We start from the raw sequence: 144,179 nt of genomic DNA, 5'->3' as shown, positions 1-144,179 counted from the left end.
GTGTTGTACATAAGTCCCTATATTGAGCCATATTTAACAGAGAAAAAAAAATAGGAACGAAGTGTGAGACGTGTGGGTGGCATGACAGTGTTGAGTGAAAGTAGAGATGTGAGAGGGAACTGAATAGAAGGGTTGTGTAAGCCTGAAGTGAAGAGTAGGCCCAAAGTTGTGAGTGTTGTTGAAGAGGAGCAAGAGCAGAGGGTTGAAGTGTTGATAGATGTTGTGTATGAAAACAAGAAAGTTACAGTGATTATGAGTGAAGGTTGTTGAGTAAAACAATAGGCAAAAGGTTGAGAGTTGTTGGGTTGAGTAAAGATAAGGTTGTTAAAGAGAGGGGTCAATAATTGGTTAGTGCATAGCGAAAATTAGGCTGAGTTGGAGACAAAAAAAAGAGAAGTTCCTTATAGATAGTAGGTTGGAGCTTGCACAACAATATGTTGGTGTTTCCATCTAAGTGGGTGTTTGAAGAACAACTTGGGGGTTGGTGCCTCCTGCAAGTGGGTGTTTGCAAAATCAAGGAGTTGGTGCTTCTTTTACGCTGATCAAGTGTCTATAAAGAGGGAGTTGGTGCTTCCTACTAGTGGGTGTTGGAAAAACACTTAAGGGAATTGGTGCTTTCTATGAGTAGGTTCTCACAAAACATGATGTAATATGAGTGGTGGCTTTAGATTCACATCTCAACAAAACAAGATTTGTGGTTTTCTCCCTTTATGGGTTTCCGCGTTAAATATTTGTGTTCATTTATGTATGTTGCTCATGGTGTTGTTGTGATGTTCATTTGATGTTTTAATTTGTTATTTACATAATATGTTTTTGATTGCTCACATGAATGGTTCCCATGTAACTGAAAATTATAAATTGGAAATAAGTGTTTAAATTAGCCTTAATATTGATTCACCCCTCTCTCGATATTATTATTATTTCCAAAAATTGGTATCGGAGCAAGTTCCTTCAAGAAAATCTTAACCACATGAAGGTAGATCAAAAGGAAATATGGCTAATCAAGATTGACTAACACCATAAGTATTACCATTTTTGAAGGGGCCAGAGTATGCTCTCCATCAGGTAAGAATGGAAACCTATTTATTAGCTCAATATTTTGATACACGGCGCTCTATAGTGAATGGAGTAAAGAATGAGTATGATAGTGAAGAAAGAAGTATTATCTTGATGGGGATATCAGATTCAAACTCCAATTCCATTGCATGTTATCCAAATACATGTTATAAATCTTGCATTGCATAAATGGAAGAAGAAATCATAAGAATTTCCTCCAAGGAAAGGTATTTCCAAGTACCAAAGGTTCTTTAATGGTTATTACTTTTCTTGCTACAATTTTGGACATAGGTCCATATAATATAGATGGTGTGCAATAAATTAAGGCAAGTCAAGGATCATCCACAACAGAGTTTATAATCTCTCAAGGAATGAACAAGGTAGTAGCAGGAAGGGATTAGGTGGGTATGTTGTTATAAATCACAATCATTTTTCTCCATTCATATACCATGTTGAATGTTCCAATTGTGGAAATTTTTGGTACAAGGCAGCATATTGCATATGTGACAAGACAAAGCCTCCCTCTCAAAATGCACAATCAAAATAATCACCTCGGGCATTGAAGATGAGAAGAAATAATTGGCAGAGGAATGTGAGCTTTCTTTCAGCGCATAGTGGAAAGGAAACATGCTAAGAAGAAAAATAAATAAGAAAAGGTTTGATCTTTTGATTAAGTAAAATCAAAGAAGAATCAAGAGGAATAATCCTCATATTCCAATGGTGGACCCCTCTGTAAGTATATATTAAAATAAGCATAGGATTCAGGTAAGCAAAAGTGACAACAATCCAATCAATCTTCTGACACAAATAAGGAAAAAGAGGAAGAAGAAGATTTGGGTGAAGTAAAAAGAAATAATGGAGAAACACAATTGAGCTCTGCACAACCAAGATGAAATCCAAAGCAAGATAAATAAGAGGATGGGAGGATATGTTAGGACTCAGTTGACAAAGACATGGAACAAAAAGGAGGATAATATAATCAGGCGGGTAGATTCTTTGTTTCTCTTCATTGAGAGGAAGATGATGTCTTCAAGTGAAGTTAGAATTCGCAAATGCAAACAACTAGAAGAAATATATAAACGATGAATCTTAAGGATTGAGGTAAACACAAGCCCATTTGTTTTTACTTTAATGGATTCATTTATTTATACATAACAACATTGTAAGAGAAAGAGAAAGTGTAGCCAATATGGTCTAAGGGGGAGTACCTAGCAGCATTTCATGTTACATGAAGAAGATGAACTACAGTAGAAAAGTGGTATGCTAAAAGGGCATAAAAGAAAAAGCAAGTCCATAGGATCAACACTCAAGTAGTAGAAAGGAAGGAAGATTGCAAGAGATAAAAGAGGAGAAGAGTGCATACGAGGGCGGGGGGGTGGACTGTACAATCAACATAAATAGGCATCATCCTTTGGTCTCAGGAAGAGTTGATTACTCAGGAAATGAAAGGTTTTCTTTTCATATATGATGTACTCTTATTCCATGTAAGTAGCAAATTTGATTGTGCCTAGCAATCATGAGTTCACGTAAACAATTGGTTTTTCTTTGCATGTTCCTTAGTTATTAATTGGTATTGCAATGTCAATTGATAATTCCCAGTTCCGTTGGAGAAACTTGTTGTATATTAAATACCTATTTCATGAGAATAAATCATGGGAGTTTTCCTATAGCATTATTCAATTGGTATCAAACCATTGGTACAATTGGTGTTAATTAAGCAACAGCCCCTAGTTGAAGTAGCTTGATGTCAAGGGGAGAGAAGATGATGGCTAGTATGCTAAGAAGGATTGAGCATAGTCACTCAAGCATAGAAGGAGTGTGTTGTTGCTGTGAAAAGAACCCTCCAAAACTTTGCCTACACTTAAATTTTGGATCCTACTGTGGATCTCGCGATCGATCGTTCTATGGTCACTTCTTGATCGATCAAAGTCACTTGCTCACACATGCTCAATTTACAATGAATTCATGAATGTATTCTTCCATGCAAGCTTGAACAAGCATAAAAATGGTCCGTCAAGACAATGTCTATGCAATGTTGAACCCATATCGACAGTCAGTGTGCATTGTCATTGACAGTCCCTCACTTTTGGTTGCGTTTGTACCTCTATTTTGGTGAGTTTTTCAAACTATCACTTTTGCACACCTTCATTTTCACGAGTGTTATTTTCATGCTTTCGAATGTCGCACTTTCTTGCTTTCACTTTAATTAATGTCGTTTTCATGTTATCTTCACTATGGCATGTGTCGCTTTCACTATCGTTCGTATATCACAAGTGTCACTCTCCCTTTTCTCTTCATATAGTAAATGTCGTCTTTATGCATGTTAGCTATAACACAATGTGTATAAGCTCATTTTGGTGGTTTCAAGGATTTATCTTTATGAAAATGAGTTGATCTTACCATGTAAACACCTATCGCACTCATTCCAAAAGTATATCAAACTTAGCACACAACGCCTAAAGTAATGTCACATGGTTCGGGTTCGAGTTCGGGTTAGACAATGATTAGGTTCAGTTTGAGTTCGAATTTTTTGATGAGGTTCGGATGAGGTTCGTCATTAGGATCGTGTATATATATATATAATGAAATATAGGATAAAATAGTAAGAAATCAACATAAGTAAACATAAAAAATGCTATCATGGACATGGAATCTGCAAGGATAAATTACAATCTTGAGTTGTGACATGATGTTATGAGTTTTGATCTATGGACTTGGTCAATGGCTATGAGGTTCAATGAGGTTCGCCTAACCTCAAAAAAAATTTAAGGTTGCCAAAATTCGAGCCAAAAGGTGAAAGTTCGACAAACCTTGTGACATACGCCTAAAGTAAGAGTTGAAGGGAAAATAAGGGTCAAACTTGTAGCGTACAGTGGAAAACAGTGGCAGAAAGGAGCATTAGATCATCTTCATACATTTTTGTTTCAGGGATACCTAAGTGTCCATGAGTTTGGGTAATAGTTAAGAATGTAGAAGTTGTTTTTGGTTGAAAATATCAAAGATTGTTGAGTTGTTATATGCAATGATGATGGATGATGCTACACTAGTGCCATGAGAAGAAGAGATAAGATATTTCCTTGGGTTTGAAATGTTTGGTTGTCTAGGAGCACATGCTTATATGACAATTTTTTTGTATAGTTGATAAGTTTTATTGTTGATGAGAAAAGCTACCAAGGCTTTCTAAGTATTTCCATATGCCTATAACTAAGCAGAATATTAAACCAGTTTGTTTGACATAAATATTTGTATATCTTGAGTAGAGAATTGACAAGATATTGAGAAGTCATAACCTATTACTACTAATATGAATATGTATAGGGTGCATCTTGATTCTACGTGGGATATGTTGACTAGGTTTGACAAAGATTGTATGAGTGAAGGTTTCATTGCAAAGTATACAAGATAGAGCTTCCTTGACAGAATATGGCTTAACAATTCAACATTGCATATATATATTGCTTGATGAAAGGTATGAAAACGTGTTGGTTGTGAAGCTAGGGTTTGATGAACAAAAGTAGATTTGATTGTTGAAGTAGAGTTTCAATTGCAGAGATTATATTGATCGTTGAGCAGTGTTTTGGTACTTCATCGTTGAGCATAAGTTGTGACACTGTTATTTTTGCATTGATATTGACCGCAAGTGGATACAGTCTAAAAATTGTGAAACTTGGTCTGTCGATTGATTAGGGTGGCAGAGTGGTGAAAGGAAGGAGAGTGGAGTCTCCTTTAGGTTGAAGACTACGACCACTTCAAGGTATCAAGGTAGTACTAGGGCAAGTTGGAGCCTACACAAGGTGTTGGAGCATCCTTCCAGTTGAATCTAGTATGATAATTAAATAGAATCTATAACAATAAGACTCACCTAAGACCTTACCATCGAGCTACACTCTAGCTTTGGGGGATGCGTGGGAGAAAAAAATATGCCAGTTATTTGGGTTTGGAAACACGAATAATTGGCGAGGGGGGTTGTACAATCAACATAAATAGGCATCATCCTTTGGTCTCAGGAAGAGTTGATTACTCAGGAAATGAAAGGTTTTCTTTTCATATATGATGTATTCTTATTCCATGTAAGTAGCAAATTTGATTATGCCTAGCAATCATGAGTTCACGTAAACAATTGGTTTTTCTTTGCATGTTCCTTAGTTATTAATTGGTATTGCGATGTCAATTGATAGTTCCCAGTTCCGTTGGAGAAACTTGTTGTATATTAAATACCTATTTCATGAGAATAAATCATGGGAGTTTTCCTATAACATTATTCAATTGGTATCAAACCATTGGTACGATTGGTGTTAATTAGGCAACAACCCCTGGTTGAAGTAGCTTGATGTCAAGGGGAGAGAAGATGATGGCCAGTATGCTCAGAAGGAGTGTGTTGTTGTTGTGAAAAGAACCCTCCAAAACTTTTCCTACACTTAAATTTTGGAGCCTACTATGGATCTCCCGATCGGTCATTCCATGGTCACTTCTTGATCAATCAAAGTCACTTGCTCACACATGCTCAGTTTACAATGAATTCATGAATGTATTCTTCCATGCAAGCTTGAACAAGCATAAAAATGGTCCGTCAAGACAGTGTCTGTGCAATGTTCAACCCATATCGATAGTGAGTGTACACTATCATTGACAATCCCTCACTTTGGTTGTGTTTGTACCTCTATTTTGGCAAGTTTTTCAAACTATCACTTTTGCGCACCTTCGTTTTCGCGAGTGTTGTTTTCATGCTTTCGAATGTTGCTCTTTCTTGCTTTCACTTTAATTAATGTCGTTTTCATGTTATCTTCACTATGGCATGTGTCACTTTCATTATCGTTCGTATATCACAAGTGTCACTCTCCCTTTTCTCTTCATATAGTAAATGTTGTCTTTATGCATGTTAGCTATAACACAATGTGTATAAGCTCATTTTGGTGGTTCCAAGGATTTATCTTTATGGAAATGAGTCGATCTTACCATGTAAACACCTATCGCACTCATTCCAAAAGTATATCAAACTTAGCACACAACGCTTGAAGTAAGATTTGAAGGGAAAATAACGGTCAAACCTGTAGCGTGCAGTGGAAAACGGTGGCAGAAAGGAGCATTAGATCATCTTCATACATTTTTGTTTCAGGGATACCTAAGTGTCCATGAGTTTGGGTGACAGTTAAGAATGTAGAAGTTGTTTTTGGTTGCAAATATCAAAGATTGTTGAGTTGTTATATGCAATGATGATGGATGATGCTACACTAGTGCCATGAGAAGAAGAGATAGGATATTTCCTTGGGTTTGAAATGTTTGGTTGTCTAGGAGCACATGCTTATATGACAATTTTTTTGTATAGTTGCTAAGTTTTATTGTTGATGAAAAAAGCTACCAAGGCTTTCTAAGTATTTTCCATATGCCTACAACTAAGCGGAATATTGAAGCAGTTTGTTTGACATAAATATTTGTATATCTTGAGTAGTGAATTGACAAGATATTGAGAAGTCATAATCTATTACTACTAATATGAATATGTATAGGGTGCATCTTGATTCTATGTGGGATATGTTGACTAGGTTTGACAAAGATTGTATGAGTGAAGGTTTCATTGCAAAGTATACAAGATAGAGCTTCCTTGACAGAATATGGCTTAACAATTCAACATTGCATATATATATTGCTTGATGAAAGGTATGAAAATGTGTTGGTTGTGAAGCTAGGGTTTGATGAACAAAAGTAGATTTGATTGTTGAAGTAAAATTTCTATTGCAGAGATCGGATTGATTGTTGAGCATTGTTTTGGTAATTCATTGTTGAGCATAAGTTGTTATGGTTATTTCTACATTGATATTGACCGCAGAGGGATACAATCTGAAAATTGTGAAACTTGGTCTGTCGGTTGATTAGGGTGGCAGAGTGGTGCAAAGAAGGAGAGTGGAGTCTCCTTCAGGTTGAAGCCTAATACCACTTCAAGGTATCAAGGTAGTATTAGGACAAGTTGGAGCCTACACAGGGTGTTGGAGCATCCTTCCAGTTGCATCTAGTATGATAATTAAATAGAATCTATAACAGTAAGACTCACCTAAGACCTTACCATCGAGCTACCCTCTATCTTTGGGGGATGCGTCGGAGAAAAAATCTGCCAATTATTTGGGTTCGAAAACACGAATAATGGCGGAGGATAAAAAAATCCCCAAAGGAAACTATTTGCTAAGGGTCATAGGCTACCTAGATGTTTTTACATGACTTTATAAGCATACTAGAATCATTTTTACAATGAAGGCCCACAAGGCTGCAGAATTTGGAATTACAACTTTGATAAAATGTTGAAAATAAATAATGATATTTGGATGTTTGATTGTTCGAACATGATGAAGTCCTTTTGGAAAAAATGTATGTTGCTATAGGTTAGTTGACACGAAGTGCTCAACAAGAGGTTTATAATTTAATATTAGCCCCTCTAAATTGTCTTCTAGCAAAATCTAACATAGGGCATAGTCTAACCTACCTTACTAGAGCTGACATCACCCTTTTTATTTGTTTCTTATGCATATCTAATATGCCACAAAACAATTTACCCTAGCCTAACCCTAACCTCTATTTGAAGGCCTTGTCCCATTCTTGTTGAATATCATTTTAGGTCATTTTCTAAGGTTGTTATATGACATTGAACACCATTTCATTGAAGATCATCCAAACCCTAACTTATAGCAACCCATCTAGTGATCTAGGCTTATAGTACTTGAACCCTAGTATACAAAGCCTAGGCCATCTTTAGCCATGCCAAGTACTTTATCCATCTTTATACCTTCAAAAATTTATCACCATGAGCCTTAATGTTAAATTTGGCAACTAGGGCCAAATTCCACTTTGAATAGCTCATTTGATGAAGATAATTATTGCATTAAATTCCTCTTTTCGAGAGGACCAAAATCGACCTAAAGAACATCAAATTTGGATAAGGAGAAATGTGTTTTTGAATTTACGCCCTCTCATATGCAAGTTTTCAAGGTCATCCTCTACTCCATGTAGGCTCATAAAGCCTAACCAACATGTCTCTTGACCCTATCCAATTTATATAAATAGAGGTGTCTTCCAACCTCATTTGATACATCGAAAAGGGCTTCATTATGTCTGAGACAGTCGAGTTTTTGGAGGAGAATGAAGGGCTATTTTTTTTTAGGTGTCTCTTCTACAAGAAGGTCGAGATTCTTCTGTTGGGTAGGCCACGAGGCTTAAGGGAAATTCTGGGCAGTATTTATCATCCTTTGTTGACCAAGATCCAACAAGAATGTAGTCACGGGTCTGAGGGTTGTTTGGAATATATTTAGGGTTATCTTGTATGGAGTTCCTCTTGTGCAGGTGGGTCGCAGCTCTAGGAGTTTGTTTCAGGCAAGCCGCAAGCCTAAAGAAGCTTGTTATGAGGTTACAAGACTGCTCAGATAAGTTGCAGACATCAGGAGGGTTTTAGAGGTAAGCTTAAGGGCTGAAACTAGCCCAGATCATCCCTAAAGACCAACAAATGATAGCTCCTTGTGTGCCAGGGTAAGTCACACTTAAAAGAAGGTGGTTTGGAATAGTTGAGCAAGACAGCAGTATATTGTAAGAAACCCTAACCAGACCATGGGTAACTACCGTTGACAAAGTGCTGGAATTGCAGCCTTTTGAGCCATCTTCTTGTCTAAGGTTGGATCTTCAAATTGGCAAGTCATTTTGACTTTAAGTTATTGTACTCTCTCTCTCTCTCTGTTGAACATTCGATATTAATAATAAGAAGATTTGATCAAGGGTTTTCCCCATCTTGGGGTTTTTCCCTAGCTTGAGACATATTATTGTGTCTTCTTGTCTTGGCTTGTCTTGGCTTGTCTTTTTTATTTATTGTACATGTCCTTTCTTCAGTTACTGTCAATATGATAATGTTTCACGTGATTGCTAATGGTTTAATAATTGGGCTAATATGAGAATTGAAGCAATTGTCCTAAGCAAAGAACATGTTATCCTAAAATTAACATGGTATCAGAGCTATGGAGAGGACAAGCCCAAGCAAGAGTAAAAGCAATCTCTAAAAGAAGATCTCCTCAGTTTAAGGCTTCATGAACCGAGCTCCTTGTGGCATTAAATCAAATTTTGAGTATGATCTCAAGCCATGATCACTATGACTAAGCCCTAATCAAAGAGTCTGTGACAGTAGAACTATCTCTCTGTTTCTAACTGAGTTTGGAGACTCTCCTGTGCATTTACTTGTGGAAGGATATTTTGTATGGAGATCAAAATCTTCTGTGACTCTGGAGATAGGGTCAAACCACTGTGATTCCTTGCTTGAAAGGTTACAGTACTTGTTTTGGAGGACCAAAATCATCAGGCATGAAACTGGAGTGACAAGTTTCATGCCCAGGCATTCGCATTTGTATGGTATCTCAAGATCAACGTGGATCAGCAAATAACATTGTTGAAAAGAATTAAGGTCTAGCCAAATTCGAATTGTTTTGTGAAGATCTCATTAATCTTTGCAGACCTGTGAAGAATGTACATCAAAAATCATGACTAGCCAATCAGTGACATGCTAGCTCATTTATAGTGACGTCTTCACTAGTGTATATATATATTTATATTTGAGGGAAGTAAAGCCGACTTGACTGAACAAACTAAGCCAAACGCACTAGTTAATGATTCAGAATTTTTGCATGGTGGAAGCCGCATTGAAAAGACTGTGGCATCAGTCCATCCTAGCGTGAATACGTATATAGCTTTAGCTCAGATTAAGCCAACTCGTGTAGTCCTAGACGAATTGTATTGAAGTGATTACAGCTTCAGATGATGGTCTTTTATGAGACTTTTTTATACGTATTCATCTGCTTCAACACCATTGCCTACAGTAAGGACAGAGTGCATCATTTGCTACACAATAGATTTTCATCATTCTATCATCCTCGTAGCAGTAAGGGCTTCAAGCTTAATTATTACATTAGTTTCAATAGCAGGGTTTTGGAAACAGTCACTTCAAAGAATTAGATATTTGTTGGTTGACTGATTTGTGACTAAAGCACGTGTCTGGAGCTTATTCCTTGAGACTAGACCAAGAATTTAAGGTTGATCAGTGATGTGCTAATTAGATGCTTTGCATGCTAAACCGAGACACGTCTGTGGACATACGTTTGCTCATTATAAAGCATAGTTCTGAGATCTCTAAGATATTGTTTGCAAGGAACTGTTATCACCCCAAGAAACTCTCCTAGGTTGTATCTCAGAGATGCTCGGGAACATTACAAACTCAACAAAAATGTTGGAAATGGGTGGATGAATGGAAGGAATGATGCATATTCAAGCCAGATAACCACTTCTACTATGCTTAACCCCAGACATGGGTGAACACCCCCAAGCTACAAGGCTTTAGACCACCAATTACTCACAGTTTGAGGATTAAGTGAATATGGAGAATACTGACCACATCAGCAGATGCACAAGACCATGTGATGGTCGGCTGCAACCAGTAAAGAGGTCTGCAAATCTATTTCTTAATACACAGACAGGATGATAGCTCTCTGGCACTAAGTAAACAGAAACCTGCATAGCACATTCAATGATACATACTAGATTCTAACACAGAGGTGGGATGACAGCCCCTCTAATGCTAAACATCAAGGGCACATGAAAAATACATAACAAGCACGGCCTAGAACAGAGTAGAAATGGAAAGTGAGCAATTAACAGCAAAAGAAGCTTGTATTAGCTGAAAATGAAGACCAGATGCTGCAGGTATCATAGTAGTTACAGTCTCCAGAAGTTGAACCTTACATCAAAACAACAACCATCAAACCTCATTACATCTGTTTGTTGGGTATATATAGAGTTTTATTACAGAGATATTTTGCTATGTTATGCGTGGAGGGGTCATAATGGACCACCAACCACCTTAACTCTCTGATGGAGTCTCTGCTACACTCTGCTTGCTTCAATAAATTAATTTGACATTCTCTGATACTTTGTTGTACTCCTCGAGTAGGTGGAGTGTTGTATGAATAAATTTCCATAACTGCTGAAGGCATTTAACTGCTCGAGGATTGTCCTTTCTCTCTCAGCCATGCTGCTCTTGAATGCGGTTGTTGAGGAGTAATGGCGCAGGGTACTAGATTTTGGCCTCCTTCTTCCTTCGGGAACATGGTATAGGTCAGGGACACAAAGACTGCATGGCAGATGCATGGGCAGGGCAGGAATAAACATCAACCATTAGATCAAACAAACGAACGGCGAAGATCTCCCAGCGGGAGGTATCAGGAAGAAACGGGTGGAGTGATTATGAGCCCTCGGATCTCGCAGATGGACGGTGGAGATCAGTTTACAGGGGATATCGAGAGGAAGCGGGAACAATAAACGTGAGTTGTCGGATTGCGGGCGAGCAGATATGACGGCTATCGAATGGCAAAGGTGCACGGATGATAGCGAGTGGGGAATGGGCGCATGGGCGGTAAGCGGTATTCCCCGCACCACTTACGGGGTCGGGTGGTATTCGTACAACGGGCGCGCAATCACAATCATCGTGCGACACGTGGCGGATGTGACAGGCGGAAAACCGCTTTCCCCGCGGGTTAACGAGTGGGCAGCGCACGCGATCGGGAGGTGTGAATGCCGTCGAATCATGCAACGGACGGTTGGACGGCGGGGGAAACAAACGGAGTTTAATGCGCGAGGAAAAAATGTTTTGACGTCAGGGACCGTTGGATCAGGACGATCGACGGCGGAGATTGGTCTGCGGGGCGTGGGCTGGAGTCATCGTATCGGTAATTTCCTTTGATAATTCTTTGGGCCTTATACACATGCGATCTACCGATTGCGATTAAACCTGCGGACCCGATAAAGGAATTAATTGTTTTAGAATGACTGAAGAAGGGAGAATGAGGGAAGGAGAAATAGGCGATTTGCGATAGCAATTGAGGGAAAAGGGCTTATAGCGCTTTTTGCGAAGGCGCGCGGTTATGTGACCATTTGAACTTGGCGCCAGGGGCTAAGGAAATATGGGTTATGCATAGTTTAGAGGAACAAAACAGAGGCAGCAGGGTGAAAGGAATTAAGCGAGGGAATAGGGAAAGGCGAGGATAACCAGTGTAGACCATATCTGAGCCAGCAACCAAGGACCGAGCTTATTCCTCCTCCTCGAAAATCAACAACATGTAGCAAAGCTAACAGGAACAGTTCTTGAGCTTAATGGTTGACTAGAGCAATTGTTGTTTTGGCTTGAAAATTTTAATGAATGATGGTTTAATGGTATTTTTTGGGCATCTGTGGTTTCTTCATGTGTGAAGTCAACCTTGTACATCAGTTGACTGCTCAGGCATCTATATAAGCCTCTTTAAGGTCAAGAATTCATCTTCAACAATTTAGGTAAAGTATCAGTTCTTAAAGTGAAGGCAAATCATCTGAAGCAATATTAGAGGCACATCATCTTCACCAAGACAGATCAAGCATCAAAGGACATCATCCTCAAGCATTTCTAATTACATCTGTACTTCAACACATGAGGTATGATTTTTGCATGAGGTAGGTACTATTGAGATGGCATCATATTTGCAGTCAGACCTGTAGTGGCATCAACATATATATATATATATATACATACAGTCAGCAATAGAAAAAGTATTGGTATGTGGCATCCTTGTAGTCCATAAGTCATTATGGTATTTTGGCAAGTCATATGGAAATTCTGATCAAAGTTGGGATCAAGTCATGGCCTTGGACATTTATCTCTCTGTTGAACTTCCAGCTCCTCTTCAAAATCCTCATCATACAAATAAAGGAAGAGGCATAGTTCTATTGTTCCTAGCCCAATTGCATTCATAAAGAAAAAGGAGTCTAGTCTCCTATGCGTAAAGGAGACCTAGGACAATGGATTATTAGTAAAAGCTCATCACCTTGTTCTTCAATTTTGGACAGTAGCGCAAAAGCATTAATGCATCTGTACATTCTACTGAGATAAATGATGTCAATATACGTTTCTGTATGAGATCAATGACTTGCACATTGACATAATCAACTCAATATCAGTTGAAGCCAACTTGTGGAGATTTTTTGTCTTACAGTAGCTACAGGCATCAAGAAGTGAAAGCATCTGACTCTAGTAACAGAATGAATCCTCCTGTTTTGAGAAGAAAAATTGTAAGCTTCAATACAGTCATAGGAAACTTCAGTAGCAGAGCAGAGAATCTGCTGAAGACAAGTCTCTAGGATAAGATCTTGAATTTCTCAAAAGGAATGGTCTTCCTGAAAGTATGAAGACCTGTAGTTATCAAGGATAGAACCCTGTGCAGTGAAGATTCTTGGTTATATGCGGCATCAATTCTACTATTTGTGGCACTGCCCTAGGAATAACATCTCAGCATATGCAACTCAGCATCATTTATGTTGTCTTTTCAGTCCAGAATCATGTATGATATCATTACAAGTCCAGTGGTCGTGATGATATATTGATGACAGTGTTATAGTCTTGCTCACAAACGAAGTTGTGAACAAGACAAATGTAATCTTTGGATAGCCTATCTTTTGAAAGATCATCTACTATGAAGAAGCTACAGGGATCTGACAGTATAAGAAATTGCAGCACCCTTGACTTTGATAAGGGGTGCAGCACACTTGAAGCTTTCAGATCAGCTAGGAGAAGAAGTGCATGGCACTTTGGAACAGTTCTTTGTATCGATCCCTATCAGCATGAAAGCAAAGAAGAAAGTGTGATGAGCAGAAGATCCTGATTTTGGCATCTTGGATGCATTAAGTCAGGTCCTATAGGTATGGATGCCAGAAAGACCCTTCCTCATCATGGATTGGGTAAATTGATACGCTAGTAGCTGTCATCTAGTGATGAAGGATCATACAGTTGTGTTGAAATAATCTCATGGGAATATCTTTTTTAAGAAGGACCATAATCCACCTAAATAAAGGCTTCAGAGGGAGCTATAAAATCCCTGATAACTTTGCTTGTCCAATGATTTTTGATGGAAGCAAGTGATGTCAGCTATAATAGCTCATAATTTTGTTACCTTAGAGGCTACATGTAAGTTGCATGATTATGATTGGATGATTTTTGGCACATGGATTAAAGGATTAATAACAGGTTGTAGATAGCTCGATGGTTATGTTTTGGGCAAGGTTACTTTCCCAATATTCAAAGGGAGCTATGATGTTTATTGATGATGTATGTCCTACATAAGAGGAAGTTGAATTTTAAAGTCAAGTTTATCTTCCTTCAGAAAGAGGTTGTAAGTCATGAATAGACCATATAAAGAGGGTCTCGGTTGAACATTGAGCTTTGGGAACTCCTAGGGGCCTGGGGTACTTCTTGATATTATGAGCAACCATAGGGTGAGTGGTTCACCTTCCCCTATAGGTACGCTAGGTACAGGGCGAGTGGTTCACCTTCCCCTGTGATACTTCATGATCAATGACACATAGGGTGAGTGGTTCAGCTTCCCCTATCGTGGTTTTCATGTGTGTAGGTTGAGTGGTTCACCTTCCCCTACTATTGATGACATATGCATAGGATGAGTGGTTCACCTTCTCCTATGGCATATGAGCAGGATATGCGGTTCACCTTCTCCTGCGGCTACCCCTTTTAGAGATGCATATAGGCATCTGTTGACATGTCAATGGTGTTAGCGCTCGAATTTGCCTCAGGCTGAGGAAGGCAAAACTCAAGGCAACATCAAACCAAGCTCAGCCTCGTAGCTAGCCCTACGAGGACAGGAGAGGGCTCTCTCCGGGTCAATCTCGGCAGACAAGTTTTCAAAGGGGCTGAGATGACCGATAAAGAATGCTGATTTTAGGCTAGTAAATTGATAGAAAGGGATTTTTTTTTATAAATGATTGGTTTTCTGGGCTGCATGGGCAAAAAACAGCTTGAAACAGAGAAATATAATCAAAAACACAGATTATCTCCTGAGGCAAGGTAGGCAAGAAATTTTAACATCAAATTGAGATTAAATGGAATGGCAAGACTGTTGAGGAGTTGACAAGGGCATAGAAGATGAATCCTTGTCAAACAGAAGAAAACATTAAATATGAACAAACTTAAAGGCAGAGCATACAAATTATGAATTCTACCTTAACTCTTCATTTGTTCAATTGGAAACGATCATGAAACGAAATGAACACATAACAGGCTAGTAAATTGATAGAAAGGGATTTTTTTTTATAAATGATTGGTTTTCTGGGCTGCATTGGCAAAAAACAGCTTGAAACAGAGAAATATAATCAAAAACACAGATTATCTCCTGAGGCAAGGTAGGCAAGAAATTTTAACATCAAATTGAGATTAAATGGAACGGCAAGACTGTTGAGGAGTTGACAAGGGCATAGAAGATGAATCCTTGTCAAACAGAGGAAAACATTAAATATGAACAAGACAATCTACAAGTCGAATGTCACATCAACAGCAAACCATCTTCCCCAGTATGGTCGCCACTATGTTAGCGCTCGAATCTGCCTCAGGCTGAGGAAGGCAAAAACTCAAGGCAACATCAAACCAAGCTCAGCCTCATAGCTAGCCCTACGAGGACAAGAGAGGGCTCTCTCCGGGTCTATCTCGGCAGACAAGTTTTCAAAGGGGCTGAGATGACCGATAAAGAATGCTGATTTTAGGCTAGTAAATTGATAGAAAGGGATTTTTTTTATAAATGATTGGTTTTCTGGGCTGCATTGGCAAAAAACAGCTTGAAATAGAGAAATATAATCAAAAACACAGATTATCTCTTGAGGCAAGGTAGGCAAGAAATTTTAACATCAAATTGAGATTAAATGGAACGGCAAGACTGCTGAGGAGTTGACAAGGGCATAGAAGATGAATCCTTGTCAAACAGAAGAAAACATTAAATATGAACAAACTTAAAGGCAGAGCATACAAATTATGAATTCTACCTTAACTCTTCATTTGTTCAATTGGAAACTATCATGAAATGAAATGAACACATAACAGGCTAGTAAATTGATAGAAAGGGATTTTTTTTTATAAATGATTGGTTTTCTGGGCTGCATTGGCAAAAAACAGCTTGAAACAGAGAAATATAATCAAAAACACAGATTATCTCCTGAGGCAAGGTAGGCAAGAAATTTTAACATCAAATTGAGATTAAATGGAACGGCAAGACTGCTGAGGAGTTGACAAGGGCATAGAAGATGAATACTTGTCAAACAGAAGAAAACATTAAATATGAACAAGACAATCTACAAGTCGAATGTCACATCAACAGCAAACCATCTTCCCCAGTATGGTCGCCACTATGTTAGCGCTCGAATCTGCCTCAGGCTGAGGAAGGAAAAAACTCAAGGCAACATCAAACCAAGCTCAGCCTCGTAGCTAGCCCTACGAGGACAGGAGAGGGCTCTCTCCGGGTCTATCTCGGCAGACAAGTTTTCAAAGGGGCTGAGATGACCGATAAAGAATGCTGATTTTAGGCTAGTAAATTGATAGAAAGGGATTTTTTTTTATAAATGATTGGTTTTCTGGGCTGCATTGGCAAAAAACAGCTTGAAACAGAGAAATATAATCAAAAACATAGATTATCTCCTGAGGCAAGGTAGGCAGAAAATTTTAACATCAAATTGAGATTAAATGGAACGGCAAGACTGCTGAGGAGTTGACAAGGGCATAGAAGATGAATCCTTGTCAAACAGAAGAAAACATTAAATATGAACAAACTTAAAGGCAGAGCATACAAATTATGAATTCTACCTTAACACTTCATTTGTTCAATTGGAAACGATCATGAAATGAAATGAACACATAACAGGCTACATATGAAACAAAGGATGACACAAATGTTAAATTTCATACCACAGGAATCTCAGGGGTCAGAGCTGCATTTTTTATTAAAATCTCTGTCAAAACTGTACAATAGAAGCTCTGTTTTTCTCCACCAGCGCTCAGAACTTTTTCTCTCTCCATTACAAATGTTTTTAATACAATTAATAAACTTTTCTAGAGGAAAACAAATCGACCCCAAAACAGGGGCGTTGTTTCACCTGAAGCTACAAAAATAGAAAAGAATCTCTAAAGATAGAAAAGCCTTCCATTATTCCAGCTTCAATGACCCATGAAAACTAATCCTGGAGCGTAGACTAACTAAAGACAGAAATAGGCTATCGAACCTTTGAATGCCACTTTGCAACTGCAGTCAAAAAATAGATCATCGGTTCCTATTTCTCTGCTATGATAGGTGTCTTTGTTTAAATATAAAACTGATCCTTTAAATAAGTTTCCACCTGAACAATCACAGCTGCAATTTACCAACCTCACCACGTGTTTTCAGTTTGAAGACATTTACCTGTGTCACCACCGTTTGATTACCAGCTTGACATGTGCAACACCATTAGCGATAACATTGCTGAGGTGGAATGTTATGAAACGTTGTTTCAAACCGCCATTCACTCTCTGAATTACATGAACATATAATTGATAATCAATGCAGAAGAACCTGTCCTAATATCCTAATAAAAATGTACGTTGTTACCAATAAAATTACAAGTTACTCCACAAGTATAGCCAAGCTTATATCCTGAAAGTACTAGATTAACTATGTAGCTATCCATGTCAATGATTTGTTCAATTCGAGACCTCCACACTACAAACTGGGCATATCTTATTTATTTGAAGCCAAATTTTGATGCAATCTGAATGGTATTGATGCTTGCATGGAAGGGTCTGTATTATATCCCTCCTTCGTGATTGAAGTCTCCAAGACCTGTAGATAAATTTGTAACTGGTTGACAATCGATAAATTAACTGTCATTTTACAGCTGATTCAATTACAAGATTACTGCTTCTAGCCTTTTCATGATTTTGGCATATCTATCTTGGACTCTGAACATTCTGTTATTTCGTAATCGTGGATTGATTCTGATTGAATTTGCGATGTGTCATTGATCTTCAATAGCTGTAGATTCCCTCTATCGTTGTCATCATCAGGTCTGGTACTTACTCTTCTCTTGGCCCTCTGCTGCCATTCTGACAGTCCCTGACGAACTCTCTCTCCAAATAATGTCATTTTATATGAGGTACCCATCTGAGTAACAAGGGCATAGAGTGGAAAGGTACTATAGCTGCAAAGAACTTGAATAATTATCCCAATCATAAGCCTTGGAATTATATAGCCAACTTTCCCCATAATGCACGAGTGGAAACCGTAAGTTGTCAGTATCCAGAAGAAAAATGCGATTTCAAAAGCATTCTTCTACAACAGTGTGCTTCTCTGCAACTTCTTGGGCTATCTGAGTAATAATATGCTCCAGTTTTGTACCCACAACTAGTAAAAGAATCAAAGGGATGAAAGCAATCCAAAAAATGGCATGCCAACCATGAATATTGAGGAGCAAGTAGATCACCACCAAAGACCAAAGGTATCCACTTAGATTAACAACCTTCTTGAAGTCAGCTTCAAGTGTTCTCAACATGTACTTGTGAAAATCAAAATTTGGGTTTGAGCTGCAATGTTTCTGAATGAAGCCCAATCGTAGAGTATTGTAATCTGTCTTTGTTACTGAGCCATAAAATTGCTTAAAAAATGAAACCATCCAACTTAGTAAAGCTGACTTTCCCCATATCCCCATAACATGGTTCTTGACAAAATCATGATGTGCAACACTGATGAAATGTTTCTTCATAGTTTTTTTTTGGATTGAATCTATTTGGTCGAATGCCTCTCCCAGGACCTCCATGTGCGGATCTTTGCAATTCCCAGAAGTGTGGTCATAACAGAAAATAGCACATAGACGACAGCCAGAGCAAATATGAAGATATGCAACTCATGCATTGCTTCTATGGACAAGAAAGGTTTCTTTCCCTCCTTACAGTGACTTGCTTCGGAACCCCCCGATGACAGTAGATGTCTATTATTGGATCCAACAAAAGATGTTAACACTCTAGAATGGATCGCAGCCTCTGAAGCAGGGCCTTCAGTGAGTTCATGCCTTCTGCACGGTAACATGCGATATGCAATGCTTTCTGGTATGCAAAGGCGATTGATTGCCCCTTGAAAAACAGTAAGCAATATGGAGATAAATCCCAGAAGCATCAACTCTTTTTGCATCTTCACTAGGGCATCATACAATGGTTTTTGGCTCCAATTTCTGAGCTCTGTCGCTGTGTGGGTAGCGCCCCTGCCCAACCTGATGCGTAGCGCGCCACTGGTGCGTAGCGCACACCTCCAACGTGTAGCGCACACCTCCAGATCTGCTCCACAGTTGTGAAAACCACGATTTCACCCTTGTAATGCGCCTTTGACCTCTGCTTTTAAATTTGGTGGAAATGACTTGCCTGTTGGACATATAACAATAGAGTTTCACTATGTTTCTGTGGCGAATGGTTCCCAATGTTTCAACTTCCTCCTTGGACAACTCCTTGGACAATCAATGGTCATACTCTCACCGTAAATGCTTCCCACTTCGTTATTCATTCTGATATCATCTATACCCATTTTGGATTTCGTCCAGAGGTGCTTCACTGCCACTGTTTGATTGTTGGGTATGTCAGCGCGATAAACCTTGTTGGATGCTCCACTTCTAATTACATTTGCTTTGTTTTCCAATTTCATTTGTTTTCTCCAACCTATCTGCTTGGTGAGGAACATACCTACGGAAAAATACAAGTACATTGACAAGTAACGAGGTGCATTGAATACCTGCGACAGTAATTTTAATACTAATTTAAAACTGTCAGCGGGTGTTGATCCACAGTTGAGCTCCATGGAAAATTGAGCTATATGTTTGCTGAAACTGGTGAAGACAATGCAGTGACAGAGTTGCCTTTGAAGCTGAAACAGGGTTGTCATTTGAAGAATTGGAAACTTTGAAACATTTTAACACATTTGATGATTTCTTTGGTTGTTTCTGCAGGGGTTGGAGCTACTGAAGCTGCTGCCATTGAAGACTGTAAAGCTTTGGAACATTTACCTATTTATTACAAAAACATATTTGATGATTTCTTCTTCAAAACAGGGTTTTGAAGAAGAATCTATTTCACATTGATGACATTCCTGAAATAAACATCTACTAAACCTTCTCCTAGCCTGCAAGTGTTATTGAAACATCAAGCTTTACAAACATCTAAGTAGCAGTTGGTGAAAGCTAATTGTCATTGGCCTGCATATTTGAACTGATATTTTGACAGCCACCTGTCAATTTGACTCTGACAGAGAAATTTGAGAAGACGAAGTCTAACAAATGGGACGTGGTTCATCCTTTCCTCACATGTAGGATGTGTTGAAGAATCTAGGGCAAGTAGGATTGATGTGATTCTTCTTTAACTTGATAACTATTTGTGAGACATTTTAATTTTTCTTCTTAGCACAATCTTCTCTTTGACATTATTAGAGTTTCTGTCTCTTATTTCATCAAATAGCAACCAAAACCAAAGAGACAAGAACACAAAATGTTTGGCTTTCTGCCAGGGCCAAAACCTCTCCCTCTTGGAGAGGAAAACCCGCACACAATTCTTCTTACAGAGATTGCATTTGACAAATACCAAGACCATGACCCTTGACCTATTATTCCACTCCAAGACCAAGACACCAATCCTCTTCTTCGTCATGGCTGAGATCATCATCACTGCTACTAAAGTCATCATTGTTGATACACTTAAGTCATCATCATTGTATCATTGAGATCTTTACACCTTGCTGCACCTTCACAGAGAATATTGCTACACTTTTACTAAGATCAGTGTTATTCCTTCATTGAGACCTTTACCATGAAGCTGAGATCTATATACTGAGGTATTTAGAGCAAGATCATGATTGCTTCCAGAATACTTGTTGAGACAGAGACCAATATTGAGACCTTCATTATGCCGAGATAGTGAGGCTGCTTCACTGTGTTAGTAGGTTGAGACAGTGACCAATATTGAGACCTTCATTATTGTTGCTACACTGAGACAATGACTACTTTCCTTGTATTGAGATCATGATTGTAGGTATGCTGAGATTGCCACCACCGAGGAGGATGAGACTGCAATCTTTCCTCACTGTAATTGTCCACGGAATTGCAGAGGCATCCGAGACTGAGCCTTCCTGTACCTATCCGAAATTACAGTGATGTCTGTACTTACCCGAAATATCAAAATCCTAACTCCTGTAATGCAGATCTATGTCTGAATTCTTCTCTTCTGCATTGATCCGAGATTCATGTACCCACTGCACCCATCCGAATTTCAGAGAAGAAAATTGTGAAATGAAAATCTTGTTTTTCTGTGGTAACCCTAACTGTGTATATATAGTAGTTAGGTCTCTATATTTGAGCCGATGTGATAGTGTGAAGTGTTGTTACCTTTTATTGAGACAACATGACATTCTTTATTTTACTTAAATCGATTTGAGGCTGACATGACATCTCTCTTTATCAATTTTCTTGTTGTCTTCTTCATGAGGATTGTGCTGGTCTTGGAGGGCTAATCTAGTCACTAGGTAGACATTACATACATGCTCAAGAAGAGCTCTTTGACTCTGATTTTCTTAGACCTATGAAATGAGCAAGAAACTCATTCTCATAATTTAAAAAATTATATTTATTTTTCTTGACAAGTACAAAATCAAAATTACATTTGTAAATACCGAAACTAGTTACACTTTCTTCAACAGGATGCTCATTCCCTGTGATTGATGGTTGACATGTCAGTGGGACGTGGTTCATCCTTTCCCCACATGTAGGATCCTTCCTACGATTGATGGTTAGCATGCATGTAGGACATGGTTCATCCTTTCCTTACTCTTGATGATTTGCATGCGTGTAGGATGTGGTTTATCCTTTACCAACGTATGGTTCTGACATGTGTGTGTAGGATGCGGTTTATCCTTTCCTACATGTGGTTGTGACGTGTTTGTAGGATGTGGTTTCTCCTTTCCCTATGTGTGATTGTGAGCAGGATGTGATATATTCTTTCCCTGCTAGTGTTACTACATCATCCTACCCATGTAGTCTGGGACACATGGAAAGTACCTTTCATCTGGCCAATGAGTTGGGAAAAGTGGATATGGACCATAGCACTACCGATGGACGCATCATGTACTGTCGTACACCCTATGTCTAAGATGCATGATGTTCAAACAACTTGATCACTTAGGATCAGGTCTGATTAGGGTTCGACTGCTTGATATGTGCACTGACTTTTGTTAGTGGAGAGTGGCAAGGTCATGTGACTCACTCTCGATCAATTCTTCTTCATTATCTATATCAGTGTTCAGCAGAGTTGAGTCGAGATGCAGAGATGGTACATGATGACAGGATGGCATGATGATGGATGGATTGGCACGTGGAATTCTCCCTAGTTGAGAGGGAATGTTATATTTGGAAACTAGGGCCAAATTCTACTTTGGACAGCGCATTTGATGAAGATAATTATTGCATTAAATTCCTCTTTTCGAGAGGACCAAAATCGACCTAAAGAACATCAAATTTGGATAAGGAGAAATGTGTTTTTGAATTTATGCCCTCTCATATGCAAATTGTCAAGGTCAGCCTCTACTCCATGTAGGCTCATAAAGCCAACTGACATGTCTCTTGACCCTATCCAATTTATATAAATATAGGTGTCCTCCAACCTCATTTGATACATCGAAAAGGGCTTCATTATGTCTGAGACAGCTGAGCTTTTGGAGGAGGATGAAGGGTTATTTGTTTTTGGGTCTCTCTTCTACAACAAGGTCGAGATTCTTTTGTTGGGTAGGTTGCAGGGCTTAAGGGAAATTCTGGGCAGTATTTATCATCCTTTGTTGACCGAGATCCAACAAGAATGTAGCCGCAGGTCTGAGGGTTGTTTGGAAGATATTTTAGGGTTGTCTTGTATGGAGTTCCTCTTGTGCAGGTGGGTCACAGCCCCAGAGTTTGTTTCAGGTAAGCCGCAAGCCTAAAGAAGCTTGTTCTGAGGTCACAAGACTGCTCAGATAAGTCGCAGACATCAAGAGGGTTTTGAGGTAAGCTTGAGGGTTGAAACTAGCCCAAATCAGCCCTAAAGACCAGTGAAGGGCAGCTCCTTGTGTGCCAGGGTAAGTCGCACTTAAAATAAGGTGCTTTGGAACAGTTGAGCAAGACAACAATATATTGTAAGAAGCCCTAACCAAACCATGGGTAACTATCATTGACAAAGTGTTGGAATTGCAGCCTTTTGAGCCATCTTCTTGTCTAAGGTTGGATCTTCAAATTGGCAAGTCATTTTGACTTTAAGTTATTGTACTCTCTCTTTGTTGAACATTTGATATTAATAATAAGAAGATTTGATCAAGGGTTTTTCCCTGGCTTGAGCCATATTATTGTGTCGTCTTGTCTTGGCTTGTCTTCGTTATTTATTGTACATGTTCTTTCTTCAGTTACTGTCAATATGATAATGTTTCACCTGATTGCTAATGGTTTAATAATTGGGCTAATATGAAGCAACTGTCCTAAGAAAAGAACATGTTATCCTAAAATTAACACTTAGTATTAGAGTATCATTCTAGGTGATTTAGGAAAGCCTCCCTTGTGGTTTAAATCTGTAATATCCCCAATTTTGATTTTTCATTTAATAAGATTAATGGAGTTTATTGGGGAACTGCTAAGCCTAGCACAATTTTGTAATCTGGGCAATGGAGACATTTTGGATACGTGGGACTTAATAGAAATCCAAAATTCCACCCCTCATGGATTATGCACCCCTTGGAGGAAAAGTCAATTGTGTAGGAAGAGGGGTAGAAATAGTTGGCTGAGGGACCCACAAGGAAAAAGGAGGCAACAATTATAAATAGGGGGTTGAAGGCAGCATAGAGCAGTTTTGATCATTTTTCATCTTACACATTGTTGCTCACGTTGTTTCGCTGAGTCACAGGTGTTGTTTAGCACCACAGGTTTCCAAGGGGAAATCTCACCCTCTTCTTCGGTGGACCACAAGTGCCACCCTAGAGAGGTAAATTCTACTCTTCTTTGGTAGCTAGGAGGATACAACGCAATAGCACGAATTCCTAGCACCAGCGTGACGTAGAAAAAGGAGCTACGCAAGGCTTGGAGTGGTGTTGTGCCGAAGAGAAGAGATTTGTTGTGTTGGGTTGTTTCCTCACAAAAATCCTTGCAGGAAGGAGGGAATTTCCGAGAGTAGAGATGCTTTTTCTCAGCAAAACGAATTGGTGTGGCTGGGCTTGCGTCTTTTTCCCTAGGACTGCGCAGAGGGTGGTGGAGCTATTTGTGGGGAGGCTCGGTGAGTGGGATTGAGGAGCTGGAATTGTTTGGGATTTGATTGGAGGGGAATTGGAGGAGAGTTCTTAGCCTTTGAGGAGCAGAAAACGCTCCCACTATCACAGACGACATTTTCCAGCAGTAGAAGAGGGCCAAGCATTTTGGGGTCAATTTTGGAGCATCAAAACTAGGGCAAACCCTTTCTGGGTTTTTCTAGGTTTATTGAGGAGAGGCCAAGATTAATTTGGCATAATTTTCTGGGCAGATTTGAGGGGTCAAACAGGGGTCCCAACTCAGCCAGCAGCTGGAGGAGCTAGGGGAAATTGGGCCGAAATTCCGAGGTCAACATTTGGCGAATTCCTTCGTGGGTTTTTGTGGGTTATTGGAGGAGAGCCCAGGGTTAATTTCCTAGAATTTTTTGAGCATCGGAGGAGGCCCTAGCAGCCATTTTTTTCCAGCCAGTAGTGTAGATTTCAAGGGCGGCGCAGAACATAGAGGAGAAGTCACTTCCCATCATCCGGGAAACTTGTTTTCTCACTTGGAATTTGTCTATCTTGCCTTTGTCAAGCCCAAATGTTGATTTCTGGTATCATCAAATGTGCTCTAAGTCTCAAATTTTGCAAGGAGGCTTAGGCACATGTATTCCAAAGAACCCAAAAATCGTTTTGGGAAATTCCACCTAGAAACAGTTGTATTAAAATAATTAATTGTTTTTAATGGGACCCTAAGTCTAAACTTAAGAAAATAAAATAATTAAAGGGTATTAATATAAACTGTGGGTGTAACTTCTAGAAGAAGACGAGGATCAAGCAGAAATGATCTTCGCCATTGATTAGCTTCTAATCTGGGTTGTTGAGTGTCAACAAGGAGATTATTTAAGGGGGCTTGAGGGTCACTTGGAAGACACACACAAAGAGAATTCAGAGAATTGATTTTCTGAAGCAAAGTAGCTACCAAGAGATGTTCGATAGTGAGCTTTTGCAGTGAGGAGCAGGAATAGTTGGGTTGGAGTATCTTCTCCATGACCTAGGATCAGCAGTAGAGAGGCATAGCGACACCAAGATGAGGCAGCGCAGACCCAGGAGGGGTTGACGTTGGGCCAGAAGGGCCCATGCAAAGCTGACGCAGAGCCAGAAGGGCTCATGTAGAAGCAGCGCAGTCTTCCAGTGCAGAAATCCGAAACCTGCCAGGGAGCTGAGATTTCTGAGTCAGGAGGGCTGGACACTGCTCCAGAGTGTAGACGTTTCCTAGTTGGGCTGACGTAGTGCCTACACAAGGCCAGCGCAAAGATAGTCAGGGACAATTGTTTCAGTTGCCGAAACAACCGGAATTGTAAGGTAGAGTGAGGTAATCTCACTAATATTTTTTGCCAGTTTATTTTCTCTGTAACTGGATTGCCAGAAGGGCATCCAAAATTGTATTCAAAAACTATTGCATAATAATAAAAACCATCAGAGTTGCTGCACCAATTTTCCCGCATTGGGTTTTTCCAGGGACATTTGTCCAAAAAATATTGTGTCACTTATGCATCCTTCTCTATTTGTTATGTTCTTGTTTTGGGCAAATTAATTAATTAAGTGAAGGTTAAAGTGTGTTAGCTTCGATATTTGCTATAGGAAACAGTAAATAATTTGTTTCAGTATTTAACAGATAGGAGAAGTTTAATTAGTTGCTGCAATAGGTGATTTGGGTGGGATTCTCGAATTTTCACATGGTATCAGAGCATTGCAGGTGAAGCAAGAAAGAACAATACCAGAGACCTAGCATTGAGCAGAAGAGGGAGTTCGAAAAAGTTGCAGGAGGCAGTAGTTCGAAACCCCAGAGGGTTTGCGCAGTTCTAGCCGGAGGGCTGAAATTTCGAGGCAGTGTCTCTCCAAGTGAGTCGACAGAGAGAAGGGCTTCCAAATCAAGTTTTTGTCGGGGCAGAGGGAGTAGCGTAGAAGCCTCAGCGTGAGGAGAGCTGGTGGGACACAGTGTTTTCTACAAGCAGTTTTGCTAGGCAAAAAGACATCAGAGGAGAAGGAAGGAGCACGATTGAGGGAATTTCTCCTCAGAGGACTTCCAACCAAGGAGTCTGAATTCTCACTCGTTGAGCAGCAGTGGAGAGAGGCAGATCTACAAGCTCCAGCAGGGAGTGCGTAGGCCAGTCTAGTGCTGCGTAGAGGAGAGAGGTCATTCAACAGTTCTTGTGGCAGAAATGGAAACCAGTGGCTTGAGGGATCAGGACAGGTTGGATGGGGCATCCAACTATGTCATCTAGAAGGCAAGAATGTCATTCCTTCTAGATGAGCATGCCCTCAAGACATATGTCGACAGCGTGGTGGTTGTGCCTACAGATGCAGATCCGTTGAAGAAATACCGAGCTGAAATGGCAAAGGCAAAAAGAATGATCCTCGACAAAGTGAGGGATCATGTTGTTTGTCACATCACTAGCAGAGGGACTGCTAAGGAGATGTGGGATGCGTTGTCTACACTATATCAGGGATCTTCCGAGCAGTGGAAGATGTACCTTGAACAAAAGCTAAGATCTGCTCAAATGCAGAAGGGGGAGTGTGTGGATCCATTCCTCACGAAGCTTCAGGAGACCTGTGATGAATTGTCTGTTGTGGGGCATACACCTCAAGATTCAGAGTTGGTTAGACTGGCCCTCAATTCTGTCTCAGATGAGTGGCAAGTCTTTGTCCAGAGTATCCTGGGCAGAGCAGCTTTGCCGAATTGGGATGAGATGTGGGCAGCTCTAAAACAAGAGGAGTTGAGGAGAGACTTAGTCAAGGTTAAACTTGACAGAAGCAGCAGCAGTGGGTCGAAGCCCAAGGAGGAGGAGGAGAATGCAGCCTTCGCATCGAAGGGACAGCGGGAGCCGCAGAGACGTAAGGAGGAGGTCTCGAAGATAAAGTGCTTCAGGTGTGGTGAGATGGATCACTACGCTACACAGAATCCTCTCAGGAAGAAGGACAAAGGAGAAACACGATTTGAAGGTTGCGCCCGCAAAGATCGAAGAGGAGGAGTTCGCCATAACAGCCGAGATACCTCCAGGAGGGAGGTGTGCTGATTTGGCGAATTAGTTCGAAAGACTACAGATGGGCAGGATCCTTGAGGAGCCCACCTCTTGGATCAATACCTTGCAATGGGAGCCCAGTTTTGTAGTAGCAGGATGGACTAGTGTTGGATGACGTCGAGGAGTGTCAGAGAGACAGTTGCAGTGGCTAGGAGCACCAGAGTCTAAGTAGCGCAGAGCAGAGTTGTCTACAGTGCAGATGGCATAGAGCAGAGGTCAGCAGTAGCGTAGTAGATTCAGAGGGTCGGCGTAGAGACTAGTAGCATTCAGGCTCCAACATTCACGTGGTATCATACTGAACACAGTTAGTTCAGTAATTTGGGATGTTTTTCCGTTGTTAATTGAGTAGCAACAACAGTGTGCAGTGCAGTGGCAGTTGACATTGGCAGTGCCAATGCCATCAGCAACATGGATGAATAAATTCAGAGGGAGTTGCAGTATGGATGCAGTGTTGACAGTGGCAGGGTTAACAGCAGTATAGATGCAGCATTTGCGCAGTGGTTGCCGGACAGCATGTCAGACATCAGCAGTGCAGAGGGAGATGTTACATAATAGTGTGATGCTCTAGTAGGGTGCATTGTTAGAGCACATTCCACGCTAAGAGGGAGTGTTGATTTCTGGTAGCATCAGATGTGCTCTAAGTCTCAAATTTTGCAGGGAGGCTTAAGCACATGTATTCCAAAGAACCCAGAAATCGTTTAAGGAAATTCAACCGAGAAACAGTTGTATTAAAATAATTAATTATTTTTAATGGGACCCTAAGTCTAAACTTGGGAAAATAAAATAATTAAAGGGTATTAATATAAACTGTGGGTGTAACTTCTAGAAGAAGACGAGGATCAAGCAGAAATGATCTTAGCCATTGATTAGCTTCTAATTTGGGTTGTTGAATGTCAATGAGGAAATTATTTAAGGAGGCTTGAGGGTCACTTGGAAAGACACACACAGAGAGAGTTCAGAGAATCAATTTTCTGAAGCAAAGCAGTTGCCGGGAGATTTTCGATAGTGAGCTTTTGCAGTGAGGGGCAGGGATAGTTGGGTTGGAGTATCTTCTCCAAGACCCAAGATCAGTAGCAAAGAGGCAAAGAGACACCAGGAGGATGCAGCGTAGACCCAGGAGGGGTTGACGTTGGGCCAGAAGGGCCCACACAGAGCTAGAAGGGCTCACGCAGAAGCATTGTAGTCTTCTAGTGCAGAAATCTGAAATCTGTCAGGGAGCTGAGATTTTTGAGCCGGGAGTGCTGGAAACTGCTCCAGAGGGCAGACATTTCCTAGTTGGACTGATGCAAAGCCTGTTGAGGCTGATGCAAGGACAATTGGTTCAGTTGCCAGAATAGCCGAAATTGTCGGGTAGAGTGAGGTAATCTCACTAAGTTTTTCTGCCAGTTTATTTTTTCTGTAACTAGATTGTTGGAAGGGCATCCAGAGTTGTATTTAGAAACTACTACATAATAATAAAAACCCTCAAAGTTGTTGCACCGATTTTCTGGCATTAGGTTTTTTCGGGGACATTTGTCCAAAAAACACTGTGTCACTTGTGCATCTTTCTCAATTTGTTTTGTTCTTGTTTGGGGAAAATTAATTAAGTGAAGGTTGCAGTGTGTTAGTTTCAATATTTGATGTAGGAAACAGTAAATAATTTGTTTTAGTATTTAACAGATAGGAGAAGTTTAATTAGTTGCTGCAGTAGGTGATTCGGGTGGGATTCTCGAATTTTCACACCAGGTGCACTTGTTCTTGCCTATTGCACTCCTACCATGATATTTAATAAAATGGCTCGGCTTCTTTGGGGATAAATTGTTAACGTGTTGTTATTTTGCAGTGTTTTGATCTTTGGTTGCATTTAAGAAATTTATGGTTGTTATTACTTAATATTTCCATTAGGAATATTACAAAATCCCACTAAAGAGCAGGATGAAGGTTGTCGAGGTGATAGTGGCAACCCTTCCTCGTTGTTTCCATAAGGTTTGGCCCCTTACCCTATGAGGCTTTGCACCAAACCTGCCAAATTTTGCGGTAACAATTGCAAAAGATGAAATCTTAACCAAAAATAATATGAGATCTTTGTTTTTCAAAAAATCAAGTGGAACTCAGTTTGGATCACCCAATCAAAAGTTATAGATCCAAGAATACATGGTACTCCTTGAAGGTACAAGTATGAAAATCATTAGATATCAATCATTTGATGTGCTCCAAATTGCACAAAATCGAGATGACAACAAAATGTACCCAAAATCACATAAATAATTTGCAATGTTCAAAAAATAGTTATATTCAAAAGATATCCTAAATATGCATACCATCTCAGCCAAAGGAAGTCTATGTTTTGCAATGCAATCCCTTAGAGCTTGTTTCTAGAAGCACTTCTAACCAAAAAAATCCAAGTATTGCCAATTCTATAAGATACAAAACGTTGAGAGAAGCACATTGCTTCCAAGTAATGACAACAGAGTCCCAACCTAGAAATACAAACGGGGGCAACATGCCACCCAAATAAATATAAATTGCCCTAAGATTTAAACTTGCAAAATATAAGAGAAATCATGTCCTATAAAAACTCATCTATTTATATTAGTAAATTGAGCAATCCTCATCCTAACCCTAGATCATGGTCATAGTGCCTACATAGTAAAATAGTATTATGGGTGCCCAATGCACATGGGCCAACTAACCCCATTGAACTCATAGGACCCGATGAAAATGCCATCTGATATGGTTTACATGATGGTGTTGTGTCAAGGGCATAGTAACATTGCATCACAAACATATATCAGGGGGTCATACCCTATGTCCAAATTGGTAATATGAAGATTCAATCAACATAATGTTTGAGACAATGTTAAAGTCTTGAACTAGGTACATGGGATGCATCCTTGTCTTATGTTAGCATCCCTTGTAGGTAAGGGATGCAAACACTATCAACTTTGCATTGACTTGATTTGACAACAAACTAGAGACAATGTCCCAAGTCTTGATCTAGGGACATGGATGCATCCTTGTCTTATGTTAGCATCCCCTGTAGGCGAGGGATGCAAACACTACCACCTTTGCATTAACTATATTTGACGAAAAACTCTATAAAGGACTTAATTAAAATTTAAGACCCTCTCGAGTAGACAAACTAAGATTCTAGAGGAAATAAAGGGAGTTGCAAGTCATTACTCTACCGCCATCTTCGCCCTACAAACGAGGGCTATAGGGAACTAGAGGAGATTTCAGAAAGAACTATTGGAAGAAAAGGGGTAGGAAGGATCTTATCCTTGGTAGCATGGATTTTGTATAACTACCCAGGGAAAAAGAAAGTCTTACAATAATAGAAGTTTATTCAAAAGGGTGGTTTTAGAATCTAATGGGTTGTAAGGGCCACCAACAAAGATGCACCATAGGAGATACTAATTAGACTCCAAGTAAAATCTACATTACATATAGAAGGTATTAGAGGAACTTTGAAATACAAACATTTTCATACTTGGTGATGAGCACCAGTGTTGCAGCAATAATGTTGCAACTCCTAGGCTTCCTACTTTACTTTTATCAACCTGGTGGTTCGTAACAAACTTGGAAGCGACGGTGTTGTATGCACAAGTACTAGTTCTTACTGCAGGTTGTCACTTGGTTAGTTAGCGCAAGATCACTGGGAGCTCAAGCCAACTTCTATGGATTCCAAAAGAAGCTCTATATGAAATGAAAGAAATGAAAGCTTACTCTATAGAGGCTATTCTACTTGCAGAAAGAAGAAGAAGACTAAAATGTAAGGTAAACCTAGCAAACCCTAATTAACCAACTAATCTTACTTTTGCAAAAAGAGAGATACAAACCATGAAATGAATGCCATTACTTAATCTAGAAAGTAAACAACATCTACTCAAGCTATTTCTAGAAGAAAATGAGGAAAAACCATCTTTTTTATTTTTTATGTATTTTTAGGTGAAATTGTCATGCATGTAATTTATTTGTTTGTGAATGTGGTAGTGATTAGGTGGCGATGGAGGGCGCATTTAAAGTTTGCAGAGGTGTAGGAAGGTGTGGATGGGTCCTAGGAGGTCTCAGGTGGCCTTCTGGAGGTTTTTCCTGTAATCGGACTTCAAAAAGACACCTACAGGAAAATCTACAGGAGGTTGCAGGGGATCTACAGGAGGTCTACAGAAGGATGCCGAGAGCAGTTTTGGAGGTTTTGAAGGTGGGAAAGCGGGTGGAAAGGGTAGTTGAAGGCTAGGGTGATGTGTTAAGGTGTCTAGGGTTCATCAAGAAGGATCAGGAAAGAGAAAGATGGTTGGACTTGTTCAAGGAAAGAGAGGAAAGTGCAGAAAACTAAGGCAGATTTGTGAGGGACTTTGGGTGACCTGTGGAACATAGATCAAAGAGAAATGGTGTTGGCTGATTGGCTGACTTATTGTGAGAGGAGGATTGTTGCAAGAGAACTAAAACTCACATCATGAGATTAAGCAAGCAAGGAAACTAGCTACATCAAAAAACAGAACTTTGCATCAAGCTAGTCTAAATTCTGATCTAGGAAAGTAAATGTTGAAAAATGCTACATGGAAAGAAAGCATGGAAGGAAATTTATTGCAAAGACAGAAATGAGCATGGTGAAATAGATCTATAGCAAAAGCATTAACCTTCTAACAAACTGCAACACTAGAAATCCTATGGAAAAGACAAATCTGTGTTTTTTTGTGGCAGCAAGAGGGTCTTGGCCTCAGTTCATGGTCCCAGAGGGAGGAAAGGAGGCCAAGGCTCTGTTGATGGCCTTTTTGTATCTTTTTCCTATCACTGTTCAACCTGCTACAGCAAACTGAAATGGAAACAACCTTTTAAATCACCAAAAGCAACCTATTCTTAACTAAGAAAGAAATCTATCTAACAGCAACTAATTCATAAACTGAAACAAAGCATATAAATACAAAACAAGAGGAGCTTGGATGCTTGGATTGGGCCCTAACCCAAGATCTTTAGCCCTCTTAGGTAACTCAGTGCTAGCTCAAACAAGATCTCATCTTCATTATCAAAATAATAATAGGATTACATGAAACTGTCAACAAAAGTAAGCTCGAAGTTGAGCAGAGCAAAGTTGCAACAAAAATTCAAAAATTTGACTAACTTCCAACAACCTAATGAGGCCCTAGGCCTCTCTACTTATACAACTGAAGCTCCCAACAGCTTCCTTAAAATCAGGGAGGCTTGGCTCAAAAAACTTGAGATAAATAGAAGTTATCCTCTACTTGCTCAGCTGCCTCTTTGGTGCATTGATGTGGCTACTTGTGCTCCAAGCTGCATGATGGAGAATTCGAAGTGGGGAATCATAAATGAGGGGGATACCCTCCTATAAATCCTCTCCCTTGTCTTCTTTGAATATTTGCTGCCAAATGTCCATTAAATCTTTGACTTTGTCTCCAAAATTGACCAAAAATCTGCATTAAGCACACATTAGACTCCATGGCATAATGACCAACCCAACTCACTCTATTAACATAAATATAATAAAAAAAACATGCAATAAGCTAATGAGAATGGTGGATTAACTAGTCCATCTCCTCATCTTTGATGGCCCTGATGGCCTCCCTGACATCCCATGCTTCTGATGTGAGGTCTTCTTCTTTGTCATGGAATCCTGCCTTTCTGTCCACCTCTTCCCACTTTTGTTGTTATTCTTCGTCTTTTCTACCTTCTAGTAGGCCTAGCAGCAGTGGGGGACTCAATTTAAGGCCAATCCAATTGGCCTTCAAAGTCTGCATAGAGCGCTTGTACAGTGGCACTCTCCTTAATGCTTCTTTCATCTTTGTTGGGGAGTGATACTCCCTGATTTGCAGACTGTGGGAGAGTGTTCCACCTCCTCATACAAGCATGAATACAGTTTTCCCCAAGTAATCTTTCCATGTCCTCAAAATGTGAAATGGCCTGAGCCTGATCATTGATATATTTAGGGGCACTTTGAGGATTATTTGCAAGCAGCTGGTGTGTGCGGATGAGAGCCATGTGGTCTGATGGCTCAGCTTTGATCATTAAGGGTTCATTTTTTCTTTTGCCATCAACTTTTTTATTTCTGTTGCCATTTTCTCCTCATGATTCATCCATGATGCCATGGCCATCAGTTGCAAGTCCCCTAGCCTAGCATTGGGGCCCCATAGGTTCATATCGGTGAGGGCCATGTTATGCAAATAGAACTCTGCTATCTTTGCCTTGTCTTCTACTGAACTTTGGTCACATAGGTCCGTAAATTGTTTATAATCTTGGAAAGGCATTGTGCCCCTTTGTGCCAAAGTCTTGATCTGAAACTGCAGCCATTGGTCTTTGAGGTATACTCCATATCATTTTGCTGGTGTTCTGCACTATAGTGCCTCCATAGACCAGCGGGCCATGCATGCCAATTGTGTCTCCTTTTCTTGCAATTATCTTCTTAGCAACTCATTTTCTGCTTCCAAGTGAGTTCTTTTGATTCCCTCTATGTCTTACAGCACTGAATTCCATGCCCATTTCTCTAAGTTTGTTCTCCATGTGGCCAATATCCTCTACCCCCTTGGATTTGGTGATTTGCATCCATCTATGGTTCTTTATTCTTTCTTTTTCCAACTCAAAGAAAAGTGGAACTGCAAATTTCTGTGGAATGATTTTTCCCCCTCAAGAAGATTGTAGTAAGAGCCCAAACTAGGCTGGGGGTCAAGTTCTTGAGTCTATGTTGTTTCCTCCTTCCCCTTTGGCTGTTCTTCTACCCTTTTCTCAAGTTTTTCGGTCTCCTGTAGCTTAGTTATGGTCTCTTGTATAACAGTTTGTGCCTCCTGTAGAGCTGTTTTTGAGTCCTGTAGTTGCACTCTTTCCTTCCAAGTGGAAGATCTGGGACTTGCTCTTTCATACGTGATGGGGGTTTTAGAGGGAGATTCTTCCCCTTTGACAGTGGGTGAATCTTCAATTACAATGGGCACTATTGAAGATGGCTGTGGTTTTCCTGTTTTTATCCTTGTGCTTTTCCGAGCCCTGAAATACATTGATGTTCGCCTCTTCCTCTTTTGTTTTGGTTTCACTAGGGTGCTGAGGGCAGCAAGAGCAGCTGCTGCCTCCCTTTCTAGGGTCTCAGGAGACACTTCTGTCTTTTCTGCCCCTTTTTCCTCTCCTTTTGTCTTCTCTGTCTCTGCTGGTTTTGTTTCCTCTTGCTTTGTTTTGGTTTCTTCCTCCTTTGGTTTAGTTTCCTCCTTCTCTATTTTGGTGTCTTCCTCCTCTGTTTGTTCCTCAGTTTCCTCCCCTTCTTCCCCTTGCTGCTCTTCCCCCTCACTTTCAGAAGGACTGTGGTCATATGTGAGGGCCTTTATATCATCTTCTCCTGTCATATTTCTGAAGATTTCCCATGCTATGGGGATTGTGAAGGTATGGAGGCCTTCTTCCACTAATAGTTTAATCAACCCATGGTGAGCCAACTGATCTAGACCTCATGTTTTCAACTTAATGCTGGAGTCTATAAGTGACTGCAGGAGAAAATAGGGAATGCTGAGTTTTTGGGGTGTTGGCGTGTCCATGCCATATCTCAACTGATGGAGGAGTCCGAAATGGTAGCCATAAACTATGCTATACCTTCTTTCACAAGAAATATACTTGATAATTTGGTAACTGACCTCATCCCAAGGGTAAGGTATGCTTGTTCTTCTGATGCCATTTTTGTCTTCTACAGGATGTTCATTTGGTTGGAAGAAGTTTTTCTTGGCAGATTTCCCAATTGGATTTTCATCTTTGCTCCAAAGTAATCCAAGGGGAAGGTTGGTAACCCTACTGATAAATTCTGGGGTGATTTCCATGGAGAGACCCCTCAAAGTAACAGTGGCATGGATCCTTGAGTGAGGGATTAAAGAAAGGGCAAATCCACTTCTTCATCAAACCTTTGGAATTTTTCAAAGAATGGCATCCAACTGGCTCTGGTAAAAATGGCTACTACTTCGAGATGCTCATGGATCCTAGCTGAATTTGTGGGCTCCTTCCTCATGAATCCCCTGGTAATTTTGCTTATACCCCCTTTGAACACCCAAAATGGAGATGGAGGCAAGAAATTTGAAGGAACAGGAAAACAGAGAAAAACTTTGTTTTTTTTTTTTAAGAAAACAGGGGACAAAAAATTTATGGAATTCCTCCTCCTACAAACTCAATTCCTCCTTAAAATTGTATCATTCCTTGCACATATTAATAATCAAGGTGGGTATGCACAGAACCTACCTCCTCAAGCCATAAATCGAGCAAAAATCCAGTGTTTTCTCCTTAAAAACTGCTTACTACCCCTCCTGTAGAACTGGTTGTAAGTGCTCCTGTAGAACGTTGATAGCAGAAGGATGGCTGAAAATGATAGAGAACGATGGTTTCGAGGCTATGGAGGTGGTATAGAGCTTGCTGTAGCTAAGTGGACGAGGATGAAATGGAAGAAAAGGTGGTGAAGGAGTTTCGAGGAGGAATACTTATGTCTTCTTTGAGATATTTCCGGTGATGGGGTGAGCTGGCAAAAAGGTACGTTGCCATATTTGGACCGTTGGTCCCCATTGCCTTGTCATCATGACTCCTCATGACTCCTTCCCGCAATCACTTCCCATCATTGCATCGGAGTTTGTATACCCTCCACTACCTGTCCTTTGGATTTTCTGTGAGTTGACTAGGCACACGTGTGGTGGCATCTCCGGATGAGCGCAGTCAACTGGATGAGGGTGGCCAATTAACTGGCCACCTTTTCTCGTTCAACCCTAACCATCTCATTCACTTATGCATATTTTTTAATTACACAGATGCAACAGAGGAGAGGGTTAGACACTTACCTACAAGTCGAATGTTCGTGTTGTGGTGCATCTTGGTTCCTTTGTTGTTGCATGCTCGTATTTCAGTTGTTGCATGCCTGTATCTCCTCTGTTGTATGCTTTCTGCTCCCTGATGTGTGGCTTGTTTGCTTTGTGCAGGTACCCTCTAGCTGGATCTGGCTTCAGACATCCTCTTCAATCCTATGGCTGCACCTATTTTGCTGTTGTGGCTTGATTTTAAGGGGATCAGCTGCTACAGGAAATCCTACAAAAGCTCATGTCGCTGCTTCTCCCTTTAAAAATTTTAGCTGATTTTTGTGCTGGGAGCTGTGAGGATGATATTGAAGATGCTGATGAAGATAGAGAGGTACTTGGTAAACTGCAGGGGAGATTTGGAGGTGTTGTTCCTTTTACTTTTTGCAGGTGTGGGATGGATGGCCAGGAGGGTGGATAGTTGTAAGAAGGCCTACATGCGCTCCATGAAATCTCTCAACCCCTCAAACTGCTTTTTGAGACCATTTTTGGCTCTCTATGATTTCTACAGGAGCCTCCTGTAGAACACACAGGGCCTCCTGTAGGATACACAGTGTTCGGAAAAAAAACACAGTGAGGTGGAAGAAAGGTCAGAAATGATGGAGAAGAGTGTGGAGGAGGTGAAATAGGCTTTGTGGCATCTTCTCTTGCTTCCTGTGGTCCACCTGTAACCTGCAATGCATATTAAAAGTCAATTTTCTCTTCCTTCTTTTCTCTGTGTTTTCTCTTTTTTGTTTTTTTTGTTTTTTTTTTTGAAAGACAACTAGGGCGCGTCAAGGAGGTTTTCACCCTAATTCCCTACCCTAGGCGCCTCCAAGGGAGATTTTCACCCAGGGATCATATTCTCTCTCTTTTTTTGTTTTTGTCATCACTGGGCCACCTCAAAAGAGGTTTTCAACCCAATGATGGGACTCAAGCGCCTCATGGAGGTTTTCACTTGAGTCCTTATTATTTTTTCTTTTTTCTGCTTCTTCAGTGAGTGGGTGGAGTGGAGGCTAAGACCTGCTCCACTACCAACACTGTCTTATTCAGATTTTCAATGAACTCTCGCTTAGAGAGGGGCTTCTTGTAAATTTTCAACCTATGTCCATTAACAAGCATGGGGATGGCTTCCTCATCAATGGTTCTGATCATAACTGAACCATTGTCATTGCATTTTTCCACAGTGTAGGGTCCCAGCCATCTTGTCCTCAGCTTGCCTTTGAAGTCTTTATACCTTGAGTCATAGAGCAGTGCCCAATCTCCCTCTTGGAATTGCTTCTCCTTGATATTTTTGCCATGCCATATTTTCCTTTGAACCTGAACTACCTCTGTGTGGAGAAGGGCCTACAATCTTTGTTCATCCAATCCATTGAGTTGGAGTAGCCTTTCCCTCTGTGCATGGCTGAGGTCTAGGTCCAGCTGAGCTGCCATCCTTAGTGTATTGTATTCAAATTCTATTGACAGCAAAGCCTTCTTCCCATAGACCAGTTCATAGGGTGTGAACCCTGTGGTGGTCTTCCATGTGTTGTAGGCCCAGGTGGCCTCAACTAGTTTATCTGCCCAATCTTTTTTGCTGTTGCTCACTACCTTGGTCAGAATTCCTTCCAAAGCTCTATTAGTGACTTCCACCTGCCCATTAGCTTGTGGATGGTAAGGGGTGGAAGTCATGTGCTTGATTTTATGATGTGTGAGCAGGTCTTCAATCAAATTTGAAGTGAACTGACTGCCTTGATCTGTAACCAGTTCTCTTGGATACCCGAACTTACAGAATATGTTTTCTCTTAAAAATTCAGCTGCTTTTTCCTCTGTTGTTGCCTTGATTGCTTTTGTCTCTGCCCATTTTGTCAAATAATCGGTGCACACAATTATGTATTGCCTCTGTTTTGAAGGAGGGTTGATAGGACCCACAAAGTCCATGCCCCACTTCTCGAATGGCTCAAAGGTCACTTGAGGTTGCATGGGCATCTCATACTTTGGAGTAGGTTTCCCCATCCTTTGGCACCAATCACATTGGCTGGTGTATCTCTTCGCATCTTGATGAAGAGTGGGCCAATAGTAGCCTGCTTGCAAGATTTTGAAGGCAATCCTCTTTGCTGCAAAATGGCCTCCACAAGGCCCGTCGTGACAGGTTAGGAGAATGTCAAAAACTTCCTCCTCCCTGACACATCTTCTCAAGATCTGGTCTAGGCCAAGTTTGAAGAGATTGCCCCCAATCCAAGTGAAAGGGGTGTTTTTACTCACAATCTTGCTCTTCTCTTTTGAGAACAGGTGTGGTGGGAACTGTGCTGAAACCAAGTAATTTGCCATATCAGCAAACCATGGAGAGAGTACTGAGATAGCAAATAGGTGTTCATCTGGCATTTGACCATCCACCATTCCTTCTTCACTTGCAGGCAAACTTACTCTAGACAAAAAGTCAGCAACAACATTTTCTTTACCAGGCTTATCAACAATGGTTAAATCAAACTGTTGCAGTAAAAGCAACCATCTAATAATGCAAGCATTTACAGCTGGTTTATTCATTAAATACCTAATTGCAGCGTGATCAGTGTGTACAAAAGTTTGATAGTCTGTCATGTAATGTCTGAATTTATTTAAGGAATGCACTACAGCTAGGACTTCCTTCTCGGTTACCATGTAGTTTAACTTTTCCTTTGACAAATTTTTACTTATAAAGTATATGGCATAAGGTAACATTTTATCAATTTGTCCCAAGGCTGCTCCAATTGCTTTGTTTGAGGCATCTGTGTGAATGTGGAAAGGTAGGGCCCAGTTTGGGCCTCTCAAAATTGGGGCAGTCACAAGTTTGTTTTTCAAGGTATCTAGGGCTTCTTGACAATTTTCAGTCCATATGAACTCGACATCTTTTCCCAAAAGACCAAACAACGGAGAGGCTAACTTACTGAAATCTTTAATGAATCTTCTATAATATCCCGCTAAGCCTAGGAAACTTCAGACATCTCTCACCTTTCGAGGAGGTGGGACCCTATGGATGATGGCAATTTTGTTGAGGTCCACCTGCAATCCTTATTGAGATATTGCATGACCTAGCACATCCCTTCAGTCATCAAAAATTCACATTTTTCCGGACTGAGGAACAGGTTCATTTCAATACACTTGTCCAAATTTTTTCCTAGGTTAGATAAAGCTTCTTGAAAGTTAGAACCATAAGGAGTAAAATCATCCATATATATTTCCACTGCATCATGAACCAATTCAGAAAATATACTCAATACTACTCTCTGGAAAGTGGCTGGAACATTGCACAAACCAAAAGGAAAGACCCGGTATGCAAAGGTACCCCAAGGACAAGTGAAAGTGGTCTTATCTTGGTCTTCTGCGCTGATTTGAATCTGATTGTACCCGCTAAACCCATCTAGGAAGGAGAAAAATTTTCCCCGCCAGACCATCTAACACTTGATCTATGAAAGGCAAAGGAAAATGGTATTTTTTAGTGGCCTTGTTCAGTTCCCAATAATCGACACAGATTCTCCACTTACCATTTTTCTTTGGCACTAGCACCAAATGAGAGATCCATTCACAGTCAAAGTTGGGGTAGATGAATCCTGCATCAAGTAATTTTTGTAATTTTTCCTTAACAATGTCTTTAAGGGTTGGATTCATCCTCCTTTGAGGTTGCCTAACTGGTTTAAAATCTTCCTTAATATATATATGATGAGTACATACTGAAGGGTTCACTCCCTTCATCTCCTTATAACTCCAAGCGAAAGCATCTAAATGTTTTCTCAATAAGCTGCACAGTTCCTTCTCCTGGGAAGTGGATAGGAATGAGTTGATTTTCAAAGTTCTTTCTGGGTCGAACTCTATATTCTTAACACGGAGAGAGGTCGGGTCGGCCACACAGAGATCAATTAAGGGATTGTCTTGGGTTTCTTTCACTAGATCTTCTAATGGAAAAATACTGGGGGGTGGATTCTAAATTAAATTTTCAATGATATCATCCTCATTTTGTGGTTCCCCCCATGACAGTTTCTACTGCACACATTGGTGCAGAATAAACTTCAGCCTCATCCTCCTCCTCCAACCAGAGAGGTAGATCATGTTCTAGCAAGGGTTGGGCAGGAGGGTATAGGATTAGCTGCTTGGACATATGCTCGTTCTTGATGGTCATGTTCCCAGCCCGACAACTGATGTAAGCATCGGCAGTGGCCAACCAGGGTCTTCCCAGGATGAGAGGATACCTAGTGAGCTTTGCCTTCAGCTGGAGAACTAAGAAATCAGCAGGGTACTCCCAAGAATCAATGGAGACCATCACATCCTCCACAATCCCTTCAGGGGTCACGGTGGAGTGGTCTGCTAGCTGCAGTATTGTCGTGGTCTTTCTCAAGGAGCCCTGGAGGTTGAGTTTGAGCATGGTGTCCTTTGTCATCACATTAATGGCAACTCCCAAATCAATCAAGGTATGCGGGATCATGGTTCCATTGATGTGGATATCAACTACTGGGCTTCCAGGGTCTAGATATTTCGGACAGATTACCTGCCCCAACATCAGGTCGGACAGTTGTCCTATGACATTAATGGTTGGGGCATCTCTCTTGTGCCTGCCTGGATGCCTAAAGCACTTCTCTTTGATCATCTTATTGTATATAGGCACATCCTTTATGGCTTGGAGAAGTGGTATCTTTACACACAACTGTTTCAATTCTCCCAGAAGCTCAGTTTCTTCTGGGGTGCGTTGTGTTGTCCTGAATAGTCTCTTAGGGAAAGGTGGAATTGTTTTCGGTTCACTTTCCTCTTTATCTTCCTCAACTTCCTGAGGGGTTTGGCTGGGCAGGCATTTGGGGTTGCCTTGGTGGAGCAGGAGGCAATGGTTGCGGTTGAGCAAGTGGTGGAGGCAAAAGAGCGAGAGGAGAGTTGTACTGGGGCCTCCACCCCTGATGAGATGCATTCCACTGAGGTTGTGGTTGAGCATAGGATTGAAATGCATGAGCAGTTGGTTGGGCATGATATTGAGATGGATAGGACCAAGGAGGAGGTGTGGACCAGGAAGGATGAACAGGAGGGCCCCAAGAAGGTATGGAAGTGGCTTGGTTGGGGTTGTAGTATGCCTGAGATGTCCCTTGCATCCCCTGTTGGTATGGTCTAGGTCCATGCGGTCTCTTTTGGTTCATGAAATAGAATGGTTCAGTGGCTCTTTCGACCCTCTGGTATACAGCTTTAAGTCTGGGCAAAGAAGGGCACTTATCTGTAGAATGATCTTCTTCACAGATTGAACAAACCTCTATAGAGTTCAATGGACATTCGTTCCTAGGATGCCTTCTGGTGCACCTAGGACAGAAAATGGCCAAAGCCCTCTCTACTTCCTCTTGTTTCCTTTTGATATGCAAGGTATCCATTTGCATGGCAAGAGTCTGCAGCATCTCACTCTTGAAGTCTTCCAACATGTTTCCAAGTTCACCTTTGAGGGATGAACTGGATGAGGAGGTACTGGCTATGGGTTGACTCCCCCTACCTCTCTTTCTGGCTGCCCTAGAATGGTTTCTAAAAACAGTCTTTATGTCTTCATAAGGTAGTTGGTAGATGTCTCCTCCAGCTAGTAGATGGAGGGTGTCTAGAAGGTCTTCCGAAATTCCCCTGAGCAGGACCAACTTCAAAGATTCGGGGTCGAGTGTGCACCTGGCCCTTTTATAACTGAGCTGGAACCTCTCTTCATAATCTTCCAAAGATTCATCACTTCCCATGGTCATTCGGAAGATTTCTTCCTTGGTGTCTTTTGACCTACAGTAGTCTCGATATTTGTTATTAAAGGCCTGTTGCATCTGAGCCCAAGTTGTGATGCTATTGCCAGGTAACCCCATGAACCAGTGCAATGTTGCATCCTTGAGAGTAGAAGGAAATAGTTTCAACTTTTGTTCATCTTCTGCATAGTCATAGGTTCGACAGATAACAACGAACTCAAACAAGAAGGTGTCAGGATCTTCTGTAGTCAATCCATGGAAGTGAGGTAGGGTTGAAGGGCTTATGTTCTTCATTTTAGTGTCCCCATTGGTCTCTCGGATGGGAAAGGTACCCTCTACTCTTTCTCCATTCCCCCTAGCATTTCTGTTTTCAGCCATTGTCTCAGGAGGGATGTTTTCTTCTTCTTCTTCCCCTATAGGTTCTTCAAATATCTCTGGTTGTTCACCTAAAGGTTCTTCCTGATCACTGCCACTGAAGAAGAGAGAAGGGTGGCTATGTGATGTGGTGGGGGTGTTGGGCAAGAATTTTCTTGAATTATCTCTATTCCTATGAGGCATGAAAAGAAATCTTTTGGTTGATTTTTGCTTTTTTTCTACTTGTACCTGCAAAACTGAAATTGATTAAACAAACAAATTGCAACTAACTGAAATGAAATTGCAGAACTTAAAAGGAAAGCAAATGAGATGCAAAATTGAAATGAAAGCAGGGAAATGACTAATCTACTTTTGTTGAAATGGAAATTGCAGAATTGAAAGGAAAGCAGGGAAATGACTAATCTACTTTTGCTGAAATGGAAATTGCAGAAATTGAAAAGGAAATGCAGAAACTGAAAGGAACAACTACTCTACTTTTGCTGAAATAAACTACTTAGCAGAATGTTGTAGTAGAAAATAGAAGAAAAGCAGTAATCACAAAATACTCTGACGCTTCCCCGGCAACGGCGCCAAAAAGTGGTGAGCACCAGTATTTCAGCAATAATGCTGCAACTCTTGGGCTTCCTACTTTACTTTTATCAACCCGATAGTTCGTAACAAACTTGGAAGCGACGGTGCTATATGCACAAGTACTAGTTCTTACTGCAGGTTGTCACTTGGTCAGCTGGCGCAAGATCACTAGGAGCTGAAGCCAACTTCTATGGATTCCAGAAAAAACTCTATATGTGATGAAAGAAAGGAAAACTTACTCTACAGAGGCTACTCTACTTGCAGAAAGGAGAAGAAGACTGAAATGTAAGGTAAACCTAGCAAACCCTAATTAACCAACTAATTTTACTTTTGCATAAAGAGAGATACAAACCATGAAATGAATGCCATTACTTAATCTAGGAAGTAAACAACATCTACTCAAGCTATTTCTAGAAGGAAATGAGGAAAAAACAACTTTTTTTATTTTTATGTATTTTTAGGTGAAATTGTCCTGCATGTAATTTATTTGTTTGTGAATGTGGCAGTGATTAGGTGGCGATGGAGGGCGCATTTAAAGTTTGCAGAGGTGTAGGAAGGTGTGGATGGGTCCTAGGAGGTCCCAGGTGGCCTTCTGGAAGCTTTTCCTACAATCGGACTTCAAAAAGACACCTACAAGAAAATCTATAGGAGGTTGCAGGGGATCTACAGGAGGTCTACAGGAGGATGCCAAGAGCAGTTTTGGAGGTTTTGAAGGTGGGAAAGCGGGTGGAAAGGGTAGCTGAAGGCTAGGGTGATGTGTTAAGGTGTCTAGGGTTCATCAAGAATGATCAGGAAAGAGAAATATGATTGGACTTGTTCAAGGAAAGAGAGGAAAGTTGATGAGGAAAGTGCAAAAAACTAAGGCAGATTTGTGAGGGACTTTGGGTGACCTGTGGAACATAAATCAAAGAGAAATGGTGTTGGCTGATTGGCTGACTTATTGTGAGAGGAGGATTGCTGCAAGAAAACTGAAACTCACATCATGAGATTAAGCAAGCAAGGAAACTAGCTACATCACAAAACAGAACTTTGCATCAAGCTAGTCTAAATTCTGATCTAGGAAAGTAAATGCTGAAAAATGCTACATGGAAAGAAAACATGGAAGGAAATTTGTTGCAAAGACAGAAATGAGCATGGTGAAATAGATCTATAGCAAAAGCATTAACCTTCTAACAAACTGCAACACTAGAAATCCTATGGAAAAGACAAATCTGTGTTTTTCTATGGCAGCAAGAGGGTCTTGGCCTCAGCTCATGGTCCCAGAGGGAGGAAAGGAGGCCAAGGCTCTATTGATGGCCTTTTTGTATCTTTTCCCTATCATTGTTCAACCTGCTACAGCAAACTGAAATGGAAACAACCTTTTAAATCACCAAAAGCAACCTATTCTTAACTAAGAAAGAAATCTATCTAACAGCAACTAATTCATAAATTGAAACAAAGCATATAAATACAAAACAAGAGGAGCTTGGCTGCTTGGATTGGGCCCTAACCCAAGAGCTTCAGCCCTCTGAGGTAACTCAGTGCTAGCTCGAACAAGATCTCATCTTCATTATCAAAATAATAATAGGATTACATGAAACTGTCAACAAAAGTAAGCTCGAAGTTGAGCAGAGCAAAGTTGCAACAAAAATTCGAAAATTTGACTAACTTCCAACAACCTAATGAGGCCCTAGGCCTCTCTACTTATACAACTGAAGCTCCCAACAGCTTCCTTAAAATCAGGGAGGCTTGGCTCCCAAAACTTGAGATAAACAAAAATTATCCTCCACTTGCTCGGCTGCCTCTTTGTGCATTGATGTGGTTGCTTGTGTTCCGAGCTGCATGATGGAGAATTCAAAGTGGAGAGTCATAAATGAGGGGGATACCCTCCTATAAATCCTCTCCTTTGTCTTCTTCGAATATTTGCTGTCAAATGTCCATTAAATCTTTGACTTTGTCTCTAAAATTGACCAAAAATCTGCATTAAGCACACATTAGACTACATGGCATAATGACCAACCCAACTCACTCTATTAGCATAAACATAATCAAAAAAACATGCAATAAACTAATGAGATGGTGGATTAAGCTAAGTTAGGAGGCAAAATGAGCCCATATAATTACCCATTTATGGGGCTCATCACTTGGATTGATGTGGGATTAATGATCACATGCATGGATTAGCCATAGGGTACTCAGTGGAGTTTATTGCCTTCACCCTCATCTAAGAATGCTTATTTGGACCTACATAGGCTTATACCTTAGATAAACATATGTAGAATGCAAATAGATGTGCTTAAGAACCCTTTTAGAAAAAAATGGTATTTAAGCTCTGACAAGCCCTTTTTTTGCTACAACACTACAAGACTATATACGAATAGTATGCCAAGCATACTTAATAGAAGATGGAGAATTCAAGATACTAACATCAAATGACTCAAAATATGCTAGTTTGTATGGAATACTAAAGTGGCCTTCAAGCTCAGAATTTTGGTGGGTCGAATCACTATTAAGCTCAAAATGTTGGGGTAGATGACTTTTAATCAGAGCATAGCAATTAAGGCCAAGGTGCACTCTATTGTGTCAACCAAAAAACTATGATTTATTTGATAGAAAGAGGAGAAAGTGAAAAAGGTGGTTTGTTTTAAATGATGACCTACCTAGATAGTAAAGCAAGGATGTTATTCACCCCATCAAGGTTTGATTCCCCGAAGGGAAACGCTTGCCCCTAGTAGGTTATTGTGCTCATGAAAACGGGGCAATATGTGTGAGTGGTGTTAGTCACATATCTTGGGAAAATTTGGCAAAATAAATGCCACCAGAGTCACAGAGGCTTAGACAAAGGGCATCTTATGTAGCATGTGAGATGCTTCTACTCATTGTAATATCTCATAAAGAACAATTTTCCCCTACTCATATGGACCAAACATACCTACCAAAAAAGAAACAAAAAGCATGCATTTTGGCATTGCATGTTAAATTTCCTTGAAACCCTACAACTACTTAGATGAATCACTAAAAACAAGGCAACTGAAAACTAAAAACAAATTTACTTTCACCAAGATATAGGTTTTCTTGACAATATGTAAGCAGCAGAAAAACACCAAAGACAAAAACACATGCACACAAAGTTACACGCTTGTTTACCCAGGAAACCCAAAACGAAAAACCTCCTTTCTTTGTTGTGGTATCTTCTTGATTGTTCTTGAGCAATTGGATCTATTACAATCCACGTTGCTACTACAACCAACAACTGTCTCTGAGAATACAATTGTTCTCCTGTTGAATAGCCTTGACTTGCCCTAAGAATCTTGATCCCTGCTCCCCACAATCCTTGCGCCCTTGCTCCTATTTCGTTGCGCACTAGGAGCCCCTATTTCCTTGTGTACTTCTCTTATTTCCTAGCGCACAAGGCTCTTATTTCTTAGCGCACTTGTGGCCCTATTTTCTAGGGCACAAGAGGCCCTATTTTCTAGCGCACTTGGAGCCCTATTTTCTAGCACAATTGTGCTCCCAAATCTATGTGCACTTCCTCCTCAATAATACGCAATCCACACAAAGAATTGACCTCTCAAGAATGATTGATCTTGTGCCTTCATCCTCCTCTTTTTAGATAGAATTCAAGCATGCAAGAAAGCCTAGCTCAATTGAGAAGTTCGAGTTGTGATTGCGAGTTAACCGAGAGTTATACTCACTCTCTCTCCAATCAACACTGGAGTCTTAACTCATTCTCTCTCCAATCAACACCAAAGACTTAACTCATTCTAACTAAACTTGTAACTGCCACCTCGTCCTGTAGTCAACTAAAGAAGACTCCGAAAAACATGCAATATTAATGATCATTTCAGTACACTGGAAATAAACTCGCCAAAACTGAAGTCTATCTCATGAACTCGCACACATGCTAGAGAAAGACTAAGTCGAGGTATTCACTAGCTAAGGCACAAGCCAGAAGACCTTCCATCACTACATTTTCAACATTGCAAAGTGGCACAAACTTTTTAAAACCAAATATCAGCTAAGAACTTTGATAGGCATGTGCTATGCTCCCAAGATATAATATTCTTGTAATAATTCTTCTAAATTCTAGCAATATATCTTCTTTCCCTTTACTCGTCTATTTCCTCTAGGGAATAAACTCTCTTAGCATTGATTAGCTTTGCTTCTGCCCTCACTCTCCACCTGTCACTTCAAGAGAGTGCGTAGGGTAGCTACTACACCTACCTCTTCTACTAATACACATTCAAATATCATGAACTTGTATTGGAAGATTGTCCCCTAAACATGGCATTATAATGGAGGTTTCCCCCTTTGGATAACATTTTATTGGGAAGTTGCTCCCTAAAAGTGGCATTAAATAAGAATTGTCATAGTTTTACTCATTTCTATCTTCTCATGTTGTTCCTTTTCGAGTGGCATTATAGGAGTAAACTAGGGAGCATCACATGGAAATTTGTATTCAAATCATCAAGAAGAGATGGTTGTATTGGGCACAGGTTCCAAGAGATCGTTCTACCAACAAACAGGGAACATTATATTGCTCCAGAGATTTTTTTAACTTCCTCAATTCAGCTTGAAAGTCAAAGCGATACATCTTTTTATCGAGATTATACTTACCTTTTGTGATAGGTCCAAAAACTGCCTTGATGAAATGGTATTATGCAACTTTGAAAGTGTGACAAACTCAACTTCCTTTAGTGAGCCTGAAATTTCCCAAAACGCAGATCTTGTTGTTGGTATCATCCTTTTTTCTGCAACAACTCTGAGCTCGTCCACTATGTGACACTTTTGGGGAAGCTTGGGAATCATGGAAAAAAAAGTTACTGGATTGAATTAGAATTTTTGGTGAGATATATTTTAATATTCCAAACATTAAGACAGGTGTCTAAGTTGCCTTCTACCTAGAAACGGAACCGTTTCAGTGGTACCATGAGATTAAGAAGAAAAAAACCCTTTGGTACAACTTACATGTGGACCTAGCCCCAAAGGTTAGCTCAATTGGTCAAGACCTCGTCATTAAAGCACCTTTGCTATTGAGAGGCCACGGGTTCAATTTTCTCGACACTCCCGAGGTCAAGCTCCATTGTTGAGCTGGTAGGAAGTGATCCCTTTGGGAGGATCTACATGGTACAAATATTTCGTGGATGTAGCAGTCACTGATCTCCGGGGTCAGTGAACCACACAGAAAAAATATATTAAAAAAAAAAACTTACATGTGGACCATGTCTATTGCTGACATCCCAACACAATATGATGATGAAGAAGATCAAGGGGAAGTCAAAGTTCCGAAAGATCCAAATCAAAAGATGAAGTCTCTACAATCTCTGTGCATGCACTAGCGGGAGTGACCACCCCCAAAACTTGAGAATAAAGGGTTACATCAAAAATGAAACTGTGGGCACTATGGGTTCCATCAAAAACAAAACAATGGGCACTACTTCAATGAATTTTAAAGGACCTTTCTCAAAGTTCAAAAACGATAGGAGAGAGTATCAACTCAATGAATTTACTACTCTTCAATTAATCAGTGCTCACAAGATGCAAAAATTACTAAAGAAAGGGATTATTTTTGGGCTATTACTCTGCGTGTGCATGCCCCTGACCTAGCCACTGTCGCTACCTCCTGCAGCTTCCCCGCTTGGCAGCCTCCTACTGCTGAGCCCTCTCTGGCTTTGCCCGGTCTCCTCAGAGACCCTCTTTCTTTTGAACCACTCATGTCTGTGAGTTGTTCTTCCTTCATCTATTGCAGCCTCACGCTATCCCTTTACTCGGCAGCCTCCTGCTGCTGAGTTTTATTTAAACAATGCGTCCCACTGCAGAGGGAGACTCCTCCTCCCAACAAGGGAATGATGAAAATGAAGCAGCATTTGCAACTCTGATATCAGAAAACGGAGCTCCAAGAACCAGGCCATCGGTCAGTAAATTCGTGAAGAAACTAGCGGACATTCCAAAGATTTCACTACTGCCAACTCTCCCAAGAAGAGCTGCCATTTCCTTAGCAAAACGTGGTCTTGTAGGACAGTTCACAGGGCTCTGGCCTTCTCCAAGATCTGTTCAGAAATGGGTGGAAAGAAATTGGAGTGCAAATACACAAGGGAAGATAGCTATTCGTTTCTGTGGAAGGGGATATTATACTTTCCTATTTGAAACTAAGGAAGACAGAGACTTAATATTCAGAAATGGACCTTATTTTATGGATTCGAGAGGACTATACCTAAATAGATGGACGCCAGACTTCGATCCAGAGATGGATATCCCAAGCGCGGTCCCGGTCTGGGTCAGATTGCCACATCTTCCCCTCCACTACTGGGGAGATGACTCGGTAAGAGCTATTGGGAATGCGGTAGGCAAATAAATTGATAGGTGCGAATCCAAAGACAACATGCACACCTGCACAAGAATTTGTGTGGAAGTAGACCTGGGGAAAGGCCTACCTGAGGCGATAAAGATCAAGGTGAATCAATGCACTCACATTCAGCAACTGGACTACGAGCAAATCCTGTTTAAATGCAAGGTATGTCATGAATACGGTCATTTCACACATAGATGTAGTAAAAAAAAAAAGTTGAAAGTGTTGAAGTTCACGAAGACACATGGGAACAAGTTAAAAGAAAGAAGCCTCACAATAAACAAAATGCAACAAACCCCTCACAGCCTCAAGAGACCAATGAAACAGCCCCAGTACCTCCAATAAATATCGCCCCTCCAGTTATTACTTCCTCAAATCCATTTGAACCTTTGGGAGAAGACTTGCCCTCTCCAAGATCTCCTCCACCATCCAACGCATTAGCTCTCATCACCTCCCCCATCCAGAGTCCATCCCCTCCTCCGCCCACAGTAGAACGAATACAAACTAGAAACAAAGCAAAAGAAAACAACCAAGTATGGGAACAGCCAAAAAAAGTGGGAAGGAAATCTAATAAAGAAATAAGGGATGAGGTAGCAGCAAAGGAAATGGCCATAGGAACACAACAGCCAATGGATTCTTTCCTCGGCAAGCAGACGAGAAGCGGAGAAAAATATCAGCACAAAGAAAAGGGAGGGACACATCATAAAAACAGTAAGTAATGATTACGGTCTCTTGGAATAGTAGGGGTCTTGGAACCGCCTTTAAAATCAACGCAGTCAGGGATATAATAAAACAAGAGCAGCCAGACATCTTTATGATCCAAGAGACCAAAGTAAGTAAGCAAGAACTTCAAAAAATGATTCAAAAACAAAAAGACTTTGAAGGAACAACTATAGATTCTAATGGAGCCTCAGGTGGAATATGCACAATGTGGAACAAAAGGAAATGGGATCTAGTCAACCAAAAAATCAATAATCATTGGGTAAGAACAGATCTGAAAAATAACAGTACAAAGGAGGAGTATTGCATCATAAACATTTACTCCCCCAACCACTACAGAGACAAAGAACAATGCTGGAAGTCAGTGAAAGAAGAAACAGCAGAAAGGCAAAGAGGCAAACTAATTTTGGGAGGAGATTTAAATCTGATTAGAAATATTGACGAGAAGCTGGGAGGTAACTACTTCAATGACCCTTCAAGAGCAGCGCTGGAAGAAATCATTGAAGAACAAAAATTACTTGACATTCCCCCAAGTAATGGAAAGTATACCTGGAGCAATAAAAGAACAGGAAAACATAACATAAAGGAAAGATTAGATAGAATTCTGATCCATGAAAATATAGCAGCAGCATTCACCATAGTGAAAAGTAAAATTGTTCATGCGTCAGCTTCAGACCATAAGCCTGTGGTGTTGATCTTGGGTAGGCTAGAAAACCAAGGTCCGCTCCCTTTCAAATATAATAAAATCTAGGACAGCAAAGAGGACTTCGGCAAACAAATAAGAGAAAGTTGAAAAATCAATGTAATAGGCTCTCCTCACTTTGTGTGGAAAACGAAGAGAAAAATTTAAGAATCTGCCTAAAATCATGGGCAAGAGAAAATGAACTCAAAGAAAAAGCCAGAAAAATAGAACTTCAAGGAAAACTGGACAACATTAGTAAGGAAAAAGAAAACAAACAAGAGAGTGAACGAGATTACGCATAAGAAAAAGAGATTTTTATGGACTTATACAAGCAAAATGCGGGGGATAAAAATACCGTCTTTTTTCATAATATTATGAAAATAAAGAGAGCTGGAAATCAAATTGAAAAAATTCAAGTAGAGGGGCAAGAAATAAGAGGAATAGAAGAAATAAAAAAGGTAACTCACAACCACTACAAAAATCTCCTTTCAGCGAGGGATCAGCAGGTGGACAGCAAGGAATTCTTATAGCAAATTAAAAAAAAATCAGCGAGCAGCAAAACAAAGAATTAGATAAAGAGGTCATGGAAGAGGAAATCAGAGAAGCAGTGTGGAGTCTACACCCGGAAAAAGCCCTAGGACCGGACGGATTCACAATTTCTTTCTATAGGAACCATTGGGAAACTATCAAGAAAGACTTGGTGAGAATGATCAAAAATGTCTTCAAAAAAAATAAAGTTGGGGGAAATACAAAAGCATCATTCTTGGCTCTCATCCCTAAAGAAACAAACCCAATTTCCTTTGATAGATACAGGCCTATCTCCTTGTGTAACTCTTCATACAAAATAATCACAAAAACTTTGGCAAATAGATTAAAAAAAATTCTGCCATACATCATCTCAGAAAATCAAGGTGGTTTCGTACCAAGAAGACAAATCACTGACAATGTAATAATTGTACAGGAAGCCATACATAGTAGTATACAAAGAAAAGAAAAGGGAATGGTCATCAAACTGGATATGGCCAATGCTTTCGACAGAGTGAACCACAACTTTCTTGCTGCTGTCCTTCAAAAGTTTGGCATCTCTTCCAAGTTTATAGACATCATTATGACTTGCATCACCAATCCTTGGATAGCTCCTTTGATTAATGGAAGGCCAAGCAATTTCTTCCAAAGTTCTAGAGGACTGCGACAAGGTTGTCCTCTCTCTCCCTTCCTTTACATTATTATGGCAGAATCTTTAAGTGTACAGCTAGAAAATCAAAGGGAAAATAAAAAAATAATAGGTATCTGAATCTCAAGAGGAGTCAAAGAGATCAACCACTCCCTCTTTGCAGATGACACCCTCCTCATTGGGGGAGCCTCTAGCATCATTGCAAAATGTTTTTAAAAAGTTCTAGATGATTTTCTCCATGTCTCAGGAGGACTCCTAAACAACAAATGCAGAATTTACAGCTAGAATGTCTCAATAAACACAATGCAAAGAATATCCCACATAATGGAAATATCGGTACAATTAAAATGGAGCCATTTTATATACCTAGGACTGCCATTAGCAAAAGAAGTGGTCAAGGCAGAAGTTTGGAATAAGCATGTGGAAAAAATGAGGGGGAAAATTCAAAGTTGGGGAATGATGTGGCTCAATCTTGCAGGAAGAACAATAATGATCAAGGCCCTCCTTTCAGCTCTGCCAATTTATCAGTATGCCATAATAATGGCCCCAGCAAGTGCCCACAAACAAATGGAGTTAATTATCAGAAGCTTTCTCTGGCAAGGAGGAAAACAAGAAAATAAAAAATTCAGCCTTGTTCGATGGGAACAAGTAACTCTCCCTTATGAGAAAGGAGGGATATCAATCCGGATACCAGGATTGATGAATAGCGCACTTGGGATCAAGTTAGTTTGGAGAATGATAAGCAGCAAAGAATAGTGGTGGGGGAAAGCTTTAACAAGAAAATATTTAAATTGATAAAGGACAAAAATGCTCACTGAAATAATTCCTGATCGGCCTTGCACACAGGTATGGAAATTGGTTAAAAAGATCGTTCCACATATAAGAGATCAAATTTCCAAAAATCCTGGGAATGGGAAAACAATCTCAATATGGTATGACTGAATAATGGGAGCAAATCCATTAAGACAGCAGCAAAATCTAAGAGAATTAGAAGACTGGACCGAAGACACAAGCCTAACCACCTTGTACTCTATCTCTGATTAGGAACAAAATATCTGGACAAATTGGAGAGTGTCGGCTCTTCCACCTAGATTGAGAAGCCAATGGGAAGAATTGAAAACCTTCTTAGTAGGAGCAGCGCCAATAAAAAAAGAAGATCAAGATGAGTTTATTTGGGATCCAACTGGAGGAAATCATACAGTGAAATCAGGTTAAAATTATCTTCAAAATTATAACAGTCATGATGATTGGAATCTATGGACAGCAGTTTGGAAAAATGAGTGTTTGCATAAAATTAAATTCTTTACTTGGTCACTGCTGAAAGGCAAAATTCTAACTGCGGAAAACATAAAAAAAGAAAGGCTTCCAAGGACCCTCCAAATGTGTGATGTGCCAAAGAGACGAGGAAAACATTCAGCACTTATTTATGAATTGCACTATGGCAAGAGAATGCTGGAAGCAGTTAATCAACCCATTAGAGCTAAGCATAGACACTACAGTACAGCTACCAATGCTCCACAAAAATTGGGTCCAAAGCTACCCCTATATCAAGAAGAAAAAAAGCAGTAATAATTAGAATCTGGAAATGTTTGCCCTCTATTCTCTGCTGGCAACTATGGCTAGCTAGAAACAAGTGCATCTTTAAGGGAGAAAAGCCAAGCATAGGGATTATTATATCGAAGACTTGGGGACAAGTTTCGGAAATAATAAGTATAAATGGAGCAGTAAGAATTGATCAGAATAGCTTGCAGCAAGAAGAAAGGGAATGGTATAGCAAAGCTCTAATTGAAGACAAATCTGGAGTCTACAAAAAAATAAATAAAGGTAGGGCAAAAAACAGGGATTGGAAGCTTCGTTTGAATGACATGGAAATGGCAGAGTGGATCAAAGATCAGAAAAAGTACATATTATTTTTCGATGGAGCCTCAAAGAATAATCCAGGCAGAGCAAGGGCAGGTGGCCTAATTCTAGATCCTAATGGTAAGAAAATAACAACATATGAATGGGGCCTAGGAAAGATGACTAATAACAAGGCAGAGGCATATAGTTTGCTGCTAGGCACTAAGATTTTACAAAAAAAAGAGATAAAAGATCCAATATTAATTGGGGACTCTGCAATCATTATAGCACGATGGAAGCAGAGAAGGAATTCAAAAGTGTAGCCTTAAACAAAATAAGGCAGAGAATCATATCAAATACAAAAACATGGGGAAAATAACTTATAAGCATGTATTAAGAGATCAAAACAAAGATGCAGACTTAATAGCCAACAAGGCAATGGATAGACAAGCTGGAACTGTGAAAGAAAATAACAAAATCTATGAAGAAAACATCCCATAGAGTGTCCTCCTTGGAGGCCTGGTTCGAAAAACAAAGAAGGACAAATAACATCAAATCACCAAGAAGAGGAAAGGAAGAAAACATCAACGAGCAAGAGATTCCCTTACAACTGTCAGGGAATACAATCAAGCATTTTTCTCCTCGTTCAAAGATGAGGATCCAAATAATCTCCAAAAGGACTCATTGTGATCTGAAACAAGCCAGAAATCGTCCTCGTGCGCTGAAGGAAGTAGGCAAAGGTCATATCGGGCACAATCATACCAGAGAAAGCAATGATTGTCATTCGAATTGGGTTGTGGACATCTGTGCAGGTATGGGGGAAAAGATTGTGAAGGAAACCCACAGTAACAGGTTAATCCATGGCACAAACAGCTATAAATCGAAGTATCAGCAAAGGAAATCACAGCACTTGGGAAAGCAGCGAGAGAGTGTCATAGGTGGAAACATAAGAGATAAGAGAAAAGAGCGCAGAAGCAGAGAGTGTCACGAGTCCAAGCAAAACACAGGCCAGCGAAGTTCAGCAGTTGGAGCCTCAAGAGTTGATCGCAAGCTGGGTAAAACCAATAAGAGCTAGAATCAGAAACAAGGTAACAGCATTGTCACAACTCTCAGTTGTTACTTACAGCATTTTCCTCTTTTTGGTTTAAGGACTGATAAAAGTGCTAGTGTGGTATTGTTGCATGATAAGCGGCCTCATAGACTCCTTCTGAGCCGCATTTCGATCTTATCTGATCCTCCACATCTTTATATCATTCTCAGCATCAAAATCCATTCCGTAGATACAGAGAGTGAAATCCTCCCCCTTCTAATTTCTCAAGGTAAAAGCATTGTTTTATGTCTCTGTTGCCAATCTCAGTTTTATCTACTTCCCAGCTCTAGGACTGTTAATTATTTTAGTGTTGTCTTGTTGCTCGATTACCGGCCTCATAGATTCCATCTGAGCCACATTTCGTTCTCTTCCGATCCCATCCATCCTCGCATCACCTTCAAAATCAATTCTCAGCTCTTAGATCCTAAGCCCACAAGTCTTCCTCTTCAAATTTCTCATAATCAGACCATCATTCAGCTTTGTAACTGTAAGCAAGAGTCGCATTATAAGCAACATTACCAAATCAACAAAAAAATCAAGCAGAAAGCGCAAAGAGGTCAGACAGAAGGCAAAAGAATCAGAAACAAAAGAAGACATCAACTCAAGCATAGAGGCCCTTTTTCAAGCAAAACAATCCTATTGAAAGATCAAACCAGAAAGGAAATATGTCTTGCAATCCGCTTGAAAAAGTTGAAAAGAATGAGAGCTGTCCGATGTGTCGGGCTAATAGATTTATGATAGGACGCTTCATTCAAACTCTTAAAGATCTACGATCTGAGATGAAGATTATAAATGTCCACAAACAAAGTGAAATAGACAAGCAAAGAGCAGAAATTGAAGAACTGAAGGATAAGTGCAAGCACTTGGAGGATGCCGTGGATTACATCAACTCATTGAATCAAAGTCAGCAAGGAGAGACTTCATCAAGGTACAGCAAGAAAAAATGACAACAGCCAGAAGAGTCAGTGAACCAATTTTGGTGAACATCATGCAATTATCCATCTATGCTTTGTAAATATTGCTTGTTGCTTTGGCAGTTTGTTAGACAATATGTTTTCATAAATTTTCAGAATTTCAGAATCAAGGTCTTAAAGGATGAGGTAGGGACTGCGCTCCCATTTTGTACCTCTATTGAAGACCAGCTGTTCCCGGAATGTAATAGGACTTAGCTCCCTTCTTCTTTTTGTAATACAAAAGTAACCAATCTTGTTAAAAAAAATTACTAAAGAAGGGCATAACTGTCAATATCCCCCTTAATAGGAGTTATTACTATGATAATCCCCTAGTAGGTTACAGGTTCAAATTCAATGCAGATGGGAAGAGTATGTATGTCTCCGCAGGCTTTAGCAATCAAATCATTGTGCGAAGGTGGGTTCTTTGTCCTGCAAACAAGAGGATCTCATACACCAATTTAGTGTATGGCTTGACCATGACCTTAAAATCAAATGATTATTATTGTTAGCAGTAGTAACATGGATCTCAACAAAAATAGATCTTTTTAGGGAGAGATCTCTTTCTTTGGAACAAGAATATAAGCCTCAAGGCTAACCTGTTGGCCGTTCTTGCCAATGTCGGGAGAGGAGATTAAATGAAGTGACCTCTAGTTCCTATTTATGATGCACCATCACTGTTTTTTAATGTAATTTAACTTTAAGATGTACCTTCTCAAAAAAAAAACATATCGATATCATTTCCATAATGGGAATATTTTTCCAACTGTGCTCTGGTGTTCACTGGAAAAGTTTTCATTTAGCCACAGAAAACTTATTAAAAAGAAATTTTGATTCTGCTCACAGTCAGAATCTTGTGAATTCCAGAAAAAACGTTTGTCATATTACTGCTACAAAAAGGAAGGAACAATAACGAAATGAACAAATACCAAGAAACAAGTTTTGCATATTGGCAATTGAGTATTTATGTAAATGTACATTATGTTTTATCGTCTATGTAAGGAAGTAACAAGAACAAGGAAATGAACAAATGCCAAGAAACAAGTTTTGCATATTGGTAGTGGCACTGCTGTATATATAGTGACATTATGTTTTATTGTCTAAGCACTTACAGATACCTATGGACTGACACAAAGCAAGAGAATTTACTCTCTCCCATCTGAGAATTCCTAAGAATACGAAGTGTGAGGAGAGTTTTAACATTTTAAGAGTACAATGAAAACCTCTTGCCAATCAATGTGGTAATCTCAGATGCATCCATGTATGTGACCTACAATTACATCACCAGCATTCCAAAACAATACCTTCTCCCTTAACCTGTTTTAGTAAGCCTTACAAAGAAATAGCGTTCTTCAAATTACAAACTAAATTACATAGGCATCTGACATACCATTGATCAGCATGACATGCAATGCTAGAACCTTACAACTCATCCTTAGAAGATATGTTGTTGTCAGATTCGAGAAAGGAACTTAAGGACTCAATAACTGCCTCATATACTTCAATCCCCTTTAGATACTCTCCTTCATTCAAGAACTGCAAGAAAATGTGTTGCATAAAATCATCAACGAATGAAGTTAGCACAAAATATACTAAATGTTCATGAAAGAAATGTAGGGCATGCATGCAAGTGTGTCTTTGTGTCTGTGTGTATTCATTCACATGCAAGTGAATGAGGATGCAAAGCTCTCAAAAATGTTCACAGAACCTCATTATGGTCATGAAGTAATATCGGAGTATTTGCCATTGGCGAGAATCCAAAAGTAGGAATTCCTTGCTCCCTCACAAAGCGAGCATCAGTGGTTGATGCCAATATTTCAGGTTTCCGAAGTTTGCCTCCAGTTGCCAAGATAGCTTGCTCAAACCGTAACCACCATGGATTTGAACCATTGGCTACTGTCAGAAGGGGATGCCCTTGAATGCCCCTTATAGGCCCCTTTTCTATTATCTGAACAGAAAAATTGGATCACTCATTGTGTTAGTCAATGAATAAAAGCAGCATAAACAAATTATTGAATATAGTTAACTATCTTTTAATGCAACAGCACATGAGCTAAGATCCCTACGAGAACACGTACTTTTTGAAATAGTAAAATAAAAGAAGACGGGTTCACAAGTCTAATATGCATATGGGCATTTTAAAAAGCCAAGTTATTGTATAGAATGCTAAAGAGGGAATGTCCGTAAACAGTAAACAGTATCAAAGTCGACAATGCTATTTCAACAGCTAAAAAAGAAGAACAAGATGACATCTTGGTCAACAGAATAGATGTCCTCCATAAGAATAGGATGCAAGTAGAGAAAGATCAGTTTATTAGAACAAACTAAGCAAAACCCTTTTGATCCAGATGTGAGGGATAAGGTGACACCTTCCTAACAACATAGGCCTTCTGACCTTCCCCGGGATAATAGGATGCAACCAGCAGAAAACCACTAAATATTAACTCAGAGAAGCTATGCCAACACATGATCTAGACATCTAATATGACACCTTAGTAACAGCATTGAATCTCAGATGCCAATAAAGTTTGCACTTTCATCCTCAAAAACAGACAACATGCCAGAAAACTTTAGACCCAGAGTGCACCAAAATATCTTTCCACGTGACAAGAATGTGACTCTACATTATCCCACTTTTGAAATAATTCAGAAAATTTTGAAGAACAAGCATCTCTCAATCTGAATATGGTAACAAAGCTGAGACGCACAAAACCAAAAGTACTGCAAATGTCTGGATGGTGATGATATGGTTTCTAAAGCAAAGAGAAATAATATTTCATTTATGCCATCCTGATTCTGTTGTTATAACCTGGTAAGTCATATTGCGTACTGCAGGTGCCCATTCCTCTGAAATCCGCTTTCTAACCAGTTGGGGATCTGCTATAGGTGGAAGTCGAATATCAAATCCTGCCGCAGCCTCAGATGGCTGAAGATTCATAATAAATCCCTGAAAAAAAAGGCAGATTAAGAGCTGGAAAGTTGCTAACATAGATGGTTTCTAAAAATACAAAAATATCCTTTCGACTCAAAGAAAGCATACTGAGAAGATTGGGTAGAACTAATGCATAATTTCTTTATTAAAAATGCAAACATAATAAAATATATCTTCTAGGCTGGATGGAAAATAAGAGTTTCTTTCAAGTCCCCAGCCTTAGGTAGGATGGTAAAAAAACCCGTCTGGCAATCAAATCTAGGCTGCATAAGACGGGGGTAGCCAATGGGACCTGTGCAACCTGCTAGAATTGAGGAAACAGCCAAACATGTCTTTAGGGCTGTGGTGTTGCTTGATCTTTGTCGATGCGGGCTCAATCCGACCATATATCCCACTATAAAGGCCCTGGAACACAACACAAATTTGTAATATTTGGTCATACTATATTTGAATATGATGAACTATATTGTTCTATGTGTTGATTTGGAGTAGCATCGGATGTGCTCTGAACCTCAAATTTTGCAGGGAGGCTTGGGCACATATATTCCAAAGAACCTAGAAAGTGTTTTGGGAAATTCCACCCAGAAGTGAATTTATTAAAATAATTAATATTTTTAATGGGGTTCTTAAGTCTAAACTTAGGAAAATTAAAATATTAATGGATATTAATCTAATTGTGGGTGAATCTTCTAGAAAAAAACGGAGATAAAGCCAAAATGATTTGAGCTTTTGATTATGATTTAATCTAAGCCATTGGTTGTCCAACAGGAAGATAGAAGAAGGGGCTTGAGGGTCATTTGGAAAACACACGGAGAGATTGAGAAAATCAATTTTTTGAAGTGAGAAATTCTCAGGAAGAAAAATCGATTGAAGAGATCTCTTGCAGTTGAGGGGCAAGGATAGCAGCTTCCGGAGAGAGAGATTCTCAAACGGAGATACATCAGCAGAGAGAGGCAGAGAGTGATCCAATAGCCTTGACGCAGAGGCTGACACAAGGCCACGTAGAGGGGGAGAGAGAAAGTTGAAAGTCAGAGCAGAGGGTCAATTTCAGCAGTCGAAAGTCGGGGTGTGAGACCGAGAGGTTGAGAGTAGTGACTCTGGGCTACTGATCGATTCCCCAGTTGGGTGACGTTGTGCCTGAGAGGGTTGACGTTGGGACAACATAGAGGCAGCGCAGAGCTAGCACAAGGCCTGCCAAGGGCACCTCATCCAGCGACCGGAACAGTCGGGACTTTTTCTCAGTGATTGTGTGAGGTAAGACTCACAAAGCTTCTGCCAGTATTTCTCTCTATAACTGAATAACCCTGTGAGGTATTCAGTGATGTATTCAGAATTTTCTACTGCTTAATAATAATAAACCCTCAGAGTTGTTGCACCGGTTTTCCTGCATTGGGTTTTTCCGGGGACTATTGTCCAAAAATAACTGTGTCCTATGTGTTTCTATTTTCCTTGCTCAGTTTCTATGTTTTAGAATCATAATTAATTTGGTGTAGGTTGCTTCAGTAATTTACTTCAATGTTTCAAGAAGAAATCTGAAATAAGCTTGTAACAGAATTTACAATCTAGGTGAAGTAGATTCAGTTGGTTGCAGTAGCATTCCTAAGATTGTTAGATCTAGGAATTTTCACATGGTATTGGAGCTATTGATGTGAAACAGGGAAGAGCAAATCTAGCACTGAAGCAAGGGCCAACTTGTTGCAGCAAGCAGCAGTTCAAATCCCTTGAGGGATTACGCAGTTCTAGCCAGGAGGGTTGTATTTTCGTGGGTGTCTCTCTCTGAGTGAGCCAACAGAGAGGTAAGACTGTCAGATAGAGAATTTGTCAAGGCAGAAGGAGCTACGCAGAGCCACGCAGAGCCACGCAGAGCTAGAGGGATGTAGTTTTCTGCAAGTTGAGTGCTGGGCAGAAAAGTCGTCAGAAGAAGGGAGCAGATTACATAGTGAGGGAATACTTCCTCAATAATTTCTTGGCAAGGAAATCAGTGTTTCTCATTTGTTGAGAAGCAGAGGAGCAGCAACTTACCAGCTCCATCAGGAAGTGTGTAAGGCAGCCTAGGAGATAAGCAGTAGGGAGAAAGAGGGAGTTGTTCGACAATTTTCGAAATATATGGCAACCAGTGGCTTGAGGGACCAGGATAGGTTGGACGGGGCTTCCAACTATGCCATCTAGAAGGCTAGAATGTCTTTCCTTCTAAATGAGCATGCCCTCAAGACATATGTTGATAATGTGGTAGCTGAACCTACAAATGCAGATCCGCTAAAGAAGTACAAGGCTGAGATGTCAAAGGCCAAAAGGATGATCCTGGATGGAGTCAAGGATCACGTGGTGTGCCATGTTGCTAGCAAAGGAACTGCTAAGGAGATGTGGGATGCCTTGGCCACATTGTATCAAGGATCTTCCGAGCAGCGAAAGATGTACTTAGAGCAAAAGCTAAGATCTGCTCAGATGCAGAAGGGAGAACGTGTGGATCCATTCCTCACGAAACTAAAGGAAAACCGTGATGAGTTGTCAACTGTGGGGCACACAAATCAGGATTCGGAGTTAGTGAGACTGGCTCTAAATTCCGTCTCAGATGAATGGCAAGTCTTTGTCCAGAGTATCCTAGGCAGAGCAGCATTGCCAAATTGGGACGAGATGTGGGCAACTCTGAAACAAGAAGAGCTGAGGAGAGAGCTAATCAAGGTCAAACTTGATGGAAGCAACAGCAGCAGTGGGTTGAAACTCAAAGTAGAGGAGGAGGATAACGTAGCCCTTGTATCGAAGGGACAACAGGGGCAACAGAGACGAAATAATGACATCTCCAAGGTGAAGTGCTTCAAATGTGGCAAGATGGGCCACTATGCATCCCAATGTCCTTTGAAGAAAAAGGACAAGGATGAGAAGCATGATCCTAAGGTTGCAGGCGCAAAAATCGAACAGGAGGAGGAGTTTGCCATGACAGCCAACATACCTCAAGGAGGGAGGTGGGCTGATATAGAACTGTAGTTCGATAGAGCTATAGATGGGTAGGATCCTTGAGGAGCCCACCTCTTGGATCATCACCTTGCTAGGGAAGCCCATGATCAGTAGTAGCGGGATGGAGTTTTCATTTGGTGCCATGGAGTGTTGATTCGACAGATGTAGTAGTTAGTAGCACCAGAACGTGAGCAATGCAGAGCAGAGAGGCAACAGTGCATAGAGGCACAGTGCAGAGCTTCAGCAGCGCAATGGCTTCAGAAAACAACGTGGGACTAGCAGCAGTCAGGCTTTCACCACCGAGGTGTAAATTCACTGGATACTTGTCCAGTTTTGGGTGTTTTAAGTTGCTTCTCTCAGCGACTGAGTTGCAATACAGATGCAGTGTTAGCAGTGGCAGTGCTAGCAGCATAGCAAATGCAGCGTTTGAGAGGGAGTTGCAGTACAGATCAGTGTTTTTAAAACCGGAACCGGTGACCGGACCGGTCCACCTAATGAACTGGTTTACCGACCGGAACCGGTCTAACCGGCACTGGTTTGGTCTAAACGAACCGATTTTAAAAAAATACATTAAATAATTAATTTTTAATGAAACAAAACTATTTTTAAGATGTAAAACCATGATTCCAAGCCAATAGAGACAAAATATGCAAAGTTTGCTCATTTATATACCATGTAAAGGTGAATACATCAAAATGGCACCGAGTGCAATACATATCATCAACAAAATAGCAAAATACATAACAAATGAGGCTTTAAATGGCCTATAAAGTCCAAAAACATTGCTGCAAGCTATGAGGCCATTGGCCTACTACAAGTCTACAGTATACACATGATCAATCATCAAGTTCATTACCACTACTAGTAGTAGACACAAGATCATCATCAAGAGCTACATAGACATCATCTGGTTCAGAGTCTGAGGATGCCTCAGCCTGATCTGCAACCTCAGTATCAATGCCACCAATGACAATAGAAGTGGACCTAATGGAAGCACGAGTTTGTCGACCTGCATGACTAGTGCCTTCCATTGGTTCCTTGCCTTTCCTTGATGCCGCTATTGATCCTGGTTCTGATGCCACCACATAATCTGCTTCATCCCCCGCCAAAGCCATGTCGATATCAAAATCAGCCTCAAACACAGGTTCTTCAGTCTCCTCCACCCATTCTGATGTTGGATCAATATCGTCCAACACAATGGGATCTAGATCAGGAGTTTTTCTTATCATTTGGAGCTCTACTTGCATTTATTGTTTACCCCCAAACCATGAAATCCTGAAAACCATTAAGTCTGCTGAATTTTGAGTGAAATCTAAAATTCTAGTTTCTCCATATGAAATCCAATGAGGTCGAAACCACTCTCAAACATCCTGAGTCATTTCATGGTAATGTTAAAAATTTAAGTAAAAGGATGAAAATGAAAATTAAAGGAAATGTCACTTTTACTTTAAGAATTTCACATTACCATTAATTGCCAACATTGTTAGGGTTGAAACACCCTTAGTCCCCCCCCAAAACCCCTCAAACACAGTCAAAAACATGTTTTTTTAACTTTATGGTGGTTGTGCCTAAAACCGGCCGGTTTAGGACAAAACCGGCCGGTTTGTAACAAACCGGCTGGTTTTGTCCTAAACCGGCCGGTTTTCACCGGTTAGGGCCAAAAATCGGGCAAATGAAGGGTCTGACCGGGTTTTTAGGCCGGTTCGGACCGGCCAGCTAGCTAACCGGCCGGTTTGACCGGTTACCGGTTTTTCTGAGCGGTTTTTAAAACTATGGTACAGATGTAGCATTGGCAGTGGCAGTGTCACAGGCAACAGTACAGTAGTAGCAACAGTGCAGTGGTTATTGGACAGCATGTCACATATTAGCAGCACAGAAGACGATGCTTCAGAGTCAGAGCAGTATGCAGTAGCAGTGTATTGCTAGAGCACATTCCTCGCTAAGAGGGAGTGTTGATTTGGGGTAGCATCGGATGTGCTCTAAGCCTCAAATTTTGCAGGGAGGCTTGGGCACATGTATTCCAAAGAACCCAGAAAGCGTTTTGGGAAATTCCACCCATAAGTGATTTTATTAAAATAATTAATATTTTTAATGGGGTTCCTAAGTCTAAACTTAGGAAAATTAAAATATTAATGGATACTAATCTAATTGTGGGTGAATCTTCTAGAAAAAGACGGAGATCAAGCCAAAACTATCTGAGCCTTTGATTATGATTTAATCTAGATCGTTGATTGTCCAACAGGAAGATATAAGAAGGGCTTGAGGGTCATTTGGAAAACACACAGAGAGATTGAGGAAATCGATTTTTTGAACTGAGAAGTTCTCAGGAAGAAAAATCGATTAAAGAGATCTCTTGCAGTTGAGGGGCAGGGATAGCAGCTTCCGGAGAGAGAGATTCTCAACCGGAGATACATCAGTAGAGAGAAGCATAGAGTGATTTAGTAACCTTGATGCAGAGGCTGACGCAGGGCCAGAAGGGCCACGCAGAAGCAGTGCAGAGGGAGAGAGAGAAAGTCGAAAGTCAAAGCAGAGGGTCAGTTTCAGTAGCCGGAAGTCGGGGTGTGAGACCGAGAGGCTGAGAGCAATGACTCTGGGCTACTGATCGATTCCCCAGTTGGGTGACGTTGTGCCTGAGAGGGTTGACGTTGGGACAGCGTAGAGGCAGCGTTGAGCTAGCGCAGGGCCTGCCAGGGGCACCTCATCCAGCAGCCGGGACTTTTTCTCAATGATTGTGTGAGGTAAAATTCACAAAGCTTATGCCAGTATTTCTCTCTGTAACTGAATAACCCTGTGAAGTATTCAGTGATGTATTCAGAATTTGCTACTGCTTGATAATAGTAAACCCTCAGAGTTGTTGCACCGGTTTTCCCGCATTGGGTTTTTCCAGGGACTACTGTCCAAAAATAACTGTGTCCTGTGTGTTTCTAGTTTTCTTGCTCAGTTTCTATGTTTCAGAATCATAATTAATTTGGTGTAGGGTGTTTCAGTAATTTACTTCAATGTTTCAAGGAGAAATCTAAAATAAGCTTGTAACAAAATTTACAATCTAGGTGAAGTAGATTCTGCTGGTTGCAGTAGGATTCCTGAGATTGTTAGATCTAGGAATTTTCACACTATGTAACTTTGTAAAGGTCAATTGTAGATCATAAGGTGCAAAATTTTAATTAATCGAGTATTAAAGAGCTTAATACTTAAGCCCCAAGTGTGTGTTTCAACTTTCACCCAAATGTATTGGAATATCTGACAATAGTTGCATTAGTTGTAGTCACAATTCTATTTAGCATATTTATTATTAGTTGTACAGTGATAGTTTTGATGCAGGTGAGATCCAATAATAAATCATGTTTATCTATATTGAACCAATTGTGGATTATGTTATCCATCCAATTGTATATTGTGCTTATCCATCCAACAATTGTGGATTATCCTCATCCATTTTATAATATCAATAGTAGGTTGTTCAATGCTAAATTAGAGAAGATATGTTTTCATTGTTTACTTTCATCACTTATTCTTTTGTCTAATTCTCCCTTCTCCATTGTTATCCTATTAATGTTATTACTATCCCTCTTTGTTTTGATGTAAAGCTTATTATTTCTATCAAAGAACCCCTTGGCTCTTCATAGCTAGTTTGTCATATACCATGATACAGAACTCCTCTCTAGGAAACTTTTAAAGGTGGAGAAAGTCGCTCCATGAACAGGTTTCCTTCACTTCAGCCATATCTCGCCGACAATCAAACTCCTTTGCAAGCTCTACAACTTATGCATGATTAAGTAGTGTGCTCCTGAATTATGGAGTACATCCAACAATTGTGGATTATCCTCATCCATTTTATAATATCATAATGAAGTTGTTCAATGCTAAAATTAGAGAATATATATTTTCACTATTGACTTTCAACACTTAATCTTTTGTCTATTTCTCCCTTCTCCATTGTTATCATATTAATGTTATTACTTTGCCTCTTCATTATGATGTAAATCATATTATTCGCATCAAAGAACCCCCTAGCTATTCGTAGCTAGCTTGTCAAATACCATGATACAAAACTCCTGGCTTGAAAAGTTTTAAAGCTCGAGAAGTTGTTCCAACCTTGGCAACCTGAACAGGTTTCCTTCATTTGAGTTGTATCTTGCAGACAACCATATTCATTTGCAAGCTCTGCAATTTGTGCACGATGAAGTAGCATGCTTCTAGATTATCGTGTTCACACAAATGTATATTATGCTTATCCATCCAATGACTGTGGATTATCCTCAACTATTTTATGATATCAACATGAGGCTGTTCAATGATAGAATTAAAGAAGATATGTTTCCATTATTGACATTCATCATTTATTCTTTTGTTTATTTCTCCTTTTTCCATTGCTATCCTATTAAAGTTATTACTTTGCCTCTTCCTTATGATGTTCAGCCTATTATTTGTTATCAAAAACCCCCTTGGCTCTTCGTAGCTAGCTTTTCAAATTCCATGATACAGAACTCCTCAATAGAAAAGTTTCAAAGTTGGAGAAAGTGGCTCCATCCTTGGCAACCTGAACAGGTTTCCTTCACTTCAACCATATGTTGCAAACAATTAAACTCCTTTGCAAGCTCTACGACCTAATAATTTATGCACAACGAAGTAGCATGATCCTAGATTACGATGCCCATCCAACTGCACATTATGCTTATCCATCCAACAATTATGGATTATCCTCATGCATTTTATAATATATGTATGAGGTTGTTTAATGCCAGAATTAGAGAAGACATATCTTCATTTTTCCCTTTCATCACTTATTCTTTTTCTATTTCTCCCTTCTTCATTGCTAACCTATTGATGTTATTACTTTGCCTCTCCATTGTTGTAAAGCATATTATTTGTATGAAAGAACCCCTTGGATCTTCATAGCTAGCTTGTCAAATATCGTTAGTTTTTGGTAGCATCGAAAGTGCTCTAGCCTTGAAAATTGGTGGAGAGGCTAAGGCACATGAGTTCTAAAGAACCCAAAAACCGTTTGGTGAAATTCCACCAAGATTGTATTTTATTAAAATAATATTTTTTTTTTGTGAGGTTCCTAAGTCTAAACTTAGGAAAATTAAAATATTAATGGGTATTAATCAAAATATGGGTGAGAATGATCTAGAAGGCGGATCAAGTCATGTTTTAATCTTAGCCATTGATTAGAGACTTAATCTCAACCGTTGAAGACTCAATAGGGAAAGTATAAAATGGAGGCTTGGGGTTCATTTGGAAACACACACACAGAGATTGAGGAAATCGATTTTTTGAGGTGAGAAGTTCTCAGGAGGAAAATCGATTAGGGAGATCTTGCAGCTGAGGGGCAGAGAGAATCCGAGAGAAGGACTTTCTGGAGAATACTGACAGAGAGGCGGAGACAGCTTGCAGAGAGGCAGCATAGAAGCCAGGAGAGCTGACGCAAAAAAGTTGCCTGTCACGCAAAATCTAGAACTGTTGGAATAGCCAAAACTGTCAGGAACTGTCGGGAACTGCCGGAACAGCCGAGAAAGCTAACGCAGAGGCAGCGCAGTGGCCAGGAGAGCTGAAGCAGAAAAGTTTCCTATCACACAGAATCCAGAACTGTCAGAATAGCCGAAACTGCTGGGAACTACCAGAATTATCGGGAATTGTCAGAACAGTCGAGAGAGCTGACGCAGAGGGCAGAGAAGGTGACACAGAGCCAGCTCAAAAATAGATGAGGTTAGCCAGTCTTGTGTCGGATCAGCGAAAATTCTACCGAGTAAAGTGAGGTAAAACTCACTCAGATTTTCCACCAGTATTTTCTCTGTAAAGGATTGCTAGATGAGCATCCTAGACATGTATTCAAATATTTCTCCTACTTAATAATAAACCCTCAAAACTGTTGCACCAGTTTTCCCACATTGGGTTTTTCCAAGGACTATTGTGTCCAAAAATAAGTGTGTCCTATGTATTTTGTTCTTTGCTTTGTTTTTTGTTTCATGAGATCAAATATTTAATTATTGTAGGTTGCAGAAGTAATTTGCTTCAGTATTCAGAGGAATAACTTGATGAATGTAATTTAAAAATCAAGTAGGTGAAGTAGATTCAGACCTGCTGCAGTAGGGGTTCCTCAAGTGTAGGAATTTTCACATAGTATCAGAGGATTGATTTTGAAACAGGAAGAGCATATCCAGTGCTGAGCAGTGAGGCCGAAAGTTGCACTTGGCAGCAATTTGAATCCCCTTGAAGGGATTGCACAGTCCTTGCTAGGAAGCAGATCCGAGGAAATCTCTCTCTGAGTGAGATGACAGAGAGGTATGATTTCTAGTTCGTGAGTTTGCAGAGGCAAAGGGAGTGACGCAGAGCCTCAGCGCAGTGCTTGAAGGGCGCAGTTTCTACCGGGGTAGAAATCCGCTGGAAAAGAACGAAGACACGTAGAAGGGGAATTTTCTCCTCAGAGAACTTTCCGCCAGAAAGTTCGAATTTCTCACTTGCTGGGCAGTTGTGCTAAGCAGTGACTAGAGGAGTCAGTTTGACAGTTGGGTGAGATGGCATCGCATGGGCTCAGAGATCAGACAGGTTGGATGGAGCCTCCAACTATGTCATATGGACGACCAGAATCTTAGTTGTTCTAAAGGAATACGATCTCAAGGCATAAGTCAAAAGTGTTGTGGTTGTTCCTGCTGACAATGATCAAAAGAAGAAATACAAGGCCGAGCAGGGGAAGGCAAAAAGGTTGATTCTCAATGGAGTTCGAGATGATGTGGTCTCACACTTGCAGGGCAAGGATATAGCCCCAAAGATGTGGGAAGCCTTGTCTTCTCTGTATGAAGGCTCTTTCGAACAATGAAAGATGTACTTAGAGCAGAAGTTGCAGCAGACCTTGATGCAGAAAGGAGAAGGGGTGAACCTCTATCTTCAACGTCTTCAGGACACTAGGGACCATCTTGCTACAATGGGGTCCACTCCTCAACCAACCGCGATGGTGAGGATAGCCCTGAATGGAGTCTTGGATGAATGGCAAGTTTTCGTCCAAAGTATATTGGGCAAAGAAAAACTACCTTCATGGGAGGAGATGTGGGCGGCTCTTCAACAGGAGTTAAGGAGGGACCTAGTGAAGGTCAACCTCAGTGGCAGTGGCGAGAGTGGCTCAAAGACGAAGGAGGAGGAGAAAAACGCAGCTCTAGCATTGAAGGAACAGCAGAAGCCGAAGCGAAAGAAGGACATTTCGAAGGTGAAATGTTTCAGTTGTGGTGAGATGGGCCACTATGCATCCCAATGTCCTTTGAAGAAAAAGGATAAGGATGAAGAACATGATCCTAAGGCTACTTCAACAAAGATTAACGAGGATGAGTTTTCCATGAGTGCCCACGCATCTCCAGGAAGGAGATGGGGCGATATTGAGTTGTAGTTAGGAGTACCACATGTGGGCAGGATTCTTGAGGAGTGCACCCCCTGGATCAATTCCTTACTACGAGAGCCCAAGATTCAGCAGTAGCAAGATGGACTTAACGTCAAATGATGCAATGGATTGTTTGGAGGACAGATGCAGTAGCTTGGGACCAGAGACTAATCAGCACAGAGCAAGGTTGGCAGCAGTGCAATTGGCATAGTGCAGGAGTCAACAGCGATGCAGAAGATTCAAAGGGTCAGAATCAACAGCAGTCAAATTCCAACATTCATTGTATTATGTTGAACAAAGTTAAGTTCAACTAATTTTGGATGTTTTTCAATTGCTTTTCTCAGCAACTGAGTTGCAGTACGAATGCAGTGTTAGCAGTGGTAGTGCTAGCAGCATAGCAGATGCGGCGTTTGAGAGGGAGTTGTAGTATAGATGCAGCAATGGCAGTGGTACTGTCATGGGTAGTAGTACAATAACAGCAGCAGCACAGTGTTGGTGGCAGCAACAGTGCAGAAAGGGAGATGCTTCAGAAGCAGAGCAGCATGCATTGTTGCTAGGGCACTTTCCTCGCTAAGAGGGAGTGTTAGTTTTTGGTAGCAATGGAAGTGCTCCAGGCTTGAAAATTGGTGGAGAGGCTAAGGCACGAGTTCTAAAGAACCCACAAACCGTTTGGTGAAATTCCACCCGAATTGTATTTTATTAAAATAATTAATATTTTTAATGGGGTGCCTAAGTCTAAACTTAGGAAAATTCAAATATTAATGGGTATTAATCAAAATATCGGTGAGAATGATCGAGAAGGCGGATCAAGTAATGTTTTAATCTTAGCCGTTGATTAGAGACTTAATCTCAGTCGTTGAAGACTCAACAGGAAAAGTACAAAATGGAGGTTTGGGGTTCATTTGGAAACACACAGAGAGATTAAGGAAATCGACTTTCTAAGGTGAGAAGTTCTAAGAAAGAAAATCAATTGGGGAGATCCTGCAGCTGAGGGGAAGAGAGAATCCAAGAGGACTTTCTGGAGAATACTGATAGAGAGGCGAAGAGAGCTTGCAGAGAGGCAGCGCAAAAGCCGAGAGAGCTGACGCAGAAAAGTTGTTTGTCACGCAGAATCTAGAACTGTCAAAACAGCCGAAACTGTCGGAACAGCCAGGAAAGCTGACGCAGAGGCGGCGCAGTAGCCGGGAGAGATGACGCAAAAAAGTTTCCTGTCACGCAGAATCTAGAACTATTGAAATAGCCGAAACTGTCGGGAATTGCCGGAACAGCTGGGACAGCTATCGCAGAGGGCAGAGAAGGTGACGTAGGGCTAACACAGAGCTAGCGCAAAAATAGTCGAGGTGAGCTAGTCTTGTGCCAGATCAACCAGAATTCTGCCAGGTGAAGTGAGGTAAAACTCACTAAGCTTTTCCACCAGTATTTTCTCTGCAAAGGATTGCTAGATGAGCATCCCAGATATGTATTCATATATTTCCCCTGCATAATAATAAACCCTCAGAACTACTGCACCAGTTTTCCCGCATTGGGTTTTTCCGAGGACTATTGTGTCCAAAAATAAGTGTGTCCTATGTATTTTGTTCTTTGCTCTGTTTTCTGTTTCATGAGATCAAATATTTAATTAGTGTAGGTTGCAGAAGTAATTTGCTTCAGTGTTTACAAGAATAGCTTGATGAATGTAATTTAAAAATCGGGTAGGTGAAGTAGATTCAAATTTGCTGCAGTAGGGGTTCCTCGAGTGTAGGAATTTTCACAAATACCATGACACAAAACTCCTCACTGGAGAAAGGTGTTCCATCCTTAGTGACTTGAACATTTTTCCTCCACTTAAGCCATATATTGCAGTCAATCAAAGTCCTTTGCAAGCTCTACAACTTATGCATGATGAAGTATTGTGCTCCTGACCAGCAACGCCATGCTGGAGTGTGCACGTAAATGACAAAGCATAGATTAATGGCAAGATAGTTCAAAGTTCAAACCAAGCTAACAACAGAAGCTGTGGAATCTTGCCATAACCATAATTTAGATGGCAGTGCATTTTTCCAAGAGGAGACCATTGAAACTAGAATGTTCTAAAACTAAGCTCTACGAATTGAAACCAAGTCCAAGAAGTATTTGAATTCCGAGTGAGATATCAGTCTGTGTGAAACCTTATAGCAAAACCATATAGCATTGTATTCCTCTTGATATGATGCAAAGCCTAGTAGAAGCAAAATCAAGATTTGTACCATAGGAGTGAAAATTTTGCAAAGGGAACAAGTGACTCTCATGTTTGAACAGGTGCAAATAAATTCAGTTGTATCTTTTTTAATATTCAAGTGCAATTTACTCAATCTCAGTTCCTTGTTGTTGGAGCAAAGTGATATAAAATCACGAAGATCCAGTGTTCAGATGTTGGATATGAAGTCGAAGTTGAGGTCAGCATCAAAGCAGTTCAGAAACAGGGTCCAATATTGACATATACAAAATAAGTGATAGAGACATGGCCAAAGCGTTGATAGAAGGGTGACGGATTGATCTTAAAAGATAACTATATGTATGCCTATAAATATATGACACTAGATTACATCATTGCATTGTGTGTTGTATTGTTGTTTGCAAAATGAGGCAGAGGTTGAAGATCATTACTCCCAATTGCACTCTGATAAGTTTTGTATGGAACACATTGTTCTGCGATGGCACCATACCTAACCCTCTAACAGTGTTCTGACTCTTATCACCAACCTCCACTTGCAATTTAAAGTCCCATTCGGTTAGAGTCTCGAATATTTGTTGAACTTTGTAGCTCGGAAGGTACTTCTAGTCTTGTGTCTTGACTAGATGGACCTTGATTTGCCTCGTTAGGAGCTTGCATTCGACATGCAGAGCGTGCAAATGAGTTGCACCCATGTTGATGTGATGTGCATGTTGTAACACAAATGGTTTTGATAAGTTAGATATTCCTTCTGTAGTTAGAAGAAAAATTTTAAAAAAATGTTAGATAAAAAGTAAAAAATTAAATAAAATAAAAAATAAAAAAGAAACAAAGAAAATAAGGAAAAATGAGAAATGAAAAAGTAAGGAAGGGAAAACAAAAGAAAATAAAAAAATATATGTTTCCCATTGTATTAGCGGGCACATTTAAATGCAGCATTATATTAATTTTAATCTTTTTTAAAGTTGTCATTAGCATGTAATAAAGTATGCTTAGTAAAGTAAGCATATCCGACAAAAACCTTTTGTCGTTGAAGTGACAGTTTGTCACTATGTAATAAAGATTGATTGGTTTTCAACGATTTTGATCTGGCCCATCCAGATCAACAGCGATCAGGCTACCTCGCGCCCCCCATCCCCATCCAAACTTTATCTGACGGGGGGGTGTCCGGGAAGGCAGTTTCAAATATACCGCCCAGACATACGTGACGCTATCCTATCTCACCCACACCCCCCTGCCAAAACCAATTACCAACTACCCCACCCCTTCCAAAACCAATTACCACCTACCCCCCCTTTGGGTCCCCTAAAAAAACACCATTCACTCCTGATTACCGTTGATTGACTTTTCATGCGCTATGACTACTCCACCACGCAGCATGCCACCTGTCCCTCTCTCGATTATTAAATAAATATACCTCCCGCCATAAATCTATATGTTTGCCTATTCGTTTGCCCATCCATTATAATAAATCCGTTAGCATTAACTTCTCCCGCTCCTAATAAACGGTACTATTATAACGGATTAGATCATATTTTTATAAATCTAGTCCCTGAACCCTACAGTCCCGTTCGCTCAAATATTCACTGGTAAAAGACTCAGAGTACCTTCATCGCAAGATTCTTCCAAGCAATCATCATTATCTAGTCGCTCAATCGATCAAATATCCTTTACTAGGTATTTACAGGCATTTTCCCCAATATCCGTTGAATTATGTCTTCCAGAAAGAAAAAGACTTCTGCAGAAAATCCAATGCTTCCTCCACCTGTAGATTTGGATCACAAACCATTAGTTGACAAATTATACCAAATTTCTGCAACCAATTGTGAATTCGATCTTTACGAACTTCACAATTGGCTCAAGCAGAAAAATCTTGACCTTAGTGATGATTTAGGACTGTGGGATTCTACCTTACCCCAGTTTATTTTCCCTCAAACCTATAACTTTCCTGAATTTGTCACCTGGTGTCAATTTTGATATCTTCCCAGTTAGAGAACTATTGTAGCCCAAAATGGTGAAGTCCTCTTTTTGCCATCAATGGCAATTCCATCTCAGAAATGCTCCAAGTCCATAATTCTAACTCAATGCAAGATTTTCACCCTGACATACTCATGGATATATACAACAAGCTCAACTTCTCAAAAAGAACTAAAATATTTGAGACTTTTCTGCCAGAGAATGCTCAGTTACCTAGAGCCAACCCTCCTTATCCATCTTCCATGTTCCCAGAGATGACCAAACAAATAATCTCAATTGTTTCATGCCTGTTAGGATACCATTCAGACCAGTGGGTTGATGAAACCATCTTAGCCTTCCTTTTTGTGTTTTCCTCAAATGAAAAACCTCATGTTTTGTTCTGTTATAGTGAGTTTTTGGCAGAATCCATTCATGACCAGTTCATGAAATTCTCAACCGAAGGAGTTTTTAAGTATGAATCTATCCTGGTATATTTATTTCTTTATTATCAATCAGACAGGTTTCCTTTCCAGTTACAGAAGCTAGACAGTCAAGGAAACCCTCAGTGAATAATTCACTAGACCTCTTTGGTCAGAAAGAACAACACTGAATTTACTTTCAGTGATTTTGTAGATCAATTTTTACATGTGACTGCCAGTTTGTTAAATAGTGATGCAGAGCCTAGGATACATCCAGAAATCAAAAGAATCCTACAGTTGAGTGACCAGACTAAGAGAGGAGATTGGTATCTGTATCAATCTTACTCAAAAATTAGAATATATGGATGTGAACTACCACCTTACAAACTCCCCAAGTTTGTACCAATTAGAATATTTGCTCTAGAATATATTAGACAGATGATCAATATGGATCAAATACATTTTCTAGCAACAAAGAAGAAAGCACAGTTCAAGATAAAAGCAGAGGTTGGCCCATTCATCTGCAACACAAGAGCAGCAGGACAGGATGAAGATGACATTTTGAAGCAAATGAATTTCAAGCACAGCTTTACATGGTCCTATGATCCTCTGGGTGTAATTTCAAAATTAAGGATGGAACAGCAATATGGTCCTTATACACATACTCCTAGGCCAGAAATAGAACAATTCATGAATCAAGAAATCTGGCAGGAGAATACATTGTAGGAAGCAGAAGAACAAGTGTTGTCAACAAGCTACACTCCAGTTCAGCAAGAGAAAGGAAAGAGACCAAGGGAAAACATTTCCCCTTCGGTAACTGAGATTTCAGCAAAGGAATTCAAAGTATACAATAAAAGACAGAAGACCATAGATGTAGGGGAGACACAGCAAGAAAACACAGAACAAGTACAACCAATTGTTCTTACAGGAACATGCACCCCTTCAGTGTCAGGGAGAGAGGACATCATTCCTTCATCCCCAATGACTCCAAAGACAGCAGATACATCAATTTCATCACCAACAAGAGAGTCGGGACAGAGTCAGAAAGAACCAAGTATATTTGCTACTTATCAAGAAATAAAAAGAAAGAATCTTGCACTTAAGGCCACTACATTCTCATAGTTTTGGAAGCAGACATCTACTTCCCAACACAAGCTCCTCTTAGCCTTTGATTCAGAAAAAGGAAAAATGCAGATTGCTTTCTTGGAGCCCAAGGTTCCTCAACCTCAGTCAGCAGATGATTACAAGCAGTCAGTTTTCTCTTTTGATACAGGAACAATTGATCCTATAGACCAGACGAATTTGCACAAATAGTCTGGTGAGATTATTTTCAATACTTTAACTAATTTTGCTATGACAGCTGCCAAGCTTCAAACCACTATACATAATATCCAGGCACAGTTAAAATTAGAGAAAGTCTCTTCTCTAGCTAAAGATACAAAAATTAAATCTTTAGAGGAACTAGTGATCAAATTGGGATATGATCCCAATGATGTAAAAGCAGTAGAAGAGATAATCAAAAATAAAATACAGATATAGCAGCATTGAGAAAGCAGCTAAAGCTTCCTTCAACTGAAGATCCACAAGCCAAAGAATTTGGAGAATTGGAGAAGGAAAAGGAAAATCTGTTCAAGCTTATTATTGAACAAAATGATCAGATTTCTAAAATGGAAAAGGAAATCGAAAAGCTTCTGAAAGAAAAAGAGGAGCAGACTGCTCCAGTGCAAGCAATTCCATTGACTGTCATTCCAGCAACAGGTACAGCAGCAGGGGAAACATCGACTTCAACAGCAGCTTCAATAGCAGAGACACAATCCAGCACTACACCAGCAGATTTGACTAAAGCAATGAATGATTTGTCTATCAAGGATCAGGAGATTGAGAAACTAACAAAGTTAAACAATTTACAAGAACAGAAGATCAAAGTAGATAATACTTATCTGGCAGAACTACAAAAATCATATAAGCTTGCACAAAGAATAGAATATTTAGAGAACCAAAATATTATGGCAGATACCATTGCACAAGCTAAAGAGAACATTTGGGTGGAAATAAATGAAGAAATTACAAAAATCTGGCCATCCATAGAGATTATCTTCGAGCAAGATAAATTAGTACTAAGATCAAAATCTCTGATAGCTGATGTCAAGAGAGAACTTGACAACAAACCCAGTGATGCAGTTGCTATAATCAAATTCCTGAATTCAAAAACCAGAGAAGAATTAGAAGAGTTGGATATAGAGGACAGAACAGATACCATCTTGGAAGTAAGAAAAATTCTCACCAAGAAAAATCTAATGTTGCAATTAGAAAACAAGTCTGACAGTTTGCAAACGATGGTACAAAGATTTCATAAGAAGTTCAATGTTTTGTATCAGAAGGGTCTCCCTAGACTACAAGGAATGGGAGACGAATTAGTCAAGCTTGAAGACTATCAGCAGAAATTATTTACCATTGCTACAGACAGGTCCAAATTTGCAAAGATCAAAGGTACTATTATAGGAAAGGCATTCATGGAAGGCCTCAATTATGATCTACTGATCTTAAAATAAGTCATCTATTTCCTGTTAAGCCTACTTTTGAAAAATACACAGAAGTAGATGAAGTCTATCGAAAGTTGATCAGATTTTCACTTCCAGATGAAAGAAAATGGGAAAAGTTATGTGAATTACTAGAGTAAAAGTTAGCAAACATCCAGAAGAAAGTCAGCAATGAGGCAACTATGTTTCAGATCCAGTCATCACCAGAAATCCTCAAAAGTAGTGCCAGCGACTTCAATAGTTTTCATTTCCCTATATTTATGTACTATTTTTGTAGAAACAGATCTAGATATTTTTCCAATGTATCTAGATATTTACTTTAGATAATTTGGGAACACTTTGTATAAATAATTCCCAATTCAAATTGAAAAGGGTTGCACCCTTGGACTAAGTTTATTTGAAGCAGAATTACATGTATCTGAAGTTGTCTGATATCAATAAAAGGATTCTGAATTTGTTTCAAACAGCTTGTTATCTCTATGAGTTTTCTTCATGTTATTCATTCCATTCTATTATTTCAACATGTATCTAGTTTTATGAAGAAATCTGAGTAAGATATAAACTGAATACCAATCTATCTTAAATCTCCTACGAAATTATAATCAATTACAGAGATTAGTTTATTAGACTATATGTCTAAATAAACTCCTCTACATCAATTAATTGCCAATTCTTCATGAATTTAGATGCCTTTATGTTGGTTAGTGAACACAGTTTACTTGCATCTGTCTTATGATTATTTTAAATATTCTATCTGAATACATAAAACTCATATTTTCTCTAAATTCTTCATTCCAAATCTTTTAAAGCTAAATTACTATTTAGAAGTGAAGAAACAGCCCTTTCATTGTGTTGAAGAGAAATTAGGACACAGTACTCGTTTACATAAGCTTAAACATTGCTCTTCTACAAATTAAAAAAACAACCAAAATATTTTAGATGCTCGGGCATAATTACTTAACCTAGAATTATCTCAGAGGACAGCAGTGCACATAAGGAAAGCTAAAGTTATGACTTGTACTTGAGTTAAAGTAGAGAAAGCTAAAGATAGGATAGTTGACCAAAGTAATGTCACTTATCTTCAGTTAACTTGACGAGCTAATTTTGGTTGTCAATTTTAAGCTTATGAAAGTTATAAATTGAGCCTAATGTGAGGTGTTTAGACACAACAGTAGCACAAAGATTGAGAGAGGTTTCTCAATGAGCGTGAGTCCGAGAGAATGCGGTGAGGTTGGTGATCAGTATTGTATTTTCTCGTCTGGGCCATTATCCTTGGTATTGGAGCCCAAGTTTTGTAATATTAATGAAAAAATGATGATTGGGTAGAAAAAAATTTTGTGTGTGATTCAGATCGAGTATTTAATTTTGCTTCCACTATATTTTTATGAGTTAGGAATCTAGTTGTGTATTCCTTTTGCTTAGTAATTGTTGGGAACCGAATACCAGGCATTGAGTTCTGAAAAGTCTAACATGTTACCAGAGCCAAAACTCTTAATTGATCTCAAAATCGCCAGAAGTCGGGTTCATGTCAAATCGCAGGAGCCAAGTTGGCTTGAATCATACAAAAAAATTTAGGCAACGAGTTTTTTTTCTAGAAGGAGCAAAGAAGAAATTCTTTAAAAAATATGTAAAAGGAAGGGCCAATTTTAAAATAATAATAATAATAGCAAAAAGGACAAAGGCTTGATGGCTTATTAGCCGCCAAAGCAGTCGATAGTCGCCATGGCACAGAAGCGGTGGGAGGCAAACCAATAGCCAACCAGCTAGTCAAACCAATCAAGATGGCCCAGCCATCACAGTAATTCAGGCTAAGACAGCACTCATGCAGGGGGAAAACACAAGAGGCAAGTCGACCAACTCAACTGCAACACTAGCACACAACCAAAAAAAGGGAGATTGGTCGGGGGAAGGTCGAACTAGAACGGTCGTCGGAATAATGAACCAATCGGCACCAAAAATCGGTTGACACAGTTGCAACACCCAACAAAAAAGTCAACACGCACAGAGAGATGACCAAGCATGAATTGGGTTGCAGAGGAGGTTTACGGGGGTGAAACAATGGAACAAACAGTCATCATTAGTCCAACTGTGAGTAGGAGTTGTGTGTGGGGGGCGAGGTAAAAGTTGCCAAGTTAATTGCCATCATCTACAAGTTGTATCATGGTGTAGAACAACTGCAACAAGGAGTTGTGGTCGGGTGGATGAGAGTTGTCGTGCAAGAGATAATAATTTTTTTGGTCAGCCAATGTAATATTAAAAAAAATCACTACTAAACCATTAAAGTGTCCAAGCAACACCAACGATTTCCAAGCAAGGAGCAAGAAGGCTCTGGGCAGCCTCGGGAAGCAGGGAGGAAGTCTCAAGCAACATGTGGCAGTTCCAGGCAGCGGATAGCAGTTTTGAGTAGTGGGGCAGAAGGTGAAAAGTTAGTTGTTGGTCAGTGTGACAGAAATGGCTAATGGGCTACGTTACCAAGAAAGGTTGGACGGGGCAGGAAATCTCATCCCATGGAAGGAGCAGATTGTTCTATTATTTGAGCAAGAGTTATGGGACATCGTGGACAAGGCCATCCAAATTTTTGCAAATCCTACGTAATTGGTTGTGTTTAATAAGATAAACGTGAAGGCCAAGAGAATAATCCTAGACTCCATTAGAGACCATGTTATACCTCATATGACGGGAAAGAAATATGCTTATGAGATTTGGGCATCCTTAACCAAGTTGTTCTAGAGTACAAACCAAAACAAGAAGATGGTGTTGAAGGAGAAATTGAGAAAAGCCAAGCCAAGATGTCTGAAATTGACACAGTTGCATCATACCTAACCAAGATCACTCAAATTAGAGATGATTTGGCAGTAGTGGGGGAAACTATTGACAGTGAAGAGTTGGTCAAATCAACCTTGAGTGGCTTTCCTCCAAAGTGGAATGTTTTCATTGATGGGATTGTCACATAGGAAAATCTACCCAGTTGGGATACATTGTACGATGACTCTGTATAGGAGGAGACAAGGAGACATTCCAAAATTGCAGGCCAACCTGATGGAAAGGCTGATGAGTATTGAAGTTTCTAAGTTTACTTAGTTAGAAACCCCCCATGCACTTTATCTAATTTATTCCTACCTACTTGTTGTTTTCCTTAACAAGTTATTTACAATGTAAATACTGAAAATAAACACTAGTGCATGCTCAACATATTACAGAGCAACAACTAAAAGAAAAAGAAACAAACACACCATATGACACCATTATTTTTGGACTAATGTCCCCGGGAAAACCCAATGTGGGAAAACCGATGCAGCTATCTGAGGGTTTTCTTATTCAACAATATCAGAGTACAATCTGGGTGTCGAAACTGCCCTAGCCACAGAGAATTTCCTTGGCAGTAATACCTCTCAATTTCTGACAAATCTACTAGCTGAAACCCTGGATAATCCTTTCGGCAACTACTCAGCACCAATTTGCCCCAAAAACCCCAGCGTCAGCCTCTCTCTGGACTGCGTCAGCCCCTCTGCCTCACACTAGCCCTGTGTCACCCCGGATGGGTCTGCATCAGCCCTAGGAGGCCCTGCATCAGCCTTCTGTCCCTTTGCATCAGTCACGCTAGCCTCTTTGAGGCTCTGCGCAACTCCCGGTTGCCTCTGCGTGAGCCCTGGCTGGCTCTGCGTCGCTCTCCTTGGCTACTGCGCTGCTCTCCTGACACTATCTCTACCTCTCTGTCTCTCTGTACTCAAATGCCCCTCAACCACATCTCCTGATCACTAATTCTATCTCTCTTAGCAAACCCAGCTCTAGAGAATAGAATGACTGATCACTCTGGTGTGTTCTCCAAGTAACCCTCAAGCCTCTTCTTATAATTTTCCTGTTGACATATCAACGGCCGAGATTAATTCCCTAATCAACGGCTAAGATTAGATCTGGCTTGATCCATGTCTTTTGGACCATTCTAACACAGAGTCATATTAATACACATTAATATTTTATTTCCCTAAGTTTAGACTTAGGGACTCCATTAAAAATATTAATTATTTTAATATCTCCTGATCTGTTTAGAATCTGCCCGAACCCTTTCTGGGTATTGGAGATCTCATGTGCCCCAACCTCTCCACCAAATTTCGTGGCTAGAGCACATCCGATGCTACCCCAAATCAACACTCCCTCTTGGCGAGGATTGTGCTCTAGCAATACTCCTCACTGAGTATTACTCCGATCATCCGACATCGGTACCTGTGCTGATGTTAGGCCTTCCTGCCCAACATCCTCTGCACTGCTGCATCCTGTACTACTGCCCATGATTCTGCCACTGCCATTGCTACATCTGTACTACAGCTACTTCTGCATCCGTGCTGTTGTTGGTCCTCTCTCCCAGAACTGCATCCGCACTGCACCTCCTCTCATCATGTTGCATCGTGTTGCCCACTATTGCACTGCAACTCAGTTACTAAGAAGTAAGTAACTGATCTCCCAACTGACCTCCCTGTTGGGCTAGAGACACCCACTGATGCTGAAGCTCTGTCTACCACTGACAAGTGCTCCCTCTCTGACCTCTGCGCTACTGCAACAACTCCCTGCATCTCGCACCATTGCACACCTCTCTGTGCCATCCTGCACTGGTGCAACACTCCTATGCCTCTCACACTGCTGCAGCCTGCTAGCCTTGCATTGTCTCGGGACTCATGCACTGTAGCTCTCTCTACCGCTTCATCCACATCCGTCTCTACTCGACTCAACCAATCCTACTACTCCTCAACGGGGCTCCTGTAGCAAGGTCTAATCCAAGAGGCTGGGTACCTCGAGGATCCTGCCCCTCATCGCCTATAGTCCACCTAACTACAGCTCGATGTCTCCCCACTTCCGCTCAAGTGGCGTGTGTGCATTCATGGCACAGTCATCGTCTGTCAAAACTTCCTTCTCTGCCCGTGCTGGTGCTGCCTTAGTCTCGGAAGACTCTCCCTTACTCTTCTTTTTTGGACACTGGGTAGCATAATGACCCAACTCCCCACAGTGGAGGCACTTGATCTTGCAGAGATCTTTCTTCTTCCGCTTCTCTTGCTTTCCCTCAGATGCTATGGCCACATCTTCCTCCTCCTGCTTGACTTTGATCCCCTTGCTGCTACTACCTATCTTCGACTGTCATCTGATCTCTTCCTGGCGAAAAGTTGCCCACATCTTGTCCCAAGGTGGAAGTGTCCCTCTGCCCAGTATACTCTGGACAAATACTTCCCAATCTTCTGAGAAAGCATTCAGGGTTGTCCTCACCATTAGCTCCTGATCCAGTGTCGCCCCTATAGCAATCAACTGGTCTTGGATCTCATTCAGTCCTCCAAGGAAGGTGTCAATCGATTGTCCCTTCTTCATCTGATACGACCTCATCTGATTCTCAAGCAGCATTCTTCTTTGCACAGAAGTATGCTGGTACAGCTTCTTGAGAGCCTCCCACATCTCAAATGTCGTTTCCTTCTCGGCTATATGTGGTACCACATGATCCTTGACTTCGTCAAGGATAATGCACTTGGCCCTCGCCATCACCTCCTCGTACCTGTCATTATCACTAGGGTCGATTGGGACAGCTATTACCTTTAAGGCGAAGTTCTTGACACGATTCCTGTCAAGCACTGATAAGATTCTGGCCTTCCAGACTGCGAAGTTCGATGCTTCGTCCAGTCTATCCTAGTCTCTTACCCCGTGCAGTGCCATGATGCTCCTCTACTTCCTTCCTAGAAGTTCTCTATTCGACTCCTTTGAGTCTCTACTTCTCGTCTGGAAGTTCTCTTCTGGACTCCCTCTGAGTCCTGATTTCCCTCCTGGAAATCCTTCTACCGCTTGTCGAGATGCCCCCTACTCTGATCGTCTTGTGCAACTGCACTGCTGATCCGGGTTCCTCGGCTAGAAACCCTCGATAACAACTCCTCTGGCCCTGCTCTGTCAGGTACTGTTCTGACTACAGTACCTCACCAGCTCCACTCTGCAATATTCCTACAGCCTTCTAGACCCTAGCAATTGCCTCTCTGTGAACTGCGTCAGCCCCTCTCTGCCTCACGTTGGCCCTGTGTCACCCCGGATGGGTCTGCGTCAGCCCTGGGATGCCTTGCGTCAGCCCTCTAGCCCTCTGGGTCAACAACGCTGGCCTCTCTAAGGCTCTGCGCAGCTCCCGGCTTCCTCTGCGTGACTCTGGCTGGCTCTACGTCACACTCCTTGGTTTCTGCACTGCAAGAAACAGCTTTTGTCACCTCGGGACAGCTGTTTTTTGCTGCTATTGCTCCACTCGGCTAATGTCTCTTAGTCCTCCTGTGATCTGCAATCACGCTCTGATACCATGTTGAAGTTTCTAAATTTACTTAGAAACCCTCCATGCACTTTATCTGATTTATTCCTACCTACTTGTTATTTTCCTTAACAAGTTATTTACAATGTAAATACTGAAAATAAACGCTAGTGCATGCTCAACATATTACAGATCAACAACTAAAAGAAACAGAAACAAACACACCATATAACACCATTATTTTTGGACTAATGTCCCTGGAAAAACCCAATGTGGGAAAATCGGTGCAACGATCTGATGGTTTTCTTATTAAGCAATATCAGAGTACAATCTGGGTGCTAACACTGACCTACCCAACAGAGAATTTCCTTGGCAGTAATACCTCTCAGTTTCTGACAAATCTACTAGCTGAAACCCCAGATAATCCTTCCGGCAGCTACTCAGCACCAATCTACCCCAGAAACAACAGCGTCAGCCTCTCTCTGGACTACATCAGCCCCTCTGCCTCACACTGGCCCTACGTCACCCCGGATGGGTCTGCGTCAGCCCTGAGAGGCCTTGCATCAGCCCTTTGGCCCTCTGCGTCAGTCACGCTGGCCTCTCTGAGGCTCTACGCAGCTCCCGAGTGGCCCTGTGTGAGCCCTGGCTGGCTCTGCGTCACTCTCCTTGGCTACTGCACTGCTCTCCCGGCACTATCTCTGCCTCTCCGTCTCTCTGTACTCAAATGCCCCTTAGCAGCATCTCCCGACCACTAATTCTATCTCTCTTAGCAAACCCCGCTCTAGAGAATAGAATGACTGATCACTCTGGTGTGTTCTCCAAGTGACCCTCAAGCCTCCTCTTATACTTTTCCTGTTGACATACCAACAACCAATATTAAGTCTCTAATCAACGACTAAGATTAGAACTGGCTTGATCCATGTCTTTTGGACCATTTTAACACAAATTCATATTAACGCACATTAATATTTTATTTTCCCTAATTTTATACTTAAGGACTCCATTAAAAATATTAATTATTTTAATATCTCCTGATCTGTTTAGAATCTGCCCAAACCCTTTCTGGGTATTGGAGATCTCATGTGCCCCAACCTCTCCACCAAATTTCGTGGCTAGAGCACATCCAATGCTACCCCAAATCAATAATGAGGAGAATTTTTCTCTTGCTGGAAGGGAAAAAGTAAAGGGAAGTGGGGGATCTACCTCCATGAAGGACATGAGCAAAGTGAAGTGCTTTGAGTGTCACAAGACTGGTCACTATAAGAGCTAATGTCCACACAAGAAGAAGGAGGATCAAGTGGCTACATCAGCGTCAACTGAGATAGATGACTTTACGAAGAAATTCAAGAAGGAATTTTCTCTAGTTTCCTATGTTTCTAACAGAAGTATTGTTGTGTATGAGGACAGTGGATCATGGCTAGTCAACAAACGAGCATCCAATCACATGATGGGGATGAGGTTAGTATTCTGAATTATTTCAGAGACAAGCTCAAACTATATTTGGTTTAGTGGAGCTAGCACCACGCATGCGATGAAGAGGGTTGGATGTGTCAGACTCTAGCTAGAGTCGGGAGGATTCTGGAGGTGACAGGGATGTTATTTATTCCAAGGTTGATGGTACACATGCTCTCAATATCATCCTTGGAGGATGTTAGATATAAAGTTTTGTTCCGGATGGACATGTGCTTCTATATTTAGAGGGAGCGACCTTGGATGCAACGGTAGTGATTGGCATTAAATAGGGGCAGTCATACAAGTTGTCGGGACAACCCATCGATATATCTAAGGGGATCTTGGATACAAGATCAATGTTAGTTGGCAAGAGGGTGCAGGTGGCAAGGAGGAGTGATTCTTCAAGTACTGCTAGGAACCTTAGCTGGTATGATATGACATTGATGGATGCTCAATAGCAGGATCCTCGGAGCATGGTTGGATGTGACAGGTTCTCAACTCAGGTTTCATATCTAGTAGCAGGACAGGCTTCAGTGTCAGAGGGAGAAACGTACTGAGATGGACTTGGAGACAGAATAAAGTGGAGGAGGTTCTTCCAAAAGTACCTCCCTCGCTAAGTGGGAGTGTTGAGCTTTGTAGCTCGGAAGGTACTTATACTCTTGTGTCTTGACTAGAAGGACCTTGATTTGCCTCGTTAGGATCTTGCATTTGACATGCAGAGTGTGCAAGTGAGTTGCATGCACGTTGATGTGCATGGAAGGCAAGCTAAATCTATGACTTGTACTTGAGTTAAAGTAGAGAAAACTAAAGATAGGATTGTTAACTAAAGTAATGTCACTTATCTTTAGTTAACTTGATGAGCTAATTTTGGCCATCAATCTTAGCTTATGAAAATAATAAATTGATCCTAATGTGAGGTACTTAGACACAACAGTAGCACAAGATTGAGAGAGGCTTCTCAGTGAGCGTGTGTTGTGTCCGAGAGAATGCAGTGATGCTAGTGATCAGTATTGTATTTTCTCAGTTGCGCCTGTTGCCACCTGACACACGCACCTACCTGTTAGTGAGAAAAGCTCTTAACCCCACAAGGTGTGGTTGGTGGCAAATCAAAGAGAAGGGTTGTCACCTATTCCCAACTATCTTCGTTTAAGCTATCTTCTAGGCTAGCTATGGGGGGTGGTCCCTAAAAGGAAAACTAAGTTAAAAAATGTGAGGTTTCTAGGAGATGTTAGAGGGAAATGGATTACTTTTTTATAGATTACAAGCAAATATAATATGAGCAATGGGAGCCAAAATCAACTTTAATAATGATCAACACATGAGTAGCAATAAACATATGTAAAACCAGTGTCTTTAAAATATTGCTCAAAAAATGAAAGATACTTGTTCAAAATAAATGAAATGCTTCAAATGGAAGCACAAGCAATCATGAAAATGAAACAAAAGATGTTAGCACAATAAAATAATCAATACAAGATATAAAAATGCTTTCAAAATATATGATCACTTGTTAATCCAAAGCATACAAGGATATGTTGCAAAAAAAACCCAATTAGAATTCTACTTGCAAAATATTGATGAGATAATACTTGCCAAAATGAAGTATTGAATTCAACACATATTCAAAATGACAAGTATAATGACTAATTACATGTAAAGCAATGAGATGTGTTAATATGAAATGCACCTAAACTAGATTTGGATGCAATTATCTTGGTTACTTTTAATCTAAATGCCTAATCTAAGTGAGAGGTCTTTCTTTTGAGCTCTTACCAAAGGGTAAAAATTGGGGTGACTGTAAGAAAGAGGGGACCAGGACACTATGGTGTCATTAACGATACCCATCCCTTGAGTATGACTAGCCAGCGTCTCTTCGTTCCTACAAAGGGACAAGCCACCTTCATAATTGCAGGGTCACACGGCTTTACCTTACTTCATACCAATTGGAAGAACTTTCCAAGTAAGTCATTTCCTATGATTTCTATCAACCAAGCTTATGCTTGGAGGTCAATTTAGTTAAAATGCAACTAAATTATAATGCCTAATATGATATGCAAATGAGCTTGCAAGTGTTATGTGAAGAATGGAATTTTTTTGTTCCATAAGATCACTTTCTATATTTCCTCAAGTAAACATAAGATGCATAAACTCCAATGACAAGTTATAGCAAATGAAGGTTGATGTTTATTAGCAACTAAATTGCAATGCTTTGAAAAATAAAGTTGAGATTTATGCTCACAATAGCTTGCAAAAGAAACGCTTAACTTGAAGAAATGAAAGACAACTTGCTTGACATGAAAGTAAATGATTGCCTTGAAAGATAAATTTGCCCAATACACAATGCTTCAAATATACTCAAAATGGAAATGTGGCACAACCATAAAGCATGAATGATTTAGACAATAGCCAAGCCAAGTATGTCAAAGTTTGCTAAAACAAAATAATGAAAATGCTTGCACAAAGTGAGAGTAAATTGCTTTGCAAAGGAAAATGTAAATTTGAGACTTGTAGCAACAATTGTAAATGGTGCAAGTTTAAAGAACTTTAGCAAACTTGAAGAAAGTAAATGAGATGTGTGGCTATGTTAATTACCAATTTAAAGCATGCATGTGATGTGATGTAAAAAAAATGTTAGAGCCTACAAGTCAATCCAACCACAAGTTCTCTCCCAAAGTGGGGAGATAGGGATGCCAATGGGTAAAACCCACGCTCCCACTAAAAGAGAAATTTTATTATTATGGTTTACAATGATGGTTAGGGCCTCTTAGAGGGTTGTCCAAAAAGGTTGATGGGAACAATGCAATAATAGCTCTTTAAATAACAACGAATTCCCCACAAGAATGGGAGCCTCAAGAGAGAAGAAGAGGCACTACAATTAGAAATTAGAAGCTCCAAGTGATGCACGGCCTAGCTTCTTCCACAAGCACTCTTTATGCACACGGCCTCCTTGGAAATGAATCTTTGGAGCTTAAGGGAACCTACAAGAAAAATGTTAGGGTTGCAAAACTAGAATCAAAGTTAGTGTAAAAAGAGGGCATGTAAGTGAGTGATAATACTACAAAATAATATACAAGAAAGCTAAATCAAGTGATGGGAAAAGACCCAATCACTTGTCTAACTTATGAAAAACTCTTGACTAACTAAATAATAAATGAAAGCACAAGAGTAAAAGATGAAGATTTGCTTGAAATAATTGACTTAAGCACAAACTATGTCAAAAAGACCCCTGCAAAACCAACACTTTTGAAAGATAAGCTATTAAGATTCAAATAACAATAGGAGCTCCTTGAAGGCAATGCCAAGAGTGGGTTGGTCTCTTGAAGACTTCCCCTCACGCTTGCTAATTGATCCAAATATGTCCTCTACAAAACTTCAAAGTACATTAGCTCATATGGATTAAATCAATAGACAATGGAAAGAAAACTCTAGAATTTGTATGAAAATAGATAGAGTTGTCTAGCCTAGAGCATATCAATAAACCAATTGTAAACACAAGATACTTGTATATTCATAACTCTATAAAGCATATGAGCAACTACAAGATAAAACATAAGTAGAGAATTATAGCATCATTGAATCAAGCACAACTCCAATAGAGAAACACCCATTAATGAACCCCAAAGTCTTTTTATTCATATGAAGAACAAGTGTGCACAGAAGCAGAGCTTCCCCAAGCAGAATAACTAGTACAAAAGATACAAAATGAGATCCCAAGGCTCAATTATATAGGAGAATGGGTGGTCCCAATGAAGAACCAAATGCCAAGTGTGATGATGACAATCCCAAAGCTCCATTGTGCAACTCAAATTCTCCAAAGAGGCCCACGTAATTCTTGAGAGGAGCTAACTCGTTGTTGAGGAGGGACAAGTGTATATGGGAGTGGAGTGGTAGGAGACCACTCTCCACTCATCTTCAGTCAAACTCCAAGTCAAATCCCACCAAAAGGATGACTCATCCAAGCAATTCAAATTCCTCTCCATAATAAATGCATTTTTCTTTGGGAACCTTGTGGTCCCCTCCAAAAATTAGATTTTCCTTGAGCACATGCCTCTTCCTTGATTTTAGGAGTCCACATCACCTTGGGACTTCACTTTAACTCATCCATGATTTTCCACCTCATTTCCACATCATTTAGCATGTGTGGATATTTATTTTTATCCATTTATTTAATTGTTGGCTTAATTTATTGCCACATTTTCCACTAAATTTAGGAAACGTGGGTCTTCTTCTCATTATCTCCTTTCTTCCAATGTGGACACTTACTCGCATAATGACCATGCTCGCCACATGTAAAACACTTCATCTTGTTCAATTCCTCCTTCGCTTTACCCTTCATCTTACCAACGAGAGCCATGTTCTCTCCATCAGATTTCTTCTTATGAAGATCCTTGTCATGCAATTCCTATTGGATGAAGTCATCCAATAACCTGTTCCAATATGGCAACTTGTCTCGAGCAACTATTCCTTTGATAAATGGCTTCCATTCCTCGGCGAAGCCCTTCAAGGAAATCCTCACTAATTCAAATTTTGGAAGGTTATCACCAATGGCAACAAGCTCATCACGAACTTGAGAAACCCTCGTGAGATACAAAGCCACATTCTCGCCATCCATCATCTTGGTGCTCTTTAGCTTCTCTCTCAATACCATGAACCAATTCTCGTTCTTATTCTAGAACAAATCTTGAAGAGCCTTCCACATATCATGCGCAATCTTCTTCCCGATAAGATGAGGTATCAAGTAATCCTTTACTCCGTCCAGGATTATCAGCTTGGCCTTCGCATCCCAATCTTCAAACCCAACCAACTCTTTAGGAGTTGTTGGCATAGAAATCTCCTTGTCAGCAAACTCCCATATCTTGTTCACCAACAAGACCAGCCTAATCCTTTCCTTCCAAGGAATATATTTGGATAGCCCATCTAACCTGTCCTCATACCTTAGACTAGCAATCAACTTTGACATGTTGTTAGTCCTTCAACAACAAATCAACCGGCTCCCTCTTAGGTTGTTTCTTGTGCAAACTCTAATTCAATTGTCCCTTCAAAGCAGCTTTGAAACCATGTTGAATTTTCCTTACACCCTAGGTCTAGTTTATGGCTAGACTAGCACACAAACACACTAGGAGTGTTCAACCAAAACAACTTTGCATGGTGGAAATATAACAACAATGAAACAATAAAGTACACAGATATAGATGGCCCAAAACTTGTTATATTAGTCCTTTAATAAACAATCATAGGGCTCCTGTACCTAGGATCATGGCCCTTTATGAAACCTGATACAAGACACAATATACATAGGATACAACTAGGGCTTGAGGTCAACTCCTTTAGACCTTCAATCTGCCCAACAAAACAATGACAAAACAATCAGCTTACTTGTTGATGTAGCCCTTTCACAAGTAGCCCTTTTAGTCCTTCTCTATCAATTGTTATCTGGTTGTCCTTTGCCCCCTTCAAACAAAGATTTGGCTCCTTTCATATCTCTATACAAACAACTACTCACAACAAATTTAGTCCTTCAAATTCACTGCATAACTAGCCTCCAATACTATTGTTCACAGCTCCTTTAACAGTCAACAATCTATCCTTCGTAGAACATCAAACCTCTCTTATGCCTTGTTGGCCTCTACAAAGATCTAAGGCAACTCGGTCTGCGTTACAAGACTTCTGAGGCTCTTCAACCCCCTTTCCTATGTCTACGGTCTACAAAGATAGGCCTCGACCTAGTCTTCCTAGTACTCAGAGGCCTTTCGGCCCTATTTCTTATCTCCTAAGGTTTTTCAACCATATACTAGGGCTTCGACCTAGCCTCCACAATGAACAAAACCCAACCTAGCGAGAATTTACTCTAGCTAAACCTCTCGACAGCCTTCTATTGATCAACCAGAAGACAAAATCAAGTAGCTTCTTTTCATCCTACAATGCATTGACAAGCAACTCAACCTCTTCCCCTAACTCAAAAATCACAGAACAAACTTTCATTGAGCTATTCGTCCCTTCTTGGAGATTTGTGGCTCTCTTCTCTAGGCTCGATGTTCTACACAAGAATGATTGCTATGATGTGAGACCTCTCCATTGGTCTCTCAAATATATAGGCTCTTTAATGTTGCCTTAGGAGCCCCTTTTGTCCATTAAAGGTGTCCTCCATAACAATTAAAATAAATAAATGATATCTTTGGGTTATAAGCACACGACTTTCGGTCCAAAACCCATAGGCTTGGGTACTTTGCCCACAAAGTGGGTTTTCTCCTCACAAGTCAACACCCAGGACTTGTGGGAGTACCTCCCAAGCTACATGATTTTCAACAAAACAATTGTTGCGTGATATTAAACTATTAGCGCTTGCTCAGAATCAGCTATTGTTAGTTTTTGTAGCATCGAATGTGTTCTAGCCATGAAATTTGGTGGAGAGGCTAGAATATATGAAATCTCCAAAACCCAAAAATCGTTTCTCGAAATTCCACCAAGAGAAGGTTTAATTAGATTATTAACCTATTTTTATTTATTTCCTAATTCTAAACTTAGGGAATATGGTTAATTAATCATAATTAATTAAGTCAAAGTGAGAATTCTAGAAACTCATACGGATCGACTTCAAGATGATCCTAGCCCTTGATTAAGATTTAATCTTGGTTGTTGGAGTCCCAGCAGAGGATTATTAGAAGAATTCGATGGGTACTTGGAGAAGACACTTCAGGAGTTTGATTTCTTTGGCAGATCGATTTCTAGAGAGCAGCAATAGTTTCCGAAGAGCCAGAGATCGAAGCAGAGTCAGTGAGTGATCCGGAGGGAGTTTTCCAGATCCAGAGAGGCAGCAGTGAGGGGCCAAGATATTCCTAGTGAGGCAGCACAGAGGACTGCGTAGTTGCTTTAGAAGAGCAACTCAATTTGGTTGGAGGAAAAATCAATTCAGCTTCTAGAGGTCGGGAAAGTCTTCCAAAAGGTCGGAGAATCAGTTTCCTCAACAGAGATAGGCAAAACGAATTCATCAGAACCAGTTTCAGTCTTAGACATCCAATGGTTTGTGCATGTACTGCGCAGAAGCTAACGCAGAGGGTCCAGAAGGATGAGTTTTCTAAAGGAAAGTTGTGTCGGGGTTGCTTGTGGAGGAAGGGAAATCCCCTTAGGTAATTTTGGCCAAATTTACTTCTTGTTTGGATTGCCAATTGGGCATCCACAGATTGCACTCAAATTTCACTATTGCTTAATAATAAAACCCTTAGTTGTTGCATCGGTTTTCCCAAGTTGGGTTTTTTCGGGGACATTTATCCAAAAATAACGGCGTCATTCTTATGTGTGCGCTAGTATTTTCTCAGTTTCCAACGCTATAATTTCAGCGATTTTATTTGTGAAGGTTGCAGTGTAATTTATTCAATATTTGCCATAGCGAATAAATTATTTATTGCAATAGGATTTCAGTTTTGAAATTTTCTATTAAATATGGAAACTAGGGCCAAACATTACTTTGGACAGCTCTTATGAGGCAGTTGATATTTTTCTTGGATTCCTCTTTCCGAGAGGTGTAGGATTGATCTAAAGATCATCCCATTCTGACATGTACAAATGAAGTTATGAATTTATTTTGATTATGAACAAACTGTCAAGGTCGGCCAGTCATCAAATTAGCCTCCTTCAGCGTTCAACGTTGCATATAAATACAAGGTGCCTCCTCCTTATTTTGGCATCTCATCTCATTCATCTTTCTCTCTCATCTTGATTGAGTACGGATTTCTAGGCATCTCTCTCTCCACACGTACGAAAGGAAGACTGTCATTTCTAGCTGCTGCATTGCCTAGATTTGACCGAAATTTCAGGAAGCTGACTTTGACCAATGTTGACCCTGTTTGACTTTAGTTTTGTGAGGGAGACTTCTGTTTGGGCAGGCCGTTGTTCTAGGCACAAAAAACTGAGGCAGTTTGACCCCTACGTTGACTGCCCTAATTCAGGTTGTTGCATTAACTTTTGTTGACCATATTTGACTGGTTATTTTCAAATTGTTTTAGGCTGCATTATCTTGTTGTTGGAGGTCGAGTTGACCAAGGTTGACCGAGTTGTTTTGGAGGTCAATTTCAGCCCTATTGACCAGCATTGATTTTCTGGTTAGGGTTTTATGTTTCTGTTGTTTTGACAGATCAGTTTGGGCACGTGAATATTGTAAATTGTACTCTCTCTGTCTACGGAACTTTTGAAGAATTATAAGAAGAATTGATCAAGGGTTTCCCCACATTGGGGTTTTTCCCTGGCCAGTGCCATATCTTGTGTCCTCTTGTGTTGGTTTGTCTTCTACCGTTATTGTTTATGTTCTATCTGCATTTTACTATCATGTTGATGTAATTGCTATATTGGATATGATAGCGGGCTAACAAAGAAAATTGAAGTAAAATTGCTCTAAGCATAGAACATACCATTGTTATCCTAAAATTAACATGGTATTAGAGTTGAGGTGAACACAAAGCCCAAGCAAGAGTGAAGAGAAATCACTAAGAGGAGCAATCACTGATCAAGAACAAGTCTCAATGGCCTCCACATCCTACTTCAAGTTTGATGATAAGCTTCATGATAAATCTGATTATCATGCATGGAAGATGTCTCTTGATTTGACTTTAGAAGAGCAAGATGTCATGGATTATGTGCAAGGAAAGATTTTGGAACCTCCTTCAAATGCACCGGCCGCTGCTAAGACAAAGTACAAGAAGGGTGAAGTCAAAGCCAAGAAGATCATCAAGGATTCTATTCATAAGCACTTAGTTGCTTACATCTCCGATTTGAATACATCAAAGGAGATATATGACAGGTTGGTTGGCATGTTCAAATCTAGCAATGCAAATCAAATTATTTTCCTCAAGAACAAGCTGAAGGATATAAAGAAAGGAAAAGGTGAGGATATTCAATCCTACTTCATGAGGATTACCGAGATCAAAAATGATCTTCTTTCGATTGGTGAAGTTATTGCTGACAGGGAGCTCACTCTCATTGCCCTTGGAGGTCTTCCTCCCGAATGGCATGTGTTCAACACTACTATTCTCAATAACGACAGAATTCCAGGTTTTGAAGAATTGCTAACTAGATGTTCTCAAGAAGAAACAAGGATGATGGAATTGGAGATGCCTTCGAATAGGAATAATCCTACCGCATTCTCTGCTCATGCCAAGAGGAAGAACAATGCAGGTTCAAAGAAGCAAAGTCAAGGAAGATCGGGATTCAAAAATGGAAGGAAGGGAAGATGCTTCGTTTGCAACAAGTTTGGTCACTATGCTAGGGAGTGTCCAAATAGAAGAGACACATCTCATGATGATGATCACAATCATTCCAAGGGCAACTACAACAATCAAAGGAATGGCAGGTTCAACAACAAAGGGAAAGGAATGCTTCTGCTACTCAACTTGGAAATGATCGAGCTTCTAAAAGAACAAGAAACTCCGGGTACGATGAGTCTAATGTTGTAAATTCTAAGCAAAAGGAATGTTATCTTATATCTACCCTCTCTACTGCCTCTCCTCCGGATACTTTGGGAAATTGGTTGATTGATAGTGGTGCCTCAAGGCACTTCACCGGGTACAAGGAAGCTCTTTCAAATCTGATAGAGAAGGATACAAATTTGGAAATTATCCTTGGAGACAATGCCACCTATCCCGTGAAGGGAGTTGGGAATGTTACCCTTCAATTGAATCAAGGTAACACTGTTCATCTTCAAGAAGTACTATATGTACCTGATCTAAAGAAGAATCTAGTGTCTATCTCGGCGATGGAAGACAAAGGATTCAAGGTGGCATTCATCGATGGAAAGGTACGTGTGTGGAAAAGAAATTTCAAAGAAGCATTTACTCTTGGATTCAGGGTTGACAATTTATATCAAGTTGGAGGAAGTCCACTAGGAGCCATGTCTTGCGACACATCTCTTCAATCCGAACTATGGCACCGGAGGTTTGCTCATCTTCACTATAAGGCTCTACCCGATGCAAGGAAGATGGTTACAAGTATGCCCGAATTCAAAATAGAGCATGAAGGTGTATGTCAGGGATGTGCCGAGGGAAAACATACAAGGGGACCATTCCCCTCAAGTGATAGCAAGACCACAAACATTTTGCAATTGGTTCATTCTGATCTATCTGGTATGTTGCCTGTGACATCATTAGGAGGATATTTATATTATGTTGTCTTTGTGGATGACTTCTCTCGCAAAACTTGGATATATTTCTTGAAGAATAAGGACAAAATATTCTCATGGTTTCGTGCCTTCAAAGCCTTGGTGGAAAATCAAACAGGGAAGAAGATCAAGATATTGAGGACCGATAATGGAACCGAGTATGAGTCAAATGAATTCAATGACTATTGCAGGGAAGCTAGCATTAAGAGGGAGACTACTACTGCATATACTCCTGAGCAAAATGGTGTTGCTGAAAGGAAGAATCGTTCCATTATAGAAGCCACTCATGCCATGCTTCATGATCAAGGAATTCCAAAGTTCCTATGGGGAGAAGCTGCCAACACTATTGTGTATGTTCAAAATCAATGCCCTCATCAAGCATTGGACTCCAAAACTCCCGAAGAAGTTTTCATCAATAAGAAACCTGATGTTTCTCATTTTAGAATTTTTGGTAGTCCCGTATACTTTCATGTGCCAAAAGAAAAGAGAAGTAAATTGGAGGCATCTGGGAAGAAAGGAACTTTTGTGGGCTACAATGAAACTTCTAAGGCATATAGAATCTATGTGCCTGGTCAAAGAGAAGTAGAGTTGAGTCATGATGTCACCTTTGATGAGGATGTTGCCCTAAGGAAGATTAGCAACCTTCCTATTCCAAGGAAGGACAAAGAAGCAGATGCAGGAAATCAGGGAGATTCGCAGGATGAGTCGATGCCCGATGTTGAAGAACCGATGGATCCCATTGATCCTCCTCCTCATGAGCCCTCCTCCTCCAAAAGGAGACCCTCATGGCTGAGGGAAACTCTCGAAGATGTCAAGAGACATGTTGCACCGAGGGGGACATTTCGTGAAAGCAAGAAGCCTAATAGGTACCAAGGGTACTTAACTGCTATGAGCACCATTATTTAGTCTGAACCTTGCTCATTCGAAGAAGCTATGAAGCAACAAGTATGGAAGGATGCTATGAACGAAGAGTACGAGTCAATTATGAAGAATGATGTCTAGGATGTGGTCCCTAGACCCCAGGACAAATATATTGTCACCTCTAAATGGCTCTACAAGATCAAGCATGGTGCTAATGGAAGTGCTGAGAAGTTCAAGGCCAGATTTGTTGCTTGAGGATTCTCTCAAAAGGAAGTTGTAGATTATGATGAGATATTTGCACCCGTTGCTCGCTACACCACCATCTGTTGGATTATAGCCCTTGCTTCCTCGCAAGGATGGAATCTACACCAGATGGATGTCAAGACTGCCTTCTTGCATGGCTCACTTAAGGAGGAAGTCTATGTGGAACAATCTGAGGGGTTTGAAGTTCAATATCGTCAGACACATGTATGCAGGTTGAAGAAAACCCTCTATGGGTTGAAGCAATCACCCCATGCTTGGTATGAGAGGATTGATAGCATCTGATGAAGTTGGGATTTACAAGAAGTGAAGTTGATCCGAACCTTTACTTTAAGGTTGAGAATGATAGACCTCTCATCTTGGTACTCTATGTGGACGATCTCTTTCTGATAGGTGCAGACCCTCTTATTCATCAATGTAAGAGAGAGTTGGCTTCCGAATTTGATATGAAGGACCTAGGACTGATGCATTACTTCCTAGGGTTGGCGATCTTGGAAAAGCCAAGGGAGATTTTCCTTTCTCAAGGAAAATATGTTGTGAAGCTACTTGAAAGATTTGGGATGGTGGACTGCAAGTCCGTGACTACTTCGATGGAACTTAACTTCAAGAAGTTATGCAGAAGTGTTGTCGGGCCCGATTTGGGAAATCCTTCTGAGTATCATCAACTCATAAGGGCCCTGATGTTCTTGGTGAACTCCTGTTCGAACATATGTTTTGCAGTGAACACATTGAGTCAGTTTATGGTCGAGCCTCATCATATACATTAGATTGCTGACAAGAATCTCTTGAAATATCTCTGGGGCACAATCACTTATGGACTGAGATACACTGTCGGGAATGTGAGGCTCCATGGTTACTCTAATGTAGACTGGGCTGGCAGTGTGGTGGATCACAAAAGCACATCAGGATGTTGCTTCTCTCTAGGTTTTGCTTCAATATCATGGATGAGCAGGAAGCAGAAGTCGGTTGCTTTAAGCACTGTTGAGGCTGAATACATTGTTGCTACTGTGGCCCCTTGTGAAGTTGTCTGGTTGAGGAAGCTCTTTAGTGAGTTGTTTGAACATGTGTTGGATACCACCGTGATCTTTTGTGACAACAAAAGTGGGATTAGTATTTCTAAGAATCCTGTGTTTCATGATCGTTCCAAGCATATTGATATCAAGTACCCACTTTATCCGAGATATTGTACAGCGGAGATCAATAAGGCTCCATCATATTGGGATCGATGAGCATGTCGCCGATATTCTTACGAAGCCCCTCGGGAAGGTCAAATTCTTAACCTTCCGTGAACGACTTGGAGTCGTGGAGAGATCCTCTTATGAGGGTCCTGTATGAGATGGATAGTGAGCTCTGGGGGCTTGGGGTACTTCTTGGAGCAATGAGCAGCCATAGGGTGACTCACCCTCCCCTAGTGGTGTGCTGTGTACAGGGTGAATGGTTCACCTTCCCCTGTGATACCCTATGGTGGCATATGCATAGGCTGAGTGATTCACCCTCCCCTATGGCATATGAACAGGATGAATGGTTCACCTTCTCCTGCTGGCACATCCTACCTATGCAGTGCGAGACTCATGGGAAGTACCTCTCATCTGGCCAATGAGCAGGGAAATGAGGATAGGGACCATAGTACTATCGATGGATGCATCGTGTACTATCGATGGACGCATCGTGTATTACCATACTCCCTATGCTAGGATGTTGATATTGATCTGGGATCAATGGAAACTGACTACGGGTCAGTTAAGAGTGGTATGACACACTCTTTGTTGTTGGAGACTGACTTCGGGTCAGTGGAGAATGGTATGATACATTCTCGATCATTTCTTCTTTCTTCATGGTTCAGCAGAGCAGTGCAGTGACAGGGATGGTACAGATTGTCAGACAGTTTGGCAGGTGATGTTCTCCCTAGTTGAGAGGGAGTGTTAAATTTGGAAACTAGGGCCAAACATCACTTTGGACAACTCTTATGAGGCAGCTGATATTTTTCTTGGATTCCTCTTTCCGAGAGGTGTAGGATTGATCTAAATATCATCCCTACAAATGAAGTTATAAATTTATTTTGATTATGGACAAATTGTCAAGGTTAGTCGGCCAGCCATCAAATTAGCCTCCTCCAGCGTTCAACGTTGCATATAAATACAAGGTGCCTCCTCCTCATTTTGGCATCTCATCTCATTCATCTTTCTCTCTCTCATCTTGATTGGGTACATATTTTTGGGCCTCTCTCTCTCCACACGTGCGAAAGGAAGATTGTCTTTTCTAGCTGTTGCGTTGACCAGATTTGACCGAAATTTCAGGAGGCTAACTTTGACGAGCGTTGACCCTATTTGACTTCGGTTTTGTGAGGGAGACTTTTGTTTGGGCAAATCGTTGTTCTAGGCACAAAAACCGAGGTAGTTTGACCCCTGTGTTCACCAGCGTTGACTGCCCTAATTCAGGTTGTTGTGTTGACTTTTGTTGACCATATTTGACTAGTTATTTTCGGACTGTTTTGGGCTGCATTATCTTGTTGTTGGAGACCGAGTTGACCAAGGTTGACCGATTTGTTTTGGAGTTCAATTTCAACCTTGTCGGCCAGAGTTGACTTTCTAGTTAGGGCTTTTTGTTTCTGTTGTTTTGACTAATCAGTTTAGGCAAGTGAATATTGTAAATTGTACTCTCTCTCTACTGAAGTTTTGAAGAATTAAAAGAAGAATTGATCAAGGGTTTCCCCACATTGGGGTTTGTCCCTGGAAAGTGCCATATCTTGTGTCCTGGTACAATTTCATCCCTGTTGACCAGCGTTGACTTTCTGTTTATGGCTTTCTGTTTCTGTTGTTTTGACTAGTCAGTTTAGGCAAGTGAATATTGTAAATTGTACTTTCTCTCTGCTGAACTTTTGAAGAATTATAAGAAGAATTAATCAAGGGTTTCCCCACATTGGGATTTGTCCCTGGCAGGTGCCATATCTTGTGTCCTCTTGTGTTGGCTTGTCTTCTATTGTTATTGTTTATGTTCTATCTGCATTTTAGTATCATGTTGATGTGATTGCTATACAAAATATGATATTGGGCTAATAAAGAAAATTGAAGTAAAATTGCTCTAAGCATAGAACATACCATTGTTATCCTAAAATTAACAACATGGTATCAGAGCGTAAGTGATCAGTCGGGAAGCTAAGAAGCGAAGGCGAGAATTTCGCTATTCAATGGGAGTCATAGGCCGAAATTCTCAGAGGCAGCGCAGTACCCAAACATGCAGGCCAAATTGTTGGGGCGGAAATTCGATTTTCAGTTGCAGGGTTGCAGAAAAGTCGAAATGCCTGGGTTAGTGATTCCGGCAATTTGAGGGAGCAATTGCAGCTCAGATTTTCGGGGAGCAGATTCCTTGGTTGGACGCAGAGGGTTTTGCAGCAACAAAACCAGCGTCGGGTAGAAGAGAAGAGCACACACAGCAAGGTAGAAGAGAAAAGCACACACAGCAGAGGGAAAATTCCCTCAAGGAACTTCGAGTCTCAAAAGTTTGATTTTTCCGGGCAGATGGGCAGTAGCAGATAGCATATCCACGCATTCCAGAAGGGAGTGTGAGTAGCAGAGCAGCAGCCAAGCAAAGGAAAGAGGTGGTTTTCGATAGTTTTCGAGATGGCCACAATCGGGCTTAGAGATCAGGATAGGTTGGATGGAGCTTCCAACTATGTCATCTAGAAGGCTAGGATATCCTTCCTTCTAGATGAATATGGCCTAAAAGCCTACATAGATAAGGTGGTGGCAGTAGTGGCAGCATATCGAAGAGTGTGAAGGAGGAGGAGAATGTGGCCCTTGCATCTAAGGGTCCCAGTCAAGGGCAAGGGGAGCAAAGAAAGAAGAAGGACCTATCAAAGCTCAAGTGCTTCAGATGTGGTGAGCTCGGTCACTACAGCACGCAGTCTCCGCTCAGGAAGAAGGACAAGCAAGAGAAGCAAGACCAGCAGGCAGCGTCAGTTGAGATCAACAAGTTGTCCTCCAGGTTGGAGGAAGACTTCGCAATGTTGGCAGCCATACCTCCAGGAGTGAAGTGGAGAGACTTGGAGTTGTAGCCCCAGAAAGCTACAAATTTGGGCAAGGTCCACTGAGGAGTCCACCTCATGGATCATTACCTGGCTACGGGGGCCCACAGAGTTCAGTAGCAAGATGGATTATTACCTGGCTACGAGGGTCCACAATGTTTAGTAGCAGGATGGATCATTACCTAGTTACAAAAGCCCACAGTATTCAGTAGTAGGATGGATCATTGTCAGGAGATGCAGTGAAATTCCAGAGTGACAGTTGCAAACTAGTTGCAGTCAGATGCTGGAGAGCACATTGCAGAGTAAGTAGCAGTGCAGATTCTTCAATGATGATGCAAAGGCTAGTAGCAGTCAGAGACTCGGGAGACAGATGTATCATACTGAACACAATTGATTCAATATTTCGGATGCTTCTCAGTTGCAGTTGTTGTAATTGCGGCAACAATAGATAAGAGGGAGTTGCAGTGCAGATACAATGTTGGCAGCAGTATAGCGGGGTCAGCAACAGCACAGATGCAACATCAAAGTTGCGCAGTGGTTGGTGGGCAGTGGCAGGAGGTCACAATGGCTAGACATCAGCAGCGTGACAAGAGATGATACAAAGACGGAGTGTTGTGGCAGGGTGTGCAGCACTAGAACACAGTCCTCGCTAAGAGGGAGTGCCAGTTTTTGTAGGATCGGATGTGTTCTAGCCACGAAATTTGGTGGAGAGGTTAGAATACATGAGATCAAAACCCAGAAATCGTTTCTAGAAATTCCACTTAGAGATGGTTTAATTAGATTATTAACTAATTTTTAAATATTTCATAAGTCTAAACTTAGGGAATATGGTTAATTAATCAGAATTAATTAAATCAAGGTGAGAATGGTATAGAAACTCACAATGATCGATTGCAAGATGATCCTAGCCCTTGATTAAGATTTAATCTTGGTCATTGGAGTCCCAACAGAGGATTATACGAAGAAGTTGATGGGCACTTGGAGAAGACACTTTAGCAGTTCGATTTCTTTTGCAGATCGATTTCCAGAGAGCAGCGGTAGTTGACGGAGAGCCAGAAATCGAAGCAAAGTCAGTGAAGGGCAGAGACAATGATTCGTAGGAATTTTTCCAGATCCGGAGAGGCAGTAGCAAGGGGTTGAGTTATTCCCAGTGAGGCAACACAGAGGACTGCGCAATTACTTCCAAAGAGCAACTCGATTTGGCTGGAGGAAAAATTGATTCAGCGTCCAGAGGCCGGGAAAGTCTTCCAGAAGGCCGGAGAATTAGTTTCCTCAGCAGAGACAGGAAAAACAACTTTATCAGAGGCATTTTCAGGCTTAGATGTCCAAGGGTCTGCGCAAGAATTGCGCAGAAGCTGACGTAGAGGGTCCAACAAGATGAGTTTTCTGAAGGAAAGTTGTGTTGGGGTTGCTTGTGGAGGAAGGGAAATTCCCTTAGGTAATTTTGGACAGAATTAATTGTTGTTTGGATTGTTAGTTGGGCATCCATGGATTGTACTCATATTTCACTGTTGCTTAATAATAAAACCCTCAGTTGTTGCACTGTTTTTTCCAAGTTGGGTTTTTCCGGGGACATTTTCCAAAAATAACGATGTCATTTTTATGTGTGCGCTAGTATTTTCTTAGTTTCCAGCGCTATTGTTTCCGCAGTTTTATTTGTGAAGGTTGCAGTGTGATTTATTCAGTGTTTTTCGTAGCAAATAAATTGTTAAATTAATTAACAATCGGAAGAATAATTTCTAGTTGCTGGAATACGGTTTCAGTTTTGAAATTTTCACAACTATGTGTAGCTACAGGATCTCATTCTAAGCTTCAAGAGACATTTAACCACATTGATAAAATTCAAGAACTTAGTAAGCTTATGGATCAGGAATTGGATTCCCTAAAAAAGCAGGCTTTTAAAGCAGAAAAGAATGTGCAAGCCATTGAGAAATAATTTGGTGGCTTGAACTTTGATTTGAGGCAATTGCAAGATCAATGGAATGATGCAGATTCTTTGAAGCGTTGAAGGCTCTAAAAAAGCAAGAATATGAACGGAACATTGAATTCCACCAAACCATAAGTGAAAATTCAATCAGTCAGGCAGTATGCACATTAATATTTTAGAGAGGCCCATTTACATGCAAGGTGAAACATTTTTGCCAAACGATATCTCTGAGAGGTTGCAACAATAACTTGAGGCTTTGTCTAAAGGGGAAGAAAGACATGAAATATAATTCTGGAATTACATTTTGTGAAGATGGACAAAATAATGCTCAAAAAGGATTTTCATGGGGAATCAAGTAGCAACATACAAGCTTATGAGTTGGGTACAAAATGCAAGAAGAACGTTGACATTGACATATGCACACTCACGAAAATGACCAAAGATTGGAGAGCCCACCTCCTAGTAGAATACTCCAAAAAGAAGTTTACCTGCAAATTAATGGACAGTCTCATCCAAGATGACAGATAGAGGGTAGAAGATGAGGTCATTTTCTATAAAGACCAGATATATTTGGTCCCTAAATCTACACTGAAGGAGAGGTTCTTTAGGACCGCGCATGACATACCAGCTGAGGTTATAGATGTGCATTGTTTGGAGTACTTTATTCAATATAAGGAATGTTCGATTTTGAATCTGGAGTATGATCTTTGTGGAAGTGGGTTGGAGACTGATGTGAATGGCCATAGAAGAGATAAAAATGCAAAAGCAGGTTTTCTTGTAGATCTTATGGAACAGAGATTAGGAGGATGGTCCATTGAAGGTAGTCCTATTAAGAGAGAAATTCTAGGACATATTGACTCTAACAGAAATCTTGAAAAGCGTGTAAATAGGTGTGTTAAACAGTAATACAACAATGGAAGGTACAACAATCTTCTAACAAGTGTGATTACGATTAATGAGCAGTTTCTTGGACTCTGGGTCAACCTGCCAACCACTTGGAATTTTGCAATAAATGTTATGAACAATTTGGATGAGCCACTTCTGATCACATGGAATGGTTTGCAGAATCGAAGAAATCCTTGGCAAGATGGTGTATCTGGGACCAATTGTCCTATTCCTGTAGAATGGAACTGGACCTATAGTTTTCAGGCCAGAGATCGGGTTGATAGTTTCTTTTACATTCAGAGGGCAGCAGGAGGGTTCAGAGGAGTTAACCATCGCCTAGTGATTTGTGTACCCATGGAACTTCTGAGGGAGATTTCACAATCTTTATTGATGACTGGTATACAAGGAGTCACAAAGATTTGCGAGCAATCCTTGATGTTGACAGGGACCTTGAAATGCCTGATGGAGTTTCTTTTAATGGAGAGGGCCCTAATGTTACAATAAGTCGATCTCTGCTGGTATTGGTTACGAGATATTCCAATGTTCAACTTGGGAAAACGTATTATATGAGGGTTCACAATGTTGGGATTTCAACTTCTCTAAACTTCAGAATTCAGAATCATAATTTATTGTTTGCAGAAACAGAAGGATCCTATACATCACAGCAAAATTACACGAACTTGGATATTCATGCTAGTCAGTTTTACTCGTTCCTGGTAACGATGGACCCAAGTGGAAGCAGTGATTGTAACATGGTGGCAAGTGCAACTACTTGGTTCAATGTCATGGGTGTGGTGATACTGCATTATTCCGATTCTAAAGGTAAGACCAAAGGGTATCTTCCAACTAGTACAGAAGATTTTTATGACAAATACTTCTCTATGAACCAAGCAAGATCTATTAGGTGGAATGTATCTGTCGGGGATCTTAGGCCTAACCCACAAGGGTCTTTTAAATATGGACAGATCAATGTCACTTAGGCCTTTGTAAAAAACAAGCCACCAGAATTGATCAATGGGAAACAACGTTGCACTTTGAATGGGAACTCTTACGAAGCTCCTGCAACTCCACTCAAGCTTGCTGATTATTTTAATCTAACTAGAGTCGTCAAGATTAATTTCCCAGACAGACTAATGAACAGGCCACCAAAGGTTGATACGTCAATAAGTAATGGCACCTATAGAGGATTCACGAAAATCATTCTACAAAATAACGATGCAACTACACAAAGTTATCACATGGGTAGCTATACTTTTTTTGTTGTCGGGATGGACTATGGAGATTGGACCAAGGACAATGAAGGAACTTACAATAGAAGGGATGAAGCTTTTCTAATATCCCAGTTATGAATTTTGACACATTTCTTGGGATTTCGCTACTAATTAATGAAGCCATAAATTTCTTAATTGAACTACACAATTGCAACAAGAAATAAGCGGCAAAATATATAAGAACTTCAACTCAGGATAGCCAAATAAACACATGCAGTAAATTCTCAAGCTTATTTTATTATTATGGAATCAAAGATTACATGTTGATACAAACACTGGAAATGGTTGAGATGATGGCATCCAGAAGATCGACTACAACACTGAATCGGGCCTCCAAAATATAATTGGAAATCAATAAGTGCATGGACGAATTATGGATGAATTCACCAAGGGATGAGGTAGGTTTGCATCCACTCTCACCAAATCACCCAAGGGTTTTCGTCCTGGGACAACTGAAGCTAAGAACCTAGTTCTCTAAACCTCACCAATCGCAAAGTACAACAGATCCAAGATGTCCCAAATGATCTCATCCTCCTCCTTTTAAAGGCTTTATAAATAGATCTCCAATCATCTAGAAGTATTTTATTTTGATTATTTTGGTATTATTCTAGAAGTTCCTCCTTGACTTCATCTAAGTGACTTGTAATTTTATTTTGTTTTACTTAAACCACTTTTGGCCTTTTTCCTTCAATTAATCATTTCCCCTTCTTTTATTTAATTGACTAATTAAAGTCACATTTAATTCGGGAAAATGGTAAATCGCCCAGCATACTTTCTCTGGCCACTAGAAGTCACTTCCTATCATCCCATCTTGTAGATCTTCTCGTTTCGGTTCCAACAAGCAATTACACTAAGGTGTTCCATCAGATATTCCTCCTGGAATGCCACCTTAAGTGTAATTAATTAATTAGGCTCAATAATAACCTCGTTTTATGGGAATTATTCTAATGCAACGAAACCAAAAGTAAGTTGTGCGGAACTGACCCTGATGATGGAATATGCCAAGCGAACACCGTCGGACCCCATAAAATTCCTCAAAACCCTCTAGAACCTCTGATGACATAATTTTGCTCCTATGACCTAGCCATCACGTACCCTGGAAATCCATCCTAGCTATACTATAAAGGAAACTGGATATGGGGACATTGCAAGTCCTCCAACCCCAAGATCACTTGCCCTCAAGCAATCCATATTTGTCTACAGAGAGGCATCTACACAATGGTACCAGGATCCCATACGAACCACTAGATTATACCATGCCTCCATACCACCAAAGTATAAACAAATCCATTAACACCTAGATCCAAAACAAACCTCCATCCAATCTTGCCAGCAATAGATTAGCCTGGATCCCAATGCCACCTAGGCCCTAAGACCTGTGGGTTACGATACCATCTTGGCCCTCCATCACTCTCCATGCCTAAGGGCTCATGTTGTTTTATGCCCCCAACTAAGAATATCCTCATAATCATCCCATCAATAGAGTACCAAATCATAATCTCCCAACAATCCATCCCGTGGGAAGAATTGAATGCATGAATGCCTATACATGGAACAAATCCACTATACCAAAGCTGCTCCATGCTCAACTCATGTCGCTCCGCCTAGTCAAGCAATAAAATCCATCCAAGAAACCTTGCACCTCTTTCTCAATTGGATACAAGTGGACAAACAGTATCACAAGCCCTGTTTATGTACTCCTGGAGAGTGTTTCTCTATATCCTTGAAGCATACTCCTCTTGTTGCCTTGCTAGGACCCTCAGTCGTCCCTCAATGCTAGACAACTTGGTCGTTGACTCGACACACACCACTCTAAGCTCCTCAATTTTATTGTTTTGTTGCAAGATGGTGCCTCATACTGTCTGGATCTTTTGCTTCAATGCCATAAGATCAGTCCTGAAATGCTCAATCTTCTTGTGGCAGCTACTGTCTGAATGTACTACAACCTTGTTGGCTACCTTTGTATCTATTTGCACTTCATCAATGGGTGGCCACAAATAGATACTCAACCACCTCCACCATGTCTCCAACTTGAGCCTTTAACTAGCTCTCCAAAGATGGCTCATCATGAATATTGTATATATCATCCTCCTTATTTGACTCATGCTCCTCTATGTGCTCTTCACGCTAGATTACTAGTAGCTCATCTCCCTGAATGTATTCTCCTTGACCTTCCTTATACATGGGAATGATCTACTGCTCACCATCTTCAACCTCCAAACATGGATGCTTAGTTGGACTGCCGTCAACGTCTCCACATGATTGCTCATACTCTGAGCTCATTTTACCCTTATCAAAATCATCAAAAGGAATCTCCTCTTGTTCCTCTTTTGTCATCTCCTCCAATTTACTCGAGCAAGAGTGATTTGGCTCCCAAGGCCCCTTGTAGTTTAAGCAAAGATTCTTCCTTCTCAATTCATTCTTACTGCTTGCTTGCACCTTAGTGCCCTTGTCCCCTCACCAATTTGCATCCTCATCAGCTCCTCCTTGGTCAGTTGCATTCTGAATAGTTTCTGATTCTGCTCAACCAACTCTTCGGCTAGTTCATAGGCAACAAGTGAGACAACTTGTTCCTTCCTCCAAATTGCCAATAACTTGGATTGCAGCTTCTTACAAATGGCATCATGATCTCCCATAACTGAAGACAAAATAGACTGCATGTTTGTTTTGACCGTGTCAGGATGATGTTCCTTAATGCTGAAGAAACATTGGAACATTTGAAGAATCAAGTCATTGCATTCTAGATCAAGCATGGCATCATATGATCTAACTTCGGCCATGATTTCTAAGATCTTGAGCTTTCTTCCCAAGGTGGGATCCAAGATGTTATCCAAGTCTTGGAAGCTTTTTACTATCAGCTGGAAAGCTTTCCTCATAATATCATCATTGTAGGGAGGTATAGGTGAAGTTATCCTCATGACCTCGCTAAGACAAGAGGAAACTATAAGTCTCACCCTCTCACAAGGATGCTCCATGAATCTCCGTTGTATCAAAGCAAGCATTGTTGGCTTTAGAGCCCAATTTAGAATCCTCAAATTTGATCGCCTCATCTTAGAAAGTTGTGAGTCTAATTTCTCCAGATTAAGGAGGGCTTTTTCAGTCACGTTCATATTCTTTAAGTCTGATCCAAGTGCATAAAGCCAATTGCCTGCCTCAAATTCTTTCTGCAAGTCCCTTATCTGTTTCAGCTATACGATAGCATGTACCCCCTTTGAAAAGGGTTTGGTGTATGTTTTTGCTCTTTGGCCCAAAGAAGCATTGCGTTGATTCAATCTTCTTGCAAGATCTTCTAGGGTATTTTTGATGTTTGTGTAGCCTTCTAAGGCCTTCTCCCAATCATCCATAGTGACATAATTGACAAATAATGGGCTAGGATTGATGACACTTTATAACTCCTGACCCCCACAAATTTACAAAGTTTATGGTAGCAATACAAATTCTGACACAATCACTTTTCCCCTCAAGCATTACACACGCATGTCACAGCTTGCTCAGTCCTACATCAAATGTATACAGCAGCATCATGCTTCACATTTTCTGGTGTACAAGGCATAAATATGAGTTCTCATGTTCAATAAGTCAAATCTTCCCTCACACACTCTGATAAACCCTCACTGACAATATACTCCTATTTATGACGACACATATAGACTCGCTATTCTAGCAGCAGTTAATAACACTCAACAGCAACTGCTCACAAGGGGCAGCAGCATACACATATAGCAGTTACATAGGGATTTATGTATATGAGCATTTCATGTGGCCTCAACCTAATAAAACTTTAATTTCTTTTGCAGTCTTAGTACAAAGCTCTTACTAACATATACATGACAACATCAATACCTTTAACACAGACTCGGCCTCACACATAATTGATACATGTCAGTATAGCTATAAACTTGACTTCCATGCCACTATGTAGTTTACCAATATTGTAGTTTACCCCTCAGAGTTTAAGCTTTTCAGATACTTGGTGGTGAAATATTCTGTCAAACACCTTGCAGACAGATAGAAATAAATTCAGAGATAAACTTTGGGGGTAATAAGAACCCAGTGCTGCTCTAGCAGTTATAGACTTCAGTAATTAACCAGCAATGTAATCTTCAGATGACTTCACTTTCACGGTGGTAAGAATTTGACTCCTCTGCTATGGCCATATAGCTCTTTGGTTCACAACTTCTAAAATGTGAATGTAATCCTTCAGAAATAACTATAGAAATGACTCAATTCAGCACTATAATAGCTCAACCTTTTAACTGGCAATCTAGACTGAGCACGAATTTTGACAAAGAATCAGCCTCCAATGAAAACCAGACCGCGAACCCAACTCCACTTAGTCAGCAATTGCCATTACACTTCCCATCTACAACATCCATACACATTTGGACTGACAACCATAACATTGTAGCACGCTACCAACATATACATCTCTCAGCCAACTATACATTCAGCAACACTATATCTCTGATCTAATTGCACAGGTGTTCAATGCACAAGTTTGGGCTTGCAGTCCTTAACCACGTCCTCATCATATGGTCCGATCGCTACAACAACTCTCTTCACAATGACCAACTGATAATTTTGACCCTGAGTTTCTGCTGTCGATCTAGGTACTTGACAGTTATGCACAGACCCTTCTGAAAAAATACGCTCCTAAAAGTATAATTCAGCTCGGTCTATAATTAAATTCCACCCTCGTAAAGAAACAACGTGGCCTCCTGTGAATCCAATGGATCCGTCCCATGAGCATATAAGAATTGTGACCACTAACAAGGATTGTTAGTTCACCCTTTGTGGATTGAGGGTCACGATGGCAAATACGCTCAGATATTGGCCCTCATGAATATTTCACAGAGCATGTCTGCGTTCCATGAATTTGCCGCTACAAGATTGACCCGTTGCCTTGATTTATCCGATTATCCCCTTCACACTTGATCCAAAGAATTAACGCCTAGAAAAAAACAAAAAACTCTGGTAAATGCGCATTGTGCCTCATCTACATGTGAACTAGTACATATTATGTCTTGGCCCTTCCATAATGAATGACATGCACAACAAATCGCTCTACAAATGAGATCTCGTCAACCTGCTTGAGGGTGACATCATTTTTGAACCGGTGACAGTTTGAACCAATAATCTTCCACGTGCACTCGGATCTTTCCACAAACCAATGTCAATCTACTACTACAGAGAATATACTATGGCACATTTGCAATTTACAACTAGACTTGGCCTCTAATGAAGGCAATAATTCAGTCTTAATAGAAAAAAGTGAATCAAATGGCAACTTTGAGCTCAGCTAAATTGTGATCTTCGATCTGCAAGGCAATAACTCGCCTTGATAATTATTAAACTGGCTAGGGTCTCTTATTCTGCATAAAAAAATTCACTCTAGAAGCAAATGAATTCGGGTTCCATCAAATAAACTAAGCTCCAGCAAATAGACAAGAAAATAACCCACAAATTTCAAAGGACAGAGACAGTCCACAGTCAAATTCTGATTTCCTGCAGTCAAAAGTCTGCAGTCAACTGTAGTCAAACTACCCAGAACACCTCGATCTTTGTGCCAAAGAATTTGGCCTTCCAAAATCAGAATTATGCAAGTCAAACCAAGTCAAAAAGCCAAGTCAAAGGAGGTTAACGGATGGTCAAACTGTCCCAGCAGAAAAAAGTCAACGCAGATTTTAGATTGTCCTTCCTTTCCTTTGCACGTGTGAGAGAGAGCCCTGCAATTTTAGATGTACAAACCAATGACAAGAGGAGAGAGTGAAGAATGAATGAGTTGATGTGATGCCAAATAAGGTTGACTTGTCTTGTATTTATATGCTTCCTTGGAGACCCAATCTATCTTTAAAGTCGACCTGTACTTTTGTGCACATGTGGGTTTTCACATTAAAAATATATTTTTCCTTAACCAAATTAAATTCTTCCAAGGGCAAAGAGGGTCTTCTCTGGATGAGGAAGGTTGTCCAAAGGAGGAAATTTGTCCTTGAGCTGCCAAATTAACACTCCCTCTCAACTAGGGAGAAATTTTCGACTGCACCATATGCCATATCTCAAATGTCTCATCATCATCAAGTCAAGTGTCGACTCTGCGCATGTTTGTTCATCTCTACTCATCTACTGACCACTCTCATGTTGGAATTTCTAAGTCTGACACGTTAGAAATTCTTCCTGCATTATCTGGTTTATTTCACCTACTTGTTTATTAGTCAACAAGTTATTTAACCATATAAATACTGAAAATAAACACAAATGCAATCTCAGCCATCTACAGATCAACAACTGAAATAACAGACAAACACACAAGGGGCGTCGTTATTTTTGGACAATCATCCCCAGAAAAACCCAACTTGGGAAAACCAGTGCAGCGGTTCTGAGGATTTTATTATTAAACAGCGTTCTTGAGTATAACTAAGGTGCCAAACTGGCTCACCCAACAGAGATATCTATCTGGCAGTAATAACTCCCTTCAAAAGTAGATATTCAGGAAGTCTGCTCCACGAAATTCCTTCCAACGCTTCTTTGAGGCTCTGTGTCAGCCCTCCTGGCCTCTCCGTAGCTCTGAAACCCTCTGTGTCAATCCTCTACTGCTCTGTGCTAGCTCTTTGGCCTTCTACGTCACCCACACAGGCCCTGCTAGCCTCTGCGCAGTCTCTCTGGGCCTCTGTGTGGCTTCTGCTAGCTCTGCGTAGCCTCTTCTGCCTCTACGCTAGTCCTTCGGCACTATCTCTGCCTCTCTGCTATGCACTCACTACCCATCATTGCAACTTCGATCACTTGTTCGAATTTTCTCAGCAAACCCCGCTCCAGAAAATCAAACTGACTGATCAATCTTGGTGTATCTCCAACTGACCCTCAAGCCTCCTCTTATACCTTTTCTGTTGAGTCTTCAACGGCTAAGATTAAATCTCTAATCAACGGGTAAGATTAGATTTGGCTTGATCCATGTCATTTAGAACATTCTCACCCAGTTTTATATTTATACTCATTAATATTTTAATTTTCCTAAGTTTAGACTTAGGAACTCCATTAAAAATATTAATTATTTTAATATCTCTCTAACCGGGTGGAATTTCCCCAAACCATTTCTGGGTCTTTGAGATCTCATGTGCTTTAGCCTCTCCACCAATTTTCATGGCTAGAGCACATCATATGCTACCCCAAATCAACATCTCGAATCTAAAAGAAGAAGAGTTTGAAATCATAGAGGAGCTTAAGCTACCACCCTCTAGCAATAAGCGAGATCTACTTACCGCAAGAGCAAGGATCACACTTTGTCCTATTGACCTGTGACAATAGGCGAGATTGACATAACGATCACACTCTATCATATTATCTAGTGTCAATAGGCAATATGGACTTAAGGATCACACTCTGTCCTATTGTCTGTTGATCCTCCATCTAGAACCTTAAGAGTCAAGTGGTAGAACACCTGCATTCCAAGACTTGAGCGAGATCGAATTTCCTGGCCCGGTAAGGATCACACCCTATCTCAAGTCACTTCAACCCATTGGCCAGATGGGGAGGACCAATCCCAACAAGCCTAGCTTGTAGGTAGGATGCCAACTAGGGTATACTCTATCAAAGTGATAATAAGCAAGATTGACTTACCACAGGGGTAAGGATCACACCCTATCCTACTGTCCAGACTTCCCTCAACCCTAAGAGCCCTTACTACTCCATTCCTCACCCTAGGAGCTCAATAGGGGGGAAGGGCATGCTAAGTGTTCTCGATCAGCTGGGACCCTTACCTAGGAGGGTCACATCCATCAGTCCAAGTTGTTCTCTGAAGACCAAGAACTTCCCTTTCAGCAAAGCCTTGGTATGTTATCTGCTCATCAATCAAAATGTCATGGAGTCTCACGGCTCCTCTCTGCACCATATCTTCAATGTAGTATACATGATCTCAATATGCTTGGACTTGTCATGAAATACAAGATTCTTTGCCAATCGGATCCCACTTTTTGTCGCAATATATCACGATCGTATCCAGGACTAGCTCAAACAACTCTCCAAAGAGCTTCCTCAACCAAATTGCCTCGCAACTAGCCATGCTAGCAGCAATATACTTTGCCTCGCCCATGCTCAAAGCTACAAACTTTTGTTTCCTACTCATCTAAGATATCATGGCAGACCCCAAGCTAAAGCAGCACCCTGATGTGCTTTCCCTGTCAATAACATTTCCAACACAGTCAACATTAGTGCATCCATGCAGTCTCACATCTCCAGTAATCTATCTCAAACCAAGAATGATTGTCCCATGCAAATATCCTAGCACATGCTTAGAGGCAACCCAATGTGCATGAAGGGACTGAGTCATGAATTGACTCAAAGTGTTGACTGAAAAACATATGTCTGAACGAGTGTTCACGAGGAAGATCAATGCCCCTATCAACTGTCTATACTCAAAGAGATTCGTCAAATCAAGTCCAGCAGCATCTCCACATAGCTTCTTGAATTTCATATCCATCAGTGTGGCCAGGAACTTGCATTCTACCATTCCAAATCTTTCCAACAGCTTCACGACATATTTTCCTTGAGAAAGGAAAATCTCTACAGTCTTTGCCACACCTCTAGTGCCAAGAAGTAATGCATCAAACCAAGATCTTTCATCTCGAACTTAGAAGACAGCTCCCTCTTACACTCGAGCATCAAAGGCTCACTACCTGTCAAGAATAAATCGTCAACATATAAAACCAAAATTAAAGGCATACCTTGGACCACTTTGAAGTAGAGGTTTGGATCAACATTGCTTCTTGTGAATCCAAGCTTCAGCAGGTAACGATCAATGCGGGTATACTAGGCTTTGGGGGCTTGCTTCAAGCCATATAGAACTTTCTTTAAACTGCAAACATGAGTCTTCATGTCCTTCACTTCAAATCCCTGAGGTTGCTCAACATATACTTCTTCTTGTAGTATGCCATGAAGAAATGCAATCTTCACATCCATCTGGTGAAGAGTCCATCCTTGACTAGCAGCAAGGGCAACAATCGATCTAATGGTGGTGTAGCGAGCAACAAGTGCAAATATGTCATCATAATCTTCTCCCTCTTTCTGGGAGAAACATCTAGCCACGAACCTCGCTTTATACTTCTCAATGCTTCCATCGGCTCCATGCTTAATCTTGCATAACCACTTCGAAGATACGACATACTTTCCTTTAGGTCTCAAAACAATATCCCATACATCATTCTTCATATAATTCATACTCTTCGGCCATGGCATCCTTCCAAACCTGCTCTTTCATTGCTTCATCAAAAGTGGGAGATTTAGTCTATATGATGAAGCTCATAGCTACAACGTATCCCTAGTACCGGCATGGCTTCTTGCTTTCTCTAAAGGTCCCTTTGGTAGGAACATGTCTCTCAACATCCTGTAATGTATCATGAAGCCACAATCGTCTCTTCCTAGCAAGGGGATCACTTAGAGGAGAATCCAAGGGGTCCATGGGGTCCATGGGATCATCAATAATATCCTTCTTTATTTCGGCCACAAAAGGACCTTCTAGTAGGTCATATCATCATCTTTCTTCTCAAAAGGAGGCGGAGGAAGATCCCTTGCTTTTCCAAGCACAACATCTTCATTGAAAGTTACAGCCCTACTAAACTCGATTTTCCTTTGGTTGGATATATATATATATATATATTTTAAAGGCTTTAGAGCACAATATCCAACAAACGTACCTTTCTTTCCAGTGGCTTCTAGCGTATTCCTCTTATCCTTCAGCACATGAAAATATACGGGGCAACCAAATATCCTGAGATGTCCAATATCAAGCTTTACACCAGCCAACACTTCTTTTGGAGTCTTGTTATTCAAAGCTTGATGAGGAACCCTATTTTGAACATAGACAATTGTATTTGTAGCTTCTCCCCAAAGGAACTTCGGCAGCTTTTGATCATGCAGCATAGCTCGGGAAGCTTCCACAATGGACTTGTTCTTTCTTTCAGCTACTCCATTTTGCTGGAGATTATAAGGTACAATATTTACTTCCTGATTCCTGCCTTCTTGCAAAAAGTCAACAAACTTGTTTGATGTTTATTCTCCACCATTGTCAAACATAAAGACCTTGATCTTCTTCCCTATTTGATTTTCTATCAGTGCCTTGAAGTCCTTGAACATATCAAAAGCCTCATCCTTATGCTTCAAGTAGAATATCCATGTCTTCTTGGAGAAGTCATCAATAAAGATTATGTAGTAGAGATGGCCACCAAGAGAGTGCACTGGCATGGGTCCACATAGGTCAAAATGAATGAGTTGAAGAATACCATCGGTCTTGTTCTTGTTGGAGGGGAATGGTCCCCTTGTCTTCTTTCCACTGGCACATCCCGGACATACTCCATCATGACTAGCTTGAACATCAGGTATCCCAGAGACTAACTTCTTCAATTTCGGTAGGGCTTCATAATGTAGATGTGCCAACCTTTGGTGCCATAGCTCACTTTGATGATTGATGTCGTGGACCATTGCTAGCAGAGGTCTTCCATTGACTCTATAGAGTCCTTCAATTCTAGATCCCAAGGTAAAAGCATCCCTCATGTGAGATTCCATAAGCCAAGTGAGGATTTTTCCTCTTATGAAGGCTACTCTCATCCCTTTGTCTTCCAAAGCAAATATAGATACCAAGTTCTTCTTTAGTCCCAGAACATACATAACATCATGAAGAAGAACGGATTCACCAAAGTCCAAATGAAATTTAACAAAACCAAAACCCTTTATAGGATGAGTAGTGTTGTATCCAAGGATGATTTTCAAATTTGTCTCCCTCTTAACCAGGTTTGAGAGGACTTCCCAGTATCCAGAGAAATGTCTAGAAGCCCCACTATCTAACAACCAACTATCATACGAATCCGGAGGGGAAGAACTAGAAAGAGAAGAAATAAGAATATATTCAGATTGGGAAGTAGTTGCATTATTCTCATACTTGGAATAAATTGACCTCTTTTGAGGACAATGGCCTTCTTCATGACCATTTTGAACATCTCTTTTTCTTCTATCATCCCTTCTTCTTCTATCATCTCCTCTTCTTAGATTATTGAATTGAAGCCTCAATTGTTGTTGTAGTTGGATTTTGAATCATTTCTCTTTTCCGGACACTCTCAAGCATAATGACCATGCTTGTGGCAGTTAAAGCAGTAAATTCTACTTCCTCTTCTCTTGAAGTCCTTCGATTTAGGGGGAGGCCTTCTTGAACCAGATAGTCTTCCTCTTCCTTTTCTCTTTTTGTCTCAAGCAGCAAATGCAGAGGGCTCTCCTTCTTCATGCTTTTGAATCCTCCCTCTGGCAATCATCTCGGTCTCTTCTTGAGTGCATTTACCAACGAGCTCATCAAATGTCAGGAGTAGATTATTGATGCTTTTAGTAGTAAAGAAGGTTTCCCAAATAGGAGGAAGACCTTGAAGAGTCACCAACACCATCTCTTTGTCAGATATAGGCTCTCTTGCAGTCTGCAATTGATCCCTTAGGCAGGATACCCTCATGACATAGGATTCCACAGATTCCCCTTTGTTAGTTTTTGTAGCATTGGATGTGTTCTAGCCACGAAATTTGGTGGAGGCTAGAATACATGAGATCTCCAAGACCTAAAAATCGTTTCTGGAAATTCCACCTAGAAGTGTCTTAATTAGATTATTAGCCGATATTTTAAAATATTTCCTAAGTCTAAACTTAGGGAATATGGTTAATTAATCAGTATTAATTGAGATAAGGTGAGAATCATCTAGAAACTCACACGAATCGATCCAGAAATGGTTTGAGCCATTGATTAACTTTTAATATTGATCACTGGAGTCCCAATAGGAAGACATAAGAAGGGATCAATGGGCACTTGGAGAAGACACACCAAAACCCCAGAAATTCGATTTTCTTGGCAGATCGATTTCTAGAGTAGCAACAGTTAGCTACCAAAGAGTCAGAGATTGAAGCAGTGAGTGAAGGGCAGGGACAGTGATCTAGAGGAAGTTTTCCAGATCCAGAGAGGCAACAGGAAGTGGAAGAAGTGATCCACGCAGAAGCAGTGCAGAGGCTAACGCAAAGCAGTTCAATTTAGCTAAGGAGGAGGTCAATACAGTTTCCAGAGGCCGGGAATGTCTTCTAGAAGGTCGGAGAGTCACTTCCAGCAGCAGAGGCAAGCTCGACAGCTTGATCAAAGATAGAATCGAGCTGCATGTGTGAGAGACAGCGCAGAAGGGCTCACGCTGGGGTTTGGATGGCCAGATTTTTGCAAAATCCAGTGTCGGGATTACTTGTGGAGTGAGAGAATTTTTCTCTCTAATTATTTCTATCAGATACTCGCTGATTGGATTGCCAGCTGGGCATCCATAGATTGTACTCGGAATTCATTGTTACATAATAACAAAAACCCTCACTGCTACACTAGTTTTCCCAAGTTGGGTTTTTCTGGGGACATTTGTCCAAAAACAACGGTGTCATTTTATGTGTGTACGTGCTAGTATTTTCTCAGTTCCAGCGCTATTTATTTTCCACAATTTTATTTGTGAAAGTTGCAGTGTGTTTATTTTGATGTTGTCGTAGCAATAAACTAAATAATTAATTTATCAGTTAGGAGAAATAATACCAATTGTTGCAATAGGATTCCAGTTTAGGAATTTTCACATGGTATTAGAGAGTGATTGATCAGTCAGGAAGTTCAGAAGCGGAGAAGAATATTTCGCTGCTAAGGAGTCGCAAGCCGAAATTTTTAGGGGCAGCGCTATATCCAGACAGGCAAGCCAAAATTGTTGAAGCAGCAGTTTGACTTTTTTCAGTGCAAGATTGGCAAAAAAAATCGATTTGCCCAAGAGAGTGATTCCAATAGTCAAAGGGAACAGTAGCAACTCAGATTTTCGTTGAGCAGATTTCTTGGTTGGACGTAGAGGGTTTTGGTGCAGGTTGCAAAAGCAGAATCCGCACCAAGTGGAAGAGAAAATCATACACAGCAAAGGGAAAATTTTCCTCAGGGAACTTCGAGTCTCGGAAGTTCGAATTTCTAGTTGCAGATTGGCAGTAGCAGCTAGCAGAGTTACGCATTCCAAAAGGGAGTGCGAATAGCAGAGCAAAAGCTAAGCACAAGGAAAGAGGGAGTTTTCCACAATTTCAAAGATGGCCACTATCAGGCTTAGAGATCAGGATAGGTTGGATCGATCATCCAATTATGTCATCTGGAATGCTAGAATGTCCTTCCTTCTAGATGAATATCGCCTGAAAGCCTACATTGATAATGTAATGGCAATTCCTAAGGATGCAGACCAGCTCAAGGAATATAGGAAGGAGATGGCACAGGCGAAGCGGTTGATTCTGGATGGAGTCCAGGACCATATAGTCTCACATATAGCGGCCAAAGGAACAGACAAAGAGATGTGGGATGCTCTCTCCACGATATACCAGGGCACTTCCTAGCAGCAAAAGATGTTCCTAGAGGAGACGTTGAGATGCATCAGAATGCAGAAGGGGGAAGGCATAGACCCCTTCCTCACCAGGATTCAGGAGGTCTGAGACTAGTTGTCGGTTGTTGGGGCAGCTCCTCAACCTTCAGATCTAGTACGATTGGCACTCAACAGTTTCTCTGAGGATTGGGAGGTCTTCGTCCAAAGTATATTGGGCATAGACACACTACCAAGATGGGACAGAATGTGGGCCAAGTTGCAACAGGAAGAATTGAGACGAGCTTTGTTGAGGAGCTCCATCAGTGGCAACAGTAGCAGCAAACAGAAGGAGGAGAAGAATGTGGCCCTCGCATCTCAGGGTCCTAGTCAGGGGCAAGGGGAGCAAAAGAAAAAGAAGGACCTATCAAAGGTCAAGTGCTTCAGGTGTGGTGATCTTGGTCACTACAGTCCCCAGTGTCCTCTAAGGAAGAAGGGACAAGTCGGCGAAGCAAGACCAGCAGGCAAGCTTCTGCTGAGATCGATAGGTTGTTCTCCAGGTTGGAGAAAGACTTCGCGATGATTGCCCACATACCTCCAGGAGTGAGGTGGGGTGACTTGGTGTTGTAGCCCCAGAGAGCTACAGAGATTGGGTTGGATCCTTGAGGAGTCAACCTCATGGATCAATACCTTGCTACAAGGGCCCACAATATTTAGTGTCAGGATGGATTAGTGGCAGTTGATGCAGTCCGTGTTAGAAAATCGGAAAGGAAAAAATATTTTCTTATACTTGATAATTACTTATGAGATTCTTGTGTTCTTATTAACTTTCTTATGTTCTTCTTTTATCTTAGTTCATCAAGCAATTACCAAAACAATAGCACGAAGATCAAGGACACCAAATGTAGGCGGATAGTCAGGGGAAAACCCAGTCAACAACTCTTCGTTCAATAGTTTTTCCTGAGATAATCCAAGACTCTTGACTTAGACACAGACTTCCTCCACACCAAGTCAGCCCTTTCCTTTTTCAGTAGATGATCACTTTCAAGTACTATCTTCGACCTAGATGCAGCAGTAGCAGCAGCATCACTTCGATGCAGTAGTATCTTTAACCTAGCAACTTCAATCTTAATGCAACAACTTTGACCTTGGAGCACTTAGCTCTTCGACCTTGAAGCAACTCTTCTACCTTGAAGCAGCACTTCGACCCTGATGTCGTACTTTGACCTTGATGTTGTAACTGACCTTCTTGATGTTACTTCATGTCGTAACAGAACTTTGACCTCGATGTCATAGCCCAAAAAATCACACGTGTGATAGAGAGAGATAACCCAAAACCTTTGATCCTGCAATTCTCCTTCTTCCACTGCATCTTCACACTTTTTCACGGCTTCTTCTAGGAGATCGAACTTGTGTGTGTGATTGTCCTCCAAATGAATCGAACTACTTCAATATATAGGCTTCTGGTGAGTTCGAATTACCTTTCTTGAGGCCGATTTGATCTTCTTCAGACCAACTTGGTGTGGAGGTAACATAATTCATTTTTGACTCAAAAATAATTCTTTTCACACAATTCAAACTCCCAAGAAGGATCTCTTTCTCTATTGACTTAGAGTAAGTCCAAGAAGTCCACAATGGGGACTTTGACCTAAAACATGATGACCCAAGCATGAAACTCATGCTTTAATAAGTCATAATAATAATAATAAAATTTATTTTCATTCTTTTTCATAAGTACATTTTATTATGACTCATACAATTATGAAGACCAAACCTAGTTACATTTTTCAACAGTCAGTACCAGGGTGACAGTTGCAGATTAGTACCAATCAGAGGCTTGAGAGTAGAGTGCAGAGTTGGCAACAGTGCAGGTGGCACAGTGCAGAGTCAACAGCAACGCAGAGTCTTCAGTAGACAGTGCGGATGCTAGTAGCAGTCAAAGACTTGAATGATAGATGCATAATACTGATCACAGATGATTCAGTATTTTGGATGTTTTTCAGTTGCAGATGTTGCAGTTGCAATAGCAACAGAGTTTCAGTGCAGATGCAATGTTTGCAGTGGTTCAGCAGGGTCAGCAGCAGCACAGATGTAGCATATATCAAAGTTGTGCAATGGTTGGTGGGCAACAGTGACCAGACATCAGCAGCGTGACAGGAGATGATACAGAGACAGGGTGTTGTGACAAGGTGTGCAGCGATATAACACATTCCTCACTAAGAGGGAGTGTTGGTTTTTGTAGGATCGGATGTGTTCTAGCCAATGTTATCAGAACCGAACTAGTGATCAAACCGAAAAACGTTACGAACAGGGAACCGGTTGGAACCGGACAAAAAAAAAACAATTTACCAAAAACACACAAAATATTCATATTTTAAAGAAAGAAAAAGATATATTCATGTGCATCCATATGAATCCAAACCATTTATGCACAAATATGCAAAAGTTCTCATTTATATAGCAAGTAATAGTGCATATAACCAAAATAGCACTTATTGCAAAACATTACTAAACTAGAAAAGTTACAAACATCAAGAAGCAGGCTCTAAAAGGCCTTTATAGTCCAAAATAACATGATAGATCATAGTATGATACTACAGTCTACAATACTACAAGCTACAGCCACAGCAAATCAATGATCAATCATCATCCTGGTCATCCTCCTCATCCTCAATTGAAGAATGAGTAGCATCCAAGTCTGCAATGGGATTATGGCTTGATTCCCTAGCCATGAAGTTACTACTGGTGCTTCTAATATATCTGCCTTTGCATCCTCTGGAGGTGGGTCCAAGCCCAACCAAGAAAGTTCTTCATTGTCAAATGCTGGTGCTTGACTCTCCACAACCCATTCTGATGTTGGATCAAATTCAGCCAAGACAATGTTGCTTGATTAAAGGGTTTTATTCAGCAATTGGTTGCACCTCAACCTAAAGTTGTAATGAACAAAAACCATGTCATTCAACTGTTTTTGCTCCAAACGATTCCTCTTCTTGTGTGTATACGCTCAAACACAACCCAATTCCGCTCAAACCCTAAAGCACTACATGTCTGGCTCAATATTCGAATTGCAAATTTTTGCAATTGAGGGCATTGACCACCAAAGTGTTGCCACCAATAAGCTGCAAAAAAGGTGGAAGGAGAAAAAAGTATTAGCAAATGAATTTATATAAGGATTTGCAAATTTTAACAGTTCTTACCTGGGGGAGTCTTTGCTCTATTTCATACAGCCATAGAAATTCCAAAGGTATCGATACTCTGCCTGAAATTCAAGAGCTTGTTATGAATCTGATCTTGAGTCTTGGAATCTAGGACCATGCGCTCAATGCATTTATACAATCCCCCTAATACCTCCCCATCAGCCTCAAAATTTGTAGTGTAATGGTACCTTCAAAATTCAGAAAACAAAAACATATTCATCAAGTCAACAAAACTTAAAACTTATAACTTATAACTTATAAGCAATAAGCATTGAAATCCAAAATTACATACCTTGGATTTAAGTAATAGCCAGTTGCATGTAAAGGTCTATGGAGTTGTTTGTTCCATCTTTCATCAATGATTCTCCATAGAGGAATGTACTTTTGTCTTTTATCCCCATATGCTACCTTTATTTGTTCCTTGGCCTGATCCATGGCCTCATAAACAAAACCCATGGCAGGTTTATCACCATCCACCATCCGCAAAACTCTGACAAGAGGCTCACTAAATAGCACAATCTCCTCTGCCTTTGACAAAAATATTTTGTCAAATACTTGGTCAATCGTCTATTTCCATTCACCCTTTTTGCTCCACTGAGATGAATTCCATTCATCACATGAAAACATCTTCATCAGGGATTGCAACGAAAGAAAGTTGGTTGCAAATCGTGTGATGGTTGACCGAACAAGCTCTTTACCCCTGTGTGCTTTCTCATAAGGTTCAAAACCCATGAGTGGTTGTAGATGTACCTAGTTATGGATTTTGCATCATCCACACACTTCTTCACCCACTCAATTTTGCTAATATCCTCAAGCATGAGGTCCAAACAATGGGATGTGCATGGAGAACACCAAATGGTGGGGTGTTTTTCCTCCAACATCTTTCCCACTGCAACAGAGGCATTATCTTTGATCATTTGTACAACATTTTCAACTCCTACTTCCATAACTACTTCATCCAAAAGACGAAATAACAATTGCGCATCCTTCACCTGATCAGATGCATCAATAGATTTGAGAAACATAGTACCTTTTGGACAAGCAATTAAGAAATTTAGTATGGTGCAAGATCTACCATCAGTCCATCCATCAGACATAATTGTGCATCATGTTTTGGTCCATGATTGTTTGTACTCTGTAAGGTACTCTTGTATTCTTTGGACCTCATTTTGTAAAAGTGGCCCCCTAATATAATGGAAGTTAGGGCTTTTGAAATCTGCTCCACATGAAGCTATATCAATAATCATAGGTTGATAATATGCAGAAATAGTAGCATTAAAAGGTATGTCTGCATCATACCACCATCTAGCAATGCATTCATATGCAGCCTCCTTCTCTATCTTCTTCCATTTAGCATCAAGGGTTGGTTGAAAACCAGGGGTGGTGCGGGGTACAAAGAAGGAGTCAATCCTTTTACGGGTTGTTGTCCTCTTCAAGTTAAAAGCACTTGAACTACCCTCTCCAACTCTAGCAGGGAAACTAGAGGAATCTTCAAAACTGGGCATATATTCTTCAAAATCAGGGTCACTAAGCATAGCATCATCCTTTTGACTTTTGCCTATATATTTTTTAATTCTTTTGTTTTTCCCATTTTCATCATTGTAGGCTTCAATTAGACTTTGCATCTCTGCTTTAAGATCATCAGAAACATTTTCATAAGGTTTTACTTGCCCTCTCCAATGTGCTAGGTGTTCTTTAATTCTATGGATCCCCCCACCCTTAACTTTCTTCCCACAATAGTTGCAGACTTTTATCCCTTGTTCATTTAAATGGCAGTGAACCCAAGCTGGATCATTCTTGTTTTTGGGGGCCATGACAACTTCTACAAGAAGAAATGAAAAATCTGCATAGAAAACCCTAGGGTTTTTAGAATTCTATGGCAATTTTTTTAGAGAAAAATAAAAGAGGAATAGAGGCAATGAAATACCTGGAGAAGATCTGTAAATTTTGAGAAGAGAAGAAGCTCCAACCAATCAGAAAATAAACTCTTCAATCAACTCCAAAATCTCCCTCAGAAATTTGCCAACGAAATCCCTCAAAATAACCCTGCAAATTTCAATAATTGTTGAGAAAAAAATAACAGCCACAATTTTTTTCCAAAAAAATTACAAATATGAATTTTGCATAAAAACACTAGGGTTTTAAAAATTTTAGGGAAAAAAAGAATAGATTTTTGGAGAAAAATAGAACAATAATGGTTGAAAAAAATACCTTGATTTTCCCTCTTAATTTTCTAAAGAAAATCAACTCCAAAATCCTCCCAAATCAACTATGGAGCAACCCCTACAAATCGGCATAAAAACACTAGGGTTTTTTAATTTTTTTGGGGAAAAAATATTTTTGGAGAAAATGCAACAAAAATAGATAGCAAAAATTTCATTGATTTATCCAATAATTTTTTTGGAGAAAATCAGCTCAAAAATCCTCTGAAATCAAATATGTAGCAACCCCAACAAAATTTAAAAAAAAAAACTCTTCAACTAACTCCAAAAACCACTGAAGAAAACCCAAAGATCTCTGGGAAAAAAATCTTTGAAGTAGCTCAAAAATCTCCCAACCCAACAGCTCTCCAAGACTCCAATCAGCTCTTCAAATCTGCAAAAAATCTCCCTCAAAACAACCCTGCAAAAAGCTCTTTGAATTCTCCTCACTGAACTCAGCTCAAGAATTGCAAGAGACTCGAATGAATAGTGTGAGTGAAATAGAGGCGGTGGGGGTGTTTAAATAGCTTTAGGGGGCTAGACTAGGTTAGAAATTAGGAAAAAGTAAAATAAATAAATAAAAATGAATTTTTTTAAGCCTGGGCCACACGGTTGCGGGCTTTGCAGACTGGCGGAATCGGCCTCTAAACCGAAATAGACTAGTTCAGTACCGAACCGGTCTATTCCGGTTCGAAGGGTCGGTCCGGACCGGATTTGACCCAAAACCAGTCGGACCGGTCGGTTCAGCGAGTTTCGGTCCAATTCTGATAACATTGGTTCTAGCCACAATATTTGGTGGAGAGGCTAGAATACATGATATCTCCAAGACCTAGAAATTGTTCTGGAAATTCCACCTAGAAGTGTTTCAATTAGATTATTAACCGAATTTTTTAAATATTTCCTAAGTCTAAATTTTAAGGAATATGGTTAATTAATCAATATTAATTGAGATAAGGTGAGAATCATCTAGAAACTCACATGGATCAATCCAAAAATGATCTGAGCCATTGATTAAGTTTTAATCTTAGTCGTTGGAGTCCCAACAGGAAGACATAAGAATGGATCGATGGGCACTTGGAGAGGACACACCAAAAATTCGATTTTCTTGGCAGATTGATTTCCAGAGTAGCAGCACTAAGCTATCAGAGAGCTAGAGATCGAAACAGTGAGTGAGGGGCAGGGGCAGGGGCAGTGATCCGGAGGATGTTTTCTAGATACGGAGAGGCAGCAGCAAGTGGCAGAAGTGATCCACACAAAAGTAGAGCAGAGGCTGACGCAGAGTAGTTCGATTTAGCTGAGGAGGCCGATTCAGTTTCCAGAGGACGGGAAAGTCTTCTAGAAGGCTGAAGAGTCACTTCCAATAGCAGAGGTAGGCTAGACGGTTTGATCAGAGGCAGAATCAAGCCACATGTGTGAGAGACAGTGCAAACGCAACGTAGAAGGGCTCACGTTGGGGTTTGGACGACCAGATTTTTGCAGAAGCCAGTGTCGGGATTGCTTATGGAGTGAGAGAATTTTTCTCTCTATTTGTGAAGGTTGCAATGTGTTTATTTCGATGTTGCCGTAGTAATAAACTGAATAACTAATTTATCAGTTAGGAGAAATAATACCAGTTGCTGCAATAGGATTCCAATTTAGGAATTTTAACACCCTTTGTTCATCTTCATCTCTTTGAGTTGATTTTTCAAGGAGAGGATGTGATTCAAGTTGTTGACTTCATACATCCCAACCAACTTGTCATAAATATCCTTAGACTTCTTCAAGCTTCCAACATAAACAAGTAAATGATCTTGCAAACCATCAATGAGAATTTTCTTGGCTTTGAGCTCACCTTTCTTGTACTTGGATTTGGCAGCAACAAGAGCATTTTTCAAAGGCACAGGAACCTTTCCTTCCACATATTCCAAGACATCATTTTCATCTAATATCACTTCCAACCTGATCTTCCAAGCAGCAAAGTTTGATGAGTCACCCAGCTTCTCAGAATCCTTGAAGTAAGAGGTAGACATATTGACCAAGTCAAATAGGCTCCTTCAATTTCTTCCAAAGATGATTTCACATCTCGTCTCCTTAGGCTTGTCTTCACCTTGGCTTTGATACCATGTCTAAGTTGTAGGAAACGTGGGCAGGGAGTCCGTTTCCCTAGGGGAAACGAAACGAAACTCGTTTCCCCGTATCGTACGGCCGGAAACGCGTTTCCAGGCCGTACGTGCCACGTTTCCCCAAAAAAAACACTTGTTTTTAAAAATTTTTTTTTTAATTTGTTTTTAAATTTTTTTAGGGTTTCCAGGTAGTTCTAGAAACCTATTCTAAAGTTATAAAAGAGCAGCTTGGCTCATTCTCTCATCACATCATTCATGCTTTATGATTGCACATATATATAATAATAATTTTTAAATATTTTTAATATATATTATTATATATATTCGCGTTTCCCCGTTTCCAAAATTTGGGGAGGTCGCGTTTCGTTTCACTTCCCATTTCGGAAACTCGTTTCCGTTTCCCCGTTTCGTGCAACTTAGTACCATGTTAAATTTCCATTGTTTTATGTTGTTACAATCACTTTAGCCCAATTTTTACCTTCAATTAGCAATATTTCAAAACAATTTAATCTTCCAATGATCAATAGCTATGTTGCTAGGAAACGTGGGTTCGAGGACGAGGACGGGGACAGGTATGTCACTTTTTGAAACAAGGTTCGTGGGTTCGTTTAGGGTATATATATATAGAGAGAGAGAGATTATAAGTTGTAAAAGATATGAATTTGTATATTTTCCAACGTTAAACAAGAAAAATAAAATATTTATGATTCAAACTTTAAATATTTAAACATGCACATCATTGAACATTCAACATTCACATTGAAATCTCAAAATTATAGTTTCATATCAAGTGCAAATTGGAGTTTACATGTTAATAAGAATCGTGATACATTGATATATGTGCATTGTCATAGGACATTCAAAATTTGCCTTAAGGCATCTCCAAACATGAACTAGGAAATTTCAAAATAGTGAACAATGGCTTCCTCAAGCCATGTCATCAACATCACTTATATCTTCAGTGAGCATGCTCTCCAGCTACATACCTACACTAGTAAGGACCTTAACATAGCTACACTAGTAATGACATTTGGTCTACACAATGAATCTACAGTGGCCATCTCTAGGTCGAAACTGCAGAAAGAGAAGTAAAAAGGTTGACATTGAAAAGAAATACAACAAAATCAATAAAAAAAAAATAACCCTAACGTTCCCGATTTTGGGGTTCCACGCACCCGTTGTCGGGGTTCGACACACCCAATTAGACAAAAGAACCCAAATTTTGGTTGTGAAGAACCCGGTGCTTACTCAGAGAACCCGATTCTTTTGGGTGCGTTTTAGAATAACCCGTACTTGAACCCGGTACTTGGGGTCAAGAACCCCACCCCCGGGTTCGCGAACCCGTGCAACGTAGATCAATAGTAATTGTAGATAGAATAGTAAATGCAATGTAGAGTAGTAAACAATCAAGATCAATAACAAGAGACACCAAATTTGGTCAAAGACAAGGATAAAAAAACCCCACAAGGAGGAAAACCCTTTCAAATTCTTCTTCTTATTAGATTGTCATAAAATGTTTAGCGGAGAGATTACAATGTTCTAATTCACCAATCAAGAGTCAAAGTCAATCCTTTGACTATCCAACAAAATCAACCAACCAATATCCAAATGATGAGCCAATAGTCAAATTTGTTCCAAGTCAAATCTGGTCAAAGTCAACAGCAGCAAATGATGCCCTAACCAATCCTCAAGTCAACGGTCAACAACCCTCCAAAAGTCTTAGTCAAACTGCTAGTCAATGCGGCCTTCCAAGCTGGTCAAAGATCAGTCAAAATAGTCCCAAAATCCACAGTCAAAGGAGAGAGAAAGTCCACAGTCAAACTCAAATTTCCTGCGGTCAACTGTAGTCAAACTGCCCATAACACCTCGATCTTTGTGCCAAAGAATTCGGCCTCCCAAAATTGGAATTATGCAAGTCAAACCAAGTCAAAATTCCAAGTCAAAGGTGGTCAATAGATGGTCAAATTGTCCCAACAGAAAAAGTCAATGCAAATTTCAAATTGTCCTTCCTTTCCTTCGCACATGTGAGAGAGAGACCTGCAATTTCAGATGTACGAACCAATCACAAGAGGAGAGAGAGAAGAATGGATGAGTTGATGTGATGCCAAATGAGGTTGACTTGTCTTGTATTTATATGCTTCCTTGGAGACCCAATTTATCTTTAAAGTCGACCTATACTTTTGTGCACATGTGGGTTTTCACATTAAAAATATATTTTTCCTTAACCAAATTAAATTCTTCCAAGGGCAAAGAGGGTCTTCTCTAGATGAGGAAGGTTGTCCAAAGGAGGGAATTTGTCCCTGAGCTGCCAAATTAACAGATCCATGCAATATCCAAAGTCGAGTATGGTTTTTCCCAATCCCACGTTGCTTTAAGTGTTGCATATCAACCACAGGAGGAGTCACCAAGGTGAATTTTAAAATGCCTTAAGAGATCCTTACTTCCTTGCTTCACCCTACAAGTATTGAAATTTGAGTTCAATGAAAAACAAGGGTGTCGTTCTTCCAATGGAGTTGCCAAATAAGGATCTATAGGTCGTTGGGAAGAAGACAGACGCTTTGTGTCCCCAGCAATGGCGCCAAAAATGTTGCCGCAAAATCTAGCAAGCCTTGGACAGGGAAACCCTACAAGGCATAAACTAGACAAAGCGACAACAATGGGGTAAAGGCCCACTATCACCACAGCCAAAAGCACCTACTCTTTATGGAATTTCACCAATGGGAGGAGTCCCGGTAGGAAAGAGATCACTTATGTCAGATGTTCTACGCTTAATATGTAAGATGACCTCACTAAGAGCTCTTCAAGAAAGGCACAATTTAGGTTCAAGGTTCCACAAGGGAACAATTTGCTTTCTATGATGAGACCTAGAAGAGAAAGCACAAGACCTAGGGTTTGATAAATTTGATGAGTGTTGGAGTATCCAATGGTCAAGGCAAAGAGAAAAGGTTTCTTACAATGTATACCAGCTATGCCAAGGCTCATGAAACCTTCAAGGAAGCCCTTAAGTTGAAGCAAAGAAAACTAGGGTTTCCCTCTTAGGCAAACAACTAGGGCAAGAAAGTTTATGGATGAAATTGAAGTGGATGCCCACCAAAAGGATAGATTTTGTGGCAAATACTATCCCCTTGATGTTTAGGCTCTCCAATCACCAAAACTCCACTTGCCTAGGGATTCACACCAAGCCCTAGTTTCCTAGCTTGGCCTTGAAAGGGCCAAATTAGGAGAGAGGAAATATGGATAAAAATAAAGTATGATCACCAACCAACTAGACTAGTCCCTTGTCCCTTGGGATATGGAGTCTAGCATGAGATATATTAACCAAAAAAGTTCCTAAGGAGGCCGAAATTTAATGCCCTAGCAACGAAATTTCAAGCATTTACCTATGCAAAGGAAATATGGATGTTTTATAGGAGAGCTTCTAGGAGTTCACCACTAGGATGATTCATTACATATTATGTATGAGTAATGCATGCAATATTTATCTAGATAGCAATTCAATTAATCTTCAACAAATTAGGGCACAATTTAGCATAACCTAGAATCAATAATTCCATACATTAGACATTAAGAAATAGATATTCAACAATTAAGTACACTTACAAGATAACATGCAATATTTCCATCCATTAGACCAAAGAATATCCAAGATCAGCTCCAAATATCAAAATGCATCCAATATATCCAATATATCCACAAGAGAACAAGTTTGAATTCCTCTAATGAGGCCGAAAATCCAAAGGTGTGATGATGAGAAGTTACAATTGTATGTTTATCTACTTGTATGAGGCATGTGAATGCTTAATTAGGCTTACAAGCCCCCTCAAAATCATAAAGTAATGTGTGGCAACATGTAAGGTCACAAGTCGAACTTATTGCTTTTGACAATATAATTAAATCTCCACATATGCAAGCCGAAATGTTGACATCATGCTAGCATAGGCTTCTTTAGCGACGATGTTGAGGGCTTAAAGTGCCATGATGAGTGTAGAGGCCCTCTAAAATCATGTTCTAGGGGTTGGCCCCTAGGACTCTAACAAAATCCTCGGTGGACTCCAGTTTTAGGCTTGGGGAACCAAAAATGGGTCTCATGGGTCTCTAAGTGGTGAAAATACCTGGCTCTGCTCCAACCCTGAGCGCACTGAAGATAGTGTTATCTCTCCCATGTCTCTAGGCATGAAACAAACCTCATCTGGGCCCTGATCAACTACCTGACCCTATAGTACTACTAAGTCGATTAGGGGCATGTTGGTCCAGGTGCATCATCCCATAAAGGATATAGGTCAAAGTACAGGAACCTTGTGCGTGCTTAAGGTGCCCATGGATGCAAATGATGCTCTACAATTTTCCTAAGTCCAATGGCTCTCAACGCATAACTTGTGGTGTCAATATGTCCCTCTAGAGGACCTGGACCCCAGTTAAGTTACCCAAGCCTATAGATGGAACCACCTACCAATTACACAATATCCAGTGTTGCGACTTTCACCATTAGGTAAATTAATCATTATTGCATCTACGTGAACCAAGCTTGAAAGAAATGGGCAAATTAACACTTCATATAAGGCTTCTCTTCCAAAACTGGGGCTTTAGTCACATAATGGTGTTACCTCCCTGGGTAGGAGTGGTTAATAAACGATCCTATTAAGTGTTATCAACCCCTAAGGGGAAGTGATTTGTCCTTGGTCCAACCTTCAATCGATAGGTGCCATGTGAATAATGATGGAATGGAGGGGAAAAGACTTCATGGTCAAAGGGACCGACTATGATGGAGTACCTCATTCTAGATGTACGAATGTGAGGAGGGAGCAATCGTGGATGTATGAGTTAACTCAACCTTTGTTTTTCCACCCCTCTAAAAGCCTTTTACTTTCTTCTTGATTCTTCTTTTTTATAATGCTTGTAGCTCAAGGATGAGAGCTTGCTTTGTATGATGTATAGCAGTTATTACTCCCTTTAGGATGGGGCAGTTCAATGCCCATCAGGGGATGGGACATGCAAGGGGTCCTTGTCTACAATATAGGGTAACATTGGCCTAGGAACTGGGTGATGGCCATATGAGTGAGGTAGAGCTCATGCTTGGCTTTTGCCCACGTGCTAATTTGTAAGTCTTGACCATCTTTTGCATTTTGATTTTTCTTTTGTTTTTCTTATGGCCATCATATGGTCTTTTCAGTGTCTTTTAGTTGCATCAACCTCCCAGGGTACATTTCCAGGCCCTACCCAAGTATGAGGATTTGTGGGTATTGAATCCCAATCAACCAGTGGTCAGTTGAACTTGAAGAATAGAGGTGGAATAAGGGCTTGTAATGTAAGATGGAAAGTGGTAAGTATGGAATAGGGAGAGATGGGGCTATGCTATCTCAATTATGACTTCTCAATTAGTATCCCTGCTATATGTGTTAGGCCATTAGGGGAAGTCCCACTAGACTACAATTCAAAATTAATCCTTCGTTTAAGGTGAGGGAACAAGATCACGGCCAAGACCCTTCTTTAATCCAAGTCACCCCATTATCGATGCCAAAATGCCCAAATATAAACAAGCATAAGCTCCTGATTGCAGAATGAATAAAGTACCTTTTGATCAGAAGCCCACCTTCCAACATGTGCTCTTGGCAAATGGGCAAGGAAACATATGACTGACGCAAGTGGCAGAGATATGGATGGCACATCACATAGGATAATTGGTGGCTCTTAGGGGCTGCTAGCTCTCAGTTGAAAGAGATGAATAGGAGAAAAGTTTCTCCTAGGAGTCACCCACTTTTGGTGGGTAACAAGCCCTACAAGTCAACAACTCAAATTTTTTGACCCAAAAAGTGCCGAAATAGATGACAAATTATGTGATGAGGCATCCCGGATCAATGATTCTTTAGGATGACGGTGAGATCAAAAAAACTACAAGACATTCAATTCTAGTAGAACGGACAGGAAACCTCAAACTTTTGAGTGCTAATTTTGAGATCTTCACAAGTTTGATCTCAAATCCATCTAGACAAATCTAAAGCTCTTAGAATGTAGAAATTGATAAGGCCAAACCATGCAAATGAAAGAAAAACTTAAACATGGACAAAAATACACCTTCCTACCTACTGAAAGCTACCTCGATCATGATCACAAGCAAAGTTGATCTCACATGTACTCTAATACCATGTTAGAAAACAAGTGGGTTGTGATGACAAGGTTGAACAACTCAAATATTAACTCACAAAGCATACAAAAAATCAAGACATCAAATTTACAATGGAGAAGAAACCTTTATGGGGAAGAAAACTCCACCTTGTAAAATAAAAGCCTTAATACTATTCTAAATAGCTAATGCTCCATGACCCCCCACAAGAATGGCCCTATGTTTTTTCAAATAGTTTCTCCCAAGTGGGGAAGAAAGCACAGACTAATTGTTGAGAAATGTAACTAGTTTTGGTCTTCATAATTGTTGTACTCATTTCAATATGAATCCTACTTAACAAACGAGAAAAAGAAAAGAAAAAATTATTATTATTAAAGCATTGGTTTCATGAACATTATTGATGGTCTTCTAGGTAAAAGTGTGTTATTCGTGCTTCTAGGGTTTGTTAGGTCTTAGGATTTATTTTCATGAGTCAAAGGAGTCAACATCATGTTTATAAGACCCTTCCGGGCAATTTGTAATTGTAAAAATAGTTATTTTGGAGTCTAGAAAGTCCTGGAATCTCCAAGAGTACAAGTTGGTCATGGGAACATCAAGTCGGCCTAAAGGAGGGAATTCGACGCCTTGAGAAGACTATACAAGGAGTAGTTCGACCTCATTTGAAGACACACTCACTCATAAGTTTGATCTACAAGGAAAGAGTTCAATCTATAGTTGGGAAGAGCAGAAAGAGGAGAGCGAAGGTCTATATATAAAGAGTAGTTCGACCTCATTTGAAGACACACTCACTCATAAGTTCAATCTACAAGGAAAGAGTTCAATTTGTAGTTGGGAAGAGCAGAAAGATGAGAGTGAAGGTCTAGAAATAGCTGGGAGGACGAAATTTCTTATTTTTGGGCTCTATCTCTCTCACACGCGCGAAATTCTAGGGTTTCTAGGTTACAGGAACAGGTTGAAGTTGCAGGTCCGAGTTGCAGTAGAACGAAGTGCATAAACTTGTAGCTGGAAGGAGGAAACCCTTGTCTTGACCTCATTGACCTTGGGAGAGTTGTCTTGTTCTAAGTACGTCTCAAGAGGAGGTTACATCAAGGTTTTCAAAGAAGCTGCAAGGCCGAAATTGCAGGGTCAAAGTTGCAAGTGGTGTAGCAATATCGAAGCTGGCAAGTCGAAGTTGCAGGGTGTAGCAATTTGGAGCAGATTCAAGAAGGACTTGAGTAAGGGCTGACAATTGGGTCTTTGTATCTCATTTGAAGCAAATTCTAAGAAGAGGAGTTTTTGGGTTTTCCCCTTAGAGGGGTTTGTCCCTAGTGTTGGCGGGAAAAGTTCCGAAGGGTTGAAAGCCTCAACAGAGCAAGATAAAACAATCAACAAAGAATACCCATTCAAGCATGCCAAACATTCGAATTGTCAAATTTGGACTTAGAGACATACCCGAAGGTCCTACGTTTGAAGATGTTCCCATAGGGGATCCAAACCCTTTGCTTCCTCTAAGATGTGCAGACCTACAAATCAATCACATGAGCATATACATAATAGATAATTCAACGTGCATGCATAAAAATATGTTAGATAATCATATATAACAATTCAAATTATCATTCATAAGAAGACAACATATATCAGGAACAAGAGATGAGCTTCTTTATTGATTAACAGCAGTAAGTACGGGATAGATACAACTTGATCCAGGCCAAAGGCACTGACGAAGCCTTCCTCCTGATCCATCCAGCTCAAGCCACAAAGACAACCTCTCTAATAAGTGCAAGAAGATGCTAGATAAGGAGATTGGGCAACTCTGCAAAGGAAACTAAGGTTTCCTAGAGACTGGGAGTGCAAAAGGCACAGGAAAAGCGGACTTAATCTAGGAGAAATCGAGTATAATGTCAATATCACTCTTCTCTTATGAATTAGGCCTAACCAAGGGGTGTATATATACCACCTCAAATTGGTTATTTGAATTAGCCACGGGCTTTTGTAGGTGGGTTCTCGGTAAAACTTGTAAACCCCGCCCAAAAATAGCATTTTATTTTATTTTTTCATATTTAAAAATGTATACGCAGGTATAATATTCTGGAACTCGCATATGTAGTATGTACACGTTTTTTAGTGGGCAGAGTCACGTATGGAATTTGAAATATAGTTTTTTAGTAAAAAGTCAAGTCTGCATGGGTAAAGGGCCTGCCTAAGGCCATAAAAGAGCATCAGGTCTACATGAGTGTTGAATGATGCTATAACACCTGGTTAAGAGCCTATATCTATGTCCTCATTTGCTCTTGTTGTTGTTGATATTGTTTGATGAAAAGATCTAACTAAAGAACAAATAAGAAGATAATTAAGATTCACAAGCAAGTATCAAGGTTAAAGAAAATAAGAGTAATAAATTGCCACTTTACATTTTTTAACACCAATAAGATGAAATGACAAGGATCAAGTGTCATGAATATCAAGAATACTATGACCATCGGATCACTCATGTACAAGATAGAATCATGATCATCACATCACTTGTGCACACTAAGAAACAGACATGACTAAAATACATAAAAGCAAGATGATCTTAATCATTCCCAATGTCTGATATCCTAACATTTGCATCCTCGTTATTAGGCTCAATCTCCTCCTTGTTGAAAATGTAGCGAGCAAGGTCTTCTAGCTTGTGCCTTAGCTAGTGAAGACCTCGAATTGTCCTCTTGAGTTAGACTTCAATTAGGATGAGTTATTACCAATTTACTGGAATAATCATCAAGTTAGTATGTGTAGAGTTGGAGCTTCAATTATGTGGAGTCTTCATCAGTTTGACTACAGAAGGAGGCAGCAGTTAACAGTTCAATTAGAAAGAGTTAGTCTTCAATCTTGATTGAAGAATGAGCGAGTTAGTCTTTAGTTTTGATTGGAGAGAGAGCGAATTAAGAACTCCAATGTTAATTGGAGAAAGGACAAGAAGAACTCTCAGTTAGCTCTCAATCAAAACTCGACTTCTAAAATCAAAACTGGGTATCCTTGCATGTTCAAATTGGGCCTATAAAGAGGAGGACAAAGGCACAAGGAAATCATAATTGTTTTGTGCACAAAGGTTTGTGACAAGACAGAGCTCACGAGTTTGTGAGAGAGCCTTGATTATGGAGAGCGGAGGAAATGTGTCCTAAGAAATAGGAGGCACAAATGAGCTAGCATTTAGGAGTTTGTTGTGCATAGGAAAGCGGAGTTGGGGTCCTAAAGAATAGGAGGTTGAAATGTGCTAAGAAATAGGGCACAAGTGCGCTAGAAAATAGGGCCTCGAGTGCACTAGAATATAGGAGATTGGTGCAAGGAATAAGGTTGGCAAGTGCGCAATGAAGGAGGAGCAAAATTGAAGCAAGTCAGCAAGGTTTGCAAAGCAAGTTAAGGAGGCAACAAAGGAACAATTGTGTGCTAGAGGGTCGAGATCAAGCAGGATCAAGGCCATCCAAGATCAACTGTATCAATTGAGCTTTGTGAGAGAAGCAAAACACTTTCTCAAGAGAGACAAATTGCTTTGTAATAGATGTTAGAAAATCGAAAAGGTAGAAAGATTTTCTTATATTGACAATTACTTGTGATATTCTTGTGCTCTTATTAACTTTGTTTATGTTCTTCTTTTAGCTTCTTTCATCAAGCAATCATCAAATCAAAACATGAAGATCAAGGACACCAGATATAAGCACTCAGCCAGGGCTAAAACCCCTCTATTAGGGAAAACCTAGTCAAAGTCTTCCATTAATACAATCAAATCAAGTTGAGTCAAACCAAGACCTTAGACCTGACCAAAAGACCTTCCTCCTCCACCAAGTCAGCCCTTCTTTCCAGTAGATGATCCCTGCCAAAATCTCCAAGTGTCATCTTTTCAGTTGCAGCTTTAATTCTGAATTCTGGCCCCCAGCTTCAGAATTTCGGCCCTACTGCAGCCCTGCAACTTCAACCTCCTCTAACTCATGAGGACAACTCGAGGTCTTCATTGGCTAAGGCACAAGCCAGAAGACCTTGCTCGCTACATTTTCAACAATTTCAAAGAGATAAGGATAAGTGCAAAGTTTCAGTCTTTGGCATTCTACGCATCTTAGTGGTCTTATTTGCTCTTTTCCTATCTCCACCTGCTTTAATCATGACAATCCTGTGTCTGTCACCACTTTACTGAACCAAAAATATGATAAGAGTTCAATACACATAATTCTTATCATATTGTTGGTTCAGTAAAGTAGTGACAGACATGGGGTTGTCACGATTAAAGCAGGGAGAGATGAGCTCTCATGCAGACAACTTTTATTATATTTTGGTTCAGTAAGGCTCTAATACACATAACTCTTACCATATTTTTGATTCAGTAAAATGATGACAGACAAAGGGCAGTCACGATTAAAGCAGGGGAAGATAGGAAAAGAGCAAATAAGACAACCAAGATGCGTAGAATGCCAAAGACTGAAACTTTAGCTCTAATACACAATCTTATCATCTAATACACACATCAGATAAACTCAGAAGTTCCATTTTTTGCTGTGGTCTATCATATTTTTTAGAAGTGTTCCAATCTTCCTATGGTCTATCTCACCTTAAGAGACAATTGGTCTATCTCACCCTAATGGCACAAGTTTCAAAGGCAAAAGGATAATTGCAAAGTTCTAGACTATTTTAAAAAAATAGTCATTCCTCGTATTTGGCACCTATATTAACTTTCCTACTTATCATTTCCAAATTATCTTAAAGTAGATTGAAAATAGGTCAACGGGACATTGGATCTGGTGAGATCATAGGTATCCATTTTCGCTATGGTTGACCTCACCCTTGAAGAGCTCAGAGGTTTTATACTTGCTTTGGTCTGTGTCACTTGTAAGAGAAAATTTCCAAAAGAACGAGGATAAATGCTAAGTCCTATACTATTTTAGTGGAGTAGTGGCTCCTCGTACCTTGCACCGAAGCCAAAAGAAGGTCTGTGGTGTTCGGACTTGTTTCTTGAATAACTTGAAAAAGTATAGTAGATTTGAAATAGGAAAATGACAGAAAAAATGTATTCTTGTTGATCAAAATGATATAATAAATCATGGTTCTGAGGACAGGAACTTACAGTGTGGGTAGGAGTACCTGCTTTGACATAAACTGGGTTCACAGCTATCACCTCACCTGGCTCTGCCAATCCAGCCTTCACCAGATCAAACTGAGCTGATCTAAAACGAGCTATAGCCTCCATACTCCTCATCAGATTCTCAAGAGCACTGTTATCATAGAGCTTCGAGCCATGGCCTGGAGCTCCAGTAGCCCTAATAATCAAATTCCAAGGAATCCTATCAGCATAGAAAACTCTATAACTCTCATCTGTGCTTGCCTGTCCTTCATCCAGTACAAAGCCCACATGCAAATTCTTGAATTCCTTGGAAGAAACAAAAGCCCCGGCACCATCCCTCCCACCAATCTCTTCATCCGGGACAAAGGACACGCGCACTGTCCGCAGAGGCTGATATCCCTTTGTCTTCAGTCTGTTAATGGCTTCAAGATATTGCATTCCTATACACTTGTCGTCTTGGGAGCCTCTGGCATAGATATTGCCTTTGATATCCTTGATGGCCTGAAATGGGTCATGGACCCATTTCTCTGGCTCTGCAGGAACGCTATCTAAATGAGAATTTAAGAGTATGGAAGGCCATGTTGGGTTCTTTCCGGTCCATGTGAGGAGTATAACTGGTTTTCCTTCGGCGAATTCTAGGATTTGGATGTTGAGACCTATGGATTTAGCCTTGGAAACTATGAAATCCTGGGCTGGTTTGTAGTTGGGATTTGGATGGGCCGTTGGGATTCGTAGATATTGCTGGAACTCAGATATGATTTCATCCTCTTCAGCAGAACTGCACCATGTAAAGGAAGAGTGTGTTGATAACAAAACAGAAATGTATGCGAGGATGACAAGGAACTTGGACATTTTATAACGCGTGTATATCCCCCGATCTTCTGTCTTTGCGGATGGAGAGCAATCAACTTTGATTTCTCTGTTATTTTCAAGTTCCGTAAATGCATCGGTTGGCTCATGATCCAGTCTTCCATATGTTGTATGTTCTTTACTCGAATCCAGATAACAGTTATATTTTTCTGTTGAATTAATCAATCACGATTAAAATAAATTACCGTTCGAGATTGAACATAAGTTGACTTCCTGTTTCGTTCCATGTTAATGCAGGATGAGGTTTAAAATATATATATATATATATATATATATATATATATATTTTTTTTTTTTTTTTTTTTTTTTTTTTCAAATGGAATTTATTAGGGGCATGACACTAATTATTTCAAATTGGGTTTACAACAATATCTATTTCTCAGTAAATTGGATCACAAAAAAGATTTGAATCTTGGATTTCTCAATTTTTACAAATTTTACATTACTTAAATTACCATTTGCCTTGTCTCTAAGACTTCATTAAGTAAATACTAACCTAGATCCATCATAACTCCGGATCTCTCAAGCGCCCAGAGGGATCAAATCTCTGGAGGTACAAACATTTCCTCAAGTTTTGCACTCAAAAAAGATTTGCACCTTGAGAGATTTGATCCCTCTCTGCGGATTGGAAGTTAAGATAGATCTAGGCTGGTTTATATATATATAATTGTTGTTGGAGCGATTAAGTCCTATTTGCTTTATTAGTATTGTAGAGTATTTTATTTTGAATCATTGTGAAATAAAGATAACCTTTATGTAAATTAAATTGTTTGTTTGAATTAATTAAAATTTTGTTAGATTTGATAAAACAATTAATTAATTTGTAACTTAAATATTCTCTTAACAATTTTTTTAAAAATCCATCTTAACTTCGGATCTATCAAGCGCTGAGAAGGATCAGATCTCTCAGATGTGGAGTTAAGATGGATCTAGCGGCGAAAGAAAATATGATTAATTTTAATGAGAATATTTTTCGGCACAAATCACATTATAATATTTTTGTCGACACGTTTTGAACCAACGATTGTGGTTCATCGTCACTACAAGTTGAAGAACCAGATCATGATTAATTTTATCAAAAATATGTAAAATCATTTGGTATTAATATAATCATTTTAAATATGCTAAGTCTGTCTCAGATTAATCTGGTCATTTTAATTTTAAATTTGCTTAGTTACCTCAATTAGTTGAGTGATAAATATTGTGAATAACTTTAATTATGAAAAATGATACAATAAAAATTTATGCTAAATATGTCACAAATTAATCTGGTCATTTTAATTTTAAATTTGCTTAGTTACCTCAGTTAGTTGAGTGATAAATATTGTGAATAACTTTAATTATGAAAAATGATAAAATAAAAAATTTGAATGTAAAGTGCCAATGTAAAGGCGTTGAATGATAGAAAATGTGAATAATAGGAATATCCTAATTTACAAATAGTATTCATTTTGATTAATCTCAAACTGTTTTCTTCTACTATTTTTATTGTCACCCTTGTTACTTTTGTCGTCTTTTCATATTGATTATATGAAAGGACAGGTTAAACCGTAAACCATTTAAGTCTTTTCATATTGATTATATGAAAGGACAGGTTAAACCGTAAACCATTTAAATCTTTAGCTCCATATATTGTACTAAACATCATACCTTGATTATATGAAAGGATAGATTAAACCGTAAACCATTTAAATCTTTAGCTCGAATATTGTAGTAAACATCATACCTTGTCTCTCTTTCTCTCCAATATTAATAGGTTGAATTATTGTAACACATAAAACAATGTACATTGTCAATAATTTTTTTATGCTTACACTAAAATCAATGCACAATATTAATCCAATCACTTTAAAATTAATGCACCATCATACATCCAATTACATCAAATCAGAAATCAACATCTACATTGAAATCAATGCATCTAATGCAAGAAATCAAATAAGATTAGAAAATAACATTTACACTAAAATCAATGCATCTAATGCAAGCAATCAAATATGATTAGAAATCAACATTTACACTCAAATAAATGCATCTAGTGCAAGTAAGAAAATAGGTTTATAAACCAACATCTACACTAAAATCAATGCATCTAGTGCAAGTAAGAAAATAGGATTATAAACCAACATCTATACTGAAATCAATGCATCTAGTGCAAACAATCAAATAGTATTAGAAATCACCATCTACACTGAAATCAATGCATTTAGTGCAAGCAATAAAATAGGATTAGAAATCATCTACATTGAAATCAATGCATCTAGTGCAAGCAATAAAATATTATTAGAAATCAACATCTACATTGAAATCAATGCATCTAGTGCAAGCAATCAAATAGGATTAGAAATCACCATCTACACTGAAATCAATGCATTTAGTGAAAGCAATCAAATAGGATTAGAAATCATCTACATTGAAATCAATGCATCTAGTGCAAGCAATCAAATATCATTAGAAATCAACATCTACACTAAAATCAATGCATCTAGTGCAAGCAATGAAATAGGATTAGAAATCACCATCTAAACTGAAATCAATGCATCTAGTGCAATAAATCTTCTTCCCTCTCTCCCCCTCCATCTATATCTATATCTCCCTCCATCTCTCCTTCTTTGTCTCTCTATCTCAACCCCCCAAACACACCTGCTCTCTCACTCCATATCTATCAATCTCTCTGTCCCTCCTTCTCTCTCTCCATCTCTCTCTTCTTCCCTCTCTTCACTTTCCATCTATATCTCTATCTCCCTTTGTCTCTCTATATCACCCCCAAAACATACACTCTCTTTCTCTAATATATCTATTTATCCCTCCCTCCTCCTCTCCCTCTCTCTCTCTCTCTTCCCCTTCTCTCCCTCTCCCCTTCTTCTATCTTTCTTCCCTCTTATTGTCCTCTCTCCCTCTCTCCATCTTCCTTCTCACTCGCTCTCTTTCTCCACGTTTATCTCTCTAAATTTTTCTTCTTACCTCCCTCTCTCCCTCTCCAACACCATCTCTCTCTCTCTCTCTCTCTCTCTCTCTCTCTCTCTCTCCAACTATGTTACTATATCCTTCCCTCTCTCCTCTCTCCTTCTCTCCCCCATTATCTTTGTCTCGCCTTCTTTGTCTCTTTATCTCACCCCCAACATACACACTCTCTCTCCATCTCACCATTTTCACTCCCTCCCTCTCTCCACTTCTCACTCTCTATGTATTTCTTCTTGGGAGCATCAAATAGAAGAGAGTCGAAATCAAATTGGGAGCATCAAATTGGAGTCAAATACATATGTTCTTTGAGTTATGGCTCTTAGGGTTTTAAGATACCTTTCTCCTCTAGTACTAATTTGGTGGTGAAAGATTCCACCCTAGTTAGTAAACCATTTTTATCTTTCATTTTGTTTAGGAAGCAAGAAGTTATCTATTTGGAAAAAGTCAAACTCATTGAAGCTATTCAAGAAAAATATAAGGTGGTTTTGGGTGCATTCTTCTCTAGACAAGTGGTTTTTCTATGACAGGATTGTGGAGATCTTCTTGGTTTTTTCAATGGGCAAACTAAGGCACATTGGACCCCCTGAGGTAGAGCTTAGGCCCCTTTTTGAGGCAATTCAACCTCTTTGAGGCAGATTCAACCCCTCTTCTAAGGGAGCTTGTTTAAGGACAAATCACTCTTACAGACAAGAGTGATCTCCCTAAATCCGGTACCCAGATCTTAAAAAAAAAACAGGAACATGTGGCTTTCCCTAAGTTTAATACAACCAAATCATTAATGAAAATGAGAGTGAGATGACGTTGTACCTTTCAATGAAGGTTGTCCTCATTGGCTGGTTGAAATATTGTAGCTCCCAACTTTTCCTTCAATGCTCCTAAAGCATAGATCTACAAACAACGAAAAAAAAAACCATCAAAGCACATATAATCCAAAAATGATTTAACAAAACTTATATACATGATCAAGGAATTGTATACCAAAAGTTTTTAAACAGATAAACAATAATTTGTGGGAAAGCAACATATAACTTTATTAATATATAAAGAAGAGGTTACAACTTAAATCTGCCTTGATGTTGTAGGTCCCCTTCCAGATGTCCTTTATTTTAATGCCTTACCTTCAAAAGTCTTGAGATCAAAGGCCTGATATTTCAGCAAAGTTTCATCAAAGCCAAATCCTATTTGAGATTTACCAACCAACCATCTCAATGGGATATGGTTGTACTTATAAACTTGGGAAGGGATAGTAGGAGGATAAGGGATGGACAATGTTGATTTTTCTAGTACAATAGATGCAAGTACTTTATTTTTTGAACTATGATAATTACTTCCAATGATATATATATATATATATATATATATATATATATCATTGGAAGTAATTATCATAGTTCAAAAAATAAATTACTTGCATATATATATATATATATGTTTTTTAGTGCAACAAAGAAATCATTAAGTAATTATACTTCATAAATTCAACCAAATAGACAATAAAGTAATAGAGATCACAATGCACAAGGGACAAGCAGATTTTAGCTCACGAAAACTCATAATGGGGAAAAACCCAACCAACCTTTTCCTTCAAGAATGAATGCAACAAGAGATACATCAAAGTCAACTAATTAGCATAATGACCAACCACTAAGGACTAAGTCAACTCTCCACAATTTCTTCCAAAGAAGCTCTGCAACAAGGTCAAGAAATGTCCTCCAAGTCTGCCTCAAAAATCACACTATGCCACAAAGATCAACCTCAGAATGCACACTATATCACATATATAAACCCCAAAGATAAGGTCTCCAAGAGGGATGAAAGTTTCATGCAATTCTTCCTCAAATTGTGCACTCAACCACAATTAGAGAACAATTAGAGAACAAAGTTAATGAAAGGGATGGTATTTTTTTTTAAAAAGGTGGATTTCTCAAGTTCTTAAGAAAAGCTTAAAAGTGAAATAGAGAAGAACATAGAAGGAATAAAACTAAATATAAATGAAAATAAAGAAGGAATAAAACAAACTATATAAGAAATGGAAATGAATATGAAGTAAAATCAAGAAGAAATACATAAATCTATAATTGCAATCTTCGAGAGGCTTCCTAAAAAGGATGTAGATTAATACCAGAAAGCAGTAATTGCTCAAAACAATGAAATCCTATTCTTAAGTACCCCAGAAGCTATTTGTCAAGCCATGTAGATTAATACCCAAACCTCTTTACATCCATTTTATACTGATGCACTCATGGAGATATATAAAAAGCTTACCTTCCCCAAGCGAACCCATATTTTTGAATGTTTTATGCTTAAGAATTCTGAATTGCCTAGAAAAAATCCCCCCATACTCTGCTTCTATTTTCCCTGAGATGTCAAGACAAGTCATTTCCATGGTTACTTGCCTTTTAGGTCATCGCACATACCAATGGGTAGATGAAGTAGTGTTAGGTTTCTTGTCAATATTTTCAGTTGGTCATAAGCCATCTTTCATTTTCAATTATAGTCAATACTTGTCAGATGTTATTCATGAGAAATTTCTGAAATTCAAGGCTGAAGGTGTATTCAAACACAAATCCGTATTAACATATTTAATGCTATTCTATCAAGCAAACATGTTCAAGTTCCGGTTACAGAAGATGGATGATCAGGGAAGTCCATTATCAGTCATTCACTCGACTTCTTTAGTCAGAAAAAATTCAGAAGATTATTCATTCAACGATATCGTGGATCAGTTTTTACATACATCCTTGTGTCTTCTTAGTAGCAATGCTATACCAAGGATTTCATGAGAGATCAAGAAGGTTTTTCATCTTACATAACAAGCTTACAAACATAATGGAAATAAGATAGCTCGGGTGATGGTAGCTTATCTATGAGAAGAGATGTGGTGATTCGAATTAGATCCTAGAATACTCTCTAAGTTTTCATGAACTCTTTATGCCAAAGTTTCAAAGTCTTATAAAGATCAAAGCTCATCAAAGATATCCTCGAAACAGTTGCAATTTGTGAACAATGCGGAGCAACGAGGACCCTCAGTCAAGTGCGTAGGCCGTCAGCCCATGGTAACACGCGCTGCCTCAAATTAGCAAAACCAAAGGTCAATTTAAGAAATGGGGGTAGTTTCTGATATGCGATTAGCGACAAGTCGCTAATCGCATATCGCCGAGAAAACCCCTCAAAGAAGGAAAAGCCCCGAGCGCACAGACCCAAAAAGTTATAAAATGCAATGGATATCGCGCCGATTCCGTCAGAGGCGGGGTCCCACAAAAACCGGCAGAATATCGAAAGGGCTTCGAGCGGTAAGCGGTTTCAACCGAGTCCCGCCCAATGCCACACAAGGGGTGCCACGCGTCCAGCAGAAGAGAGAGAAAATTGCTCACATCGGACAGGTAAACGTCATGTTACTTATCCACCCGATATGGACGATGACCATTGGATCTGGAGGCTCCAGATCAACGGCGGAGATGCATTCCGATGGGTGACCGTATTTGACGAAGTAAACAGGCAGAGTTGTATAAGATTTGAAGTCTGACGTGGACGATGCATTGACGAGAATTTGTGTTTTCGAGCATTCTTGGAGTTAATGGAATAAACGGTCGTTTTGAGAATGTCCAAGAGAACTAACACTCAGTTCGTTACGAAATAGGTGGCCACCTCCCTATGAGGCGTTATACAATGATGATTACACAGAACAGAGGGATTCAGATGGACAGAGGCGGGGAAACCGGAAAGCCGGGAAGCAGAAACGAACAGTCAGAACGCAGATTGGCTTTAAAGCCACGAACTGGTAGAGAAAGAAAGAGAGTAAGTTAGACATAGAAATCTAAGAGCAGAGAGAAGAAGCCGAGCTAACCTGCATAAGAAAAAAGGCAACATCGATCCAGACAGAGTCAGAGAGTCTTTGTACTCCAGAGAAGGCTTGAGAGGTTCAAGCGAACTCCTCTGTATATGCCTGTCATGTATGAGTCTCAGATTGAGCTCATACTACTGTGACCAATAGAGGTCAAGTTTCAGTAAGTAGAGTCTGTGTACTCCAGAGACTTGGGGGATCCAAGTACAGTCTTACTGATTTATATCTGTTGTGTGAGACTCAAATTGAGCTCATTGTTGTAAAAAATCTTGTTTTGAAAACATAATAGAGAGGCCACCATTGAAGGTTGGACCGGGAGACATAGCCCAGGAGTATTGGGTGAACTCCTTATTAAACTTGTTGTGTTTACATGTTTGCCTATTATGTTTTCTCTAATTGCTTCAGTGTTTGTGTATTTCGAAATCTTATCGATCTATTACATAAAATAACATAGGCACATCCAGGCACATGAGTCTGTAATACCTTAATTGTTTGTCTTAGATCAATATCAGATCAAGTGGTATCAGAGGTCTAGGTTACTAAGGTTAGACAAGCTTGTGCTAGATTTTTGTTGAATGATAACTAGATCAAAGCTTAAATTAGGAGAAGGAGAGTTGGTTGAAGCTAACCTAGAAATTGGAAGAGTCTACCCTAAGAGGAAAATGTCAGAAGAAAATCCCTTGGAATCAGACTCCCAGTTCATGGATAGTTTCATGACCATGAGAGCCATGGTAGAAGAAATGTATAGAGAATTTAAGAAAGGTAGAGATGAAGATTCATCAAACTCCAAACAAGATAAAGGAGTAGAAGAATCTCTCCTCCATGACCACTCTAAAGGCAAAGGGAAAGAAGAAAAACTTCCCACACCTCCTAATAGCCCTGAAAATAAAAAGAAAACATCTTTGATTAAATTAGATGTTAAATTTGATTTGTCGATATATGATGGAGAGTTGAATGCAGAGAAGTTGGATAATTGGATTAGATAGATTGATGTATATTTCAGGGTGCAAAGCATTGATTCAGACAAGAGTAAGATTCAGCTGGCCAGCCTACGCCTTGGAGGCACTGCCTTGGTATGGTGGGAAGGCAAGACACAAGCTGACATGAAGAAGCATGGTAAAATTCTTTCTATCTGGAGTGAATTTGTTTCTGCAATTAAAAAACAGTTCTATCCACTAGCTTATATGCAGCAAGCCATGATGAGTTGGCAAACTCTTCGACAATTAAAGGGGCAAAGTGTACAAGGCTACACCCAAGAATTTAGGAAAAGAGCTTTGATTCTAGGAATTTCTTTAGACTCACTTGAAACTCTGTTGAAGTATATAGGTGGTCTACACAGCTATTTAAAGCACACCATTCTCATGTTTAATCCCACTAGCATAGATGAGGTATCTGTTTAGGCTACACATCTAGAGGCTAGAGGCAAGAATGTGAACCCAGAAGTTGGGGGATCATCAAAACCCACTGCAAGCAAGAATAAGGAAAAGAGAAAACAGAAATGGAAAGAGAGGAAGACAAATACTGTAC

General features: G+C 40.1%; 1 protein-coding gene and 2 pseudogenes across 3 annotated transcripts; 1 reads left to right on the top strand and 2 right to left on the bottom strand.

The window, feature by feature from the left end:
* Positions 1-17,734: 17,734 nt before the first annotated feature.
* Positions 17,735-48,372, bottom strand: LOC149236603 (MLO-like protein 13 pseudogene; annotated as a pseudogene).
* Positions 48,373-56,483: 8,111 nt separating this feature from the next.
* On the bottom strand, positions 56,484-136,019 carry LOC149236601 (uncharacterized). Of its 3 annotated transcripts, XM_089372436.1 has the most exons (5): positions 134,978-136,002; positions 58,270-58,407; positions 57,169-57,408; positions 56,851-56,996; positions 56,484-56,730 (listed from the first exon to the last, which is right to left on the bottom strand). In XM_089372436.1, exons 1-4 carry the CDS (start codon positions 135,824-135,826, stop codon positions 56,883-56,885), a joined length of 1,341 nt encoding a protein of 446 aa, XP_089228562.1. In that variant the 5' UTR covers positions 135,827-136,002; the 3' UTR covers positions 56,484-56,730; positions 56,851-56,882. The 3 variants fall into 3 exon arrangements, with proteins under 3 accessions (XP_089228562.1, XP_089228561.1, XP_089228563.1); XM_089372435.1 differs by lacking the exon at positions 56,484-56,730 and having other exon boundaries at positions 56,773-56,996; positions 134,978-136,000; XM_089372437.1 differs by lacking the exons at positions 56,484-56,730; positions 58,270-58,407 and having other exon boundaries at positions 56,773-56,996; positions 134,978-136,019.
* Positions 73,733-102,993, top strand: LOC149236602 (monocopper oxidase-like protein SKU5 pseudogene; annotated as a pseudogene).
* Positions 136,020-144,179: the final 8,160 nt, after the last annotated feature.

Source organism: Pinus tabuliformis, chromosome 8 (genome assembly GCF_031772625.1).
Source record: "Pinus tabuliformis cultivar Carrire ecotype Pingquan chromosome 8, CPIR1, whole genome shotgun sequence".
NCBI classification, from domain to species: Eukaryota; Viridiplantae; Streptophyta; class Pinopsida; order Pinales; family Pinaceae; genus Pinus; species Pinus tabuliformis.
Note: the sequence above shows the minus strand (reverse complement) of the source record. Positions and strands in the feature narration are given on the sequence as shown.

Coding starts and splice junctions, on each gene's coding strand:
- LOC149236601 (XM_089372436.1), bottom strand. CDS start 135,826: ATGTCCAAGTTCCTTGTCATCCTCGCATACATTTCTGTTTTGTTATCA. Junction 58,408..134,977: donor CAGGTACTCCTACCCACACT/GTAAGTTCCTGT, acceptor CTTTTTTTTCAG/GGATTTATTATGAATCTTCA. Junction 56,997..57,168: donor TACTTCATGACCATAATGAG/GTTCTGTGAACA, acceptor ATTTTCTTGCAG/TTCTTGAATGAAGGAGAGTA.